We start from the raw sequence: 144,179 nt of genomic DNA on the forward strand, positions 1-144,179 counted from the left end.
GAGCAGACTTCCTAAGAACAAGAAATAAGGGATAGTTGTTTTTAAAACTAATGCCTCTTGTCCAAATTCCTTTATTTTTACTTTAGTAACAGCGTCGCTTGTGAACAGCTGTGTTTACTTTTGTGCTCCGAGTTTTTGTTTTTTCCAGTGATTTTGTGCGAGTGTTCTGTGTGTATTTATTTACAAAGATTAGCCTAACAATTGTGCTAGTAATTCTAAATAGATCTCCCAGTAAACGGGTACGTGGTAATAGTTATTTTAGCATTTCTATTAGATTTGTTTAATCCCATAGCTTTGTTTTTGTAAGTTAACCTCCTAAACTTGCTAAAACTCTTTTACTCTCTCTCAATCTCCCTCGCTCTATTTTATAACTGAAACCTGCTCTCTCTGCACCCGCTGAATTTCTAGTAGACTTTTTCGGTGCTATTTTCTGCAACGTGCTCTCTTACGTTTTTATAAATTTTCGCGATCTCGCGCTCTTATTTTTTTTATGTTTTGTGCCTTTGTGATATTTGAATTTGATCCCAGTGCCAAAGTTACAAATTTATTTCTTGGTCTCCTCCTACTGACTCATTTGTCGCTATGCCGTTATCCGCCCATGATTTTGTGGATCGCCATTTAGAATTATCGTTACAGCAAGTAAGCTTTATAAAAAATTACTTAAGAAGACAATTAGATCTTGTGTTTGATTCAGACCCGTCTGAAATCACAGTATGTAGAATTGACGCTCTTGTTATACCTGAAGACCCATATCATCCAACTATGGAACTGACAATTTGCCTCCCCTGCTCTGATACCCTCTCTCCTTTAGTTTCTTTAACTAAAATGAGATGTTTTCGTAAATTTAACTATAATAAACTTAACGATATGATTTTTCATTATAATTGGACAGACTTGTACAATTGTACAGACATTGAAAGTGCCACTGAACTATTCTATACAGTCTTTAATACGTTTTTTAATGAATGCGTACCTGATGCGTTTGTTTCAAACCTAAACAGACCTCCTTGGTTTATCAATGCGCTTCAAGGACTTAAAAACCTTAAGTCTAACACTTATAAAAAGTATAATAAATCGGGTAGACCGCCAGATTTTTCGAAATATGTTGTGGCTCGAACAGATTTTAATGTTCTCAACAGTCATTGCTACTCTTTGTATCTAAGTCGATGTAAATTTGAATTTTCAAACGATGCGAAACAGTTTTACAATTTTGTTAATGCCAAGCGTAAGGCATCGGCATTGCCTTCATCGGTACGTCTAAACTCAATGGAGGCATCGACGGATTCTGAAATTGCTGATTTATTTGCTGAGTTTTTCCAAACTACTTATAGTTCGACAGCTTGGTCAAATTCTAACTACCCTAATCCCTTAAATAGGGCAAATTGTATTTTCTCCCCTGTAATCACCGAAAGCTTTCTCGTAAGAGATTTAGCAACAACAACGCCAACATATTCTCCCGGTCCAGATGGACTTGCTGGATGTGTGCTTAAGTTTCGTGCGTCAACAATTTGTAAACCGATTCTTAAACATTTTAATTTGTCTATTTCATCATCAGTTTTTCCTTCTATCTGAAGGACTCTTTTATTATTCCAATCCATAAAAAAGGTGCGAAGGCAGATGCCGAAAATTATAGAGGTATTTTTAAATTGTCGGCATTTCCTAAAGCATTTGAACGTATTATCACTTCTCATTTGCAACATTGTCAGCATGGTTTTGTTAAGCGAGGATTGACCACCACCAACTTTCTTGAATTGTCATCTATTGTAATAAATGGGTTTAAGAAAAAAATGCAGACTGACATTGTATATACAGATTTTAGTAAGGCCTTTGACTCCATTAACCACTCACTTCTTTTATTTAAATTAGATCAGCTTGGGTTTTCTGGTAATCTAATATCTTTGATTTCGTGTTACTTGAATGGTAGGACTCCGAGGGTTATATTCAAGAATGCTGTTTCAAAATTGATTTACGTAACATCTGGAGTGCCTCAGGGTAGTCATTTGGGCCCTTTGCTGTTTACTTTGTTTATTAACGATCTTCCCTCAATCATAACACATACTCGTGTACTAATGTATGCTGATGATGTTAAGCTTTGTTTATCATATAATGATATAGCGTCGGGATGTAACTTACAGATATTAATTGTTTTCATGGATGGTGTGAGTACAACCTTTTAAAATGCAACGTTATGACTTTTTATAGGGGTACTCCTTACTTTCTTAAAAATACGCCACTTGACCGTATATATTCAGTTAACGATTTAGGTGTTCTTCTTGACCCTAAACTTAAATTTGACTGTCACATTATGTCCACTGTTAACAAAGCCATGAGTGTTCTTTGGTTTATAAAGCGTTGGTCAAAAGAATTTGATGACCCTTATACGGCCAAATTATTATTTACCTCCCTTGTCCATCCTATTTTGGAATATGGTTCGTCGGTTTGGAGTCCACAATATCAATTGCACATTGACCGTATTGAGTCGGTACAAAATAAATTTCTTTTATTTGCCCTGCGTAGTTTGAACTGGGGACAAAACGTAAGGATTCCTTCCTACGAGAGTAGATTACATTTGCTTAATTTACCTACACTTGTAAATCGTAGAACAATGCTTGGTCCTATTTTAACACAAAATCTTATAAGAGGTGACATTGATTCTGCAGAACTTTTAAACCCCCGCAAACAAATTCCTAACGTAACTAATTAAATAAGACTACCTCAGATTATTACTCCCTAAGAAAGTGTTTTTCTTTTCCGCAACTATATATTTTTCCTAATTATTCTTTACAGAAAAAATTAAATATGTTAAGAGACAGAAAACAAACGTTTCAAATTTCTAAACTGATAACTAATTAAAACCTAATTTTATGTATAACGCTAGATGCAGTCGGTCAGGAGCCTCCGAAAAAGGTGCTGCAGAAGGCGATGTGGTGCGTGAGAAACCTGAGTTGCTCGAAGAGATAGAGCTACGCAGACCCCAAATGCTGGCGAGGAGGTGCTAAGGAAATCCCCATCATTGGGAAACCCAGAGCCCACTGTGTATATTAAAAAGGAAATAACACCAATGGTATGTTTTATCTAGTCCTACTAGGACATGTTAAGAGTCATTTTCAAACAAATTGAGCACTGAATGAGCGCTCAGTGATACGCACTTTGTAGTGAATCGGTGCTCATTCAGTGGTACTGCAGGGTAGTTACCCTCATCACCTTCTCTATCGCCCAGCAACTTTTATGTGGCGCTTCCAGTATTCTACATTGCCCAATTGCAAGCGCTACATATTTTACTTAATAGGAACATTTTTTTATAGTGGTGCTCCCAAGTAGAGGGAGTTCCTCCTGACAGACACTCTCCTTAAAGTTCTTTAAAAAAACAATTTTAATGTTTTCTATTCCGTTTTTGACTTTCAATGGACTATAGCTCCACATCTGCTCTGCAAGGTGCAAAATTCTGACTAAAATAAAAATGTAAAACTTTCGTTTTTTACATCCTTCAGTTCCAAAAAAAAGTTTCACAGAAGAATCCCCTTGGGATTTTTAGGGGACATGTCCTCGAGCATGGGGGAACTCCCCGGGACGCCGCAGACGCATAGGAAGATTGTATGGAGTGTCCGTTTTTTCCGAGGGGAAAAAGCAAAGGACATTTTTTCGATGTCCCCTCGAATTGCCCATTTATATGATTGCATATTACTCTTTTGTTGTATGGACTTTCATTTTGTTTTCCATGGACTTTCACCTGCAAGGGACACGTCCCACGGAAATCCCTTCAGAAATTCTCGATTTTTCCATGGAGTTTTTAACTTTTCAAATATTGAATTCAGGGTTATGTTATAAAATGTATAAAAAAGTATATCAAAGAGGGACGTTCTTTAAACGTGGATCGACGCACATCATCTTCAACTTAAATAAGCACTTACCTGACTTGATTTTGTTTCGAAAAGTATCACTTTTATTACTAAATTAAACTGAGTCGCAGCGCACAATTTAAACAGCCGCTGTTTCTCTTTTTATAACACAAACAAAATACACCAGGACTTTTTTTTTTTTGGTTTCTTTCGGAACATAACGAAGAGACGCAAAAACAAGGACTGGCCGATCTTGCTCTCTGAGAGCCGCAGGCAGGCAGATTATAAGACACAGAAAGAGAGAGTAATATCCGAAGATCTGCCTGTCTTTTTTGCCGAACTGTTTTCGTCGGAAGTCTTCTAAGCTGCTCCGAATTCTCTGCTGACGTCGACTTCTACTCATAAGAGTCTTAAGAGTTAAGAAATGTAAACTTCCTGTAAATTTCACAAAATTGTGATATAAATGTAATATTTCAGAATAACTCAATCAGATTAAAATCATAACACTGTATAAGCTTTAATATGAAAAACAATACAAAATAAATGTCAAAATAATAAGAAAAACCAGTTTTTGTCTGTATTACTTAAAAACTTATATAATAGTAAATTGAAGGAATCATTATCTTGAAATATATACATATGTGCATCAAATTAGCGTCGGTGACTTAGTGGCGATTGGGGAACAGTAGTATTAGGAACATAGGTCAACTTTTATTTTTAAGCTTCTTCAGCTTCATCTCTAGGAGTTTTTTACAGAATTTTCTTTAGGCGATCGGCACTCCTCTAATATACCGGCATGCTGGTACAACGTCTTAGAGTGGAGTCCTGTGCTATTTAATATTTGCCACCCTTAATTGCTTGGGGAAAATCAGAATTTAGACAAGGGGGGAGGGGAGTAAAAAACAGCATTTTTTTAATAGTTTTTTTTATATATTTCTAGAATTTATAGATATTTTAATTCCAAAAAAATTTAAATTTTAAATTTAAAAATTTCCGACTCGGCCCAAGAAGCAGAGAAAAACCACTAAGTCACCGACGCTAATTTGGCGCACATCCTGCAACGAGTTTTCAACAAGATTTCAGCAAACACCTCACATTCATAACAAGAACGGAAGTTAGCTTCGCCAAGCCGAAGTTTGTATACCCTTGCAGTTATAAGAAATAATCAATAATTTTATTAAATTAAATTCGACATTTAAAAAAAAAAAAATTAAAAATTATATTCCCAATATTATAAGATAATATGTCAAAAAGCCCCAAAGCTATAATTTGTTTCATATTATTTTCCCACCAATTTTCCGATCGTTCCTATGACAGCTATATGATATAGTCGTCCGATTTTGATAAAATTTAATATGATATGCAGAACTAATTAAAAAATGTTATTTTCAAGCTTAGAAGGTTGTATGTTAAAAAACAACAAAGACATCATTTTTGTTTCATGTTTTCCGACTTATTTTTCGATCGTTCCTATGGCAGCTAAATGATAGAGTCGTCCGATTTTGATAAAATTTAATTAAAAAACCAAATAAAAATTGATATTTTCCAGCGTAGGAGGTTATAAATTAAAAAAACACTGAAGATATAATTTTTCAATATTATTTTACCATTAATTTTCCTATTGTTTTTATGGGAGCTATATGATATAGTCGTCCGATTTTGATAAAATTTAATTAAAAATTCAAAACCAAATAAAAAATGTATATAAATACTTTATGGGGTCGGAAACGTCTCCTTCACTGCGTTGCAAACTTCTGACTGAAATCATTATACCCTCTGCAAGGGTATAAAAAAAGGACTCAGGAAGCTAAAGCCATATGTCTACTAAGAGACATTTTTTTGTGAAATTTCTGATTTTTCTGTAGGAATGATCTGCCAGAAGTGTTCTGCGTTATGCGAGCTAAATTAAACAATGGACACAAACATAATCATATCGTATTGATCAGTTACATAGGGGATCAGCATTTGTACATCATACATTATCATGAGCTAGAAAGCAATCATTATCATGAGTTAGAAAGCAGTCATTTGTTACTATTAGATAATTCCCATCTGTATATGGATAGAAATGAAAATTTTTTGGGAGACTGAAGCGTAGAAAAGTATGCTAATTAAATTATTGCTTAGTGAATTTTTTTAAAAAAATATATTTTTTTTTATTGATATTTCTTTTTTACTAGTTTACACAATTTTTCTTAGTGCCGAACTTAATTTTCACTGCTCGCGATATTCTGGTTGACGACCGATCAATTCGGATTCAAAAACGGACTACCTGACTTTGGTTCAATAATCCATAATCAAACCTCGGCTTAAGAGATTTATCACAAAAATTTGATTAAGGGAATTGGATGATGAAAATTGTCAATTAAATTTGAAATTGCAATTTTGCAGAATTGAGATTCTGCCGGAAATCGGTGTTTACAATATCGGCTTGGATGTTTACAGAATCAGTTTGGAGCGGAGAGTGTGAAACTGATCTGGGTGGGAATCGATTGGAGGCTTTGTTTAAAGAATGGAAAAAAGCTCTTGGCTCAAAGTTGTTTATAAATTGGGCAAGGGCCCCTAAGTAATCTGTCATATAACTCCCCCCATTCTAAATTGAAACGTCCCGATTCATTGGAACTGATGGGTATAATGAATGTAGCTGATTAGTCAATTCGACGATGATATTTTCCTCTACAGTATTTTCATTGTCGGGTATATTAGTTTCTGGTTGTATTTCAATTTGAATTTGCCGTGGTTTGAATATTAAGAACTTTATATATTTAATTAAAAGCATAGTAATTAAATATAAAAATGCGATTATGATCAATATTAACGTGATTGGTATTTGAGTTTGTTTGATTTGAATAAAAGGATTTAATACGTTAATATTATCGAATAAGAGTTCCGAATCATTTGAAATAATGTATTCGGAAACTAAGAAGTCAGTATATTTTCGTGCAGTGATGTATTCCAATATCTTATTGTCTACATTAGTGTAGTATTTATTATTAATTTTTGTGGTGCCATTTAAGGTTATTAAATATGACCCATCTAAATGAGTGTCATTAATTGTATTTACTCCGTTTATAAAAATGGCTCCTTCTTGAATTACATCTACATTTTTATTTTTTCTCTTATTTTATTACATAAAGATTTTTCTCCACTTAGTAATCTGGTAAAACAAGAATCTTCTGGGTTTAATGTGCAATTGTTGTTAAATAATTCGGTCTTAAAATTAGACCTTTCATAAAACTTATTTTTACATTTTGCGACATGATTATTGATTAACAATTTCCCATCACTGTCCGAAATGGATCTTGAGTTGTAAACTTCACAACGATCAATAATTATAGGGTATTTAATATATATAAAATAAGATCTTGGTGAAAAGCGAGTTTAAATTAAGATTTATTTAATGGATCAGTAATAATAACAGGGTTTTGTTCATGTTTATAAATTTCCTGTATGTCATCATTGTTTAGAATTTTTGTGTCGAAAACATCTATTTTTGCTAATGTAATTGTGTCCATTAAATTTATAAGATCGTAAGTCAGAAAACGAAGGCGGTATTTTCTGAGTGGAATTTCTTGATCTTTAAAGGCGGTTTTAAAGTTGTCAAATAGGGTTTTTTTTCATTAAATATTTTGGAATTCGTTATTGTTTTTTTTTTTATCAAATTATCAATTTTATTTTGAGCTGTTATGAAATCGTCATGATCTGGTGTTTCTGCTATCCATTTCCAGATTGTGCCTATTTCATTAATGCCTCTTTTTGACCTAGTGGGTAATATTTGAGAAATAAGCATATTTATAATGTTTAAATCGTTGGATATTTCCCATTTTAAATTCTGAACGTTATGACTGTTTAAAAATTCTGTTTCAGGAGTTATAATATCTTTATAAAAACTTAAGTTAGTTATATGAAATAAATCCGCGTATGATTCATAAATGAGGACTTCTTTGGTATCCTTGTAAAGAAAGAAATCATGGTTTGCGTAATCCATAATTTCGGATTTGGAAAGCTACCAGCAATAATAAGTACATTATTGAATTCATTATCTGGAATTTAAAATAAGTATATTTGTTTAAAATTTAATATTATCTTTATGAATCGATTTTCCTTAACTACCTGTTTTTTATATCTAGAGTTAAGCTTTTTTCTTTCCCCGTGTTTCTTTTCGTAAATTACTTCTCCTACATGATAGTCCTTTTCTTTTTTGTCTTTATTATGAAAATGTAACATTTTATCCTGTGCTTGCTTCAACAATTGGGTAATTTTATCGTGTTTGATTTTATTAAATAATGTATCATACGGTCGTTGATTGGTTATAGAGTGCATTGATAAGTTGTATTTCTGTGCTGCTCTAATTATTATTTCCGAATAATCAACTAAGTTGAGTTCATCTTTAATGCAGCGTGCAATTTCTGTTAAAGTAGAGTGTGCCCTTTCAATTTATCCGTTGGAAGTACTATGTCGAGGATCTGCATAAAATAAAGGTATCCCATTTCTTTGTGCAAAAGATTTAAATTGGGATGAAGAAAAACTTGGTTCGTTGTCTATCATCAAGGTTTTGGCTAATGGGAATTGTTGTAGAATCTCTGAAACTTTGTTTTCTATATTTAATTTATTTGGGATTTCTTTTACGGCTAAAAATTTTGAATATGTATCTTTACAAGTGATGAATATAAGATTTTGGGCGTAAAAAATGTCAATATGCAAACTTTCACCTTCTCTATCCGGAATAGGTGCTTGACCGATAGGAATTTGCACTGGATGTCTGTTATATTTGTTCTGATTGCAGATTGTGCAATTCTTAACAAACTCCTTTAGTTTTTGATATAAGTTAGGCCAATAATATAGGTTGTTAATTTGTATATAATTTTCATCAAGCCCTCTGTGTGCTCGACAATGTGTTTCTGTTATTATAAGCGATCTGTCTTCAGCGTTTTCTACGACTTGGACAAATATTCTAGTAAATAAAAATTTATTTATAAAATTATCCTTAAATGGTTTTTGAATTATATAAAGGTCTTCTAAGCTACAATGAATTCCAATTGTTATATTAGGTGGAATGTATTCCTTTAAGAAAGTTATGAAATTTTTCGGAGTGTCATACTCTATTATGTCTAGTATTTCCGAACACGTTAATCGACTCATGTATTTTATACCTACCCGTTGCAATTAGCAATTGTTTCTTAAACTGGTTTAAGGGTTTTCGGATTTCTTGTATAACATTCTCAAAACTACTTTCTGTTTAATGCTGAATGTTTTGATCTGAGACCGACTCGATACTATCTGTTAAGTTATTAATTTGTATCCTAGACAATTCATCTGCAACAAAATTTGTTGCTCCTGGATTATAAATAATTTTTGGAGAATAACTTTCAATGAAAGAATACCATCTTTTCATTCCGATATTAGGGTTCTTTAGAGCAAATAAAAATGAAAGAGGTTGATGATCTGTGGTGATTAAAGTAAATTTGTTATTATATTCGGGTTGAACTTACTCTACTTGTGCGATTATTATTTATCATTATTTTTAAGCTCGTTGAAAGCTCTTACAGCTGGCTTATCCAACTGTATTGAAGTTTTACGCGATGCCTTTTTTGATACTTTGCCATTTTCGCCTTCTAAATATTTCGGTAACGGTTTAGCAATTTTTGCGTAATTTTGAACAAATTTTCTGTAGTATCCTGTGAGGCCTAGGAAGCTTCTAAGCTCTCGAATATTTTTAGGGATTGGATATTTTACGGTTGTGGAAATTTTTTCGGGATCGGTTTTGATCACATTGTGTGAAACAACTTAACCCAGAAAGTTTGTTTCCAATTTGAAGAACTTTGATTTTTCAATCGAAATCTTTATGTTTGCGTCCAGTAAAATTTTAATTATAACAATTAAATCTCTATAATGCTGTTCAATTGTTTTTGAGAAAATAATAATGTCATCCATCTAGATATGACACGTATTTCCAACTTGTTCTCTCATAATATCATCCATCGCTCTTTGGAATATTCTAGGGGCGTTTGTTAACCCAAATGGCATTCTCAGGAATTTGTATTATACATTATTTATTGAGAATGAAGTTTTTCATTCTGTTTCATTCATGAGAATTTGGTGGAATCCGGATTCCAAATCAATTGTGGAAAAGAATTTAGCCTTCCCGAGGTTTGACAAAATTACGGAAAGATCCTGCATTGGATATCTATCCGGTATGGTGTTTTCGTTAAGTTTTTTATAATCTATTTTTAGTCAAAGTTTGGGAACGCTTTTTTGGAGCGACTTATACTGGGGAATTATAAGGGCTTCTCTTGGCCTTATAATTACTGTTATAGGGTCTATTTGGCATCTGGATTGATTTATCAAAATCCATTGGCTCTGGCTTACTTTGTTGATTTTGTTGGTCATTATTAAATCTTTCCTGATACCAGGTATTGCTTCTATTTTGATAATATAATATAATTATTTCTGTTTTGATTATTTGCTTAATTAAACCTTAAGTTATTAGTATACTTTTGATTATTATTATTTTTGTTATATTGTCTGTTTGACTCATCAGTCTTGCACTCGTAGGGCTGTCTTTCTATGTTTTTCATTAAGTTCAGATGTAATTGGCTTATTCCTCCCATGTGTCATAATGGTTTTGTTAATCAAGATAGTTAATTTTTTATTTACCAAATTATAAAATTCCATAATCGATATTTTCCCCTGACTTAATACACTTAAGTCCTGTTCTAAAATATGTATAGGTCGCTTTTCAGTAAAAAGAAAATCTAGTCTCGCCATTATGGCGTCAAAATTCAATACGGTTCCATTATGAGTTAAAGCATCATTGGCAATGCCTGTAATTTTATTTCGAAGAATAGATAGTGCCGAAAAGTATTTTTCACTTCCCCTTTGTATTGTCCTATTGCTATTTCCGCCGATTCTCTCCAGCTAACATAACTATCCTCTTCGCCTTTATATTCTCAAACCGATTTAATGATTTCATAAGAAGTATCGCACCTTACGTTTGGATCAACAGCTTCCACCTTGAATTCCTCAACCTTCTTTACATTGTGATTTAATTGTGTCTTTAAACTCGCGATTTCATTCCTCAAAGGACTCAATTTATTATTAACTATTTGTGCTATTAAATCGCTTACATTAACCATCTAGTTGCTAGAAGCCACTGCAGGTATGGGTGGAGTCATGGTTCGATTTTTTTTTTTAAGTCGTTGATTAACTCTTCCACCTTGTTTGCTTTTATTTAAAAATTTTTTGAACTAAATTTTTATATATATAAAACTATAAACAGCTCACTGATTGTTCTTCTTATTTTCTTTACTTTTGATTTCCGTGTAGCGAGGGATGTCCCTCAGCTCTTCCTTCTTTTGTTGAATTTGTATTTGATTTTTAATTAAAAATTTTTATTTATCCGTTTGATTTTTAAATATCTGTTTGTTATCTTTTTTATGATTAATGTTAGTTTTTGAGAGTGAGAGTGATAGTTTTCGTTTTTTTTTTTTTTTTGAGCAGTGTGTTTTTTGTTACGGTCACTAATTTAAGGATTGTTGTAAACAAAGGGGGATTATTGCATTTATTGTTTTCCTCCTTTAGCTATTTTCACGATGTAGACACTTTTTATCATACCATCGGTTAGGTTTATGAGCGGCGCGAATTCCCTTTTTATTTTCGAAAACTGTTTTGTTTTAAAACTTATTTCAGGAATTTCTTTTAAATAGCACCGCCCCACGTTGGGCGCCAATTAAATTATTGCTTAGTGAATTTTTGTAAAAAAAAACATATTTTTTTTATTGATAATTCTTATTTACTAGTTACACAATTTTACTTACTGCCGAACTTAATTTTCACTGCTCGCGATATTCTGGTTGACGACCGATCAATTCGGATTCAATAATCCATAATCAAACCTCGGCTTAAGAGATTTATTTGATTAAGAGAATCATCCAAGAGAGTCGAAGAATTGGATGATGATTGATGTCAATTAAATTTTAAATTGCAATTTTGCAGAATTGAGATATCGATGTTTACTTTAGCGGACTTGGGTCTCCTTTTTGGGGGCTCTGGTGTTTACAATATCGGCTTGGATGTTTACAGAATCAGTTTGGAGCGGAGAGTGTGAAACTGATCTGGGCGGGAATCGATTGGAGGCTTTGTTTAAAAAATGGAAAAAAGCTCTTGGCTCAAAGTTGTTTATAAATTGGGCCCCTAAGTAATGTGTCATATAACTTGCATACGTTCTTCAAGAAGTCTTTTTAGTTAAGTTAACAGGTGATGGCACAAGGCCGATCAAAAAGATGCAGTGTTTTGCTCATTCATTCCATTGGATAAACGTATTGCTGTTGCCCGCTATTCACTTGCTCATCCTCGGAATATTGGATAATGGCATGTAAAAAAATATTGAAAAATTATATCTTCGGTGTTTTTTAACATATAACCTCCTACGCTTGGAAATAACATTTTTTATTTGGTTTTGAATTTTGAATTAAATTTTATCAAAATCGAACGACTATATCATATAGCTGCCATAGGAACGATCGGAAAATTAGTCGGAAAACATGAAATAAAAATTGTATCTTTTGTGTTTTTTAACATATAATTAATTAATTAGTTCTGAATTTTGAATTAAATTTTATCATATAGCTGTCATATGAACGATCCGAAAATTGGTGGGAAGTAATATAAAACAAATTATAACTTTGGGGTTTTGGATATTTCATAGTTTTTGAAGTGGTTTGTAGTTATTTAGTCAAGAATTTTGTTTTCCAAATGGTATTTGTTAACAATATTGTTGTTATTTTAAGAATGGAACCATTTGTATGATGTCTATTTTTAAAATTTTTTCTCTCCCATATTTTTACAAGTTGATTTCTTGCCACTTAACTATCGTGTCAAACATGTTTTTTTATTAATTAAAGTGCAATAATTATTAAAAAGTTCTATCTTAAAGTTAGACATTTCATAAAGCATACTAGTTTCCTATCGATTTGAGAAGTCGCTCTGACGTGATATATTTCGCATCTGTTTTTTATTATTGGGTATTTTATATAATTAAAAGTTATTTATGAAGTACTATTTCGATGATGAATGATAAGATTATTGTTTAACATTTTGGTATCAAAAACGACAATTTTTGCAAGTGTGATTGTGTCAATTAAATTTTTAAGATCAAATGTTAATAATCGTAGGCGATATTTTCGCAGAAGTAAATCTTGACCAAGAAAAACATTTTTAAAATCATCAGAAAAAGATTCTACTTCTTTGAACAATTCCGAATTTATAATAGATTGCTTATTATTATTTTTAATTTAATTCATTGATTTTATTCTGAACTGTAATAAAATCATCATGATCCGTAGTTCCAGCTAACCATTTCCACACAGTGCCTAATTCATTTATTCCTCTTTTTGATAAAATTAATTCGATAACTTCTATGACATATTTAATTTCCGATTGTGATTTTTTATCAGTATCCCTTTTTATATTTTCTGATTCCAAGTGAATTATTTTTTTATAAACAAGAAAGGAAGTTAACTTCGGCAAGCCGAAGTTTGTGTACCCTTGCAGTTATATAATAATAAACTTTAGTAACAATTTTTTCATATTATTTTCCCACTAATTTCCCGATTGTTCCTATGAACGCTATATGATACAGTCGTCCGATTTTAAGTAAATTTAATTCGAAATTCAGTACTAATTAAAAAATTTATTTTGTTCCTATATAGCTATATTGATTTTCCGATTTTGATAAAATTTAATTCGAAATTCAGAATTAAATAAAAAAAGTTATTTCCAAGCTAAGAAGGTTATATGTTAAAAAACACCAAAGATATAATTTTTTCATATTATTTTACCATTAATTTTCCGGTCGTTCATATGACAGCTATATGATAAATTCGTCCGATTTTAATAAAATTTTATTCGAAATTCAGAACTAATTAAAAAATGTTATTTTCAAGCTTATAAGGTTATATGTTAAAAAAACACAAAGGATATAATTTGTATTTCATGTTTTCCTACTAATTTTCCGATCGTTCCTATGGCAGCTACTTGATATAGTCAGCCGATTTTGATCAAATTTAATTCGAAATTCAAAACCAAATAAAAAATGTTATTTCCAAGCGTAGAAGGTTAAAAGTTAAAAAACATCGAAGATATAATTTTTCAATATTATTTTTCCACTAATTTTCCGATTGTTCCTATGGTCGTCTGATTTTGATAAAATTTAATTCGAAATTCAGAACTAATTTAAAAATCTTATATATATAGCTTAGAAAGGTATATGTTAAAAAACACCAAAGATATATATTTTTTTTAAATTTTTTCCCCGATTGTTCCTATGGGAGCTATAAGATATAGTTGTCCGATCCGGCTGGTTCCGACTTATATACTACCTGCAATAGAAAGAAATCTTTTGGGAAAGTTTCAGCCCGCTAGCTTTAAAACTGAGAGACTAGTTTGCGTAGAAAGGGACGGACGGACAGACGGACGGCCAGACGGACACGGCTAGGTGGATTCGTCTAGTGATGATCAAGATCAAGAATATATATACTTTATGGGGTCGGAAACGTCTCCTTCACTGCGTTGCAAACTTCTGACTGAAATTATTATATCCTCTGCAAGGGTATAAAAATTCCCTTTTTATGAATTGCAAGCAGTGGATCCTGTATCTATTAAAACCTTTAACTGCTTCTGGGTTTTTCTGTCTATCCTATTTATATAAGGCATTCCCCTGTTCACTTCACTACAGCCCAAATCCAAATAGACAGCAAACTCAAGCTCAGAAAAGGGGAACCAGAGAACTGTAAATCAGTCAGCAAATAAAGAAAATAGACTGCCTACGTTCTAGCGGGAAATCTTCCATCCTGTCCGATTTCGCATCATTTTCTCCGGCAACTTCCCGAACTTCACAAGCGGATTTAAACTACTATTTTACGCGCAAATATATCTTCTGATCGGGGCCGATACATCATCGATATACTCCCATCCATTCTCCTAAGAGGTACCCGACCGAACATCTGTGGCTCTCTTCTCGGACAAGAGACAATTTTCGGCTGGATCATAACAGGACCAGTGCCTGCATCAAGCAAAATACGGCGTCCGCCTTTTCCACTCCAATTTCCCACGCTGCTGACACCTCCCTAGATTAACTTCTCAGAAAATTTTGGGAGGTGGAGGATCTGCCAGTAAAAGTGGCAAGAGCATTGGTTGTGACCTGTGAAGAGAATTTCCTTAATATCTCGATCTCAACCATATAAGAGAGGTACATTCCACCCACGATTCTGCCAGCTTTTACCTTCAGCATCATGCCGTGCACAAGCCGGAAAGTAAAACCACCAAGCTTCGGGTGGTCAGCCTAAATGACTTCCTTCATGCTGGTCCAGACTTAACGATCCAAATTTTAAAATGACGTTTCCGATATGTCTACAGTGCTGATATCGAGAAGATGTATCGACAAATTTGGGTAGACCCAAAACACACCCCGTTCCAACGCATTTTATTTATATTCATATTATTATATTTATTCAACTGTGCGCCCTTCCTGGTGACTAGAGTTCTGCAACAGCTGGCGACAGACGTGCAGCTGAGTCATCCAAGAGCGTGCAATGTCATTGGCAATTACATGTATGTCGATGATGTTCTGGCGGGAGCTGAGTCCGCAGAGGACGCTCAGCTCTTTGTTCGTGAGCTAAAAAGTGCCCTAGATTCCGCGGGGTTCCCATTAAGAAAATGGACCTCCAACCACAAGAAATCTTAGCTCATATCCAATGCGAGCATATTCAAAACACACTTTCTCGAGATCGATACTGAAAGTACATCGTTGGAAAGCGAGGTCCGATGAATTTCTCTTCGTCCCAACAGTTTTGAGAACGGAAATCTCCCCCACAAAGCGCGAGGTCCTTTCCCGTCGGAGAAAGACAAAAGCACGTTTGGTTATTTCGGATGTCAATCAGAAAAGAACCTTGCAAGTATAGGCCGTGCTAGGCTAGGGTACGGTCGGAAGTTCGCAACATATGATTAAGACAGATGTCTAAATCGAGCTTCCCACTGCATCTCTGTTACAGCTGTTTTAGCAAACAGATGTGTAATTAGCTAAAACTACAAACCGAGCTTACATTTTTAAAAGCATGCTTTTAGGACAAACTAACAATATAAACATCTGCCGCGATCTAAGTCCAGTGGTTCTCCATAGGTACGTTTTTGAGAGGGGGTAGTTAAAGTTAACGGGTGCGTGACGAGTGATCGTTAATTAGGGTGATACGTAGACAGGTGTCCGTTAATTGATTTAGAATATGGGCTTAAACGAGGTATGGAATTGGTGACCCAATGACCTAAATATAATAAAAGGTCATTAATTAGGGTAAAACGGTGTGTAGGAGTGTGTTAGGTTATTTTGTCATGATCCTCCCCCAAAGAAACGATAGTTCTTGTGAGGGTGTTTTGTCATGTCTTGTTTTGTCTTGTTTTTTTTCACTCAAAGGTGTATGTGAAAGGGGTGTTTTGTGATTGCTTAGAGTAGGCTAGGTTTTTCAAAAACGAAATTCTATAAAAAATACAAGAGAAATCATAGAGCAAAGTGTGAAAATAGCTACTCAGATAAGAATTTTGAACAGAACTTACACTCTAAAAATTCTGAACCAAAAAATATAATTTTGTGCATTGTGTATGCATTTCAAAAAATCCCCTATAAGACACTTCTAAATTGTTTAAGGAGATATTAACCTTATTAGGAAAGGAGCGGCGGAAAATCGAAATGTTATTGGAGGGCTGAGAGAGAATTGTGTGGCATACATTTTAGATAAAATAAGATATAAATTCAGACTATGCCATTAAATTTAGAAAAATGTAAGCCGATTCAGTGTATTTCCACGAAAATATTTTAATTGTTATTTTAAATAGAAATGTTAAAATGATGTTCTGAATTGTAAATTCGTTGGTACTCCTTGAACAGATTTTTTTTATCCATTCCTTTTATAATTCTTTCTGTATTTTTTTTTATTTTTTTGTTACACCCAATCCATATATGGAAAAGGCATCTATTACGGTTAACAAATACCTATACCTTTTATTGCACCCATTTTAACCAAATCAGTCTGCCATAAATCACTAATACCCTTTACTATAACTCTACATTTTGAAAAATTCTTGAATGATGGACGATGTAACAAACTCTCGTTTACTCATAGCTTTGTTTTATTTGCTACAAATGGTTTCATCTCTAACGATTCGGTTTAACTTTTTAAAATTGGGGTAGGTGAAATGATATAATTGTAAGAATAATATCTAAAATGTCCTTATAATTGTTATAACAAAGCTGCATTTAAATGATTTCAGATTTCAATAATAAAATAAAAATAAATTGTCACGGGGAGGACACGAACCACTAACCCTCAGGCCTGTGTATCAAAAACGAAGCGCTGAGCCAACGCTTGATTGTGACAAAGCTTTTTTCTAGAAAAAAATGATACCGCTAATGTAAAAATGATATTACCGAAATATCGTTTTTAACATTTCGATCATATGAAATTGATATGTGACATATCATGGCCAAATTGATATTGGATTTCATCAAATTGACCATCATATCATATCAATTTTTTTTCTGTGCATTGGAAAATGGCCAAACTTGTCAATGGACATTTTAATATCAAACAAAATATGTGTTCAGGCTGCGAAGCATCTGGTATGGTCCGCTCTCCCCTCTCTCCAATTGACCGCTCTGCCGCGATGGATGCTTGCGCTTTTAGGCTCTCCCGCTTTCCCGCTCGCTGAATTTGTCACCACTGCGTGATTGAAGCGCGAGCTCTGCTTAGGCTTAGGGCAGTTCGATTTTGGACTTTATGCGAACAAAACCGCGGTCGCTCCCCCGAGCTTTCTTTTCGTTCTTTCTTTCGGTCACCGGGCAACTCGCAAAACGAGTGTTCCCCCACAGCGCCGCAGCCGACCACGACGCCGCCGTTTCCAGCCGCCGCAAACACCACCACTACCAGCGCAATCAGCAGACCCCGCTACCCCCCGGCGTACATTTCGGGCCTTCGAGCCGGGTTTTCGAGCGAGTACGAAGTTGTTAATCAATTAATTTCAATTACCGGTCAACAATCAGTCATCGAAAGCTCCGTTTCGTTTGACTTTCTGTTTGACTTGTCTAAAATAAAACCACGACAAATTCGACAACGGCAATTAAAATACAATTTCGCCATTTCTTCTTCTTTCTTGATCGTGCGCCCATTTTAACCCAATTTCCTTTAGTGCAAATCAAGTACATTTGGAGTACATACGTACATTTGGCCGTTAAAATATGTAATAATTTATTACATACATATATTGCCTCCTAGATTTCATATATATAACATACATATTGTCCTACATATCATATATATTACATATATATATTTTCTCCTACATATACACTGCTGGTCTTAGGTTAGACGCACTCACTTTTATTTTAAATGAAATGATAAATTTATAATAATGCTTATTCTAATTGTCCAAAAAAATTTTCTTATCAGATTCGAGTCTTGTCCGAAAAATATGTGCTCACAGCTGGTTGATTTGCTAAAAAATAACTGTACATTCGAAGATTACAGAAAGTTCTGTTGCAATCACCCGTGTTTTCGGTTGGTCATTGAATAGACGCACTTCAGTTTTTTTTGTCTTGCGTAAGTAAGTGCAGTTTTTTGAGTTGAGAAAATATTAAAAATAAACAAGTAAATTGTTTTAGAGCTATATTTAAAGTAAAAATGGGAAAAGCTGGTGCTATGAGCTTATTAGAACATCAAAAAGTAGACTTTTTTCACTCGCAAGGCCTGTTCAAACGAAACATTGCCAAAAAGATAAATCGCAGCTCCAGGACTGTTGATAGATATTTAAAAGATCCAGAGAAATATGGAAACAACTTTAAAGAAAAAAAAGAGCACTATCTGAACAAGCAGTTCCCAAAACTGTTAGAATTGCATCAAATTCGACCAAGTCCTCAGCTAAGATTAAGGAATTAGACGGAGTAAAAGCAAGCCTTTCAACTGTTCAGCGTACAATCAAAAATTCAAAACACCTAAAGCGTCTAAAAATCAAGAAAAACCCTCCTCTGAATACAATACGCAAAGAAAAACGGCTTCAATTCGCGAAGGAATACATGACGTGGCATGTTCAAACAGACACTCTGCTTAATGATTGGCGTTCTGTTGTTCTAACTGATGAAAATTTAGATGGCCCCGATGGTTTTCAATATTATTTTCACGATTTGCGAAAAGATGAGATATATTTAAGTCGCCACCACAGCCGAGAAGGTGGAGTAATGGTGTGGGGTGCCATTACGTTTTATGGAACAATTGACTTGATTTTTATCGATCAGAAGATGAACGGCGATCGCTTTAAAACATTGTTGGAGTCCGTATTTCCAAAATTAAATACTCTCTTTTGACCAACTCCTTGGATTTTTCAACAAGACAATGCTCCTATTCATAACGCTCGAGTAGTAAAGTCGTTTATTTCGAGTCAGAACGTTAATATCATGACCTGGCCACCATATTCTCCAGATCTTAACGTAATTGAAAATGTTTGGGGCTGGCTAACGCGGAAGGTATACGAAGGAGGAAAGCAATACGAAGATAAGGGAACATCAACGAGATTTCGTTGGAATACATACCAACATGGTTCAAATACGCCCCAAGGCAGGGTATTCTTTAAGTGTTTAAGAATAATATCTGAAATGCCTTATAATTGTTAGAACAAAGCTGCATTTAAATGATTTCAGATTTCAATACAAAAAAATAAAAATAAAATTGTCGCGGGGAGGACTCGAACCACTAACCCTCAGGCCTGTGTGTCAAAAATGAAGCGCTAGCCCTCTGAGCCAACGCTTGATTGTGACAAAAAAGCTCTGTCAAAGCTTTTTTCTAGAAAAAAGTGATACCGCTAATGTAAAAATGATATTACCGAAATATCGTTTTTAACATTTAGATCATATCAAATTGATATGTGACATATCAGGTCCGTATTGATACTGGAATTCATCAAATTGACCATCATATCGTATCATTTTTTTTTCTGTGTGTATTATTCTATGAAGGACCGGATATATGAAGTTATTACTAACAAAGGAGGCAGTGTTCTTTACTGAAATGTTTTTTTTGCGTGCGTCTATTCTATTGACCAAGGAAAATGTGCCTTATTTTAAGTTGCTTGAAGAAAATGTTTGAAAACACAACTTATGTTATATTTTTATAATGTTTTGAATATTATAATTGAAGTATTATTAAATAAACAAGGTTTTTGAATATTAACTTTTTTTTCAATAATCATTAAAATAGAAAATATAAATGAAATTTGTGTGGAAAACTGAGTGCGTCTAACCCAAGATCAGCAGTGTATATATTGCATACATATATTTTCTAAATCCAACAGAGGAAATATCCCAGCCAATAGTTTTCCGTCGGTCAACCCAAATATAAAAAAACAAGATTCCAAGACCGACAGTTTTTTTGGGTCCAGTTGTTTTTTTTTATTCCAAAAGTCATTGAGTAAGGGCGAACTGCGCTAACGCACATACATACATACAAATTATTTTATTCCGGAAATTGAAAAGAAAAGAATATAATTTTTATTTTTAGATATTTTATATGTTAAACCTTTATTGAAAATATTTTTAATACAAAACATTCCTTTCGTTTTACTAAAACATTACTGATCTCGGCTCGAGTCTAGATAAGACTGCCTTCTACCGTCTTAAATAAAATCCAACAAACCTGGGCCAGAAGCTTTTCTTTTTGAACTTTTAGAACTTCAATTTATGTTTAGATTAAAAGCTTAAGATAAAACTGTCGCATCTCATTGTGAAATTCAATTAAGCTGACCGATGCAATTTGGCGGACACTTGCAACGCAAAAGGCGCAATTTCGAACGGAAGCTGGTGCTTATTTTAATTTTGATTTGTTTAACTTAGCTGGGGATCGGACCTCGAACCTTAAAGCCAAAGGCAAAGATAAAGGCGAATGCAGAGATTAAAATTCATGTTTATAAAAGTCATAAACAACCTGGTTTCACGGGTTGGATAACTACTTTAATTTTGATTTGTTTAACTTAGCTGGGGAACCAAGACCGGACCTCAAAGCCAAAGGCTAAGACAAAGGCGAATGCAGAGATTGAAATTATTGTTTATAAAATCCATAAGTGGCCTGGGCTCACGGGTTGGATAACTTGCATGCTTATGTTTAAAAAGAGGAGCTTGTCGACAACGTTCGATGATAGCCGAGTGCGGCGGTCACTTATAAGTTTTCCAGCCTAACCGAAAATTCTTTCAGACTCACACGAAGATGTGGGAGCGCAGAAGTATTTTTAACGTATGCGTACAGCTGCGGTCAAAATAATAGTTGTACCCACACAGGCTTTTTAGTTTCACCAAAAAATAAGTCTATAAATGATTATACAATTTGTATTTTAATTTTCATTGAAACTGAACTAATAGTAGCTAATAACAAGAAAGAAAGTTAACTTCGGCAAGCCGAAGTTTGTATACCCTTGCAGTTTTAAGAAATAATCAATACAGTTATACAATCAATACGGCTAAATGATATACAGCTATATGATAAAGTCGTCCGATTTTGATCAAATTTAATTCGAAATTCAGAACTAATTAAAAAATGTTATTTCCAAGCTGAGAAGGTTATATGTCAAAAAGCAGCAAAGCTATAATTTGTTATAGATTATTTTCCCACCAATTTTCCAATCGTTCCTATGACATCTACATGATATAGTCATCCGATTTTGATAAAATTTAATTCGAAATTCATAACTTATTAAAAAATGTTATTTCTAAGCTTAGCAGGTTACATGTTAAAAAACACCAAAGATATAATTTTTTCATATTATTTTACCACAAATTTTCCGATCGTTCATATGGCAGCTATATGATATAATCGTCCGATTTTGATAAAATTTAATTCGAAATTCAAAACCAAATAAAAAATGTTATTTCCCAGCTTAGAAGGTTATATTTATATTTACAAAGAAAAAGAAAGGAAGTTAATTTCGGCCTTACCTTTTATATATTGAAAATTCATTTTTATTTTCAACAAGAAAGAAAGTTAACTTCGGCAAGCCGAAGTTTGTGTACCCTTGCAGTTATAAGAAATAATCAATACAGTCATACAATCAATACGGCTAAATGATAAACAGCTATATGATAAATTCGTTCGATTTTATTAAAATTTAATTCGAAATTCAGAACTAATTAAAAAATGTTATTTTCAAGCTTATAAGGTTATATGTTAAAAAAACACAGAGGATATAATTTGTTTTTCATGTTTTCCTACTAATTTTCCGATCGTTCCTATGGCAGCTACATGATATAGTCGTCCGATTTTGATCAAATTTAATTCGAAATTCAAAACCAAATAAAAAATGTTATTTCCAAGCGTAGAAGGTTAAAAGTTAAAAAACACCGAAGATATAATTTTTCAATATTATTTTACCACTAATTTTCCGATTGTTCCTATGGGAACTAGTCGTCCGATTTTGATAAAATTTAATTCGAAATTCAGAACTAATTTAAAAATCTTATATATATAGCTTAGAAAGGTATATGTTAAAAAACACCAAAGATATATATTTTTTTTTAAATTTTTTCCCCGATTGTTCCTATGGGAGCTATAAGATATAGTTGTCCGATCCGGCTGGTTCCGACTTATATACTACCTGCAATAGAAAGAAATCTTTTGGGAAAGTTTCAGCCCGCTAGCTTTAAAACTGAGAGACTAGTTTGCGTAGAAAGGGACGGACGGACAGACGGACGGCCAGACGGACGCGGCTAGGTGGATTCGTCTAGTGATGATCAAGATCAAGAATATATATACTTTATGGGGTCGGAAACGTCTCCTTCACTGCGTTGCAAACTTCTGACTGAAATTATTATATCCTCTGCAAGGGTATAAAAATTCCCTTTTTATGAATTACAAGCAGTGGATCCTGTATCTATTAAAAACCTTTAACTGCTTCTGGGTTTTTCTGTCTATCCTATTTATATAAGGCATTCCCATGTTCACTTTACTACAGCCCAAATCCAAATAGACAGCAAACTCAAGGTCAGAAAAGGGGAACCAGAGAACTGTAAATCAGTCAGCAAATAAAGAAAATAGACTAGATAATATTAATGAATGATAATGATAATAGTCAGCAAATAAAGAAAATAGACTAGATAATATTAATGAATTATTATCTAGTCTATTTTTATTTATCGAGAAGATGTATCGACAAATTTGGGTAGACCCAAAACACACCCCGTTCCAACGCATTTTATTTATATTCATATTATTATATTTATTCAACTGTGCGCCCTTCCTGGTGACTAGAGTTCTGCAACAGCTGGCGACAGACGTGCAGCTGAGTCATCCAAGAGCGTGCAATGTCATTGGCAATTACATGTATGTCGATGATGTTCTGGCGGGAGCTGAGTCCGCAGAGGACGCTCAGCTCTTTGTTCGTGAGCTAAAAAGTGCCCTAGATTCCGCGGGGTTCCCATTAAGAAAATGGACCTCCAACCACAAGAAATCTTAGCTCATATCCAATGCGAGCATATTCAAAACACACTTTCTCGAGATCGATACTGAAAGTACATCGTTGGAAAGCGAGGTCCGATGAATTTTTCTTCGTCCCACCAGTTTTGAGAACGGAAATCTCCCCCACAAAGCGCGAGGTCCTTTCCCGTCGGAGAAAGACAAAAGCACGTTTGGTTATTTCGGATGTCAATCAGAAAAGAACCTTGCAAGTATAGGCCGTGCTAGGCTAGGGTACGGTCGGAAGTTCGCAACATATGATTAAGACAGATGTCTAAATCGAGCTTCCCACTGCATCTCTGTTACAGCTGTTTTAGCAAACAGATGTGTAATTAGCTAAAACTACAAACCGAGCTTACATTTTTAAAAGCATGCTTTTAGGACAAACTAACAATATAAACATCTGCCGCGATCTAAGTCCAGTGGTTCTCCATAGGTACGTTTTTGAGAGGGGGTAGTTAAAGTTAATGGGTGCGTGACGAGTGATCGTTAATTAGGGTAATACGTAGACAGGTGTCCGTTAATTGATTTAGAATATGGGCTTAAACGAGGGGAGGAATTGGTGACCCAATGACCTAAATATAATAAAAGGTCATTAATTAGGGTAAAACGGTGTGTAGGAGTGTGTTAGGTTATTTTGTCATGATCCTCCCCCAAAGAAACGATAGTTCTTGTGAGGGTGTTTTGTCATGTCTTGTTTTGTCTTGTTTTTTTTCACTCAAAGGTGTATGTGAAAGGGGTGTTTTGTGATTGCTTAGAGTAGGCTAGGTTTTTCAAAAACGAAATTCTATAAAAAATACAAGAGAAATCATAGAGCAAAGTGTGAAAATAGCTACTCAGATAAGAATTTTGAACAGAACTTACACTCTAAAAATTCTGAACCAAAAAATATAATTTTGTGCATTGTGTATGCATTTCAAAAAATCCCCTATAAGACACTTCTAAATTGTTTAAGGAGATATTAATCTTATTAGGAAAGGAGCGGCGGAAAATCGAAATGTTATTGGAGGGCTGAGAGAGAATTGTGTGGCATACATTTTAGATAAAATAAGATATAAATTCAGACTATGCCATTAAATTTAGAAAAATGTAAGCCGATTCAGTGTATTTCCACGAAAATATTTTAATTGTTATTTTAAATAGAAATGTTAAAATGATGTTCTGAATTGTAAATTCGTTGGTACTCCTTGAACAGATTTTTTTTATCCATTCCTTTTATAATTCTTTCTGTATTTTTTTATATTTTTTTGTTACACCCAATCCATATATGGAAAAGGCATCTATTACGGTTAACAAATACCTATACCTTTTATTGCACCCATTTTAACCAAATCAGTCTGCCATAAATCACTAATACCCTTTACTATAACTCTACATTTTGAAAAATTCTTGAATGATGGACGATGTAACAAACTCTCGTTTACTCATAGCTTTGTTTTATTTGCTACAAATGGTTTCATCTCTAACGATTCGGTTTAACTTTTTAAAATTGGGGTAGGTGAAATGATATAATTGTAAGAATAATATCTAAAATGTCCTTATAATTGTTATAACAAAGCTGCATTTAAATGATTTCAGATTTCAATAAAAAAATAAAAATAAATTGTCACGGGGAGGACACGAACCACTAACCCTCAGGCCTGTGTGTCAAAAACGAAGCGCTGAGCCTACGCTTGATTGTGACAAATAAGCTTTGCCAAAGCTTTTTTCTAGAAAAAAATGATACCGCTAATGTAAAAATGATATTACCGAAATATCGTTTTTAACATTTCGATCATATGAAATTGATATGTGACATATCATGGCCAAATTGATATTGGATTTCATCAAATTGACCATCATATCATATCAATTTTTTTTCTGTGCATTGGAAAAATGGCCAAACTTGTCAATGGACATTTTAATATCAAACAAAATATGTGTTCAGGCTGCGAAGCATCTGGTATGGTCCGCTCTCCCCTCTCTCCAATTGACCGCTCTGCCGCGATGGATGCTTGCGCTTTTAGGCTCTCCCGCTTTCCCGCTCGCTGAATTTGTCACCACTGCGTGATTGAAGCGCGAGCTCTGCTTAGGCTTAGGGCAGTTCGATTTTGGACTTTATGCGAACAAAACCGCGGTCGCTCCCCCGAGCTTTCTTTTCGTTCTTTCTTTCGGTCACCGGGCAACTCGCAAAACGAGTGTTCCCCCACAGCGCCGCAGCCGACCACGACGCCGCCGTTTCCAGCCGCCGCAAACACCACCACTACCAGCGCAATCAGCAGACCCCGCTACCCCCCGGCGTACATTTCGGGCCTTCGAGCCGGGTTTTCGAGCGAGTACGAAGTTGTTAATCAATTAATTTCAATTACCGGTCAACAATCAGTCATCGAAAGCTCCGTTTCGTTTGACTTTCTGTTTGACTTGTCTAAAATAAAACCACGACAAATTCGACAACGGCAATTAAAATACAATTTCGCCATTTCTTCTTCTTTCTTGATCGTGCGCCCATTTTAACCCAATTTCCTTTAGTGCAAATCAAGTACATTTGGAGTACATACGTACATTTGGCCGTTAAAATATGTAATAATTTATTACATACATATATTGCCTCCTAGATTTCATATATATAACATACATATTGTCCTACATATCATATATATTACATATATATATTTTCTCCTACATATACACTGCTGGTCTTAGGTTAGACGCACTCACTTTTATTTTAAATGAAATGATAAATTTATAATAATGCTTATTCTAATTGTCCAAAAAAATTTTCTTATCAGATTCGAGTCTTGTCCGAAAAATATGTGCTCACAGCTGGTTGATTTGCGAAAAAATAACTGTACATTCGAAGATTACAGAAAGTTCTGTTGCAATCACCCGTGTTTTCGGTTGGTCATTGAATAGACGCACTTCAGTTTTTTTTGTCTTGCGTAAGTAAGTGCAGTTTTTTGTGTTGAGAAAATATTAAAAATAAACAAGTAAATTGTTTTAGAGCTATATTTAAAGTAAAAATGGGAATTTTCCGATTGTTCCTATGGGAACTAGTCGTCCGATTTTGATAAAATTTAATTCGAAATTCAGAACTAATTTAAAAATCTTATATATATAGCTTAGAAAGGTATATGTTAAAAAACACCAAAGATATATATTTTTTTTAAATTTTTTCCCCGATTGTTCCTATGGGAGCTATAAGATATAGTTGTCCGATCCGGCTGGTTCCGACTTATATACTACCTGCAATAGAAAGAAATCTTTTGGGAAAGTTTCAGCCCGCTAGCTTTAAAACTGAGAGACTAGTTTGCGTAGAAAGGGACGGACAGACAGACGGACGGCCAGACGGACACGGCTAGGTGGATTCGTCTAGTGATGATCAAGATCAAGAATATATATACTTTATGGGGTCGGAAACGTCTCCTTCACTGCGTTGCAAACTTCTGACTGAAATTATTATATCCTCTGCAAGGGTATAAAAATTCCCTTTTTATGAATTACAAGCAGTGGATCCTGTATCTATTAAAAACCTTTAACTGCTTCTGGGTTTTTCTGTCTATCCTATTTATATAAGGCATTCCCATGTTCACTTTACTACAGCCCAAATCCAAATAGACAGCAAACTCAAGGTCAGAAAAGGGGAACCAGAGAACTGTAAATCAGTCAGCAAATAAAGAAAATAGACTAGATAATATTAATGAATGATAATGATAATAGTCAGCAAATAAAGAAAATAGACTAGATAATATTAATGAATTATTATCTAGTCTATTTTTATTTATCGAGAAGATGTATCGACAAATTTGGGTAGACCCAAAACACACCCCGTTCCAACGCATTTTATTTATATTCATATTATTATATTTATTCAACTGTGCGCCCTTCCTGGTGACTAGAGTTCTGCAACAGCTGGCGACAGACGTGCAGCTGAGTCATCCAAGAGCGTGCAATGTCATTGGCAATTACATGTATGTCGATGATGTTCTGGCGGGAGCTGAGTCCGCAGAGGACGCTCAGCTCTTTGTTCGTGAGCTAAAAAGTGCCCTAGATTCCGCGGGGTTCCCATTAAGAAAATGGACCTCCAACCACAAGAAATCTTAGCTCATATCCAATGCGAGCATATTCAAAACACACTTTCTCGAGATCGATACTGAAAGTACATCGTTGGAAAGCGAGGTCCGATGAATTTTTCTTCGTCCCACCAGTTTTGAGAACGGAAATCTCCCCCACAAAGCGCGAGGTCCTTTCCCGTCGGAGAAAGACAAAAGCACGTTTGGTTATTTCGGATGTCAATCAGAAAAGAACCTTGCAAGTATAGGCCGTGCTAGGCTAGGGTACGGTCGGAAGTTCGCAACATATGATTAAGACAGATGTCTAAATCGAGCTTCCCACTGCATCTCTGTTACAGCTGTTTTAGCAAACAGATGTGTAATTAGCTAAAACTACAAACCGAGCTTACATTTTTAAAAGCATGCTTTTAGGACAAACTAACAATATAAACATCTGCCGCGATCTAAGTCCAGTGGTTCTCCATAGGTACGTTTTTGAGAGGGGGTACTTAAAGTTAATGGGTGCGTGACGAGTGATCGTTAATTAGGGTGATACGTAGACAGGTGTCCGTTAATTGATTTAGAATATGGGCTTAAACGAGGGGAGGAATTGGTGACCCAATGACCTAAATATAATAAAAGGTCATTAATTAGGGTAAAACGGTGTGTAGGAGTGTGTTAGGTTATTTTGTCCTGATCCTCCCCCAAAGAAACGATAGTTCTTGTGAGGGTGTTTTGTCATGTCTTGTTTTTTTTCACTCAAAGGTGTATGTGAAAGGGGTGTTTTGTGATTGCTTAGAGTAGGCTAGGTTTTTCAAAAACGAAATTCTATAAAAAATACAAGAGAAATCATAGAGCAAAGTGTGAAAATAGCTACTCAGATAAGAATTTTGAACAGAACTTACACTCTAAAAATTCTGAACCAAAAAATATAATTTTGTGCATTGTGTATGCATTTCAAAAAATCCCCTATAAGACACTTCTAAATTGTTTAAGGAGATATTAATCTTATTAGGAAAGGAGCGGCGGAAAATCGAAATGTTATTGGAGGGCTGAGAGAGAATTGTGTGGCATACATTTTAGATAAAATAAGATATAAATTCAGACTATGCCATTAAATTTAGAAAAATGTAAGCCGATTCAGTGTATTTCCACGAAAATATTTTAATTGTTATTTTAAATAGAAATGTTAAAATGATGTTCTGAATTGTAAATTCGTTGGTACTCCTTGAACAGATTTTTTTTATCCATTCCTTTTATAATTCTTTCTGTATTTTTTTATATTTTTTTGTTACACCCAATCCATATATGGAAAAGGCATCTATTACGGTTAACAAATACCTATACCTTTTATTGCACCCATTTTAACCAAATCAGTCTGCCATAAATCACTAATACCCTTTACTATAACTCTACATTTTGAAAAATTCTTGAATGATGGACGATGTAACAAACTCTCGTTTACTCATAGCTTTGTTTTATTTGCTACAAATGGTTTCATCTCTAACGATTCGGTTTAACTTTTTAAAATTGGGGTAGGTGAAATGATATAATTGTAAGAATAATATCTAAAATGTCCTTATAATTGTTATAACAAAGCTGCATTTAAATGATTTCAGATTTCAATAAAAAAATAAAAATAAATTGTCACGGGGAGGACACGAACCACTAACCCTCAGGCCTGTGTATCAAAAACGAAGCGCTGAGCCAACGCTTGATTGTGACAAATAAGCTTTGCCAAAGCTTTTTTCTAGAAAAAAATGATACCGCTAATGTAAAAATGATATTACCGAAATATCGTTTTTAACATTTCGATCATATGAAATTGATATGTGACATATCATGGCCAAATTGATATTGGATTTCATCAAATTGACCATCATATCATATCAATTTTTTTTCTGTGCATTGGAAAAATGGCCAAACTTGTCAATGGACATTTTAATATCAAACAAAATATGTGTTCAGGCTGCGAAGCATCTGGTATGGTCCGCTCTCCCCTCTCTCCAATTGACCGCTCTGCCGCGATGGATGCTTGCGCTTTTAGGCTCTCCCGCTTTCCCGCTCGCTGAATTTGTCACCACTGCGTGATTGAAGCGCGAGCTCTGCTTAGGCTTAGGGCAGTTCGATTTTGGACTTTATGCGAACAAAACCGCGGTCGCTCCCCCGAGCTTTCTTTTCGTTCTTTCTTTCGGTCACCGGGCAACTCGCAAAACGAGTGTTCCCCCACAGCGCCGCAGCCGACCACGACGCCGCCGTTTCCAGCCGCCGCAAACACCACCACTACCAGCGCAATCAGCAGACCCCGCTACCCCCCGGCGTACATTTCGGGCCTTCGAGCCGGGTTTTCGAGCGAGTACGAAGTTGTTAATCAATTAATTTCAATTACCGGTCAACAATCAGTCATCGAAAGCTCCGTTTCGTTTGACTTTCTGTTTGACTTGTCTAAAATAAAACCACGACAAATTCGACAACGGCAATTAAAATACAATTTTGCCATTTCTTCTTCTTTCTTGATCGTGCGCCCATTTTAACCCAATTTCCTTTAGTGCAAATCAAGTACATTTGGAGTACATACGTATTGCCTCCTAGATTTCATATATATAACATACATATTGTCCTACATATCATATATATTACATATATATATTTTCTCCTACATATACACTGCTGGTCTTAGGTTAGACGCACTCACTTTTATTTTAAATGAAATGATAAATTTATAATAATGCTTATTCTAATTGTCCAAAAAAATTTTCTTATCAGATTCGAGTCTTGTCCGAAAAATATGTGCTCACAGCTGGTTGATTTGCGAAAAAATAACTGTACATTCGAAGATTACAGAAAGTTCTGTTGCAATCACCCGTGTTTTCGGTTGGTCATTGAATAGACGCACTTCAGTTTTTTTTGTCTTGCGTAAGTAAGTGCAGTTTTTTGTGTTGAGAAAATATTAAAAATAAACAAGTAAATTGTTTTAGAGCTATATTTAAAGTAAAAATGGGAAAAGCTGGTGCTATGAGCTTATTAGAACATCAAAAAGTAGACTTTTTTCACTCGCAAGGCCTGTTCAAACGAAACATTGCCAAAAAGATAAATCGCAGCTCCAGGACTGTTGATAGATATTTAAAAGATCCAGAGAAATATGGAAACAACTTTAAAGAAAAAAAAGAGCACTATCTGAACAAGCAGTTCCCAAAACTGTTAGAATTGCATCAAATTCGACCAAGTCCTCAGCTAAGATTAAGGAATTAGACGGAGTAAAAGCAAGCCTTTCAACTGTTCAGCGTACAATCAGAAATTCAAAACACCTAAAGCGTCTAAAAATCAAGAAAAACCCTCCTCTGAATACAATACGCAAAGAAAAACGGCTTCAATTCGCGAAGGAATACATGACGTGGCATGTTCAAACAGACACTCTGCTTAATGATTGGCGTTCTGTTGTTCTAACTGATGAAAATTTAGATGGCCCCGATGGTTTTCAATATTATTTTCACGATTTGCGAAAAGATGAGATATATTTAAGTCGCCACCACAGCCGAGAAGGTGGAGTAATGGTGTGGGGTGCCATTACGTTTTATGGAACAATTGACTTGATTTTTATCGATCAGAAGATGAACGGCGATCGCTTTAAAACATTGTTGGAGTCCGTATTTCCAAAATTAAATACTCCCTTTTGACCAACTCCTTGGATTTTTCAACAAGACAATGCTCCTATTCATAACGCTCGAGTAGTAAAGTCGTTTATTTCGAGTCAGAACGTTAATATCATGACCTGGCCACCATATTCTCCAGATCTTAACGTAATTGAAAATGTTTGGGGCTGGCTAACGCGGAAGGTATACGAAGGAGGAAAGCAATACGAAGATAAGGGAACATCAACTGCAGCTATTAAACGTGCTTGGAGCGAGATTTCGTTGGAATACATACCAACATGGTTCAAATACGCCCCAAGGCAGGGTATGCTTTAAGTGTTTAAGAATAATATCTGAAATGCCTTATAATTGTTAGAACAAAGCTGCATTTAAATGATTTCAGATTTCAATAAAAAAAATAAAAATAAAATTGTCGCGGGGAGGACTCGAACCACTAACCCTCAGGCCTGTGTGTCAAAAATGAAGCGCTAGCCCTCTGAGCCAACGCTTGATTGTGACAAAAAAGCTCTGTCAAAGCTTTTTTCTAGAAAAAAGTGATACCGCTAATGTAAAAATGATATTACCGAAATATCGTTTTTAACATTTAGATCATATCAAATTGATATGTGACATATCAGGTCCGAACTGATACTGGAATTCATCAAATTGACCATCATATCGTATCATTTTTTTTTCTGTGTGTATTATTCTATGAAGGACCGGATATATGAAGTTATTACTAACAAAGGAGGCAGTGTTCTTTACTGAAATGTTTTTTTTGCGTGCGTCTATTCTATTGACCATGCCTTATTTTAAGTTGCTTGAAGAAAATGTTTGAAAACACAACTTATGTTATATTTTTATAATGTTTTGAATATTATAATTGAAGTATTATTAAATAAACAAGGTTTTTGAATATTAACTTTTTTTCAATAATCATTAAAATAGAAAATATAAATGAAATTTGTGTGGAAAACTGAGTGCGTCTAACCCAAGACCAGCAGTGTATATATTGCATACATATATTTTCTAAATCCAACAGAGGAAATATCCCAGCCAATAGTTTTCCGTCGGTCAACCCAAATATAAAAAAACAAGATTCCAAGACCGACAGTTTTTTTGGGTCCAGTTGTTTTTTTTTATTCCAAAAGTCATTGAGTAAGGGCGAACTGCGCTAACGCACATACATACATACAAATTATTTTATTCCGGAAATTGAAAAGAAAAGAATATAATTTTTATTTTTAGATATTTTATATGTTAAACCTTTATTGAAAATATTTTTAATACAAAACATTCCTTTCGTTTTACTAAAACATTACTGATCTCGGCTCGAGTCTAGATAAGACTGCCTTCTACCGTCTTAAATAAAATCCAACAAACCTGGGCCAGAAGCTTTTCTTTTTGAACTTTTAGAACTTCAATTTATGTTTAGATTAAAAGCTTAAGATAAAACTGTCGCATCTCATTGTGAAATTCAATTAAGCTGACCGATGCAATTTGGCGGACACTTGCAACGCAAAAGGCGCAATTTCGAACGGAAGCTGGTGCTTATTTTAATTTTGATTTGTTTAACTTAGCTGGGGATCGGACCTCGAACCTTAAAGCCAAAGGCAAAGACAAAGGCGAATGCAGAGATTAAAATTCATGTTTATAAAAGTCATAAACAACCTGGTTTCACGGGTTGGATAACTACTTTAATTTTGATTTGTTTAACTTAGCTGGGGAACCAAGACCGGACCTCAAAGCCAAAGGCTAAGACAAAGGCGAATGCAGAGATTGAAATTATTGTTTATAAAATCCATAAGTGGCCTGGGCTCACGGGTTGGATAACTTGCATGCTTATGTTTAAAAAGAGGAGCTTGTCGACAACGTTCGATGATAGCCGAGTGCGGCGGTCACTTATAAGTTTTCCAGCCTAACCGAAAATTCTTTCAGACTCACACGAAGATGTGGGAGCGCAGAAGTATTTTTAACGTATGCGTACAGCTGCGGTCAAAATAATAGTTGTACCCACACAGGCTTTTTAGTTTCACCAAAAAATAAGTCTATAAATGATTATACAATTTGTATTTTAATTTTCATTGAAACTGAACTAATAGTAGCTAATAACAAGAAAGAAAGTTAACTTCGGCAAGCCGAAGTTTGTATACCCTTGCAGTTTTAAGAAATAATCAATACAGTTATACAATCAATACGGCTAAATGATATACAGCTATATGATAAAGTCGTCCGATTTTGATCAAATTTAATTCGAAATTCAGAACTAATTAAAAAATGTTATTTCCAAGCTGAGAAGGTTATATGTCAAAAAGCAGCAAAGCTATAATTTGTTATAGATTATTTTCCCACCAATTTTCCAATCGTTCCTATGACATCTACATGATATAGTCATCCGATTTTGATAAAATTTAATTCGAAATTCATAACTTATTAAAAAATGTTATTTCTAAGCTTAGCAGGTTACATGTTAAAAAACACCAAAGATATAATTTTTTCATATTATTTTACCACAAATTTTCCGATCGTTCATATTGCAGCTATATGATATAATCGTCCGATTTTGATAAAATGTAATTTAAAGGTTATATGTTAAAAAACACGGAAGATATAATTTTTTTTTTAATTTTTTTCCCGATAGTTTTTATGGGAGCAATAAGATATAGTTGTAGGATACGGCTGGTTCCGACTTATATACTACCTGCAATAGAAGGAAGACTTTTGTGAATGTTTCAGCCCGATAGCTTTAAAACTGAGAGGCTAGTTTGCGTAGAAACGGACGGACAGACGGCCAGACGGACAGACAGACGGACATGGCTAGATCGACTCGTCTAGTGACGCTTATCAAGAATGTATATACTTTATGGGGTCGGAAACGTCTCCTTCACTGCGTTGCAAACTTCTGACTGAAATTATTATACCCTCTGCATGGGTATAAAAACACCGAAGATTTAATTTTTAAAAATTTGTATTCCGATATTTCGTATGGGAGCTATAAGATATAGTGGTCCGTTCCGAAAAGACGGACATGGATAGATCGACTCGTCTAGTGATGCTGATCAAGAATATAAATACTTTTTGGGGCAGAAACGTCTCCTTCACTGCGTTGCAAACTTCTTAATGAAATCATTATTGCCTCTGCAAGGTATTAATAAATGGAAAAACATCGATGCTACCCCGGTAAACATCGATGTTGCCGATGTTTCGAAAACATCGATGTTGGTATCAATGTTTCTCCACCTCTATATACAACTGAATCGGGTGAAAGATGGTATCTGTGGAAAGAGTATATAAAATGTGTTGCTATCGGCCAAACGGATATTTTCATCGTCTAGTTTATGGTCACACATCGACAGCTTCGTTTTTTTCATTATTTTCACAGGTTCTAAACCGTTTAGAGCCGATTTGTCTCTTGATTGACAGGAATTTCATTTCGCTGGCTGCCTAAGGTCCGTATTGTATTATAGTATTACATCTTTTATAGGCATTAGAGTTTCATTGGTTTTATTTGTATAAATGCAAACTCGAAATTCTGTAAAAACCGGTTTTATTATTTTTCTTTACATTTTGTTGTCCGTTGGTGCCATTATATGTTTCCATCATTGTATAAAAAAAAAACGGTACACGGAAATGGATCAAAAATCAACGATGTAGAATAGGTAAAATGCCGATGGGGCTGCTCCCATTTGATGAGCTGCGCATTTATGCTGATTTTAAAATAATAAATTTGATAGGACAAACAAATCTTATAAAACCTATACATATGTACACTGGGCAAGTTAGTGGTTGCCTTTTGGTCAGGTTTCAGCTTGGCATTAAGTAATTATAGTAAGCTAGTAAACTGATCCGATTCTCCGCTCGTATGAGCAAATTACTGGATTTCTTGTAATTGTTTGCGTTCTTTTAGTCAATTTTAGTTCTTCTGTTTATGAATTGTGGATTGTAGCAAGACATTACACCTTTCACCCACAGACAAGGTTTTCATGGATCGCAGCCTGGACTCTATGGGCAGCTGTTCCCTTGATGCAGATGCCGACTCCACCGACAAATCAGGTATAACCTCAATCCGTATGAAACTCACCTGTGGCTAACCTCTTTCCAACTCCCAATGGGCTTTTTTGCAGCCGCCAGTAGCAGCATAAGCTTCCCCACGCCGTTTTCTGTAAAAAACATCACCCGCGAGTTCACTGTAAACTTTCGGGAGCGCTGTGTTCTACGCTCGCCTCAGCAGACGCAGCAAAGCACGTCGTCCTATGTTGGTTCCGGGTCGCCGGACCTAGTGCGTATGGTACTCTCGCCCGAGTCTGACGAGTCTACTCGAGAGTCGAGCTCTTATGCCAATACTACCGTTGGAAATTCGCAAGCTGCCGATAAAAAGCCCAGCTATTTAAGTCTGGCCTGCTGCGTCAACGGCTATTCTAACCTTACCACCTATGATTCTAAAGTCCGTCAGAATATTAACAATTCACGTGAAGTTTCCCCGATCCGTCCCTCCACCAGCAGTCTGCATTATTGCCAGCACAGCCATACCTTGGTTGCTCCAATGCTGCACAGCATGCCCTTTCCGACCAAAAAGGGAAATTTTGTTGAGTCCAACAATACTAACGACTTCAACGGTGTTAACGGTATGGAATCTGCCCACAGCAATGAAAATGGTAGCTTCATAAAGCAGAGAGTGGAACGTCTTTACGGGCCGGGCGCTCTGGCACAGGGCTTCTACAGCCCCAAAAAACACATATCGTTGTCATCTCATGGGGCAGTGCGGTCAGAAATAAGACAGCGCGAAATGGAATCCCCACAGGACTCGGAATTGGCGGGGAAGGTCAAACAGCTTTCCCCTAGTAAGGACTACGGGGAGTTTCGAAAAAAACTACGACATAACTGCTTACAAAATGCAACAGCTCGAATGGCCGACCATTTTCTTTCAGATTCAAGCGGAAATATAGAGCTGCCGGTTTTCAAGCACCTTAGTGTCGAGTTCCGGGCGCAATTGCCAGCTGTGTCGCCAAAAAGAGGCTGCGCTCGATCTGGCATCGTACCTGCGGTACAGGGATCTGAGTTGAGACCAGATTTTGGGCCCATTGATGAAGTCGACCATAAACCCGCGCAACTAGTCGCTTTGACCCCAGAGGAATACGTTAGCGCTGAAAAAAAATTGTCTGAAGCTGTCAAGGACGGAAACTACTTTCTCCACATACTAAAGGACGAACAAATGCGTCTGCTGGCGCTGGCTGCTCTCGCTGAAAAATATGCTGACGCCTTGTCTGTGAGTAAACAAAATATTGTTAACACTTACTTCCATACCTCTGCGAACAGCCCAACAAATATAAACTTTGACTCTAACGTCAAATATCTGATAGTAATAGGAATTGTGAACTGAAAATTATTTTGGTACCATTGTGGGTTCTTGAGATAGATATGTATATATAGGCTTAGCATCGCATTAGCATTTTTAATATGCTCATTTAATTTAATTAAGACCGCCCCAAACATTATGTCTGTAAAGTTTCCAGTCTAATTTTTTTATTTATGTACAACATTTTAAGAATGTGTTGAAATATCATGTCAATCGGACAAAAACTTAAAAAAAATATGACCATTTGAGCGAGGGGCGGTCCAGGCCAGTCTTCGAGCGTCCAAAACATCGTATTATCTTTTGTCCTCTAATGGACTAGATTTGCCGAAAAAACTGTTGAAAAGCGCCAAAGATGTAACACAAATGCTAGTTACCATTTGGTGTCAAAAGGGTATTCCACTCCGCCCTCACATATTATGTATTTACATACATTAAATTAATATCTTTGTTTCACATTGGGAAAAACGGGTCCCCCACGACAGCGAAACAATAAAGTTGTCCGATTTCTCTCAATAAGATGTAATGCTTTTTCTTGGGTCACGGGTAGTCGCGCAATATTAATTTGGTGCAGCGTTAACGAATCGAGCAAACGACAGAAAAAACCAATAACAAATTTCTTATGGTATATAATAATAACCTTAATAACTTCCATACAAATGTGGACCGCCCTATTGTACAGTGTACACGGTACAAGCGCATCTTATAGGACTAAAGATAATATAAACTACAAGATGAGTAACGGCCATACAACGATGCGGATTTTCAATTTTGCTAGTGTGCGGTGTCCGTGTAAAGCTCTTTGGTTGTGTTGGTGTATATTTTCGTTTGGTCTTCTGCAAAAATCAGCAAGGGGTCTTCACCTTTTTTTAAATTAAATAAAATGAAAATGGTGTTCATGGTGTTTTAAACAATCTCCATGGTGTTCAGCCCATTTATCAATTGATTGCTTAAAAAAAGGCTGATGTAATACATCATCGATTATTATATAATACTCAATCGATGTTTTGGTTGATTGTTTGTGTTATGTAAAAGTAGCAATAAGCTAAATATTCTTCGCCATAAATAAATAAATATCTGGGGGTCTTTGAACAGTAAGGCTTTAATCTATTTATTGAACCTTTGAATGTTATATTGAATGCGTCTTTTAGGTAGATTCCTTTTCGTCAACATAATTTAAGATTCGACAATTGAGACAAAAATAGAATTTTGACTGTTTCACAGCGCGGAGGGTCGTGAGCGAAATAGCAAGAGAGAGGGAGAGAGAAGAAAGTAACGCAGCAGCATTCTAGACTTCCATTCGTGTGAGTCTTGCTTGCAAAAATTAAACCGCCTGTGTACATTTTTTTACTTGTTACGCATCTTGATATTCAATGGTCTATGGTATACGGGTCTCTTGTATTACATTTTTAAAACAAGAAAGAGCGCCATAGTCGACTATCAAAATACCCGTTACTCAGCTTTAGCGAAAAAAATGAAAATGGAGATATATAAGCAGCAAAGGAATATTCTAAAGCGCCTGCGGCTATTTCGGTATATGTTATGTGGGCGTCAAAAAGGTTAGAGCTTTTAAACAGTTCGTGAACGTAATAGTGGGCGTGGCAAATTTTTTTAGGTCAACCGATAAGTATTTTTGGGACGAGAAATAGAAAAGTTTCAAAAATGTCGAACAAAGTATTTTAAAATACTTTTCTAACGACATATAGTACAAGCCTTCAGCTTTAGTAGTTCATAAGTTAGAGGTCTACAAAATTGAGTTATTAATAGCTGTTTTCTCGCCAATTTTACTAGTTTTTCCAATAGTGGTAGAATTAATGTTTTATATTAAGCTGTTTAACATCATCTTACATTGTCTGTTTCAAATGGAGTTTGGATTCGCACAAAAAAAGGTCAATGCTCAGGCAGTGTAGGATGCTCTGAACTGGTAAATGTAGTCATTTTGTTGATTACTAACTTTGAAACGGTTATTTTTACAAGACTGTGTCGCATACCAAAAGTTAAGGAATCTCAAAGGCTATACACCTTAAAATTTTATATCGTTAGAACCGTTATTGAGAAATCAGAAAAAAGACTAAGAAAAAATAATGAAAAAATACCTTTCTAACGACGCATGGGTATACTCAAACAAGTTATTTATAGCTGTTTTCTAGCCAAACTAGCTAGTTTAAAATAACGTTTCGGTCAAACTGACGTTTTTTAATTAAGATTGTTATAGCCTTTTTCCTGATTTCTCAAAAACGGCTTTAACGATTTTAATTTTTGAAATACGACACATTCTTTTAAAACTAACCGTGTAAAAGTTATTATTCAACATAATTGTCAAAATTTACCAGTTCAGAGCATCTAACACTGCCTGAGCTATGGCCTTTTTGTGTTCGTATCCACACTTTTTACAGGTCCTGAAAATTTAAGATGATGTTAACGAGCTTGAACTTGAGAAATACTACAGCAACAGGCTTGTGCTATATGTCGTTAAAAAGGTATTTTGAAAAACTTTTATGCTTTCCTAACATATATATATCATAATCTGAACAACAGTTTTTTTGTTCCGATATTTTTAAAACTTTCTTCCTGTTTCTCGAAAGCCTGTGACCGATTTCCGGGTAAGCTTTAAAGGGTATACCTCTTCCTCACGTTTTACGTGTTGCATACAATGTTACATAAAGTCACATTTTAAAATTGTTATTCCGAACTTTGTTTAAAGCTCCTGGAAATTTAAGATAGTGTTAAACACCTTAATAAAAGAAACTTAACTTCTACCTTTTTTCGAAAAACTACTTAGTTTGACGAAGAAACTTCTATAAATAGTTACATTTTTGTAACCAGTAACTTGTATACTACTACTACATGTTATTGGAAAGGTGCTTTGAATTTTATCCGCCTTTCTAAAATGATTTGTTTAAATACCACTATTTAAAAATTATCGGCAAACATTTTTTTATTCCATTTTTTTTAGCTGATTTTTTAAAATTTCTCAAATGTTGGGTAAAATATTGAAAATTGTTGTAAAATGTTACCCTTTAAAATTATTAGTCAACAAAAATGGCAACATTAACTAGTGCAGAACATTTAACACTGCATGAGCATTTTCGTCTCAAAAGTTGAATTCGAATCTTTTGTTTGTTTATGTTGCGATCGTCACTATATTCTTACCACGTTAAGAGGTGTTTTAGTTTTAAATCAGAAGTTTTTGTTTTATACATAAATATAGAACAAAAATAAAAACCCTATCCTAAAAAAATGTTGCCAGGACCATATAATGTACATTTTCTAGTTATAACCGTTACTCGTAGAGTGAAAGTGTATACTAGATACGACGGAAAGTGTTTAAAAGGTAGAATAAACCATTTCCGATCCCATAATGTATATATATTATTAATCAGGATCACAAGCCGCGTCGATTTAGACATGGCAAAAATGTATGTTACATTTAAATTTATAGATATATTGCGAACATAAAACGAAGAATGGAAATGATTTCAGTCAGAAGTTTGCAACGCATTGAAGTAGACTTTTCCGACCCCATAAAGTATATATCAGAATAACTAGACAAGTTGATCCGTCGACCCCCGTCCGTCCGTCCGCTGAAATCTCGGAAACTGCAAAAGCTAGAAAGTTTGAATATGGCATGTAAGTTCCGTCTTGTGCAGCGCAAATTTGTTTCAGCATGGTGCCGCGCCCATTCTAACGAGCACAATCCGCACAATCCACTCGACTATAGCGTTCTTCCTTGTTCGAGTTGCAGTCATCTTTGCTTGCTGGGCAGCGTATGGAGGCATGAAGCTGTCCACAAACTACTCATGCAGACATTTTATAGCCATGTTCTTGGCAGTTCGCGTATTGTACCGGTCCATTGCGTTTGTGCGGTTCCTCAGCTGCAATTCTGCGGTTCTCCTTACTTGTTCTAGCATGAAAACGGTGGCCGGCACATATTTGTGCGTTTTGTGGGCGTTAGACTGGGTGTGGCAAAATGTTTTTGGAATCAAACGATAGGTGATGACGAAACAAATATATTTCAGATAAAATTTCATTTCTAGCATTAAAGCTTCAGACACTACAGTCTTTCGCGAATTTTGGGCGTTAAACAGGGCGTGGCACACTGCTGATCAACTTTGCGCTGCGCAGGAAGCCCAGTAATCTGCATGCCAAGTCTGACTGTTCTAGCTTTTATAGTTGCCGATCACCGTTCATACGGAAAGACGGACGGACGGACAGACGAAAATGGCTAGAAGTCTGGAGATTTGACTGCTACAAATGCTCCTGAAGGCGTCGATTAGAGTGCTCAAGACCTAAAGGCTTTGGCGACAACTACATTAAACATCGCAGTGGGCCTAAAAAATTTGTCAAAGAAGTGCACTAGCCTAATTTCAGTTGAAATTGAAATTGTCGGTGAAAAAGGGTATGGTGAGTGGTGTGGGAAATATGATTCTTCCACAGGATGTCAAGTGTAGGACTTATATGCTTAGCAAAATCCACCAACTACCGCTTCCAGCAGCTACCGCCAAAAGAGCCACAGAGCTTTTGGAGCTGTTACATGCAGATATATGTGGCATGTTTCCCACACAATCGCTGGTGGGATCAAAGTATTTCCTGACTTTATACAAATCCAGGACGATTTTTGTGTATTTCTTGCGCAAGAAGAACGAGGTTGAACGGCAGGCAGGTAGAAAACTACTGTCTTTGCACGGACAACGGAGGAGAACTCGTCAACAAAGAGTTTGAGTGCTTATCAAAACGTTCTCCAACCAGCGTAGCGAGTTGCATGACCCCAATGGAAGCGTGAACTGGTAAGAAACCTTATATAAATGGTGTTTGGTTCTGTTGCAGTTGCTCTAGACAAGGGTCCGCGAATAGGAAGAAAGTTTTTACTGAAAAGAATGGAGTATGCAATGGCTTGGTACTTTTTGGCATCCGAAGGTTATCGCCTGTACAATTGAACTACGAGACTAGTAGTCAAAAAAGGGATGTCTATTTGAAGATAATTGTGATGCATTAGAAGACGATAAAACTGCTTCTGATCTTTTCCCGGTTGCTGATAGGATTGGTCACGATTCAAGCGAAACGGGTGGCGATGAAAGCTCTAGAGAAAGTTGCGATCAGACGAAAAATATAAGGACGAACCAGACAAGGACGAGAACGTCGAGATACAAAGATTGGAAGATGAAAAAAAATGAGATAAATGTAAGGCCTGCTCTGCCAAACTGGAAAGCTAAGTCGGCCCAAAAAGCAGAGGCCGATACCAGCAACATTTAAAAGGATATGAGCTAAGCTAATCTAAGAGAATGTGATTCTCTTCTCGCAAATCAGACAGATAAGAAACTTTGTTTCTTTTCGGGTTACACTTTAGCCATGTGAGCTTGGAAGTGGCATTATGTGATTTTGCTCCACTGGTTGTTGGTGTTCACAGGTAGCCATGGGCACTTTTCCTTATCGCGATGGATATTGACGGTTATTTTTTTTCTTACTAACTCGTATACCTTGCGATTGCCCTCAATATTACGGTGGCCATGCACTCACATGGTGTTAATTCAGATATAAGTGACGATCTCGGACCTACATTTTCGGCATTTAAAGGTACTTACCAAGTTTGTTGGGTAGGAGTTGTGGTGTTTCAGATCTACTTGACTGTATGAAAAGATGTCTGAGTCAAAGGTTGTTATCATGTGCCACGATCTACTCTATTATCGTGACTTCCATTAGATGAAAACAGACTTATATTTTGTCCAGGAGAGTAATCCCCTTCCGTTTGCATGTTAAGCTTGGTCCTTCTGTTTTTTTATTTTGATGGCATTCGCGATTGGTGAAAGAGGTTATCCCGGTCTGTGCGGGATGGTAGGAAAAATGTATACCCTTTTCTTTTAAAATTAATCGAGGGAGATACATAGTCTGTTTTGTGAATAATGGAGTTTTAATTTGTTTGTATGGTAAAAGCTATTTGGACTGTCGTCTAGGCTGCTACTTCGCCACCAGGTCCACAGAATCAGGGTCAATGATGGCTGCAGAGAGCTTGAGGAAGTTTCCCGTGCTTAAGAACTACCACGTTGTCCGCGGAAGCTACCTCCCTTGTACCAGGTTTCCCCAGAAGAGGAGTTGGTACCCATTTGTGGGTCCTCAACTATTTCCAGCAGAAGTAACAGAGTTTTCTGCATGGTTTCCGACCGGGTGTCATTCTTAGTTTTTAGGTGGATGTTATGATTTAGACTTTGATAGGATTTTCCTGGGATTCTCAGATTTTCTCCATCTTTATTTGGGATTTGCGCTTGACCATTAATAATTAGTACAGGGTGGGTATTATTATACCCGTTAATCGTAGAGTAAAAGGTTAAACTAGATTCGTCAGAAAGTATGTAACAGGTAGAAGGAAGCGTTTCCGACCTCATAAAGTATATATTCTTGATCAGGATCACTAGCCGAGTCGATCTAGCCATGTCCGTCTGTCCGTCCGTCCGTATGAACGCAGAGATTCGGAAACTATAAGAGCGGGGTGCAACACCCACTCTAACGACCACATTCCGCGAAAATCTGTAGTGCCTATTGTTTTTATGATAGGCATTTCGGATAAAAGTTTGTTTCTATTGACTTACCAAAAAATGTGTAGTGCCTTATGTGTTTATAATAGAAACAAACTTTTAACTTAAAACTTTATGGGGTCGGAAACGTCTCCTTCACGCCGTTGCAAACATCTGACTGAAATCATTATACTCTTTGCAAGGGTATGAAAACACCAGCATAATAATTTTATTTTAATATTTTTAAAGTAGTTTTTTGATTATTCTTATGTGAGCTATACGAAATAGTTGTCCAATTCGGCTCGTTTCGACTATACGTATACTACTTGTAATATAAATACGACTTTTGAGAGACTATTTTGCGTAGAAACGGACAGACGGATATTTCAAGATTGACTCGTCTTGTGATGCTGATCAACAAAATATATACTTTATGGGTATGCGTGGGAAACTTCTCAATGAAGTTATTATTATGTAATGGTATAAATAAAACTTCTTATTCAAAGAAATATTTTATTGAATTGTGCCGAATAAGAACATTTTAAAAAGTGTATTTCTTAAGTCGAATAAACCAACATTATTCCTCAAAAAACTCGATATCAAAACTTTTGTACGTTGATGCTGCGCGATTTTCACGACCCCTTACCTCGTTAAGGGGTGTTTTTGTTTGATTATTTAATTGATTAAAAATAAGGGCATAAGCTTTTAAAAATAAAAAAATTTGAACATTGTAGATTTGACGACTTAAGTGACATTTGTCTGTATCACTTTTGTATAGTACGGTATAATACGGTTAACGCTGTATAATATGTATTATTGTTTATATTACGCAGACAAATCCTGATATCACTGAAGACACCTTTGGGCTACTACGATCGGCATCGGGCAAGGCTCGCCTTCTGGTAACGCAGAAAATGAAACAGTTCGAGGGTAGGTGTTTGGCATAGTTCAGTGTCCGCCGGACGCTTATGGTTTTTACATACTAGGCCTTTGCCACAACAATCTCAATCGCTCGCTGGAGGATAAGTTTCCAACAACAGTTGACGATTTACAAGGATTCTGGGACTTGGTTTACTTGCAGGTGGAACACTTGGATTCTGTTTTTGCTGATATTGAGATCTTAAAAGCAAACAAGTGGAAGGTTAGTGCTCAACAATTGTTATTCACTTGAAAAAATCATTGTTCTGTGTTTTGCAAAGCGTGTGCCCGAGTCAGCCAATATTGACCCAGTAATCGGTAAAACGATAAAATCCGAAAAAATTGAAGTCTTGCAAGTGAAAGCAACCGGAAAGAACAACTACGGTATTATCAATGGCTCGAAGGATCTTCAACAGAATTCGGCAGCATCATTAAAGCGCGAGGCGCAAAGAAAGCAGTTGCTGGAAATGAAACGTCAGCGTCGTAAAGCTATGGCTACGGTGACCACTGATTTGCCGGTAACGATTGTCGATACTTGTGTAAATTCTAATGCGAAAGCTAAATAATGGTCACTTCGAAAATTAACTCCACATTTCTAGTTATTGCTGTATTAAAAAAAGTATACTCACGCGTAATGCATTAGTATGTAAGTTAAAGAATATAACAATTTATTATATATATTCTAAGAATTGGGTTGTTAATTAAATCCGTAACTATTCCCAACTAAAGTGTGCGTGGAGGGAGCTCCGTAGCCTTATTTTATAACTAACACGAGTTGTCACAAGTCTACAAAACAACCAAGGAATGTGTTATTACCAAAGCAATTAGAGCACTTTTGTGTACTATTATTGTAAGCGACTGGCCGGAATTGTTATTCGCGTAAGATTTCTTCCGTAATTGCTTTGAACACTTTAATTATAAACAATAAACATTTAAAAAAGACATTTTTATTTTTCTGTAATAATAATTTAGGACAATAATACATAAGTTTATGTTTTTAAATTAATTTTTGCCGTATTAACATATCTAAATTACACTAAAATAACATGAAATGTTGGTATAATTATAAATAAACGTAAAATTAAATGAGAAACTACACAAATAATGTTCATCAGTTTAATTAAAATTATTTTGAAATCAATTATTTGTTTAGAGGTACATTATACCTGCTTTAGAGGCTTCAAAAAATTGATTCCATTTTCATATATACATTCTAAGTATTTTTATGCCGGTTACTCGTAGAATAAAAGAGTATAGTAGATTAGTCAGAATGTATGTAACAGGTAAAAGGAAGCGTTTCCGACCCCATAAAGAATATATATTCTTGATCAGGATAACTAGCCGAGTCGATCTAACCTTGTCCGTCTTTCCGTCCGTCCGTATGAACGCTGAGATCTTGGAAACTATAAGAGCTAGAACATTCAGATTTGGCATGCAGATTACTGGATGTCCTATGCAGCGCAAGTTTGTTTCAGCAGGGTGCCACCCCTGCAATCCGCGAAAATCTGTAGCGCCTACATTTTATGACAACAAAAATTTTACTGAAATGTACCTATCACAACGTTTCATTCTTCACCGCGGATTGAGCCTTGTAGAATATGCAGCCTCTGGCTGGCGGAGTATGTCTTATTATGCACTAATTCCAAAAATAAATCGTGAAACCTGGGCCAATCTAGATATTCGCCATAAATCTCGGGAATACTGATTTGTGATAAAGCCAGATTTAGGCTCATTAGAGAGTCGTTTTCTCGAAGCAATGGCATATTATATACTTCGCATAAGGTCTGAAATATGGTAAAGACAGATTTAGGCTCATAAGAGAGTCGTTTTCTACAAAGCGAGGTCATATATACATTACATTCTTCGTATAAGGTCTGAAATCGATTGACCTCTTCTGTGCCCGCTCCGTCTGCCCCAGGCTTTTTATAAAGATCATCATAGGACTGTCTCAATAATTCCCATGCGACCCTCATGTGGCGTTGAAGAGCTGTGGTGATGCTTGGCGCATTTGAGCAAGAAAAAGAGACGATTCTAATTCTTTGTAACTTCTCTGTAGCTGACGAATAACTGCGCCAATCGATAAGTCACTCTGGACTTGCTTGACTAACGGGTCCTTTGGGTTGTTCTGGATCCGCCGAGGTATCTTTTAAGTTTCGCTTGCTAACGCCATATTTTGTTTGAATTTTTGCTGATTTTTCTCTACCAGCTCCTTTGATGCTGTAAATTTTGAGGCCTACTCATTTCCAGGGGGTAATGCTGCTTGCTAGCCTTCTGCATCTAGGTCTCAGAACTGCTGCCAAAGATCGCTCAACTGGTTTAATTATGAATAATTCCCGGCTCGGTGGCGTCTTTCGGCAGAATTCTTGCGAAAGTTCTATATGAGCTGTTGGATCTGTCCTTGTAGCTCATTTTGGTTGTCTAGAAGTCGATTGGGTAAGTCGATTCTTGTGTGACTTGTTTTCTTAATTAATGAAGCCGAAGAGCCCTGTGTCATCCGGCTGACACTGTGAGCTGGACGATGTTTGGTATCCAATGAAGCTGGATGAAGCTGCGTATCCTGTGTAACTGGGGTAAGCGGAGTACCTATGAAGCTGGATCAGCTGTGGGATGCTGTGAAGCTGGATTAAGCTGCGTATCCCGTAAAGCTGGAGTAAGCTGCGTATCATGTGGAGCTGGTCAAGCTGTAGTTCGCAGGGCGGATGGATATAGTGTGAACTTAACGGTATTTTCTATCATTGAGAGGTTCAGATTTTGGTTGGAAGGGGTCGCTGGAATGTAATCCTTTGTTGGTAAACGATCACGTAGGGGTCACCAATGTTTGTGCCCAACCGAAGCCTTGGCGCTGGCAAGGGGACGCTTTGATGGTAGGACAATAGATGGACGGTGATGGTACACAGAGAATATAAAATACCAAAACTGGTAATCAATCGGGTATTTTTGCATATCAATTTTGATTCCTTAAGTTGCCCTATTACATTCATATTTTCAAACATATCAACATGGTATTTTTCATCCCAGATTGATATGCGTACATATCAAATTAGTGATCAAATGGTGTTATTTTTAATACCAGTATGGTACCTTTATACCAGTTACTCGTAGAGTAAACGGGTTTACAAGATTCTTCAGAAGGTATGTAACAGGTTAAAGGAAGCGTTTCGCCATGTCCGTCTGACCTTCTGTCTGTATGTCTGTCTGATCGTCTGTCCGTCTGTTTGTCCGTGCGTATGAACGCTGAGATCTCGGAAACTACAAAAGCTGAAACAGTCAAACTTGGCATGCAGATTCCTTGGCTTCCTACGCAGCGCAAGATTTTTTCACCGGGATGCCCACTTTAACGCTCACAAACCGCCCAAAACTGTGCTACAGTTGTCGAGCTAGAATTTTTTTTTGCTAAAGTTATTTGTTTCATTTAAGCCTTTCGATTGACATAAAATGTTTGCCACGCCCACTCTAACGCCCCCAAAGGGCTTTAACGCTTAAAACTGTCTGCCGCCCCTTAGCAAATACCAAAATAGCCGGTAGGTGGCGCATTACAATATTTCTTTTCTACTTATACATTTCCATTTTTATTTTCTTCCTCAAGCTGAGTAACGGGTATCTGATAGTCAAGTCACTCGACTACAGCGTTCGGAAGATCGAAGAATTGTTCAATATAAAACTGATATGCTTTCGTATCAAACTGATATGCTGTCATGTCAAACTTAAATTCTTTCGTATTAAATTGATATTGAGATTAATATGTTAGAATGTAGCTTATCACTAATGATTCTAGCAGCAGCGAAAGATGGTGGGTGTAGCTACAAGTGGGTCAAGCGCTCGTTCCGGCTCATTGTTTTTCGTCGGTAAAGGGAGTGAGTTTCCAATTTGATCCACAGTGCTACTTGATCGCATATGTATATACAATATCCTATTTTAATTCGCGTGCGAACTGACATTGAGGTAAAATTGTAGGAGGACATAATTAGTAGTGGGATAATGAGGGAAGGAATACCTGAAAAGGAGAGTGCTGCCTAGATGGAATGGCAACAGCTGATGTATGTGTGTGAGTGTCAGCAGCGATGATGTTACTTGCCGCTGACATTGCCCACCCTGCCATGATCACCGCAGCCGCATAACCTGACAGAGGTTGGTGATCCCTTTGACACACGCCTAACTCCTAACCACATCTTCATTGATGCAAGCTTCCATTAGTAAAGAAATTTAGCAATTCATGTTTTTAATAGGTTTAATAAATATAAAAAGGTAATAATAATCATTAAAGTTACAAAGTTGGGTATCATATAAAGTTGTATGCTAAAGTCATATCGAATCAAATAAAGGCTATCCAAATTTAAACATTAATTTTTATTATTAAATTTAACTGATCAAATTTGAATGAGCAAAATCGAAAGGGGAATTTCTTTTATATTATTAAGAATATTGGAATTTAATTATAAACAGTCAATCAAAATATGTAGCATGACGACCGGAGCCGATCACTTACCCACCATATCCAACGTTGAAAGCGCTTTCAATTTGTTGTATTATTGGCTGTAATTTTGTTTATAAATTGTAAAACTGCATTTTAATTGACTGTAGAAAGAATTGGGAAAAACACTTCCAAGGGCTCAAACACTTGCTTTCATTTCGAGATAGCTTACTGCATTACAAATTATTTGTATTCGGGATAATTTAAATCACTTTACTTCTTTAACTTTACTTTAAATTTACTTTTACTTTAAATTTAGTTGTTTAATTAAATTTTAAGTTTATAGGAATTTAAAAATTTTAAATTTAAATTATGTTGCTTTAACTAGAATTAATAACAGGCGTGGGGCTGCCCACTTGTGCACTTTCAGCAGAGGATTGCACTGTTGAGTGTATGTATTTGTGATACAGGGTGCACTAAGAAAAGCTGATGAAACTTCCGACGATCCCGATGGTGCGCTTTATGGACTTTTTCCAGGAAAACTGAAACCACGAGATGGAGTAACTTGACTTCTGAGAAGTTTCTCGACGCTGATGATCACCTTGATGCGCTTTAGAGACTTTTTCCAGAAAAACAGGAACCAAGGGAAGGAGTATCTCGACTTCCAAGAATTTCGCACGATTCCAGAAAAACAGGAACCAAGGGAAGGAGTATCTCAACTTCCAAGAATTTCGCACGATTCCAGGAAAACAAGAACCACCAGAAGGAGTATCTCGATTTCCCAGAATTCTCTTTGTTTATTCAACGGCAAGGTTGCCGTGGTTGCCTGGTGAAAGAAAACCTTCAAAAAGCCTGGGGATGTCTGATATTTTTAACGATTTTGGCTTTGGTAGAAATCTGGGTTTGGTTCAAACACTGATGAAAATATGTTTAAGCGAGAACGATCCTCACACGGCCAAAGTTCAAAACGGAAAACAAGAGAGAAACCATGCAGAAAACTCTGTTACTTCTGCTGGAAATAGTTGAGGATCCACAAATGGGTACCAACTCCTCTTCTGGGGAAACCTGGTACAAGGGAGGTAGCTTCCGCGGACAACGTGGTAGTTCTTAAGCACGGGAAACTTCCTCAAGCTCTCTGCAGCCATCATTGACCCTGATTCTGTGGACCTGGTGGCGAAGTAGCAGCCTAGACGACAGTCCAAATAGCTTTTACCATACAAACAAATTAAAACTCCATTATTCACAAAACAGACTATGTATCTCCCTCGATTAATTTTAAAAGAAAAGGGTATACATTTTTCCTACCATCCCGCACAGACCGGGATAACCTCTTTCACCAATCGCGAATGCCATCAAAATAAAAAAACAGAAGGACCAAGCTTAACATGCAAACGGAAGGGGATTACTCTCCTGGACAAAATATAAGTCTGTTTTCATCTAATGGAAGTCACGATAATAGAGTAGATCGTGGCACATGATAACAACCTTTGACTCAGACATCTTTTCATACAGTCAAGTAGATCTGAAACACCACAACTCCTACCCAACAAACTTGGTAAGTACCTTTAAATGCCGAAAATGTAGGTCCGAGATCGTCACTTATATCTGAATTAACACCATGTGAGTGCATGGCCACCGTAATATTGAGGGCAATCGCAAGGTATATGAGTTAGTAAGAAAAAAAATAACCGTCAATATCCATCGCGATAAGGAAAAGTGCCCATGGCTACCTGTGAACACCAACAACCAGTGGAGCAAAATCACATAATGCCACTTCCAAGCTCACATGGCTAAAGTGTAACCCGAAAAGAAACAAAGTTTCTTATCTGTCTGATTTGCGAGAAGAGAATCACATTCTCTTAGATCAGCTTAGCTCATATCCTTTTAAATGTTGCTGGTATCGGCCTCTGCTTTTTGGGCCGACTTAGCTTTCCAGTTTGGCAGAGCAGGCCTTACATTTATCTCATTTTTTTTCATCTTCCAATCTTTGTATCTCGACGTTCTCGTCCTTGTCTGGTTCGTCCTTATATTTTTCGTCTGATCGCAACTTTCTCTAGAGCTTTCATCGCCACCCGTTTCGCTTGAATCGTGACCAATCCTATCAGCAACCGGGAAAAGATCAGAAGCAGTTTTATCGTCTTCTAATGCATCACAATTATCTTCAAATAGACATCCCTTTTTTGACTACTAGTCTCGTAGTTCAATTGTACAGGCGATAACCTTCGGATGCCAAAAAGTACCAAGCCATTGCATACTCCATTCTTTTCAGTAAAAACTTTCTTCCTATTCGCGGACCCTTGTCTAGAGCAACTGCAACAGAACCAAACACCATTTATATAAGGTTTCTTACCAGTTCACGCTTCCATTGGGGTCATGCAACTCGCTACGCTGGTTGGAGAACGTTTTGATAAGCACTCAAACTCTTTGTTGACGAGTTCTCCTCCGTTGTCCGTGCAAAGACAGTAGTTTTCTACCTGCCTGCCGTTCAACCTCGTTCTTCTTGCGCAAGAAATACACAAAAATCGTCCTGGATTTGTATAAAGTCAGGAAATACTTTGATCCCACCAGCGATTGTGTGGGAAACATGCCACATATATCTGCATGTAACAGCTCCAAAAGCTCTGTGGCTCTTTTGGCGGTAGCTGCTGGAAGCGGTAGTTGGTGGATTTTGCTAAGCATATAAGTCCTACACTTGACATCCTGTGGAAGAATCATATTTCCCACACCACTCACCATACCCTTTTTCACCGACAATTTCAATTTCAACTGAAATTAGGCTAGTGCACTTCTTTGACAAATTTTTTAGGCCCACTGCGATGTTTAATGTAGTTGTCGCCAAAGCCTTTAGGTCTTGAGCACTCTAATCGACGCCTTCAGGAGCATTTGTAGCAGTCAAATCTCCAGACTTCTAGCCATTTTCGTCTGTCCGTCCGTCCGTCTTTCCGTATGAACGGTGATCGGCAACTATAAAAGCTAGAACAGTCAGACTTGGCATGCAGATTACTGGGCTTCCTGCGCAGCGCAAAGTTGATCAGCAGTGTGCCACGCCCTGTTTAACGCCCAAAATTCGCGAAAGACTGTAGTGTCTGAAGCTTTAATGCTAGAAATGAAATTTTATCTGAAATATATTTGTTTCGTCATCACCTATCGTTTGATTCCAAAAACATTTTGCCACACCCAGTCTAACGCCCACAAAACGCACAAATATGTGCCGGCCACCGTTTTCATGCTAGAACAAGTAAGGAGAACCGCAGAATTGCAGCTGAGGAACCGCACAAACGCAATGGACCGGTACAATACGCGAACTGCCAAGAACATGGCTATAAAATGTCTGCATGAGTAGTTTGTGGACAGCTTCATGCCTCCATACGCTGCCCAGCAAGCAAAGATGACTGCAACTCGAACAAGGAAGAACGCTATAGTCGAGTGGATTGTGCGGATTGTGCTCGTTAGAATGGGCGCGGCACCATGCTGAAACAAATTTGCGCTGCACAAGACGGAACTTACATGCCATATTCAAACTTTCTAGCTTTTGCAGTTTCCGAGATTTCAGCGGACGGACGGACGGGGGTCGACGGATCAACTTGTCTAGTTATTCTGATATATACTTTATGGGGTCGGAAAAGTCTACTTCAATGCGTTGCAAACTTCTGACTGAAATCATTTCCATTCTTCGTTTTATGTTCGCAATATATCTATAAATTTAAATGTAACATACATTTTTGCCATGTCTAAATCGACGCGGCTTGTGATCCTGATTAATAATATATATACATTATGGGATCGGAAATGGTTTATTCTACCTTTTAAACACTTTCCGTCGTATCTAGTATACACTTTCACTCTACGAGTAACGGTTATAACTAGAAAATGTACATTATATGGTCCTGGCAACATTTTTTTAGGATAGGGTTTTTATTTTTGTTCTATATTTATGTATATTTATGTATAAAACAAAAACTTCTGATTTAAAACTAAAACACCTCTTAACGTGGTAAGAATATAGTGACGATCGCAACATAAACAAACAAAAGATTCGAATTCAACTTTTGAGACGAAAATGCTCATGCAGTGTTAAATGTTCTGCACTAGTTAATGTTGCCATTTTTGTTGACTAATAATTTTAAAGGGTAACATTTTACAACAATTTTCAATATTTTACCCAACATTTGAGAAATTTTAAAAAATCAGCTAAAAAAAAATGGAATAAAAAAATGTTTGCCGATAATTTTTAAATAGTGGTATTTAAACAAATCATTTTAGAAAGGCGGATAAAATTCAAAGCACCTTTCCAATAACATGTAGTAGTAGTATACAAGTTACTGGTTACAAAAATGTAACTATTTATAGAAGTTTCTTCGTCAAACTAAGTAGTTTTTCGAAAAAAGGTAGAAGTTAAGTTTCTTTTATTAAGGTGTTTAACACTATCTTAAATTCCCAGGAGCTTTAAACAAAGTTCGGAATAACAATTTTAAAATGTGACTTTATGTAACATTGTATGCAACACGTAAAACGTGAGGAAGAGGTATACCCTTTAAAGCTTACCCGGAAATCGGTCACAGGCTTTCGAGAAACAGGAAGAAAGTTTTAAAAATATCGGAACAAAAAAACTGTTGTTCAGATTATGATATATATATGTTAGGAAAGCATAAAAGTTTTTCAAAATACCTTTTTAACGACATATAGCACAAGCCTGTTGCTGTAGTATTTCTCAAGTTCAAGCTCGTTAACATCATCTTAAATTTTCAGGACCTGTAAAAAGTGTGGATACGAACACAAAAAGGCCATAGCTCAGGCAGTGTTAGATGCTCTGAACTGGTAAATTTTGACAATTATGTTGAATAATAACTTTTACACGGTTAGTTTTAAAAGAATGTGTCGTATTTCAAAAATTAAAATCGTTAAAGCCGTTTTTGAGAAATCAGGAAAAAGGCTATAACAATCTTAATTAAAAAACGTCAGTTTGACCGAAACGTTATTTTAAACTAGCTAGTTTGGCTAGAAAACAGCTATAAATAACTTGTTTGAGTATACCCATGCGTCGTTAGAAAGGTATTTTTTCATTATTTTTTCTTAGTCTTTTTTCTGATTTCTCAATAACGGTTCTAACGATATAAAATTTTAAGGTGTATAGCCTTTGAGATTCCTTAACTTTTGGTATGCGACACAGTCTTGTAAAAATAACCGTTTCAAAGTTAGTAATCAACAAAATGACTACATTTACCAGTTCAGAGCATCCTACACTGCCTGAGCATTGACCTTTTTTTGTGCGAATCCAAACTCCATTTGAAACAGACAATGTAAGATGATGTTAAACAGCTTAATATAAAACATTAATTCTACCACTATTGGAAAAACTAGTAAAATTGGCGAGAAAACAGCTATTAATAACTCAATTTTGTAGACCTCTAACTTATGAACTACTAAAGCTGAAGGCTTGTACTATATGTCGTTAGAAAAGTATTTTAAAATACTTTGTTCGACATTTTTGAAACTTTTCTATTTCTCGTCCCAAAAATACTTATCGGTTGACCTAAAAAAATTTGCCACGCCCACTATTACGTTCACGAACTGTTTAAAAGCTCTAACCTTTTTGACGCCCACATAACATATACCGAAATAGCCGCAGGCGCTTTAGAATATTCCTTTGCTGCTTATATATCTCCATTTTCATTTTTTTCGCTAAAGCTGAGTAACGGGTATTTTGATAGTCGACTATGGCGCTCTTTCTTGTTTTAAAAATGTAATACAAGAGACCCGTATACCATAGACCATTGAATATCAAGATGCGTAACAAGTAAAAAAATGTACACAGGCGGTTTAATTTTTGCAAGCAAGACTCACACGAATGGAAGTCTAGAATGCTGCTGCGTTACTTTCTTCTCTCTCCCTCTCTCTTGCTATTTCGCTCACGACCCTCCGCGCTGTGAAACAGTCAAAATTCTATTTTTGTCTCAATTGTCGAATCTTAAATTATGTTGACGAAAAGGAATCTACCTAAAAGACGCATTCAATATAACATTCAAAGGTTCAATAAATAGATTAAAGCCTTACTGTTCAAAGACCCCCAGATATTTATTTATTTATGGCGAAGAATATTTAGCTTATTGCTACTTTTACATAACACAAACAATCAACCAAAACATCGATTGAGTATTATATAATAATCGATGATGTATTACATCAGCCTTTTTTTAAGCAATCAATTGATAAATGGGCTGAACACCATGGAGATTGTTTAAAACACCATGAACACCATTTTCATTTTATTTAATTTAAAAAAAGGTGAAGACCCCTTGCTGATTTTTGCAGAAGACCAAACGAAAATATACACCAACACAACCAAAGAGCTTTACACGGACACCGCACACTAGCAAAATTGAAAATCCGCATCGTTGTATGGCCGTTACTCATCTTGTAGTTTATATTATCTTTAGTCCTATAAGATGCGCTTGTACCGTGTACACTGTACAATAGGGCGGTCCACATTTGTATGGAAGTTATTAAGGTTATTATTATAGACCATAAGAAATTTGTTATTGGTTTTTTCTGTCGTTTGCTCGATTCGTTAACGCTGCACCAAATTTATATTGCGCGACTACCCGTGACCCAAGAAAAAGCATTACATCTTATTGAGAGAAATCGGACAACTTTATTGTTTCGCTGTCGTGGGGGACCCGTTTTTCCCAATGTGAAACAAAGATATTAATTTAATGTATGTAAATACATAATATGTGAGGGCGGAGTGGAATACCCTTTTGACACCAAATGGTAACTAGCATTTGTGTTACATCTTTGGCGCTTTTCAACAGTTTTTTCGGCAAATCTAGTCCATTAGAGGACAAAAGATAATACGATGTTTTGGACGCTCGAAGACTGGCCTGGACCGCCCCTCGCTCAAATGGTCATATTTTTTTTAAGTTTTTGTCCGATTGACATGATATTTCAACACATTCTTAAAATGTTGTACATAAATAAAAAAATTAGACTGGAAACTTTACAGACATAATGTTTGGGGCGGTCTTAATTAAATTAAATGAGCATATTAAAAATGCTAATGCGATGCTAAGCCTATATATACATATCTATCTCAAGAACCCACAATGGTACCAAAATAATTTTCAGTTCACAATTCCTATTACTATCAGATATTTGACGTTAGAGTCAAAGTTTATATTTGTTGGGCTGTTCGCAGAGGTATGGAAGTAAGTGTTAACAATATTTTGTTTACTCACAGACAAGGCGTCAGCAGACGCATTTGTTCGTCTTTTAGTATGTGGAGAAAGTAGTTTCCGTCCTTGACAGCTTCAGACAATTTTTTTTCAGCGCTAATGTATTCCTCTGGGGTCAAAGCGACTAGTTGCGCGGGTTTATGGTCGACTTCATCAATGGGCCCAAAATCTGGTCTCAACTCAGATCCCTGTACCGCAGGTACGATGCCAGATCGAGCGCAGCCTCTTTTTGGCGACACAGCTGGCAATTGCGCCCGGAACTCGACACTAAGGTGCTTGAAAACCGGCAGCTCTATATTTCCGCTTGAATCTGAAAGAAAATGGTCGGCCATTCGAGCTGTTGCATTTTGTAAGCAGTTATGTCGTAGTTTTTTTCGAAACTCCCCGTAGTCCTTACTAGGGGAAAGCTGTTTGACCTTCCCCGCCAATTCCGAGTCCTGTGGGGATTCCATTTCGCGCTGTCTTATTTCTGACCGCACTGCCCCATGAGATGACAACGATATGTGTTTTTTGGGGCTGTAGAAGCCCTGTGCCAGAGCGCCCGGCCCGTAAAGACGTTCCACTCTCTGCTTTATGAAGCTACCATTTTCATTGCTGTGGGCAGATTCCATACCGTTAACACCGTTGAAGTCGTTAGTATTGTTGGACTCAACAACTTGTATACTACTACTACATGTTATTGGAAAGGTGCTTTGAATTTTATACGACTTTCTAAAATGATTTGTTTAAATACCACTATTTAAAAATTATCGGCAAACATTTTTTTATTCCATTTTTTTTTTAGCTGATTTTTTAAAATTTCTCAAATGTTGGGTAAAATATTGAAAATTGTTGTAAAATGTTACCCTTTAAAATTATTAGTCAACAAAAATGGCAACATTAACTAGTGCAGAACATTTAACACTGCATGAGCATTTTCGTCTCAAAAGTTGAATTCAAATCTTTTGTTTGTTTATGTTGCGATCGTCACTATATTCTTACCACGTTAAGAGGTGTTTTAGTTTTAAATCAGAAGTTTTTGTTTTATACATAAATATACATAAATATAGAACAAAAATAAAAACCCTATCCTAAAAAAATGTTGCCAGGACCATATAATGTACATTTTCTAGTTATAACCGTTACTCGTAGAGTGAAAGTGTATACTAGATACGACGGAAAGTGTTTAAAAGGTAGAATAAACCATTTCCGATCCCATAATGTATATATATTATTAATCAGGATCACAAGCCGCGTCGATTTAGGCATGGCAAAAATGTATGTTACATTTAAATTTATAGATATATTGCGAACATAAAACGAAGAATGGAAATGATTTCAGTCAGAAGTTTGCAACGCATTGAAGTAGACTTTTCCGACCCCATAAAGTATATATCAGAATAACTAGACAAGTTGATCCGTCGACCCCCGTCCGTCCGTCCGCTGAAATCTCGGAAACTGCAAAAGCTAGAAAGTTTGAATATGGCATGTAAGTTCCGTCTTGTGCAGCGCAAATTTGTTTCAGCATGGTGCCGCGCCCATTCTAACGAGCACAATCCGCACAATCCACTCGACTATAGCGTTCTTCCTTGTTCGAGTTGCAGTCATCTTTGCTTGCTGGGCAGCGTATGGAGGCATGAAGCTGTCCACAAACTACTCATGCAGACATTTTATAGCCATATTCTTGGCAGTTCGCGTATTGTACCGGTCCATTGCGTTTGTGCGGTTCCTCAACTGCAATTCTGCGGTTCTCCTTTCTTGTTCTAGCATGAAAACGGTGGCCGGCACATATTTGTGCGTTTTGTAGGCGTTAGACTGGGTGTGGCAAAATGTTTTTGGAATCAAACGATAGGTGATGACGAAACAAATATATTTCAGATAAAATTTCATTTCTAGCATTAAAGCTTCAGACACTACCGTCTTTCGCGAATTTTGGGCGTTAAACAGGGCGTGGCACACTGCTGATCAACTTTGCGCTGCGCAGGAAGCCCAGTAATCTGCATGCCAAGTCTGACTGTTCTAGCTTTTATAGTTGCCGATCACCGTTCATACGGAAAGACGGACGGACGGACAGACGAAAATGGCTAGAAGTCTGGAGATTTGACTGCTACAAATGCTCCTGAAGGCGTCGATTAGAGTGCTCAAGACCTAAAGGCTTTGGCGACAACTACATTAAACATCGCAGTGGGCCTAAAAAATTTGTCAAAGAAGTGCACTAGCCTAATTTCAGTTGAAATTGAAATTGTCGGTGAAAAAGGGTATGGTGAGTGGTGTGGGAAATATGATTCTTCCACAGGATGTCAAGTGTAGGACTTATATGCTTAGCAAAATCCACCAACTACCGCTTCCAGCAGCTACCGCCAAAAGAGCCACAGAGCTTTTGGAGCATGTAATAGATATATGTGGCATGTTTCCCACACAATCGCTGGTGGGATCAAAGTATTTCCTGACTTTATACAAATCCAGGACGATTTTTGTGTATTTCTTGCGCAAGAAGAACGAGGTTGAACGGCAGGCAGGTAGAAAACTACTGTCTTTGCACGGACAACGGAGGAGAACTCGTCAACAAAGAGTTTGAGTGCTTATCAAAACGTTCTCCAACCAGCGTAGCGAGTTGCATGACCCCAATGGAAGCGTGAACTGGTAAGAAACCTTATATAAATGGTGTTTGGTTCTGTTGCAGTTGCTCTAGACAAGGGTCCGCGAATAGGAAGAAAGTTTTTACTGAAAAGAATGGAGTATGCAATGGCTTGGTACTTTTTGGCATCCGAAGGTTATCGCCTGTACAATTGAACTACGAGACTAGTAGTCAAAAAAGGGATGTCTATTTGAAGATAATTGTGATGCATTAGAAGACGATAAAACTGCTTCTGATCTTTTCCCGGTTGCTGATAGGATTGGTCACGATTCAAGCGAAACGGGTGGCGATGAAAGCTCTAGAGAAAGTTGCGATCAGACGAAAAATATAAGGACGAACCAGACAAGGACGAGAACGTCGAGATACAAAGATTGGAAGATGAAAAAAAATGAGATAAATGTAAGGCCTGCTCTGCCAAACTGGAAAGCTAAGTCGGCCCAAAAAGCAGAGGCCGATACCAGCAACATTTAAAAGGATATGAGCTAAGCTAATCTAAGAGAATGTGATTCTCTTCTCGCAAATCAGACAGATAAGAAACTTTGTTTCTTTTCGGGTTACACTTTAGCCATGTGAGCTTGGAAGTGGCATTATGTGATTTTGCTCCACTGGTTGTTGGTGTTCACAGGTAGCCATGGGCACTTTTCCTTATCGCGATGGATATTGACGGTTATTTTTTTTCTTGCTAACTCGTATACCTTGCGATTGCCCTCAATATTACGGTGGCCATGCACTCACATGGTGTTAATTCAGATATAAGTGACGATCTCGGACCTACATTTTCGGCATTTAAAGGTACTTACCAAGTTTGTTGGGTAGGAGTTGTGGTGTTTCAGATCTACTTGACTGTATGAAAAGATGTCTGAGTCAAAGGTTGTTATCATGTGCCACGATCTACTCTATTATCGTGACTTCCATTAGATGAAAACAGACTTATATTTTGTCCAGGAGAGTAATCCCCTTCCGTTTGCATGTTAAGCTTGGTCCTTCTGTTTTTTTATTTTGATGGCATTCGCGATTGGTGAAAGAGGTTATCCCGGTCTGTGCGGGATGGTAGGAAAAATGTATACCCTTTTCTTTTAAAATTAATCGAGGGAGATACATAGTCTGTTTTGTGAATAATGGAGTTTTAATTTGTTTGTATGGTAAAAGCTATTTGGACTGTCGTCTAGGCTGCTACTTCGCCACCAGGTCCACAGAATCAGGGTCAATGATGGCTGCAGAGAGCTTGAGGAAGTTTCCCGTGCTTAAGAACTACCACGTTGTCCGCGGAAGCTACCTCCCTTGTACCAGGTTTCCCCAGAAGAGGAGTTGGTACCCATTTGTGGGTCCTCAACTATTTCCAGCAGAAGTAACAGAGTTTTCTGCATGGTTTCCGACCGGGTGTCATTCTTAGTTTTTAGGTGGATGTTATGATTTAGACTTTGATAGGATTTTCCTGGGATTCTCAGATTTTCTCCATCTTTATTTGGGATTTGCGCTTGACCATTAATAATTAGTACAGGGTGGGTATTATTATACCCGTTAATCGTAGAGTAAAAGGTTAAACTAGATTCGTCAGAAAGTATGTAACAGGTAGAAGGAAGCGTTTCCGACCTCATAAAGTATATATTCTTGATCAGGATCACTAGCCGAGTCGATCTAGCCATGTCCGTCTGTCCGTCCGTCCGTATGAACGCAGAGATTCGGAAACTATAAGAGCGGGGTGCAACACCCACTCTAACGACCACATTCCGCGAAAATCTGTAGTGCCTATTGTTTTTATGATAGGCATTTCGGATAAAAGTTTGTTTCTATTGACTTACCAAAAAATGTGTAGTGCCTTATGTGTTTATAATAGAAACAAACTGTTAACTTAAAACTTTATGGGGTCGGAAACGTCTCCTTCACGCCGTTGCAAACATCTGACTGAAATCATTATACTCTTTGCAAGGGTATGAAAACACCAGCATAATAATTTTATTTTAATATTTTTAAAGTAGTTTTTTGATTATTCTTATGTGAGCTATACGAAATAGTTGTCCAATTCGGCTCGTTTCGACTATACGTATACTACTTGTAATATAAATACGACTTTTGAGAGACTATTTTGCGTAGAAACGGACAGACGGATATTTCAAGATTGACTCGTCTTGTGATGCTGATCAACAAAATATATACTTTCTGGGTATGCGTGGGAAACTTCTCAATGAAGTTATTATTATGTAATGGTATAAATAAAACTTCTTATTCAAAGAAATATTTATTGAATTGTGCCGAATAAGAACATTTTAAAAAGTGTATTTCTTAAGTCGAATAAACCAACATTATTCCTCAAAAAACTCGATATCAAAACTTTTGTACGTTGATGCTGCGCGATTTGCACGACCCCTTACCTCGTTAAGGGGTGTTTTTGTTTGATTATTTAATTGATTAAAAATAAGGGCATAAGCTTTTAAAAATAAAAAAATTTGAACATTGTAGATTTGACGACTTAAGTGACATTTGTCTGTATCACTTTTGTATAGTACGGTATAATACGGTTAACGCTGTATAATATGTATTATTGTTTATATTACGCAGTCAAATCCTGATATCACTGAAGACACCTTTGGGCTACTACGATCGGCATCGGGCAAGGCTCGCCTTCTGGTAACGCAGAAAATGAAACAGTTCGAGGGTAGGTGTTTGGCATAGTTCAGTGTCCGCCGGACGCTTATGGTTTTTACATACTAGGCCTTTGCCACAACAATCTCAATCGCTCGCTGGAGGATAAGTTTCCAACAACAGTTGACGATTTACAAGGATTCTGGGACTTGGTTTACTTGCAGGTGGAACACTTGGATTCTGTTTTTGCTGATATTGAGAACTTAAAAGCAAACAAGTGGAAGGTTAGTGCTCAACAATTGTTATTCACTTGAAAAAATCATTGTTCTGTGTTTTGCAAAGCGTGTGCCCGAGTCAGCCAATATTGACCCAGTAATCGGTAAAACGATAAAATCCGAAAAAATTGAAGTCTTGCAAGTGAAAGCAACCGGAAAGAACAACTACGGTATTATCAATGGCTCGAAGGATCTTCAACAGAATTCGGCAGCATCATTAAAGCGCGAGGCGCAAAGAAAGCAGTTGCTGGAAATGAAACGTCAGCGTCGTAAAGCTATGGCTACGGTGACCACTGATTTGCCGGTAACGATTGTCGATACTTGTGTAAATTCTAATGCGAAAGCTAAATAATGGTCACTTCGAAAATTAACTCCACATTTCTAGTTATTGCTGTATTAAAAAAAGTATACTCACGCGTAATGCATTAGTATGTAAGTTAAAGAATATAACAATTTATTATATATATTCTAAGAATTGGGTTGTTAATTAAATCCGTAACTATTCCCAACTAAAGTGTGCGTGGAGGGAGCTCCGTAGCCTTATTTTATAACTAACACGAGTTGTCACAAGTCTACAAAACAACCAAGGAATGTGTTATTACCAAAGCAATTAGAGCACTTTTGTGTACTATTATTGTAAGCGACTGGCCGGAATTGTTATTCGCGTAAGATTTCTTCCGTAATTGCTTTGAACACTTTAATTATAAACAATAAACATTTAAAAAAGACATTTTTATTTTTCTGTAATAATAATTTAGGACAATAATACATAAGTTTATGTTTTTAAATTAATTTTTGCCGTATTAACATATCTAAATTACACTAAAATAACATGAAATGTTGGTATAATTATAAATAAACGTAAAATTAAATGAGAAACTACACAAATAATGTTCATCAGTTTAATTAAAATTATTTTGAAATCAATTATTTGTTTAGAGGTACATTATACCTGCTTTAGAGGCTTCAAAAAATTGATTCCATTTTCATATATACATTCTAAGTATTTTTATGCCGGTTACTCGTAGAATAAAAGAGTATAGTAGATTAGTCAGAATGTATGTAACAGGTAAAAGGAAGCGTTTCCGACCCCATAAAGAATATATATTCTTGATCAGGATAACTAGCCGAGTCGATCTAACCTTGTCCGTCTTTCCGTCCGTCCGTATGAACGCTGAGATCTTGGAAACTATAAGAGCTAGAACATTCAGATTTGGCATGCAGATTACTGGATGTCCTATGCAGCGCAAGTTTGTTTCAGCAGGGTGCCACCCCTGCAATCCGCGAAAATCTGTAGCGCCTACATTTTATGACAACAAAAATTTTACTGAAATGTACCTATCACAACGTTTCATTCTTCACCGCGGATTGAGCCTTGTAGAATATGCAGCCTCTGGCTGGCGGAGTATGTCTTATTATGCACTAATTCCAAAAATAAATCGTGAAACCTGGGCCAATCTAGATATTCGCCATAAATCTCGGGAATACTGATTTGTGATAAAGCCAGATTTAGGCTCATTAGAGAGTCGTTTTCTCGAAGCAATGGCATATTATATACTTCGCATAAGGTCTGAAATATGGTAAAGACAGATTTAGGCTCATAAGAGAGTCGTTTTCTACAAAGCGAGGTCATATATACATTACATTCTTCGTATAAGGTCTGAAATCGATTGACCTCTTCTGTGCCCGCTCCGTCTGCCCCAGGCTTTTTATAAAGATCATCATAGGACTGTCTCAATAATTCCCATGCGACCCTCATGTGGCGTTGAAGAGCTGTGGTGATGCTTGGCGCATTTGAGCAAGAAAAAGAGACGATTCTAATTCTTTGTAACTTCTCTGTAGCTGACGAATAACTGCGCCAATCGATAAGTCACTCTTGACTTGCTTGACTAACGGGTCCTTTGGGTTGTTCTGGATCCGCCGAGGTATCTTTTAAGTTTCGCTTGCTAACGCCATATTTTGTTTGAATTTTTGCTGATTTTTCTCTACCAGCTCCTTTGATGCTGTAAATTTTGAGGCCTACTCATTTCCAGGGGGTAATGCTGCTTGCTAGCCTTCTGCATCTAGGTCTCAGAACTGCTGCCAAAGATCGCTCAACTGGTTTAATTATGAATAATTCCCGGCTCGGTGGCGTCTTTCGGCAGAATTCTTGCGAAAGTTCTATATGAGCTGTTGGATCTGTCCTTGTAGCTCATTTTGGTTGTCTAGAAGTCGATTGGGTAAGTCGATTCTTGTGTGACTTGTTTTCTTAATTAATGAAGCCGAAGAGCCCTGTGTCATCCGGCTGACACTGTGAGCTGGACGATGTTTGGTATCCAATGAAGCTGGATGAAGCTGCGTATCCTGTGTAACTGGGGTAAGCGGAGTACCTATGAAGCTGGATCAGCTGTGGGATGCTGTGAAGCTGGATTAAGCTGCGTATCCCGTAAAGCTGGAGTAAGCTGCGTATCATGTGGAGCTGGTCAAGCTGTAGTTCGCAGGGCGGATGGATATAGTGTGAACTTAACGGTATTTTCTATCATTGAGAGGTTCAGATTTTGGTTGGAAGGGGTCGCTGGAATGTAATCCTTTGTTGGTAAACGATCACGTAGGGGTCACCAATGTTTGTGCCCAACCGAAGCCTTGGCGCTGGCAAGGGGACGCTTTGATGGTAGGACAATAGATGGACGGTGATGGTACACAGAGAATATAAAATACCAAAACTGGTAATCAATCGGGTATTTTTGCATATCAATTTTGATTCCTTAAGTTGCCCTATTACATTCATATTTTCAAACATATCAACATGGTATTTTTCATCCCAGATTGATATGCGTACATATCAAATTAGTGATCAAATGGTGTTATTTTTAATACCAGTATGGTACCTTTATACCAGTTACTCGTAGAGTAAACGGGTTTACAAGATTCTTCAGAAGGTATGTAACAGGTTAAAGGAAGCGTTTCGCCATGTCCGTCTGACCTTCTGTCTGTATGTCTGTCTGATCGTCTGTCCGTCTGTTTGTCCGTGCGTATGAACGCTGAGATCTCGGAAACTACAAAAGCTGAAACAGTCAAACTTGGCATGCAGATTCCTTGGCTTCCTACGCAGCGCAAGATTTTTTCACCGGGATGCCCACTTTAACGCTCACAAACCGCCCAAAACTGTGCTACAGTTGTCGAGCTAGAATTTTTTTTTGCTAAAGTTATTTGTTTCATTTAAGCCTTTCGATTGACATAAAATGTTTGCCACGCCCACTCTAACGCCCCCAAAGGGCTTTAACGCTTAAAACTGTCTGCCGCCCCTTAGCAAATACCAAAATAGCCGGTAGGTGGCGCATTACAATATTTCTTTTCTACTTATACATTTCCATTTTTATTTTCTTCCTCAAGCTGAGTAACGGGTATCTGATAGTCAAGTCACTCGACTACAGCGTTCGGAAGATCGAAGAATTGTTCAATATAAAACTGATATGCTTTCGTATCAAACTGATATGCTGTCATGTCAAACTTAAATTCTTTCGCATTAAATTGATATTGAGATTGATATGTTAGAATGTAGCTTATCACTAATGATTCTAGCAGCAGCGAAAGATGGTGGGTGTAGCTACAAGTGGGTCAAGCGCTCGTTCCGGCTCATTGTTTTTCGTCGGTAAAGGGAGTGAGTTTCCAATTTGATCCACAGTGCTACTTGATCGCATATGTATATACAATATCCTATTTTAATTCGCGTGCGAACTGACATTGAGGTAAAATTGTAGGAGGACATAATTAGTAGTGGGATAATGAGGGAAGGAATACCTGAAAAGGAGAGTGCTGCCTAGATGGAATGGCAACAGCTGATGTATGTGTGTGAGTGTCAGCAGCGATGATGTTACTTGCCGCTGACATTGCCCACCCTGCCATGATCACCGCAGCCGCATAACCTGACAGAGGTTGGTGATCCCTTTGACACACGCCTAACTCCTAACCACATCTTCATTGATGCAAGCTTCCATTAGTAAAGAAATTTAGCAATTCATGTTTTTAATAGGTTTAATAAATATAAAAAGGTAATAATAATCATTAAAGTTACAAAGTTGGGTATCATATAAAGTTGTATGCTAAAGTCATATCGAATCAAATAAAGGCTATCCAAATTTAAACATTAATTTTTATTATTAAATTTAACTGATCAAATTTGAATGAGCAAAATCGAAAGGGGAATTTCTTTTATATTATTAAGAATATTGGAATTTAATTATAAACAGTCAATCAAAATATGTAGCATGACGACCGGAGCCGATCATTTACCCACCATATCCAACGTTGAAAGCGCTTTCAATTTGTTGTATTATTGGCTGTAATTTTGTTTATAAATTGTAAAACTGCATTTTAATTGACTGTAGAAAGAATTGGGAAAAACACTTCCAAGGGCTCAAACACTTGCTTTCATTTCGAGATAGCTTACTGCATTACAAATTATTTGTATTCGGGATAATTTAAATCACTTTACTTCTTTAACTTTACTTTAAATTTACTTTTACTTTAAATTTAGTTGTTTAATTAAATTTTAAGTTTATAGGAATTTAAAAATTTTAAATTTAAATTATGTTGCTTTAACTAGAATTAATAACAGGCGTGGGGCTGCCCACTTGTGCACTTTCAGCAGAGGATTGCACTGTTGAGTGTATGTATTTGTGATACAGGGTGCACTAAGAAAAGCTGATGAAACTTCCGACGATCCCGATGGTGCGCTTTATGGACTTTTTCCAGGAAAACTAAAACCACGAGATGGAGTAACTTGACTTCTGAGAAGTTTCTCGACGCTGATGATCACCTTGATGCGCTTTAGAGACTTTTTCCAGAAAAACAGGAACCAAGGGAAGGAGTATCTCGACTTCCAAGAATTTCGCACGATTCCAGAAAAACAGGAACCAAGGGAAGGAGTATCTCAACTTCCAAGAATTTCGCACGATTCCAGGAAAACAAGAACCACCAGAAGGAGTATCTCGATTTCCCAGAATTCTCTTTGTTTATTCAACGGCAAGGTTGCCGTGGTTGCCTGGTGAAAGAAAACCTTCAAAAAGCCTGGGGATGTCTGATATTTTTAACGATTTTGGCTTTGGTAGAAATCTGGGTTTGGTTCAAACACTGATGAAAATATGTTTAAGCGAGAACGATCCTCACACGGCCAAAGTTCAAAACGGAAAACAAGAGAGAAACCATGCAGAAAACTCTGTTACTTCTGCTGGAAATAGTTGAGGATCCACAAATGGGTACCAACTCCTCTTCTGGGGAAACCTGGTACAAGGGAGGTAGCTTCCGCGGATAACGTGGTAGTTCTTAAGCACGGGAAACTTCCTCAAGCTCTCTGCAGCCATCATTGACCCTGATTCTGTGGACCTGGTGGCGAAGTAGCAGCCTAGACGACAGTCCAAATAGCTTTTACCATACAAACAAATTAAAACTCCATTATTCACAAAACAGACTATGTATCTCCCTCGATTAATTTTAAAAGAAAAGGGTATACATTTTTCCTACCATCCCGCACAGACCGGGATAACCTCTTTCACCAATCGCGAATGCCATCAAAATAAAAAAACAGAAGGACCAAGCTTAACATGCAAACGGAAGGGGATTACTCTCCTGGACAAAATATAAGTCTGTTTTCATCTAATGGAAGTCACGATAATAGAGTAGATCGTGGCACATGATAACAACCTTTGACTCAGACATCTTTTCATACAGTCAAGTAGATCTGAAACACCACAACTCCTACCCAACAAACTTGGTAAGTACCTTTAAATGCCGAAAATGTAGGTCCGAGATCGTCACTTATATCTGAATTAACACCATGTGAGTGCATGGCCACCGTAATATTGAGGGCAATCGCAAGGTATACGAGTTAGTAAGAAAAAAAATAACCGTCAATATCCATCGCGATAAGGAAAAGTGCCCATGGCTACCTGTGAACACCAACAACCAGTGGAGCAAAATCACATAATGCCACTTCCAAGCTCACATGGCTAAAGTGTAACCCGAAAAGAAACAAAGTTTCTTATCTGTCTGATTTGCGAGAAGAGAATCACATTCTCTTAGATCAGCTTAGCTCATATCCTTTTAAATGTTGCTGGTATCGGCCTCTGCTTTTTGGGCCGACTTAGCTTTCCAGTTTGGCAGAGCAGGCCTTACATTTATCTCATTTTTTTTCATCTTCCAATCTTTGTATCTCGACGTTCTCGTCCTTGTCTGGTTCGTCCTTATATTTTTCGTCTGATCGCAACTTTCTCTAGAGCTTTCATCGCCACCCGTTTCGCTTGAATCGTGACCAATCCTATCAGCAACCGGGAAAAGATCAGAAGCAGTTTTATCGTCTTCTAATGCATCACAATTATCTTCAAATAGACATCCCTTTTTTGACTACTAGTCTCGTAGTTCAATTGTACAGGCGATAACCTTCGGATGCCAAAAAGTACCAAGCCATTGCATACTCCATTCTTTTCAGTAAAAACTTTCTTCCTATTCGCGGACCCTTGTCTAGAGCAACTGCAACAGAACCAAACACCATTTATATAAGGTTTCTTACCAGTTCACGCTTCCATTGGGGTCATGCAACTCGCTACGCTGGTTGGAGAACGTTTTGATAAGCACTCAAACTCTTTGTTGACGAGTTCTCCTCCGTTGTCCGTGCAAAGACAGTAGTTTTCTACCTGCCTGCCGTTCAACCTCGTTCTTCTTGCGCAAGAAATACACAAAAATCGTCCTGGATTTGTATAAAGTCAGGAAATACTTTGATCCCACCAGCGATTGTGTGGGAAACATGCCACATATATCTGCATGTAACAGCTCCAAAAGCTCTGTGGCTCTTTTGGCGGTAGCTGCTGGAAGCGGTAGTTGGTGGATTTTGCTAAGCATATAAGTCCTACACTTGACATCCTGTGGAAGAATCATATTTCCCACACCACTCACCATACCCTTTTTCACCGACAATTTCAATTTCAACTGAAATTAGGCTAGTGCACTTCTTTGACAAATTTTTTAGGCCCACTGCGATGTTTAATGTAGTTGTCGCCAAAGCCTTTAGGTCTTGAGCACTCTAATCGACGCCTTCAGGAGCATTTGTAGCAGTCAAATCTCCAGACTTCTAGCCATTTTCGTCTGTCCGTCCGTCCGTCTTTCCGTATGAACGGTGATCGGCAACTATAAAAGCTAGAACAGTCAGACTTGGCATGCAGATTACTGGGCTTCCTGCGCAGCGCAAAGTTGATCAGCAGTGTGCCACGCCCTGTTTAACGCCCAAAATTCGCGAAAGACGGTAGTGTCTGAAGCTTTAATGCTAGAAATGAAATTTTATCTGAAATATATTTGTTTCGTCATCACCTATCGTTTGATTCCAAAAACATTTTGCCACACCCAGTCTAACGCCTACAAAACGCACAAATATGTGCCGGCCACCGTTTTCATGCTAGAACAAGAAAGGAGAACCGCAGAATTGCAGTTGAGGAACCGCACAAACGCAATGGACCGGTACAATACGCGAACTGCCAAGAATATGGCTATAAAATGTCTGCATGAGTAGTTTGTGGACAGCTTCATGCCTCCATACGCTGCCCAGCAAGCAAAGATGACTGCAACTCGAACAAGGAAGAACGCTATAGTCGAGTGGATTGTGCGGATTGTGCTCGTTAGAATGGGCGCGGCACCATGCTGAAACAAATTTGCGCTGCACAAGACGGAACTTACATGCCATATTCAAACTTTCTAGCTTTTGCAGTTTCCGAGATTTCAGCGGACGGACGGACGGGGGTCGACGGATCAACTTGTCTAGTTATTCTGATATATACTTTATGGGGTCGGAAAAGTCTACTTCAATGCGTTGCAAACTTCTGACTGAAATCATTTCCATTCTTCGTTTTATGTTCGCAATATATCTATAAATTTAAATGTAACATACATTTTTGCCATGTCTAAATCGACGCGGCTTGTGATCCTGATTAATAATATATATACATTATGGGATCGGAAATGGTTTATTCTACCTTTTAAACACTTTCCGTCGTATCTAGTATACACTTTCACTCTACGAGTAACGGTTATAACTAGAAAATGTACATTATATGGTCCTGGCAACATTTTTTTAGGATAGGGTTTTTATTTTTGTTCTATATTTATGTATAAAACAAAAACTTCTGATTTAAAACTAAAACACCTCTTAACGTGGTAAGAATATAGTGACGATCGCAACATAAACAAACAAAAGATTCGAATTCAACTTTTGAGACGAAAATGCTCATGCAGTGTTAAATGTTCTGCACTAGTTAATGTTGCCATTTTTGTTGACTAATAATTTTAAAGGGTAACATTTTACAACAATTTTCAATATTTTACCCAACATTTGAGAAATTTTAAAAAATCAGCTAAAAAAAAATGGAATAAAAAAATGTTTGCCGATAATTTTTAAATAGTGGTATTTAAACAAATCATTTTAGAAAGGCGGATAAAATTCAAAGCACCTTTCCAATAACATGTAGTAGTAGTATACAAGTTACTGGTTACAAAAATGTAACTATTTATAGAAGTTTCTTCGTCAAACTAAGTAGTTTTTCGAAAAAAGGTAGAAGTTAAGTTTCTTTTATTAAGGTGTTTAACACTATCTTAAATTTCCAGGAGCTTTAAACAAAGTTCGGAATAACAATTTTAAAATGTGACTTTATGTAACATTGTATGCAACACGTAAAACGTGAGGAAGAGGTATACCCTTTAAAGCTTACCCGGAAATCGGTCACAGGCTTTCGAGAAACAGGAAGAAAGTTTTAAAAATATCGGAACAAAAAAACTGTTGTTCAGATTATGATATATATATGTTAGGAAAGCATAAAAGTTTTTCAAAATACCTTTTTAACGACATATAGCACAAGCCTGTTGCTGTAGTATTTCTCAAGTTCAAGCTCGTTAACATCATCTTAAATTTTCAGGACCTGTAAAAAGTGTGGATACGAACACAAAAAGGCCATAGCTCAGGCAGTGTTAGATGCTCTGAACTGGTAAATTTTGACAATTATGTTGAATAATAACTTTTACACGGTTAGTTTTAAAAGAATGTGTCGTATTTCAAAAATTAAAATCGTTAAAGCCGTTTTTGAGAAATCAGGAAAAAGGCTATAACAATCTTAATTAAAAAACGTCAGTTTGACCGAAACGTTATTTTAAACTAGCTAGTTTGGCTAGAAAACAGCTATAAATAACTTGTTTGAGTATACCCATGCGTCGTTAGAAAGGTATTTTTTCATTATTTTTTCTTAGTCTTTTTTCTGATTTCTCAATAACGGTTCTAACGATATAAAATTTTAAGGTGTATAGCCTTTGAGATTCCTTAACTTTTGGTATGCGACACAGTCTTGTAAAAATAACCGTTTCAAAGTTAGTAATCAACAAAATGACTACATTTACCAGTTCAGAGCATCCTACACTGCCTGAGCATTGACCTTTTTTTGTGCGAATCCAAACTCCATTTGAAACAGACAATGTAAGATGATGTTAAACAGCTTAATATAAAACATTAATTCTACCACTATTGGAAAAACTAGTAAAATTGGCGAGAAAACAGCTATTAATAACTAAATTTTGTAGACCTCTAACTTATGAACTACTAAAGCTGAAGGCTTGTACTATATGTCGTTAGAAAAGTATTTTAAAATACTTTGTTCGACATTTTTGAAACTTTTCTATTTCTCGTCCCAAAAATACTTATCGGTTGACCTAAAAAAATTTGCCACGCCCACTATTACGTTCACGAACTGTTTAAAAGCTCTAACCTTTTTGACGCCCACATAACATATACCGAAATAGCCGCAGGCGCTTTAGAATATTCCTTTGCTGCTTATATATCTCCATTTTCATTTTTTTCGCTAAAGCTGAGTAACGGGTATTTTGATAGTCGACTATGGCGCTCTTTCTTGTTTTAAAAATGTAATACAAGAGACCCGTATACCATAGACCATTGAATATCAAGATGCGTAACAAGTAAAAAAATGTACACAGGCGGTTTAATTTTTGCAAGCAAGACTCACACGAATGGAAGTCTAGAATGCTGCTGCGTTACTTTCTTCTCTCTCCCTCTCTCTTGCTATTTCGCTCACGACCCTCCGCGCTGTGAAACAGTCAAAATTCTATTTTTGTCTCAATTGTCGAATCTTAAATTATGTTGACGAAAAGGAATCTACCTAAAAGACGCATTCAATATAACATTCAAAGGTTCAATAAATAGATTAAAGCCTTACTGTTCAAAGACCCCCAGATATTTATTTATTTATGGCGAAGAATATTTAGCTTATTGCTACTTTTACATAACACAAACAATCAACCAAAACATCGATTGAGTATTATATAATAATCGATGATGTATTACATCAGCCTTTTTTTAAGCAATCAATTGATAAATGGGCTGAACACCATGGAGATTGTTTAAAACACCATGAACACCATTTTCATTTTATTTAATTTAAAAAAAGGTGAAGACCCCTTGCTGATTTTTGCAGAAGACCAAACGAAAATATACACCAACACAACCAAAGAGCTTTACACGGACACCGCACACTAGCAAAATTGAAAATCCGCATCGTTGTATGGCCGTTACTCATCTTGTAGTTTATATTATCTTTAGTCCTATAAGATGCGCTTGTACCGTGTACACTGTACAATAGGGCGGTCCACATTTGTATGGAAGTTATTAAGGTTATTATTATATACCATAAGAAATTTGTTATTGGTTTTTTCTGTCGTTTGCTCGATTCGTTAACGCTGCACCAAATTTATATTGCGCGACTACCCGTGACCCAAGAAAAAGCATTACATCTTATTGAGAGAAATCGGACAACTTTATTGTTTCGCTGTCGTGGGGGACCCGTTTTTCCCAATGTGAAACAAAGATATTAATTTAATGTATGTAAATACATAATATGTGAGGGCGGAGTGGAATACCCTTTTGACACCAAATGGTAACTAGCATTTGTGTTACATCTTTGGCGCTTTTCAACAGTTTTTTCGGCAAATCTAGTCCATTAGAGGACAAAAGATAATACGATGTTTTGGACGCTCGAAGACTGGCCTGGACCGCCCCTCGCTCAAATGGTCATATTTTTTTTAAGTTTTTGTCCGATTGACATGATATTTCAACACATTCTTAAAATGTTGTACATAAATAAAAAAATTAGACTGGAAACTTTACAGACATAATGTTTGGGGCGGTCTTAATTAAATTAAATGAGCATATTAAAAATGCTAATGCGATGCTAAGCCTATATATACATATCTATCTCAAGAACCCACAATGGTACCAAAATAATTTTCAGTTCACAATTCCTATTACTATCAGATATTTGACGTTAGAGTCAAAGTTTATATTTGTTGGGCTGTTCGCAGAGGTATGGAAGTAAGTGTTAACAATATTTTGTTTACTCACAGACAAGGCGTCAGCAGACGCATTTGTTCGTCTTTTAGTATGTGGAGAAAGTAGTTTCCGTCCTTGACAGCTTCAGACAATTTTTTTTCAGCGCTAATGTATTCCTCTGGGGTCAAAGCGACTAGTTGCGCGGGTTTATGGTCGACTTCATCAATGGGCCCAAAATCTGGTCTCAACTCAGATCCCTGTACCGCAGGTACGATGCCAGATCGAGCGCAGCCTCTTTTTGGCGACACAGCTGGCAATTGCGCCCGGAACTCGACACTAAGGTGCTTGAAAACCGGCAGCTCTATATTTCCGCTTGAATCTGAAAGAAAATGGTCGGCCATTCGAGCTGTTGCATTTTGTAAGCAGTTATGTCGTAGTTTTTTTCGAAACTCCCCGTAGTCCTTACTAGGGGAAAGCTGTTTGACCTTCCCCGCCAATTCCGAGTCCTGTGGGGATTCCATTTCGCGCTGTCTTATTTCTGACCGCACTGCCCCATGAGATGACAACGATATGTGTTTTTTGGGGCTGTAGAAGCCCTGTGCCAGAGCGCCCGGCCCGTAAAGACGTTCCACTCTCTGCTTTATGAAGCTACCATTTTCATTGCTGTGGGCAGATTCCATACCGTTAACACCGTTGAAGTCGTTAGTATTGTTGGACTCAACAACTTGTATACTACTACTACATGTTATTGGAAAGGTGCTTTGAATTTTATACGACTTTCTAAAATGATTTGTTTAAATACCACTATTTAAAAATTATCGGCAAACATTTTTTTATTCCATTTTTTTTTTAGCTGATTTTTTAAAATTTCTCAAATGTTGGGTAAAATATTGAAAATTGTTGTAAAATGTTACCCTTTAAAATTATTAGTCAACAAAAATGGCAACATTAACTAGTGCAGAACATTTAACACTGCATGAGCATTTTCGTCTCAAAAGTTGAATTCAAATCTTTTGTTTGTTTATGTTGCGATCGTCACTATATTCTTACCACGTTAAGAGGTGTTTTAGTTTTAAATCAGAAGTTTTTGTTTTATACATAAATATACATAAATATAGAACAAAAATAAAAACCCTATCCTAAAAAAATGTTGCCAGGACCATATAATGTACATTTTCTAGTTATAACCGTTACTCGTAGAGTGAAAGTGTATACTAGATACGACGGAAAGTGTTTAAAAGGTAGAATAAACCATTTCCGATCCCATAATGTATATATATTATTAATCAGGATCACAAGCCGCGTCGATTTAGGCATGGCAAAAATGTATGTTACATTTAAATTTATAGATATATTGCGAACATAAAACGAAGAATGGAAATGATTTCAGTCAGAAGTTTGCAACGCATTGAAGTAGACTTTTCCGACCCCATAAAGTATATATCAGAATAACTAGACAAGTTGATCCGTCGACCCCCGTCCGTCCGTCCGCTGAAATCTCGGAAACTGCAAAAGCTAGAAAGTTTGAATATGGCATGTAAGTTCCGTCTTGTGCAGCGCAAATTTGTTTCAGCATGGTGCCGCGCCCATTCTAACGAGCACAATCCGCACAATCCACTCGACTATAGCGTTCTTCCTTGTTCGAGTTGCAGTCATCTTTGCTTGCTGGGCAGCGTATGGAGGCATGAAGCTGTCCACAAACTACTCATGCAGACATTTTATAGCCATATTCTTGGCAGTTCGCGTATTGTACCGGTCCATTGCGTTTGTGCGGTTCCTCAACTGCAATTCTGCGGTTCTCCTTTCTTGTTCTAGCATGAAAACGGTGGCCGGCACATATTTGTGCGTTTTGTAGGCGTTAGACTGGGTGTGGCAAAATGTTTTTGGAATCAAACGATAGGTGATGACGAAACAAATATATTTCAGATAAAATTTCATTTCTAGCATTAAAGCTTCAGACACTACCGTCTTTCGCGAATTTTGGGCGTTAAACAGGGCGTGGCACACTGCTGATCAACTTTGCGCTGCGCAGGAAGCCCAGTAATCTGCATGCCAAGTCTGACTGTTCTAGCTTTTATAGTTGCCGATCACCGTTCATACGGAAAGACGGACGGACGGACAGACGAAAATGGCTAGAAGTCTGGAGATTTGACTGCTACAAATGCTCCTGAAGGCGTCGATTAGAGTGCTCAAGACCTAAAGGCTTTGGCGACAACTACATTAAACATCGCAGTGGGCCTAAAAAATTTGTCAAAGAAGTGCACTAGCCTAATTTCAGTTGAAATTGAAATTGTCGGTGAAAAAGGGTATGGTGAGTGGTGTGGGAAATATGATTCTTCCACAGGATGTCAAGTGTAGGACTTATATGCTTAGCAAAATCCACCAACTACCGCTTCCAGCAGCTACCGCCAAAAGAGCCACAGAGCTTTTGGAGCTGTTACATGCAGATATATGTGGCATGTTTCCCACACAATCGCTGGTGGGATCAAAGTATTTCCTGACTTTATACAAATCCAGGACGATTTTTGTGTATTTCTTGCGCAAGAAGAACGAGGTTGAACGGCAGGCAGGTAGAAAACTACTGTCTTTGCACGGACAACGGAGGAGAACTCGTCAACAAAGAGTTTGAGTGCTTATCAAAACGTTCTCCAACCAGCGTAGCGAGTTGCATGACCCCAATGGAAGCGTGAACTGGTAAGAAACCTTATATAAATGGTGTTTGGTTCTGTTGCAGTTGCTCTAGACAAGGGTCCGCGAATAGGAAGAAAGTTTTTACTGAAAAGAATGGAGTATGCAATGGCTTGGTACTTTTTGGCATCCGAAGGTTATCGCCTGTACAATTGAACTACGAGACTAGTAGTCAAAAAAGGGATGTCTATTTGAAGATAATTGTGATGCATTAGAAGACGATAAAACTGCTTCTGATCTTTTCCCGGTTGCTGATAGGATTGGTCACGATTCAAGCGAAACGGGTGGCGATGAAAGCTCTAGAGAAAGTTGCGATCAGACGAAAAATATAAGGACGAACCAGACAAGGACGAGAACGTCGAGATACAAAGATTGGAAGATGAAAAAAAATGAGATAAATGTAAGGCCTGCTCTGCCAAACTGGAAAGCTAAGTCGGCCCAAAAAGCAGAGGCCGATACCAGCAACATTTAAAAGGATATGAGCTAAGCTAATCTAAGAGAATGTGATTCTCTTCTCGCAAATCAGACAGATAAGAAACTTTGTTTCTTTTCGGGTTACACTTTAGCCATGTGAGCTTGGAAGTGGCATTATGTGATTTTGCTCCACTGGTTGTTGGTGTTCACAGGTAGCCATGGGCACTTTTCCTTATCGCGATGGATATTGACGGTTATTTTTTTTCTTGCTAACTCGTATACCTTGCGATTGCCCTCAATATTACGGTGGCCATGCACTCACATGGTGTTAATTCAGATATAAGTGACGATCTCGGACCTACATTTTCGGCATTTAAAGGTACTTACCAAGTTTGTTGGGTAGGAGTTGTGGTGTTTCAGATCTACTTGACTGTATGAAAAGATGTCTGAGTCAAAGGTTGTTATCATGTGCCACGATCTACTCTATTATCGTGACTTCCATTAGATGAAAACAGACTTATATTTTGTCCAGGAGAGTAATCCCCTTCCGTTTGCATGTTAAGCTTGGTCCTTCTGTTTTTTTATTTTGATGGCATTCGCGATTGGTGAAAGAGGTTATCCCGGTCTGTGCGGGATGGTAGGAAAAATGTATACCCTTTTCTTTTAAAATTAATCGAGGGAGATACATAGTCTGTTTTGTGAATAATGGAGTTTTAATTTGTTTGTATGGTAAAAGCTATTTGGACTGTCGTCTAGGCTGCTACTTCGCCACCAGGTCCACAGAATCAGGGTCAATGATGGCTGCAGAGAGCTTGAGGAAGTTTCCCGTGCTTAAGAACTACCACGTTGTCCGCGGAAGCTACCTCCCTTGTACCAGGTTTCCCCAGAAGAGGAGTTGGTACCCATTTGTGGGTCCTCAACTATTTCCAGCAGAAGTAACAGAGTTTTCTGCATGGTTTCCGACCGGGTGTCATTCTTAGTTTTTAGGTGGATGTTATCATTTAGACTTTGATTAACCATTAATAATTAGTACAGGGTGGGTATTATTATACCCGTTAATCGTAGAGTAAAAGGTTAAACTAGATTCGTCAGAAAGTATGTAACAGGTAGAAGGAAGCGTTTCCGACCTCATAAAGTATATATTCTTGATCAGGATCACTAGCCGAGTCGATCTAGCCATGTCCGTCTGTCCGTCCGTCCGTATGAACGCAGAGATTCGGAAACTATAAGAGCGGGGTGCAACACCCACTCTAACGACCACATTCCGCGAAAATCTGTAGTGCCTATTGTTTTTATGATAGGCATTTCGGATAAAAGTTTGTTTCTATTGACTTACCAAAAAATGTGTAGTGCCTTATGTGTTTATAATAGAAACAAACTTTTAACTTAAAACTTTATGGGGTCGGAAACGTCTCCTTCACGCCGTTGCAAACATCTGACTGAAATCATTATACTCTTTGCAAGGGTATGAAAACACCAGCATAATAATTTTATTTTAATATTTTTAAAGTAGTTTTTTGATTATTCTTATGTGAGCTATACGAAATAGTTGTCCAATTCGGCTCGTTTCGACTATACGTATACTACTTGTAATATAAATACGACTTTTGAGAGACTATTTTGCGTAGAAACGGACAGACGGATATTTCAAGATTGACTCGTCTTGTGATGCTGATCAACAAAATATATACTTTCTGGGTATGCGTGGGAAACTTCTCAATGAAGTTATTATTATGTAATGGTATAAATAAAACTTCTTATTCAAAGAAATATTTTATTGAATTGTGCCGAATAAGAACATTTTAAAAAGTGTATTTCTTAAGTCGAATAAACCAACATTATTCCTCAAAAAACTCGATATCAAAACTTTTGTACGTTGATGCTGCGCGATTTGCACGACCCCTTACCTCGTTAAGGGGTGTTTTTGTTTGATTATTTAATTGATTAAAAATAAGGGCATAAGCTTTTAAAAATAAAAAAATTTGAACATTGTAGATTTGACGACTTAAGTGACATTTGTCTGTATCACTTTTGTATAGTACGGTATAATACGGTTAACGCTGTATAATATGTATTATTGTTTATATTACGCAGACAAATCCTGATATCACTGAAGACACCTTTGGGCTACTACGATCGGCATCGGGCAAGGCTCGCCTTCTGGTAACGCAGAAAATGAAACAGTTCGAGGGTAGGTGTTTGGCATAGTTCAGTGTCCGCCGGACGCTTATGGTTTTTACATACTAGGCCTTTGCCACAACAATCTCAATCGCTCGCTGGAGGATAAGTTTCCAACAACAGTTGACGATTTACAAGGATTCTGGGACTTGGTTTACTTGCAGGTGGAACACTTGGATTCTGTTTTTGCTGATATTGAGAACTTAAAAGCAAACAAGTGGAAGGTTAGTGCTCAACAATTGTTATTCACTTGAAAAAATCATTGTTCTGTGTTTTGCAAAGCGTGTGCCCGAGTCAGCCAATATTGACCCAGTAATCGGTAAAACGATAAAATCCGAAAAAATTTAAGTCTTGCAAGTGAAAGCAACCGGAAAGAACAACTACGGTATTATCAATGGCTCGAAGGATCTTCAACAGAATTCGGCAGCATCATTAAAGCGCGAGGCGCAAAGAAAGCAGTTGCTGGAAATGAAACGTCAGCGTCGTAAAGCTATGGCTACGGTGACCACTGATTTGCCGGTAACGATTGTCGATACTTGTGTAAATTCTAATGCGAAAGCTAAATAATGGTCACTTCGAAAATTAACTCCACATTTCTAGTTATTGCTGTATTAAAAAAAGTATACTCACGCGTAATGCATTAGTATGTAAGTTAAAGAATATAACAATTTATTATATATATTCTAAGAATTGGGTTGTTAATTAAATCCGTAACTATTCCCAACTAAAGTGTGCGTGGAGGGAGCTCCGTAGCCTTATTTTATAACTAACACGAGTTGTCACAAGTCTACAAAACAACCAAGGAATGTGTTATTACCAAAGCAATTAGAGCACTTTTGTGTACTATTATTGTAAGCGACTGGCCGGAATTGTTATTCGCGTAAGATTTCTTCCGTAATTGCTTTGAACACTTTAATTATAAACAATAAACATTTAAAAAAGACATTTTTATTTTTCTGTAATAATAATTTAGGACAATAATACATAAGTTTATGTTTTTAAATTAATTTTTGCCGTATTAACATATCTAAATTACACTAAAATAACATGAAATGTTGGTATAATTATAAATAAACGTAAAATTAAATGAGAAACTACACAAATAATGTTCATCAGTTTAATTAAAATTATTTTGAAATCAATTATTTGTTTAGAGGTACATTATACCTGCTTTAGAGGCTTCAAAAAATTGATTCCATTTTCATATATACATTCTAAGTATTTTTATGCCGGTTACTCGTAGAATAAAAGAGTATAGTAGATTAGTCAGAATGTATGTAACAGGTAAAAGGAAGCGTTTCCGACCCCATAAAGAATATATATTCTTGATCAGGATAACTAGCCGAGTCGATCTAACCTTGTCCGTCTTTCCGTCCGTCCGTATGAACGCTAAGATCTTGGAAACTATAAGAGCTAGAACATTCAGATTTGGCATGCAGATTACTGGATGTCCTATGCAGCGCAAGTTTGTTTCAGCAGGGTGCCACCCCTGCAATCCGCGAAAATCTGTAGCGCCTACATTTTATGACAACAAAAATTTTACTGAAATGTACCTATCACAACGTTTCATTCTTCACCGCGGATTGAGCCTTGTAGAATATGCAGCCTCTGGCTGGCGGAGTATGTCTTATTATGCACTAATTCCAAAAATAAATCGTGAAACCTGGGCCAATCTAGATATTCGCCATAAATCTCGGGAATACTGATTTGTGATAAAGCCAGATTTAGGCTCATTAGAGAGTCGTTTTCTCGAAGCAATGGCATATTATATACTTCGCATAAGGTCTGAAATATGGTAAAGACAGATTTAGGCTCATAAGAGAGTCGTTTTCTACAAAGCGAGGTCATATATACATTACATTCTTCGTATAAGGTCTGAAATCGATTGACCTCTTCTGTGCCCGCTCCGTCTGCCCCAGGCTTTTTATAAAGATCATCATAGGACTGTCTCAATAATTCCCATGCGACCCTCATGTGGCGTTGAAGAGCTGTGGTGATGCTTGGCGCATTTGAGCAAGAAAAAGAGACGATTCTAATTCTTTGTAACTTCTCTGTAGCTGACGAATAACTGCGCCAATCGATAAGTCACTCTTGACTTGCTTGACTAACGGGTCCTTTGGGTTGTTCTGGATCCGCCGAGGTATCTTTTAAGTTTCGCTTGCTAACGCCATATTTTGTTTGAATTTTTGCTGATTTTTCTCTACCAGCTCCTTTGATGCTGTAAATTTTGAGGCCTACTCATTTCCAGGGGGTAATGCTGCTTGCTAGCCTTCTGCATCTAGGTCTCAGAACTGCTGCCAAAGATCGCTCAACTGGTTTAATTATGAATAATTCCCGGCTCGGTGGCGTCTTTCGGCAGAATTCTTGCGAAAGTTCTATATGAGCTGTTGGATCTGTCCTTGTAGCTCATTTTGGTTGTCTAGAAGTCGATTGGGTAAGTCGATTCTTGTGTGACTTGTTTTCTTAATTAATGAAGCCGAAGAGCCCTGTGTCATCCGGCTGACACTGTGAGCTGGACGATGTTTGGTATCCAATGAAGCTGGATGAAGCTGCGTATCCTGTGTTGGTGGGGTAAGCGGAGTACCTATGAAGCTGGATCAGCTGTGGGATGCTGTGAAGCTGGATTAAGCTGCGTATCCCGTAAAGCTGGAGTAAGCTGCGTATCATGTGGAGCTGGTCAAGCTGTAGTTCGCAGGGCGGATGGATATAGTGTGAACTTAACGGTATTTTCTATCATTGAGAGGTTCAGATTTTGGTTGGAAGGGGTCGCTGGAATGTAATCCTTTGTTGGTAAACGATCACGTAGGGGTCACCAATGTTTGTGCCCAACCGAAGCCTTGGCGCTGGCAAGGGGACGCTTTGATGGTAGGACAATAGATGGACGGTGATGGTACACAGAGAATATAAAATACCAAAACTGGTAATCAATCGGGTATTTTTGCATATCAATTTTGATTCCTTAAGTTGCCCTATTACATTCATATTTTCAAACATATCAACATGGTATTTTTCATCCCAGATTGATATGCGTACATATCAAATTAGTGATCAAATGGTGTTATTTTTAATACCAGTATGGTACCTTTATACCAGTTACTCGTAGAGTAAACGGGTTTACAAGATTCTTCAGAAGGTATGTAACAGGTTAAAGGAAGCGTTTCGCCATGTCCGTCTGACCTTCTGTCTGTATGTCTGTCTGATCGTCTGTCCGTCTGTTTGTCCGTGCGTATGAACGCTGAGATCTCGGAAACTACAAAAGCTGAAACAGTCAAACTTGGCATGCAGATTCCTTGGCTTCCTACGCAGCGCAAGATTTTTTCACCGGGATGCCCACTTTAACGCTCACAAACCGCCCAAAACTGTGCTACAGTTGTCGAGCTAGAATTTTTTTTTGCTAAAGTTATTTGTTTCATTTAAGCCTTTCGATTGACATAAAATGTTTGCCACGCCCACTCTAACGCCCCCAAAGGGCTTTAACGCTTAAAACTGTCTGCCGCCCCTTAGCAAATACCAAAATAGCCGGTAGGTGGCGCATTACAATATTTCTTTTCTACTTATACATTTCCATTTTTATTTTCTTCCTCAAGCTGAGTAACGGGTATCTGATAGTCAAGTCACTCGACTACAGCGTTCGGAAGATCGAAGAATTGTTCAATATAAAACTGATATGCTTTCGTATCAAACTGATATGCTGTCATGTCAAACTTAAATTCTTTCGTATTAAATTGATATTGAGATTGATATGTTAGAATGTAGCTTATCACTAATGATTCTAGCAGCAGCGAAAGATGGTGGGTGTAGCTACAAGTGGGTCAAGCGCTCGTTCCGGCTCATTGTTTTTCGTCGGTAAAGGGAGTGAGTTTCCAATTTGATCCACAGTGCTACTTGATCGCATATGTATATACAATATCCTATTTTAATTCGCGTGCGAACTGACATTGAGGTAAAATTGTAGGAGGACATAATTAGTAGTGGGATAATGAGGGAAGGAATACCTGAAAAGGAGAGTGCTGCCTAGATGGAATGGCAACAGCTGATGTATGTGTGTGAGTGTCAGCAGCGATGATGTTACTTGCCGCTGACATTGCCCACCCTGCCATGATCACCGCAGCCGCATAACCTGACAGAGGTTGGTGATCCCTTTGACACACGCCTAACTCCTAACCACATCTTCATTGATGCAAGCTTCCATTAGTAAAGAAATTTAGCAATTCATGTTTTTAATAGGTTTAATAAATATAAAAAGGTAATAATAATCATTAAAGTTACAAAGTTGGGTATCATATAAAGTTGTATGCTAAAGTCATATCGAATCAAATAAAGGCTATCCAAATTTAAACATTAATTTTTATTATTAAATTTAACTGATCAAATTTGAATGAGCAAAATCGAAAGGGGAATTTCTTTTATATTATTAAGAATATTGGAATTTAATTATAAACAGTCAATCAAAATATGTAGCATGACGACCGGAGCCGATCATTTACCCACCATATCCAACGTTGAAAGCGCTTTCAATTTGTTGTATTATTGGCTGTAATTTTGTTTATAAATTGTAAAACTGCATTTTAATTGACTGTAGAAAGAATTGGGAAAAACACTTCCAAGGGCTCAAACACTTGCTTTCATTTCGAGATAGCTTACTGCATTACAAATTATTTGTATTCGGGATAATTTAAATCACTTTACTTCTTTAACTTTACTTTAAATTTACTTTTACTTTAAATTTAGTTGTTTAATTAAATTTTAAGTTTATAGGAATTTAAAAATTTTAAATTTAAATTATGTTGCTTTAACTAGAATTAATAACAGGCGTGGGGCTGCCCACTTGTGCACTTTCAGCAGAGGATTGCACTGTTGAGTGTATGTATTTGTGATACAGGGTGCACTAAGAAAAGCTGATGAAACTTCCGACGATCCCGATGGTGCGCTTTATGGACTTTTTCCAGGAAAACTGAAACCACGAGATGGAGTAACTTGACTTCTGAGAAGTTTCTCGACGCTGATGATCACCTTGATGCGCTTTAGAGACTTTTTCCAGAAAAACAGGAACCAAGGGAAGGAGTATCTCGACTTCCAAGAATTTCGCACGATTCCAGAAAAACAGGAACCAAGGGAAGGAGTATCTCAACTTCCAAGAATTTCGCACGATTCCAGGAAAACAAGAACCACCAGAAGGAGTATCTCGATTTCCCAGAATTCTCTTTGTTTATTCAACGGCAAGGTTGCCGTGGTTGCCTGGTGAAAGAAAACCTTCAAAAAGCCTGGGGATGTCTGATATTTTTAACGATTTTGGCTTTGGTAGAAATCTGGGTTTGGTTCAAACACTGATGAAAATATGTTTAAGCGAGAACGATCCTCACACGGCCAAAGTTCAAAACGGAAAACAAGAGAGAAACCATGCAGAAAACTCTGTTACTTCTGCTGGAAATAGTTGAGGATCCACAAATGGGTACCAACTCCTCTTCTGGGGAAACCTGGTACAAGGGAGGTAGCTTCCGCGGACAACGTGGTAGTTCTTAAGCACGGGAAACTTCCTCAAGCTCTCTGCAGCCATCATTGACCCTGATTCTGTGGACCTGGTGGCGAAGTAGCAGCCTAGACGACAGTCCAAATAGCTTTTACCATACAAACAAATTAAAACTCCATTATTCACAAAACAGACTATGTATCTCCCTCGATTAATTTTAAAAGAAAAGGGTATACATTTTTCCTACCATCCCGCACAGACCGGGATAACCTCTTTCACCAATCGCGAATGCCATCAAAATAAAAAAACAGAAGGACCAAGCTTAACATGCAAACGGAAGGGGATTACTCTCCTGGACAAAATATAAGTCTGTTTTCATCTAATGGAAGTCACGATAATAGAGTAGATCGTGGCACATGATAACAACCTTTGACTCAGACATCTTTTCATACAGTCAAGTAGATCTGAAACACCACAACTCCTACCCAACAAACTTGGTAAGTACCTTTAAATGCCGAAAATGTAGGTCCGAGATCGTCACTTATATCTGAATTAACACCATGTGAGTGCATGGCCACCGTAATATTGAGGGCAATCGCAAGGTATACGAGTTAGCAAGAAAAAAAATAACCGTCAATATCCATCGCGATAAGGAAAAGTGCCCATGGCTACCTGTGAACACCAACAACCAGTGGAGCAAAATCACATAATGCCACTTCCAAGCTCACATGGCTAAAGTGTAACCCGAAAAGAAACAAAGTTTCTTATCTGTCTGATTTGCGAGAAGAGAATCACATTCTCTTAGATTAGCTTAGCTCATATCCTTTTAAATGTTGCTGGTATCGGCCTCTGCTTTTTGGGCCGACTTAGCTTTCCAGTTTGGCAGAGCAGGCCTTACATTTATCTCATTTTTTTTCATCTTCCAATCTTTGTATCTCGACGTTCTCGTCCTTGTCTGGTTCGTCCTTATATTTTTCGTCTGATCGCAACTTTCTCTAGAGCTTTCATCGCCACCCGTTTCGCTTGAATCGTGACCAATCCTATCAGCAACCGGGAAAAGATCAGAAGCAGTTTTATCGTCTTCTAATGCATCACAATTATCTTCAAATAGACATCCCTTTTTTGACTACTAGTCTCGTAGTTCAATTGTACAGGCGATAACCTTCGGATGCCAAAAAGTACCAAGCCATTGCATACTCCATTCTTTTCAGTAAAAACTTTCTTCCTATTCGCGGACCCTTGTCTAGAGCAACTGCAACAGAACCAAACACCATTTATATAAGGTTTCTTACCAGTTCACGCTTCCATTGGGGTCATGCAACTCGCTACGCTGGTTGGAGAACGTTTTGATAAGCACTCAAACTCTTTGTTGACGAGTTCTCCTCCGTTGTCCGTGCAAAGACAGTAGTTTTCTACCTGCCTGCCGTTCAACCTCGTTCTTCTTGCGCAAGAAATACACAAAAATCGTCCTGGATTTGTATAAAGTCAGGAAATACTTTGATCCCACCAGCGATTGTGTGGGAAACATGCCACATATATCTGCATGTAACAGCTCCAAAAGCTCTGTGGCTCTTTTGGCGGTAGCTGCTGGAAGCGGTAGTTGGTGGATTTTGCTAAGCATATAAGTCCTACACTTGACATCCTGTGGAAGAATCATATTTCCCACACCACTCACCATACCCTTTTTCACCGACAATTTCAATTTCAACTGAAATTAGGCTAGTGCACTTCTTTGACAAATTTTTTAGGCCCACTGCGATGTTTAATGTAGTTGTCGCCAAAGCCTTTAGGTCTTGAGCACTCTAATCGACGCCTTCAGGAGCATTTGTAGCAGTCAAATCTCCAGACTTCTAGCCATTTTCGTCTGTCCGTCCGTCCGTCTTTCCGTATGAACGGTGATCGGCAACTATAAAAGCTAGAACAGTCAGACTTGGCATGCAGATTACTGGGCTTCCTGCGCAGCGCAAAGTTGATCAGCAGTGTGCCACGCCCTGTTTAACGCCCAAAATTCGCGAAAGACGGTAGTGTCTGAAGCTTTAATGCTAGAAATGAAATTTTATCTGAAATATATTTGTTTCGTCATCACCTATCGTTTGATTCCAAAAACATTTTGCCACACCCAGTCTAACGCCTACAAAACGCACAAATATGTGCCGGCCACCGTTTTCATGCTAGAACAAGAAAGGAGAACCGCAGAATTGCAGTTGAGGAACCGCACAAACGCAATGGACCGGTACAATACGCGAACTGCCAAGAATATGGCTATAAAATGTCTGCATGAGTAGTTTGTGGACAGCTTCATGCCTCCATACGCTGCCCAGCAAGCAAAGATGACTGCAACTCGAACAAGGAAGAACGCTATAGTCGAGTGGATTGTGCGGATTGTGCTCGTTAGAATGGGCGCGGCACCATGCTGAAACAAATTTGCGCTGCACAAGACGGAACTTACATGCCATATTCAAACTTTCTAGCTTTTGCAGTTTCCGAGATTTCAGCGGACGGACGGACGGGGGTCGACGGATCAACTTGTCTAGTTATTCTGATATATACTTTATGGGGTCGGAAAAGTCTACTTCAATGCGTTGCAAACTTCTGACTGAAATCATTTCCATTCTTCGTTTTATGTTCGCAATATATCTATAAATTTAAATGTAACATACATTTTTGCCATGCCTAAATCGACGCGGCTTGTGATCCTGATTAATAATATATATACATTATGGGATCGGAAATGGTTTATTCTACCTTTTAAACACTTTCCGTCGTATCTAGTATACACTTTCACTCTACGAGTAACGGTTATAACTAGAAAATGTACATTATATGGTCCTGGCAACATTTTTTTAGGATAGGGTTTTTATTTTTGTTCTATATTTATGTATATTTATGTATAAAACAAAAACTTCTGATTTAAAACTAAAACACCTCTTAACGTGGTAAGAATATAGTGACGATCGCAACATAAACAAACAAAAGATTTGAATTCAACTTTTGAGACGAAAATGCTCATGCAGTGTTAAATGTTCTGCACTAGTTAATGTTGCCATTTTTGTTGACTAATAATTTTAAAGGGTAACATTTTACAACAATTTTCAATATTTTACCCAACATTTGAGAAATTTTAAAAAATCAGCTAAAAAAAAATGGAATAAAAAAATGTTTGCCGATAATTTTTAAATAGTGGTATTTAAACAAATCATTTTAGAAAGTCGTATAAAATTCAAAGCACCTTTCCAATAACATGTAGTAGTAGTATACAAGTTGTTGAGTCCAACAATACTAACGACTTCAACGGTGTTAACGGTATGGAATCTGCCCACAGCAATGAAAATGGTAGCTTCATAAAGCAGAGAGTGGAACGTCTTTACGGGCCGGGCGCTCTGGCACAGGGCTTCTACAGCCCCAAAAAACACATATCGTTGTCATCTCATGGGGCAGTGCGGTCAGAAATAAGACAGCGCGAAATGGAATCCCCACAGGACTCGGAATTGGCGGGGAAGGTCAAACAGCTTTCCCCTAGTAAGGACTACGGGGAGTTTCGAAAAAAACTACGACATAACTGCTTACAAAATGCAACAGCTCGAATGGCCGACCATTTTCTTTCAGATTCAAGCGGAAATATAGAGCTGCCGGTTTTCAAGCACCTTAGTGTCGAGTTCCGGGCGCAATTGCCAGCTGTGTCGCCAAAAAGAGGCTGCGCTCGATCTGGCATCGTACCTGCGGTACAGGGATCTGAGTTGAGACCAGATTTTGGGCCCATTGATGAAGTCGACCATAAACCCGCGCAACTAGTCGCTTTGACCCCAGAGGAATACATTAGCGCTGAAAAAAAATTGTCTGAAGCTGTCAAGGACGGAAACTACTTTCTCCACATACTAAAAGACGAACAAATGCGTCTGCTGACGCCTTGTCTGTGAGTAAACAAAATATTGTTAACACTTACTTCCATACCTCTGCGAACAGCCCAACAAATATAAACTTTGACTCTAACGTCAAATATCTGATAGTAATAGGAATTGTGAACTGAAAATTATTTTGGTACCATTGTGGGTTCTTGAGATAGATATGTATATATAGGCTTAGCATCGCATTAGCATTTTTAATATGCTCATTTAATTTAATTAAGACCGCCCCAAACATTATGTCTGTAAAGTTTCCAGTCTAATTTTTTTATTTATGTACAACATTTTAAGAATGTGTTGAAATATCATGTCAATCGGACAAAAACTTAAAAAAAATATGACCATTTGAGCGAGGGGCGGTCCAGGCCAGTCTTCGAGCGTCCAAAACATCGTATTATCTTTTGTCCTCTAATGGACTAGATTTGCCGAAAAAACTGTTGAAAAGCGCCAAAGATGTAACACAAATGCTAGTTACCATTTGGTGTCAAAAGGGTATTCCACTCCGCCCTCACATATTATGTATTTACATACATTAAATTAATATCTTTGTTTCACATTGGGAAAAACGGGTCCCCCACGACAGCGAAACAATAAAGTTGTCCGATTTCTCTCAATAAGATGTAATGCTTTTTCTTGGGTCACGGGTAGTCGCGCAATATAAATTTGGTGCAGCGTTAACGAATCGAGCAAACGACAGAAAAAACCAATAACAAATTTCTTATGGTATATAATAATAACCTTAATAACTTCCATACAAATGTGGACCGCCCTATTGTACAGTGTACACGGTACAAGCGCATCTTATAGGACTAAAGATAATATAAACTACAAGATGAGTAACGGCCATACAACGATGCGGATTTTCAATTTTGCTAGTGTGCGGTGTCCGTGTAAAGCTCTTTGGTTGTGTTGGTGTATATTTTCGTTTGGTCTTCTGCAAAAATCAGCAAGGGGTCTTCACCTTTTTTTAAATTAAATAAAATGAAAATGGTGTTCATGGTGTTTTAAACAATCTCCATGGTGTTCAGCCCATTTATCAATTGATTGCTTAAAAAAAGGCTGATGTAATACATCATCGATTATTATATAATACTCAATCGATGTTTTGGTTGATTGTTTGTGTTATGTAAAAGTAGCAATAAGCTAAATATTCTTCGCCATAAATAAATAAATATCTGGGGGTCTTTGAACAGTAAGGCTTTAATCTATTTATTGAACCTTTGAATGTTATATTGAATGCGTCTTTTAGGTAGATTCCTTTTCGTCAACATAATTTAAGATTCGACAATTGAGACAAAAATAGAATTTTGACTGTTTCACAGCGCGGAGGGTCGTGAGCGAAATAGCAAGAGAGAGGGAGAGAGAAGAAAGTAACGCAGCAGCATTCTAGACTTCCATTCGTGTGAGTCTTGCTTGCAAAAATTAAACCGCCTGTGTACATTTTTTTACTTGTTACGCATCTTGATATTCAATGGTCTATGGTATACGGGTCTCTTGTATTACATTTTTAAAACAAGAAAGAGCGCCATAGTCGACTATCAAAATACCCGTTACTCAGCTTTAGCGAAAAAAATGAAAATGGAGATATATAAGCAGCAAAGGAATATTCTAAAGCGCCTGCGGCTATTTCGGTATATGTTATGTGGGCGTCAAAAAGGTTAGAGCTTTTAAACAGTTCGTGAACGTAATAGTGGGCGTGGCAAATTTTTTTAGGTCAACCGATAAGTATTTTTGGGACGAGAAATAGAAAAGTTTCAAAAATGTCGAACAAAGTATTTTAAAATACTTTTCTAACGACATATAGTACAAGCCTTCAGCTTTAGTAGTTCATAAGTTAGAGGTCTACAAAATTTAGTTATTAATAGCTGTTTTCTCGCCAATTTTACTAGTTTTTCCAATAGTGGTAGAATTAATGTTTTATATTAAGCTGTTTAACATCATCTTACATTGTCTGTTTCAAATGGAGTTTGGATTCGCACAAAAAAAGGTCAATGCTCAGGCAGTGTAGGATGCTCTGAACTGGTAAATGTAGTCATTTTGTTGATTACTAACTTTGAAACGGTTATTTTTACAAGACTGTGTCGCATACCAAAAGTTAAGGAATCTCAAAGGCTATACACCTTAAAATTTTATATCGTTAGAACCGTTATTGAGAAATCAGAAAAAAGACTAAGAAAAAATAATGAAAAAATACCTTTCTAACGACGCATGGGTATACTCAAACAAGTTATTTATAGCTGTTTTCTAGCCAAACTAGCTAGTTTAAAATAACGTTTCGGTCAAACTGACGTTTTTTAATTAAGATTGTTATAGCCTTTTTCCTGATTTCTCAAAAACGGCTTTAACGATTTTAATTTTTGAAATACGACACATTCTTTTAAAACTAACCGTGTAAAAGTTATTATTCAACATAATTGTCAAAATTTACCAGTTCAGAGCATCTAACACTGCCTGAGCTATGGCCTTTTTGTGTTCGTATCCACACTTTTTACAGGTCCTGAAAATTTAAGATGATGTTAACGAGCTTGAACTTGAGAAATACTACAGCAACAGGCTTGTGCTATATGTCGTTAAAAAGGTATTTTGAAAAACTTTTATGCTTTCCTAACATATATATATCATAATCTGAACAACAGTTTTTTTGTTCCGATATTTTTAAAACTTTCTTCCTGTTTCTCGAAAGCCTGTGACCGATTTCCGGGTAAGCTTTAAAGGGTATACCTCTTCCTCACGTTTTACGTGTTGCATACAATGTTACATAAAGTCACATTTTAAAATTGTTATTCCGAACTTTGTTTAAAGCTCCTGGAAATTTAAGATAGTGTTAAACACCTTAATAAAAGAAACTTAACTTCTACCTTTTTTCGAAAAACTACTTAGTTTGACGAAGAAACTTCTATAAATAGTTACATTTTTGTAACCAGTAACTTGTATACTACTACTACATGTTATTGGAAAGGTGCTTTGAATTTTATCCGCCTTTCTAAAATGATTTGTTTAAATACCACTATTTAAAAATTATCGGCAAACATTTTTTTATTCCATTTTTTTTTAGCTGATTTTTTAAAATTTCTCAAATGTTGGGTAAAATATTGAAAATTGTTGTAAAATGTTACCCTTTAAAATTATTAGTCAACAAAAATGGCAACATTAACTAGTGCAGAACATTTAACACTGCATGAGCATTTTCGTCTCAAAAGTTGAATTCGAATCTTTTGTTTGTTTATGTTGCGATCGTCACTATATTCTTACCACGTTAAGAGGTGTTTTAGTTTTAAATCAGAAGTTTTTGTTTTATACATAAATATAGAACAAAAATAAAAACCCTATCCTAAAAAAATGTTGCCAGGACCATATAATGTACATTTTCTAGTTATAACCGTTACTCGTAGAGTGAAAGTGTATACTAGATACGACGGAAAGTGTTTAAAAGGTAGAATAAACCATTTCCGATCCCATAATGTATATATATTATTAATCAGGATCACAAGCCGCGTCGATTTAGACATGGCAAAAATGTATGTTACATTTAAATTTATAGATATATTGCGAACATAAAACGAAGAATGGAAATGATTTCAGTCAGAAGTTTGCAACGCATTGAAGTAGACTTTTCCGACCCCATAAAGTATATATCAGAATAACTAGACAAGTTGATCCGTCGACCCCCGTCCGTCCGTCCGCTGAAATCTCGGAAACTGCAAAAGCTAGAAAGTTTGAATATGGCATGTAAGTTCCGTCTTGTGCAGCGCAAATTTGTTTCAGCATGGTGCCGCGCCCATTCTAACGAGCACAATCCGCACAATCCACTCGACTATAGCGTTCTTCCTTGTTCGAGTTGCGTTTGGGCGTTAAACAGGGCGTGGCACACTGCTGATCAACTTTGCGCTGCGCAGGAAGCCCAGTAATCTGCATGCCAAGTCTGACTGTTCTAGCTTTTATAGTTGCCGATCACCGTTCATACGGAAAGACGGACGGACGGACAGACGAAAATGGCTAGAAGTCTGGAGATTTGACTGCTACAAATGCTCCTGAAGGCGTCGATTAGAGTGCTCAAGACCTAAAGGCTTTGGCGACAACTACATTAAACATCGCAGTGGGCCTAAAAAATTTGTCAAAGAAGTGCACTAGCCTAATTTCAGTTGAAATTGTCGGTGAAAAAGGGTATGGTGAGTGGTGTGGGAAATATGATTCTTCCACAGGATGTCAAGTGTAGGACTTATATGCTTAGCAAAATCCACCAACTACCGCTTCCAGCAGCTACCGCCAAAAGAGCCACAGAGCTTTTGGAGCTGTTATATGCAGATATATGTGGCATGTTTCCCACACAATCGCTGGTGGGATCAAAGTATTTCCTGACGTTTATACAAATCCAGGACGATTTTTGTGTATTTCTTGCGCAAGAAGAACGAGGTTGAACGGCAGGCAGGTAGAAAACTACTGTCTTTGCACGGACAACGGAGGAGAACTCGTCAATAAAGAGTTTGAGTGCTTATCAAAACGTTCTCCAACCAGCGTAGCGAGTTGCATGACCCCAATGGAAGCGTGAACTGGTAAGAAACCTTATATAAATGGTGTTTGGTTCTGTTGCAGTTGCTCTAGACAAGGGTCCGCGAATAGGAAGAAAGTTTTTACTGAAAAGAATGGAGTATGCAATGGTTTGGTACTTTTTGGCATCCGAAGGTACAATTGAACTACGAGACTAGTAGTCAAAAAAGGGATGTCTATTTGAAGATAATTGTGATGCATTAGAAGACGATAAAACTGCTTCTGATCTTTTCCCGGTTGCTGATAGGATTGGTCACGATTCAAGCGAAACGGGTGGCGATGAAAGCTCTAGAGAAAGTTGCGATCAGACGAAAAATATAAGGACGAACCAGACAAGGACGAGAACGTCGAGATACAAAGATTGGAAGATGAAAAAAAATGAGATAAATGTAAGGCCTGCTCTGCCAAACTGGAAAGCTAAGTCGGCCCAAAAAGCAGAGGCCGATACCAGCAACATTTAAAAGGATATGAGCTAAGCTAATCTAAGAGAATGTGATTCTCTTCTCGCAAATCAGACAGATAAGAAACTTTGTTTCTTTTCGGGTTACACTTTAGCCATGTGAGCTTGGAAGTGGCATTATGTGATTTTGCTCCACTGGTTGTTGGTGTTCACAGGTAGCCATGGGCACTTTTCCTTATCGCGATGGATATTGACGGTTATTTTTTTTCTTGCTAACTCGTATACTTTGCGATTGCCCTCAATATTACGGTGGCCATGCACTCACATGGTGTTAATTCAGATATAAGTGACGATCTCGGACCTACATTTTCGGCATTTAAAGGTACTTACCAAGTTTGTTGGGTAGGAGTTGTGGTGTTTCAGATCTACTTGACTGTATGAAAAGATGTCTGAGTCAAAGGTTGTTATCATGTGCCACGATCTACTCTATTATCGTGACTTCCATTAGATGAAAACAGACTTATATTTTGTCCAGGAGAGTAATCCCCTCCCGTTTGCATGTTAAGCTTGGTCCTTCTGTTTTTTTATTTTGATGGCATTCGCGATTGGTGAAAGAGGTTATCCCGGTCTGTGCGGGATGGTAGGAAAAATGTATACCCTTTTCTTTTAAAATTAATCGAGGGAGATACGTAGTCTGTGTTGTGAATAATGGAGGAGTTGGTACCCATTTGTGGGTCCTCAACTATTTCCAGCAGAAGTAACAGAGTTTTCTGCATGGTTTCCGACCGGATGTCATTCTTAGTTTTTAGGTGGATGTTATCATTTAGACTTTGATAGGATTTTCCTGGGATTCTCAGATTTTCTCCATCTTTATTTGGGATTTGCGCTTGACCATTAATAATTAGTACAGGGTGGGTATTATTATACCCGTTAATCGTAGAGTAAAAGGTTTAACTAGATTCGTCAGAAAGTATGTAACAGGTAGAAGGAAGCGTTTCCGACCTCATAAAGTATATATTCTTGATCAGGATCACTAGCCGAGTCGATCTAGCCATGTCCGTCTGTCCGTCCGTCCGTATGAACGCAGAGATTCGGAAACTATAAGAGCGGGGTGCAACAGCCACTCTAACGACCACATTCCGCGAAAATCTGTAGTGCCTATTGTTTTTATGATAGGCATTTCGGATAAAAGTTTGTTTCTATTGACTTACCAAAAAATGTGTAGTGCCTTATGTGTTTATAATAGAAACAAACTTTTAACTTAAAACTTTATGGGGTCGGAAACGTCTCCTTCACGCCGTTGCAAACATCTGACTGAAATCATTATACTCTTTGCAAGGGTATGAAAACACCAGCATAATAATTTTATTTTAATATTTTTAAAGTAGTTTTTTGATTATTCTTATGTGAGCTATACGAAATAGTTGTCCAATTCGGCTCGTTTCGACTATACGTATACTACTTGTAATATAAATACGACTTTTGAGAGACTATTTTGCGTAGAAACGGACAGACGGATATTTCAAGATTGACTCGTCTTGTGATGCTGATCAACAAAATATATACTTTATGGGTATGCGTGGGAAACTTCTCAATGAAGTTATTATTATGTAATGGTATAAATAAAACTTCTTATTCAAAGAAATATTTTATTGAATTGTGCCGAATAAGAACATTTTAAAAAGTGTATTTCTTAAGTCGAATAAACCAACATTATTCCTCAAAAAACTCGATATCAAAACTTTTGTACGTTGATGCTGCGCGATTTGCACGACCCCTTACCTCGTTAAGGGGTGTTTTTGTTTGATTATTTAATTGATTAAAAATAAGGGCATAAGCTTTTAAAAATAAAAAAATTTGAACATTGTAGATTTGACGACTTAAGTGACATTTGTCTGTATCACTTTTGTATAGTACGGTATAATACGGTTAACGCTGTATAATATGTATTATTGTTTATATTACGCAGACAAATCCTGATATCACTGAAGACACCTTTGGGCTACTACGATCGGCATCGGGCAAGGCTCGCCTTCTGGTAACGCAGAAAATGAAACAGTTCGAGGGTAGGTGTTTGGCATAGTTCAGTGTCCGCCGGACGCTTATGGTTTTTACATACTAGGCCTTTGCCACAACAATCTCAATCGCTCGCTGGAGGATAAGTTTCCAACAACAGTTGACGATTTACAAGGATTCTGGGACTTGGTTTACTTGCAGGTGGAACACTTGGATTCTGTTTTTGCTGATATTGAGAACTTAAAAGCAAACAAGTGGAAGGTTAGTGCTCAACAATTGTTATTCACTTGAAAAAATCATTGTTCTGTGTTTTGCAAAGCGTGTGCCCGAGTCAGCCAATATTGACCCAGTAATCGGTAAAACGATAAAATCCGAAAAAATTGAAGTCTTGCAAGTGAAAGCAACCGGAAAGAACAACTACGGTATTATCAATGGCTCGAAGGATCTTCAACAGAATTCGGCAGCATCATTAAAGCGCGAGGCGCAAAGAAAGCAGTTGCTGGATATGAAACGTCAGCGTCGTAAAGCTATGGCTACGGTGACCACTGATTTGCCGGTAACGATTGTCGATACTTGTGTAAATTCTAATGCGAAAGCTAAATAATGGTCACTTCGAAAATTAACTCCACATTTCTAGTTATTGCTGTATTAAAAAAAGTATACTCACGCGTAATGCATTAGTATGTAAGTTAAAGAATATAACAATTTATTATATATATATTCTAAGAATTGGGTTGTTAATTAAATCCGTAACTATTCCCAACTAAAGTGTGCGTGGAGGGAGCTCCGTAGCCTTATTTTATAACTAACACGAGTTGTCACAAGTCTACAAAACAACCAAGGAATGTGTTATTACCAAAGCAATTAGAGCACTTTTGTGTACTATTATTGTAAGCGACTGGCCGGAATTGTTATTCGCGTAAGATTTCTTCCGTAATTGCTTTGAACACTTTAACACACACTTTTTTAGTTTATGTTTTTAAATTAATTTTTGCCGTATTAACATATCTAAATTACACTAAAATAACATGAAATGTTGGTATAATTATAAATAAACGTAAAATTAAATGAGAAACTACACAAATAATGTTCATCAGTTTAATTAAAATTATTTTGAAATCAATTATTTGTTTAGAGGTACATTATACCTGCTTTAGAGGCTTCAAAAAATTGATTCCATTTTCATATATACATTCTAAGTATTTTTATGCCGGTTACTCGTAGAATAAAAGAGTATAGTAGATTAGTCAGAATGTATGTAACAGGTAAAAGGAAGCGTTTCCGACCCCATAAAGAATATATATTCTTGATCAGGATAACTAGCCGAGTCGATCTAACCTTGTCCGTCTTTCCGTCCGTCCGTATGAACGCTGAGATCTTGGAAACTATAAGAGCTAGAACATTCAGATTTGGCATGCAGATTACTGGATGTCCTATGCAGCGCAAGTTTGTTTCAGCAGGGTGCCACCCCTGCAATCCGCGAAAATCTGTAGCGCCTACATTTTATGACAACAAAAATTTTACTGAAATGTACCTATCACAACGTTTCATTCTTCACCGCGGATTGAGCCTTGTAGAATATGCAGCCTCTGGCTGGCGGAGTATGTCTTATTATGCACTAATTCCAAAAATAAATCGTGAAACCTGGGCCAATCTAGATATTCGCCATAAATCTCGGGAATACTGATTTGTGATAAAGCCAGATTTAGGCTCATTAGAGAGTCGTTTTCTCGAAGCAATGGCATATTATATACTTCGCATAAGGTCTGAAATATGGTAAAGACAGATTTAGGCTCATAAGAGAGTCGTTTTCTACAAAGCGAGGTCATATATACATTACATTCTTCGTATAAGGTCTGAAATCGATTGACCTCTTCTGTGCCCGCTCCGTCTGCCCCAGGCTTTTTATAAAGATCATCATAGGACTGTCTCAATAATTCCCATGCGACCCTCATGTGGCGTTGAAGAGCTGTGGTGATGCTTGGCGCATTTGAGCAAGAAAAAGAGACGATTCTAATTCTTTGTAACTTCTCTGTAGCTGACGAATAACTGCGCCAATCGATAAGTCACTCTTGACTTGCTTGACTAACGGGTCCTTTGGGTTGTTCTGGATCCGCCGAGGTATCTTTTAAGTTTCGCTTGCTAACGCCATATTTTGTTTGAATTTTTGCTGATTTTTCTCTACCAGCTCCTTTGATGCTGTAAATTTTGAGGCCTACTCATTTCCAGGGGGTAATGCTGCTTGCTAGCCTTCTGCATCTAGGTCTCAGAACTGCTGCCAAAGATCGCTCAACTGGTTTAATTATGAATAATTCCCGGCTCGGTGGCGTCTTTCGGCAGAATTCTTGCGAAAGTTCTATATGAGCTGTTGGATCTGTCCTTGTAGCTCATTTTGGTTGTCTAGAAGTCGATTGGGTAAGTCGATTCTTGTGTGACTTGTTTTCTTAATTAATGAAGCCGAAGAGCCCTGTGTCATCCGGCTGACACTGTGAGCTGGACGATGTTTGGTATCCAATGAAGCTGGATGAAGCTGCGTATCCTGTGTAACTGGGGTAAGCGGAGTACCTATGAAGCTGGATCAGCTGTGGGATGCTGTGAAGCTGGATTAAGCTGCGTATCCCGTAAAGCTGGAGTAAGCTGCGTATCATGTGGAGCTGGTCAAGCTGTAGTTCGCAGGGCGGATGGATATAGTGTGAACTTAACGGTATTTTCTATCATTGAGAGGTTCAGATTTTGGTTGGAAGGGGTCGCTGGAATGTAATCCTTTGTTGGTAAACGATCACGTAGGGGTCACCAATGTTTGTGCCCAACCGAAGCCTTGGCGCTGGCAAGGGGACGCTTTGATGGTAGGACAATAGATGGACGGTGATGGTACACAGAGAATATAAAATACCAAAACTGGTAATCAATCGGGTATTTTTGCATATCAATTTTGATTCCTTAAGTTGCCCTATTACATTCATATTTTCAAACATATCAACATGGTATTTTTCATCCCAGATTGATATGCGTACATATCAAATTAGTGATCAAATGGTGTTATTTTTAATACCAGTATGGTACCTTTATACCAGTTACTCGTAGAGTAAACGGGTTTACAAGATTCTTCAGAAGGTATGTAACAGGTTAAAGGAAGCGTTTCGCCATGTCCGTCTGACCTTCTGTCTGTATGTCTGTCTGATCGTCTGTCCGTCTGTTTGTCCGTGCGTATGAACGCTGAGATCTCGGAAACTACAAAAGCTGAAACAGTCAAACTTGGCATGCAGATTCCTTGGCTTCCTACGCAGCGCAAGATTTTTTCACCGGGATGCCCACTTTAACGCTCACAAACCGCCCAAAACTGTGCTACAGTTGTCGAGCTAGAATTTTTTTTTGCTAAAGTTATTTGTTTCATTTAAGCCTTTCGATTGACATAAAATGTTTGCCACGCCCACTCTAACGCCCCCAAAGGGCTTTAACGCTTAAAACTGTCTGCCGCCCCTTAGCAAATACCAAAATAGCCGGTAGGTGGCGCATTACAATATTTCTTTTCTACTTATACATTTCCATTTTTATTTTCTTCCTCAAGCTGAGTAACGGGTATCTGATAGTCAAGTCACTCGACTACAGCGTTCGGAAGATCGAAGAATTGTTCAATATAAAACTGATATGCTTTCGTATCAAACTGATATGCTGTCATGTCAAACTTAAATTCTTTCGTATTAAATTGATATTGAGATTGATATGTTAGAATGTAGCTTATCACTAATGATTCTAGCAGCAGCGAAAGATGGTGGGTGTAGCTACAAGTGGGTCAAGCGCTCGTTCCGGCTCATTGTTTTTCGTCGGTAAAGGGAGTGAGTTTCCAATTTGATCCACAGTGCTACTTGATCGCATATGTATATACAATATCCTATTTTAATTCGCGTGCGAACTGACATTGAGGTAAAATTGTAGGAGGACATAATTAGTAGTGGGATAATGAGGGAAGGAATACCTGAAAAGGAGAGTGCTGCCTAGATGGAATGGCAACAGCTGATGTATGTGTGTGAGTGTCAGCAGCGATGATGTTACTTGCCGCTGACATTGCCCACCCTGCCATGATCACCGCAGCCGCATAACCTGACAGAGGTTGGTGATCCCTTTGACACACGCCTAACTCCTAACCACATCTTCATTGATGCAAGCTTCCATTAGTAAAGAAATTTAGCAATTCATGTTTTTAATAGGTTTAATAAATATAAAAAGGTAATAATAATCATTAAAGTTACAAAGTTGGGTATCATATAAAGTTGTATGCTAAAGTCATATCGAATCAAATAAAGGCTATCCAAATTTAAACATTAATTTTTATTATTAAATTTAACTCATCAAATTTGAATGAGCAAAATCGAAAGGGGAATTTCTTTTATATTATTAAGAATATTGGAATTTAATTATAAACAGTCAATCAAAATATGTAGCATGACGACCGGAGCCGATCACTTACCCACCATATCCAACGTTGAAAGCGCTTTCAATTTGTTGTATTATTGGCTGTAATTTTGTTTATAAATTGTAAAACTGCATTTTAATTGACTGTAGAAAGAATTGGGAAAAACACTTCCAAGGGCTCAAACACTTGCTTTCATTTCGAGATTGCTTACTGCATTACAAATTATTTGTATTCGGGATAATTTAAATCACTTTACTTCTTTAACTTTATTTTAAATTTACTTTTACTTTAAATTTAGTTGTTTAATTAAATTTTAAGTTTATAGGAATTTAAAAATTTTAAATTTAAATTATGTTGTTTTAACTAGAATTAATAACAGGCGTGGGGCTGCCCACTTGTGCACTTTCAGCAGAGGATTGCACTGTTGAGTGTATGTATTTGTGATACAGGGTGCACTAAGAAAAGCTGATGAAACTGCCGACGATCCCGATGGTGCGCTTTATGGACTTTTTCCAGGAAAACTGAAACCACGAGATGGAGTAACTTGACTTCTGAGAAGTTTCTCGACGCTGATGATCACCTTGATGCGCTTTAGAGACTTTTTCCAGAAAAACAGGAACCAAGGGAAGGAGTATCTCGACTTCCAAGAATTTCGCACGATTCCAGAAAAACAGGAACCAAGGGAAGGAGTATCTCAACTTCCAAGAATTTCGCACGATTCCAGGAAAACAAGAACCACCAGAAGGAGTATCTCGATTTCCCAGAATTCTCTTTGTTTATTCAACGGCAAGGTTGCCGTGGTTGCCTGGTGAAAGAAAACCTTCAAAAAGCCTGGGGATGTCTGATATTTTTAACGATTTTGGCTTTGGTAGAAATCTGGGTTTGGTTCAAACACTGATGAAAATATGTTTAAGCGAGAACGATCCTCACACGGCCAAAGTTCAAAACGGAAAAGAGCGAAAATTTGAGATGCGCCAGTCAGCAAGGCTTGGCTATCGAAAATTATGGGACCAGAGTTGCTTAGGGATACCTATCGAACGCGTCTTTTTAGTGTTGGAAATTGGGAAAATTTAGGAACTTTGCTCTGTCATTTTAATATTTGGCGGCAACTTGAAATACTGGCGGAATTTTTAAATGGTGGTGGAAAATTTAAAAGTTGACAATATAAAAGACAAGCGCCCTACAAATACCCCCCCACCAAAATCGCACTTTGGGGATGAAATCAACAAAGAGAGATTCGCGCTTGGAGAAGAAGTAGCAAACACCTATTGTTTCAAGTCCTTCGCGTGAAACTTTCCAACAAATCTTCCTTGTAGGCGCTCTACATTTTAATAGCTGTTGCCTAGCTTACAGCGTATTCGTGCTTTGACTGTTGTGACAAGGACAAAGGTCTCATCTGAGAGCTTTCAATTTCAGCAACCGAGAATTCCTGAGGTGTCATATTAGTAGGTAGCAGATTAAAATTTGTACAGAAATCGATGCCTAAGTATAAATCTCCGGAAAGCGATGGAACAACATACAAATTCACTGGTTTATTGTTTCCCTGATAACAGATATTTGTTTTTATCCTTCCTACGATTTGTTGAGATTGTCCATCTGCTGTTCTGACGGAAGACTCTATTGGTTTAATGGGCTGGTCCATCTTCAGAATCTCGGAAGCAAACGATCCACCTGCACAGCTGACTGAAGCCCCTGTATCTAGCAAACCAATCACATTCTTTCCCAACACTGATACTTTAGCATATGTCCGATAGTCTCCTAATTTACCAACTATAGAAGAGCTTTCTTTTCCTCTCTGATTTGATTCCGAAAGGATTTCCGACGAATTTGAGAACGACATAGTGTCAGTTTTGGGGTTTCATAGTGGTGAATAATTGGTAAATGCGGTATGTAAGTTAAGTCTGGTTTATAGTGGTTTGGGCTATCAGGAGTGGATCCTAATTGGAGGTGTCTTCCGGAGACGACCTCTGACCATTTTCGGAACCACCAGACTCCCGACCTACGGAGTTATAGTCAGGTGGTAGCCCTGAATTATCAAAGTTATTCTGATACTGTAGAGAATGTTGTGGATTGTTCGAATTGATGTTAAGTCCTGTTGTGATAGCTTGTGTTAGCTTGTCAGTTTGATCCTGCATGGACCTAGCTAAAAGGATCGCTGCCGCTATAGCCTTTTTTAAGAAACCGCCATGCTTAGCTACTCTGCCTGCGGCAATGGATCTGTGTTACTCCCAGGATTTACCATGTTTTGACTTGTATCCTCCAGTCGCTTAGCTTTTGATCGGGTCAGAACCGATATCGGGAGATTGGGAGTCTTAGCTACCTCTTTTGAAGTAGAAGCACCTGAACTATCGTATAGAACACCAGTTAAGTAAGTCAGGGACTCTATGCACACAGGGCACAATGTCCTTCCGGGTTTGTCAAGACACTTTTGATGGAAACTATGTCCACAATTGGTTATAAAAAATTCGGATTCAAACTGAATTTTATCAGAGCGAATGTGACAATAAAGATCGTTAGTGCGCGTTACTGGCATTTCAACCTCGGAGTAATAAATGTAATTACGGAAATAATATTTTATGCTAAATGTAAAAAAATTATTAAATATTAAAAGTGAAAGAGAATGAATATAAAAGTGAATATAAAAAGTTTATCAATCATAAAAGATTGGAAGCTATGCAATCAATTTACATAGTTAAGAGTCAAACATCAGCCAGGTATTACAATGGATTTAAAAAGTAGAAAAGAAAAGTTTAGAGAATTCGATTATAATCCGTTGATCTACGCCTTGTCCACAGCCTACATCCAGATTCAATTTTTATTTACGATCGTATTCATAGTATAGATTTCCAAAAATAGAACGGGTGAGGGAAATTGACAAAACGAAGTTAATTGATCGGCAGGAGTAGCACTTGTCCACAATCCCGTATCCAGTTTCAACTCTTCGCTCGTCGCCTTCAAAGAATAGATTGTTGAGCTAATTAATCAATCATACGCGGACACGAAGTTCAGCTGAAGAAGGCAAGAGACAACATCTTCCCGAAACTCACGATCGCAACGTCAATGAAAAATTTTAATATCGTCAAACGAAAGGGAAAACAACTTTATTTTAATGGACACGAAGCACTGCCAAAGCCAAAAAGGCAAAGGGCAACAATTCAACTTTCTGCCACTCACGATCACAATAAAATAAACCTGTAGGGTATGCAAACTAAATCAGTGTTAGTAGGCGGGATGGCCGTAGCAATTAAATCCACGTAAAAACCAATAAACAACGTTTCCTAATCACAATTTGCCTGCACACGATGATTTTTAAGTTAAATTTCAGAGTTATAGAATTAATTATAACACATCCTGAGAATTTAACATAAAAATTATGTTCAACTGCTAGTCTACGCAATAAATAAATTATTGTATCCACAGAACTAAACAGCAAAACTAGAAAGAGGGAAAATGAAAAACAATAAAAACTTCAAAGTCAGAAATAGAAACCTAGTCAGATGGAAGTGAGTGTCCTTTACAAAATATTTGTAGTCGGGCTTGCAGGTTTAGCCCCAACGTTGGGCGCCAAAAATAAGATTATTATATATAATATAATACTGTAGCATATCATATCACGAATGAATCTAGTAGCAGCGAAAGATGGTGGGTGTAGGTACAAGTGGGGCACGCGCTGGTTCCGGCTCATTGTTTTTCGTCGGTAAAGGGAGTGAGTTTCCAATTTGATCTACAGTGCTACTTGATCGCATATGTATATACAATATCCTATTTTAATTCGCGTGCGAACTGACTTTGAGGTAAAATTGTAGGAGGACATAATTAATAGTGGGATAATGAGGGAGGGAATACCTGAAAAGGAGAGTGCTGCCTAGATGGAATGGCAACAGCTGATGTATGTGTGTGGGTGTCAGCAGCGATGATGTTATTTGCCGCTGACATTGCCCACCCTGCCATGATCACCGCAGCCGCATAACCTGACAGAGGTTGGTGATCCCTTTGACACACGCCTAACTCCTAACCACATCTTCATTGATGCAAGCTTCCATTAGTAAAGAAATTTAGCAATTCATGTTTTTAATAGGTTTAATAAATATAAAAAGGTAATAATAATCATTAAAGTTACAAAGTTGGGTATCATATAAAGTTGTATGCTAAAGTCATATCGAATCAAATAAAGGCTATCCAAATTTAAACATTAATTTTTATTATTAAATTTAACTGATCAAATTTGAATGAGCAAAATCGAAAGGGGAATTTCTTTTATATTATTAAGAATATTGGAATTTAATTATAAACAGTCAATCAAAATATGTAGCATGACGACCGGAGCCGATCACTTACCCACCATATCCAACGTTGAAAGCGCTTTCAATTTGTTGTATTATTGGCTGTAATTTTGTTTATAAATTGTAAAACTGCATTTTAATTGACTGTAGAAAGAATTGGGAAAAACACTTCCAGGGGCTCAAATACTTGCTCTCATTTCGAGATTGCTTACTGCATTACAAATAATTTGTATTCTGGATAATTTAAATTATTTTACTTCTTTAACTTTACTTTAAATTTACTTTTACTTTAAATTTAGTTGTTTAATTTAATTTTAAGTTTATGGGAATTTAAAGATTTTAAATTTAAATTATGTTGCTTTAACTAGAATTAATAACAGGCGTGGGGCTGCCCACTTGTGCACTTTCAGCAGAGGATTGCACTGTTGAGTGTATGTATTTGTGATACAGGGTGCACTAAGAAAAGCGGATGAAACTGCCGACGATCCCGATGGTGCGCTTTATGGACTTTTTCCAGGAAAACTGAAACCACGAGATGGAGTAACTTGACTTCTGAGAAGTTTCTCGACGCGCTTTAGAGACTTTTTCCAGAAAAACAAGAACCAAGGGAAGGAGTATCTCGACTTCCAAGAATTTCGCACGATTCCAGGAAAACAGGAACCACCAGAAGGAGTATCTCGATTTCCCAGAATTCTCTTTGTTTATTCAACGGCAAGGTTGCCGTGGTTGCCTGGTGAAAGAAAACCTTCAAAAAGCCTGGGGATGTCTGATATTTTTAACGATTTTGGCTTTGGTAGAAATCTGGGTTTGGTTCAAACACTGATGAAAATATGTTTAAGCGAGAACGATCCTCACACGGCCAAAGTTCAAAACGGAAAAGAGCGAAAATTTGAGATGCGCCAGTCAGCAAGGCTTGGCTATCGAAAATTATGGGACCATAGTTGCTTAGGAATACCTATCGAACGCGTCTTTTTAGTGTTGGAAATTGGGAAAATTTAGGAACTTTGCTCTGTCTTTTTAATATTTGGCGGCAACTTGAAATACTGGCGGAATTTTTAAATGGTGGTGGAAAATTTAAAAGTTGACAATATAAACGACAAGCGCCCTACAAATACCCCCCCACCAAAATCGCACTTTGGGGATGAAATCAACAAAGGGAGATTCGCGCTTGGAGAAGAAGTAGCAAACACCTATTGTTTCAAGTCCTTCGCGTGAAACTTTCCAACAAATCTTCCTTGTAGGCGCTCTACATTTTAATAGCTGTTGCCTAGCTTACAGCGTATTCGTGCTTTGACTGTTGTGACAAGGACAAAGGTCTCATCTGAGAGCTTTCAATTTCAGCAACCGAGAATTCCTGAGGTGTCATATTAGTAGGTAGCAGATTAAAATTTGTACAGAAATCGATGCCTAAGTATAAATCTCCGGAAAGCGATGGAACAACATACAAATTCACTGGTTTATTGTTTCCCTGATAACAGATATTTGTTTTTATCCTTCCTACGATTTGTTGAGATTGTCCATCTGCTGTTCTGACGGAAGACTCTATTGGTTTAATGGGCTGGTCCATCTTCAGAATCTTGGAAGTAAACGATCCACCTGCACAGCTGACTGAAGCACCTGTATCCAGCAAACCAATCAAATTCCTTCCCAACACTGATACTTTAGCATATGTCCGATAGTCTCCTAATTTACCAACTATAGAAGAGCTTTCTTTTCCTCTCTGATTTGATTCCGAAAGGATTTCCGACGAATTTGAGAACGACATAGTGTCAGTTTTGGGGTTTCATAGTGGTGAATAATTGGTAAATGCGGTATGTAAGTTAAGTCTGGTTTATAGTGGTTTGGGCTATCAGGAGTGGATCCTAATTGGAGGTGTCTTCCGGAGACGACCTCTGACCATTTTCGGAACCACCAGACTCCCGACCTACGGAGTTATAGTCAGGTGGTAGCCCTGAATTATCAAAGTTATTCTGATACTGTAGAGAATGTTGTGGATTGTTCGAATTGATCTTAAGTCCTGTTGTGATAGCTTGTGTTAGCTTGTCAGTTTGATCCTGCATGGACCTAGCTAAAAGGATCGCTGCCGCTATAGCCTTTTTAAAGAAACCGCCATGCTTAGCTACTCTGCCTGCGGCAATGGATCTGTGTTACTCCCAGGATTTACCATGTTTTGACTTGTATCCTCCAGTCGCTTAGCTTTTGATCGGGTCAGAACCGATATCGGGAGATTGGGAGTCTTAGCTACCTCTTTTGAAGTAGAAGCACCTGAACTATCGTATAGAACACCAGTTAAGTGAGTCAGGGACTCTATGCACACAGGGCACAATGTCCTTCCGGGTTTGTCAAGACACTTTTAATGGAAACTATGTCCACAATTGGTTATAAAAAATTCGGATTCAAACTGAATTTTATCAGAGCGAATGTGACAATAAAGATCGTTAGTGCGCGTTACTGGCATTTCAACCTCGGAGTAATAAATGTAATTACGGAAATAATATTTTATGCTAAATGTAAAAAAATTATTAAATATTAAAAGTGAAAGAGAATGAATATAAAAGTGAATATAAAAAGTTTATCAATCATAAAAGATTGGAAGCTATGCAATCAATTTAGATAGTTAAGAGTCAAACATCAGCCAGGTATTACAATGGATTTAAAAAGTAGAAAAGAAAAGTTTAGAGAATTCGATTATAATCCGTTGATCTACGCCTTGTCCACAGCCTACATCCAGATTCAATTTTTATTTACGATCGTATTCATAGTATAGATTTCCAAAAATAGAACGGGTGAGGGAAATTGACAAAACGAAGTTAATTGATCGGCAGGAGTAGCACTTGTCCACAATCCCGTATCCAGTTTCAACTCTTCGCTCGTCGCCTTCAAAGAATAGATTGTTGAGCTAATTAATCAATCATACGCGGACACGAAGTTCAGCTGAAGAAGGCAAGAGACAACATCTTCCCGAAACTCACGATCGCAACGTCAATGAAAAATTTTAATATCGTCAAACGAAAGGGAAAACAACTTTATTTTAATGGACACGAAGCACTGCCAAAGCCAAAAAGGCAAAGGGCAACAATTCAACTTTCTGCCACTCACGATCACAATAAAATAAACCTGTAGGGTATGCAAACTAAATCAGTGTTAGTAGGCGGGATGGCCGTAGCAATTAAATCCACGTAAAAACCAATAAACAACGTTTCCTAATCACAATTTGCCTGCACACGATGATTTTTAAGTTAAATTTCAGAGTTATAGAATTAATTATAACACATCCTGAGAATTTAACATAAAAATTATGTTCAACTGCTAGTCTAGGCAATAAATAAATTATTGTATCCACAGAACTAAACAGCAAAACTAGAAAAAGGGAAAATGAAAAACAATAAAAACTTCAAAGTCAGAAATAGAAACCTAGTCAGATGGAAGTGACTGTCCTTTACAAAATATTTGTAGTCGGGCTTGCAGGTTTAGCCCCAACGTTGGGCGCCAAAAATAAGATTATTATATATAATATAATACTGTAGCATATCATATCACGAATGAATCTAGTAGCAGCGAAAGATGGTGGGTGTAGCTAAAAGTGGGGCACGCGCTGGTTCCGGCTCATTGTTTTTCGTCGGTAAAGGGAGTGAGTTTCCAATTTGATCTACAGTGCTACTTGATCGCATATGTATATACAATATCCTATTTTAATTCGCGTGCGAACTGACTTTGAGGTAAAATTGTAGGAGGACATAATTAATAGTGGGATAATGAGGGAGGGAATACCTGAAAAGGAGAGTGCTGCCTAGATGGAATGGCAACAGCTGATGTATGTGTGTGGGTGTCAGCAGCGATGATGTTATTTGCCGCTGACATTGCCCACCCTGCCATGATCACCGCAGCCGCATAACCTGACAGAGGTTGGTGATCCCTTTGACACACGCCTAACTCCTAACCACATCTTCATTGATGCAAGCTTCCATTAGTAAAGAAATTTAGCAATTCATGTTTTTAATAGGTTTAATATATATAAAAAGGTAATAATGATCATTAAAGTTACAAAGTTGGGTATCATATAAAGTTGTATGCTAAAGTCATATCGAATCAAATAAAGGCTATCCAAATTTAAACATTAATTTTTATTATTAAATTTAACTGATCAAATTTGAATGAGCAAAATCGAAAGGGGAATTTCTTTTATATTATTAAGAATATTGGAGTTTAATTATAAACAGTCAATCAAAATATGTAGCATGACGACCGGAGCCGATCACTTACCCACCATATCCAACGTTGAAAGCGTTTTCAATTTGTTGTATTATTGGCTGTAATTTTGTTTATAAATTGTAAAACTGCATTTTAATTGACTGTAGAAAGAATTGGGAAAAACACTTCCAGGGGCTCAAACACTTGCTCTCATTTCGAGATTGCTTACTGCATTACAAATTATTTGTATTCGGGATAATTTAAATTACTTTACTTTAAATTTACTTTTACTTTAAATTTAGTTGTTTAATTTAATTTTAAGTTTATAGGAATTTAAAGATTTTTAATTTAAATTATGTTGCTTTAACTAGAATTAATAACAGGCTTGGGGCTGCCCACTTGTGTACTTTCAGCAGAGGATTGCACTGTTGAGTGTATGTATTTGTGATACAGGGTGCACTAAGAAAAGCTGATGAAACTGCCGACGATCCCGATGGTTTTCCAGGAAAACTGAAACCACGAGATGGAGTAACTTGACTTCTGAGAAGTTTCTCGACGCTGATGATCACCTTGATGCGCATTAGAGACTTTTTCCAGAAAAACAGGAACCAAGGGAAGGAGTATCTCGACTTCCAAGAATTTCGCACGATTCCAGGAAAACAGGAACACCAGAAGGAGTATCTCGATTTCCCAGAATTCTCTTTGTTTATTCAACGGCAAGGTTGCCGTGGTTGCCTGGTGAAAGAAAACCTTCAAAAAGCCTGGGGATGTCTGATATTTTTAACGATTTTGGATTTGGTAGAAATCTGGGTTTGGTTCAAACACTGATGAAAATATGTTTAAGCGAGAACGATCCTCACACGGCCAAAGTTCAAAACGGAAAAGAGCGAAAATTTGAGATGCGCCAGTCAGCAAGGCTTGGCTATCGAAAATTATGGGACCAGAGTTGCTTAGGAATACCTATCGAACGCGTCTTTTTAGTGTTGGAAATTGGGAAAATTTAGGAACTTTGCTCTGTTATTTAAATATTTGGCGGCAACTTCAAATACTGACGGAATTTTTAAATGGTGGTGGAAAATTTAAAAGTTGGCAATATAAACGACAAGCGCCCTACAAATACCCCCCCACCAAAATCGCACTTTGGGGATGAAATCAACAAAGGGAGATTCGCGCTTGGAGAAGAAGTAGCAAACACCTATTGTTTCAAGTCCTTCGCGTGAAACTTTCCAACAAATCTTCCTTGAAGGCGCTCTACATTTTAATAGCTGTTGCCTAGCTTACAGCGTATTCGTGCTTTGACTGTTGTGACAAGGACAAAGGTCTCATCTGAGAGCTTTCAATTTCAGCAACCGAGAATTCCTGAGGTGTCATATTAGTAGGTAGCAGATTAAAATTTGTACAGAAATCGATGCCTAAGTATAAATCTCCGGAAAGCGATGGAACAACATACAAATTCACTGGTTTATTGTTTCCCTGATAACAGATATTTGTTTTTATCCTTCCTACGATTTGTTGAGATTGTCCATCTGCTGTTCTGACGGAAGACTCTATTGGTTTAATGGGCTGGTCCATCTTCAGAATCTTGGAAGTAAACGATCCACCTGCACAGCTGACTGAAGCACCTGTATCCAGCAAACCAATCAAATTCCTTCCCAACACTGATACTTTAGCATATGTCCGATAGTCTCCTAATTTACCAACTATAGAAGAGCTTTCTTTTCCTCTCTGATTTGATTCCGAAAGGATTTCCGACGAATTTGAGAACGACATAGTGTCAGTTTTGGGGTTTCATAGTGGTGAATAATTGGTAAATGCGGTATGTAAGTTAAGTCTGGTTTATAGTGGTTTGGGCTATCAGGAGTGGATCCTAATTGGAGGTGTCTTCCGGAGACGACCTCTGACCATTTTCGGAACCACCAGACTCCCGACCTACGGAGTTATAGTCAGGTGGTAGCCCTGAATTATCAAAGTTATTCTGATACTGTAGAGAATGTTGTGGATTGTTCGAATTGATCTTAAGTCCTGTTGTGATAGCTTGTGTTAGCTTGTCAGTTTGATCCTGCATGGACCTAGCTAAAAGGATCGCTGCCGCTATAGCCTTTTTAAAGAAACCGCCATGCTTAGCTACTCTGCCTGCGGCAATGGATCTGTGTTACTCCCAGGATTTACCATGTTTTGACTTGTATCCTCCAGTCGCTTAGCTTTTGATCGGGTCAGAACCGATATCGGGAGATTGGGAGTCTTAGCTACCTCTTTTGAAGTAGAAGCACCTGAACTATCGTATAGAACACCAGTTAAGTGAGTTAGGGACTCTATGCACACAGGGCACAATGTCCTTCCGGGTTTGTCAAGACACTTTTGATGGAAACTATGTCCACAATTGGTTATAAAAAATTCGGATTCAAACTGAATTTTATCAGAGCGAATGTGACAATAAAGATCGTTAGTGCACGTTACTGGCATTTCAACCTCGGAGTAATAAATGTAATTACGGAAATAATATTTTATGCTAAATGTAAAAAAATTATTAAATATTAAAAGTGAAAGAGAATGAATATAAAAGTGAATATAAAAAGTTTATCAATCATAAAAGATTGGAAGCTATGCAATCAATTTACATAGTTAAGAGTCAAACATCAGCCAGGTATTACAATGGATTTGAAAAGTAGAAAAGAAAAGTTTAGAGAATTCGATTATAATCCGTTGATCTACGCCTTGTCCACAGCCTACATCCAGATTCAATTTTTATTTACGATCGTATTCATAGTATAGATTTCCAAAAATAGAACGGGTGAGGGAAATTGACAAAACGAAGTTAATTGATCGGCAGGAGTAGCACTTGTCCACAATCCCGTATCCAGTTTCAACTCTTCGCTCGTCGCCTTCAAAGAATAGATTGTTGAGCTAATTAATCAATCATACGCGGACACGAAGTTCAGCTGAAGAAGGCAAGAGACAACATCTTCCCGAAACTCACGATCGCAACGTCAATGAAAAATTTTAATATCGTCAAACGAAAGGGAAAACAACTTTATTTTAATGGACACGAAGCACTGCCAAAGCCAAAAAGGCAAAGGGCAACAATTCAACTTTCTGCCACTCACGATCACAATAAAATAAACCTGTAGGGTATGCAAACTAAATCAGTGTTAGTAGGCGGGATGGCCGTAGCAATTAAATCCACGTAAAAACCAATAAACAACGTTTCCTAATCACAATTTGCCTGCACACGATGATTTTTAAGTTAAATTTCGGAGTTATAGAATTAATTATAACACATCCTGAGAATTTAACATAAAAATTATGTTCAACTGCTAGTCTAGGCAATAAATAAATTATTGTATCCACAGAACTAAACAGCAAAACTAGAAAAAGGGAAAATGAAAAACAATAAAAACTTCAAAGTCAGAAATAGAAACCTAGTCAGATGGAAGTGACTGTCCTTTACAAAATATTTGTAGTTGGGCTTGCAGGTTTAGCCCCAACGTTGGGCGCCAAAAATAAGATTATTATATATAATATAATACTGTAGCATATCATATCACGAATGAATCTAGTAGCAGCGAAAGATGGTGGGTGTAGCTAAAATTGGGGCACGCGCTGGTTCCGGCTCATTGTTTTTCGTCGGTAAAGGGAGTGAGTTTCCAATTTGATCTACAGTGCTACTTGATCGCATATGTATATACAATATCCTATTTTAATTCGCGTGCGAACTGACTTTGAGGTAAAATTGTAGGAGGACATAATTAATAGTGGGATAATGAGGGAGGGAATACCTGAAAAGGAGAGTGCTGCCTAGATGGAATGGCAACAGCTGATGTATGTGTGTGGGTGTCAGCAGCGATGATGTTATTTGCCGCTGACATTGCCCACCCTGCCATGATCACCGCAGCCGCATAACCTGACAGAGGTTGGTGATCCCTTTGACACACGCCTAACTCCTAACCACATCTTCATTGATGCAAGCTTCCATTAGTAAAGAAATTTAGCAATTCATGTTTTTAATAGGTTTAATATATATAAAAAGGTAATAATGATCATTAAAGTTACAAAGTTGGGTATCATATAAAGTTGTATGCTAAAGTCATATCGAATCAAATAAAGGCTATCCAAATTTAAACATTAATTTTTATTATTAAATTTAACTGATCAAATTTGAATGAGCAAAGTCGAAAGGGGAATTTCTTTTATATTATTAAGAATATTGGAATTTAATTATAAACAGTCAATCAAAATATGTAGCATGACGACCGGAGCCGATCACTTACCCACCATATCCAACGTTGAAAGCGCTTTCAATTTGTTGTATTATTGGCTGTAATTTTGTTTATAAATTGTAAAACTGCATTTTAATTGACTGTAGAAAGAATTGGGAAAAACACTTCCAGGGGCTCAAACACTTGCTCTCATTTCGAGATTGCTTACTGCATTACAAATTATTTGTATTCGGGATAATTTAAATTACTTTACTTTAAATTTACTTTTACTTTAAATTTAGTTGTTTAATTTAATTTTAAGTTTATAGGAATTTAAAGATTTTAAATTTAAATTATGTTGCTTTAACTAGAATTAATAACAGGCGTGGGGCTGCCCACTTGTGTACTTTCAGCAGAGGATTGAACTGTTGAGTGTATGTATTTGTGATACAGGGTGCACTAAGAAAAGCTGATGAAACTGTCGACGATCCCGATGGTTTTCCAGGAAAACTGAAACCACGAGATGGAGTAACTTGACTTCTGAGAAGTTTCTCGACGCTGATGATCCTTGATGCGCTTTAGAGACTTTTTCCAGAAAAGCAGGAACCAAGAGAAGGAGTGTCTCGACTTCCAAGAATTTCGCACGATTCCAGGAAAACAGGAACACCAGAAGGAGTATCTCGATTTCCCAGAATTCTCTTTGTTTATTCAACGGCAAGGTTGCCGTGGTTGCCTAAAGAAAGAAAACCTTCAAAAAGCCTGGGGATGTCTGATATTTTTAACGATTTTGGATTTGGTAGAAATCTGGGTTTGGTTCAAACACTGATGAAAATATGTTTAAGCGAGAACGATCCTCACACGGCCAAAGTTCAAAACGGAAAAGAGCGAAAATTTGAGATGCGCCAGTCAGCAAGGCTTGGCTATCGAAAATTATGGGACCAGAGTTGCTTAGGAATACCTATCGAACGCGTCTTTTTAGTGTTGGAAATTGGGAAAATTTAGGAACTTTGCTCTGTCATTTTAATATTTGGCGGACACTTCAAATACTGACGGAATTTTTAAATGGTGGTGGAAAATTTAAAAGTTGACAATATAAACGACAAGCGCCCTACAAATACCCCCCCACCAAAATCGCACTTTGGGGATGAAATCAACAAAGGGAGATTCGCGCTTGGAGAAGAAGTAGCAAACACCTATTGTTTCAAGTCCTTCGCGTGAAACTTTCCAACAAATCTTCCTTGTAGGTGCTCTACATTTTAATAGCTGTTGCCTAGCTTACAGCGTATTCGTGCTTTGACTGTTGTGACAAGGACAAAGGTCTCATCTGAGAGCTTTCAATTTCAGCAACCGAGAATTCCTGAGGTGTCATATTAGTAGGTAGCAGATTAAAATTTGTACAGAAATCGATGCCTAAGTATAAATCTCCGGAAAGCGATGGAACAACATACAAATTCACTGGTTTATTGTTTCCCTGATAACAGATATTTGTTTTTATCCTTCCTACGATTTGTTGAGATTGTCCATCTGCTGTTCTGACGGAAGACTCTATTGGTTTAATGGGCTGGTCCATCTTCAGAATCTTGGAAGTAAACGATCCACCTGCACAGCTGACTGAAGCACCTGTATCCAGCAAACCAATCAAATTCCTTCCCAACACTGATACTTTAGCATATGTCCGATAGTCTCCTAATTTACCAACTATAGAAGAGCTTTCTTTTCCTTTCTGATTTGATTCCGAAAGGATTTCCGACGAATTTGAGAACGACATAGTGTCAGTTTTGGGGTTTCATAGTGGTGAATAATTGGTAAATGCGGTATGTAAGTTAAGTCTGGTTTATAGTGGTTTGGGCTATCAGGAGTGGATCCTAATTGGAGGTGTCTTCCGGAGACGACCTCTGACCATTTTCGGAACCACCAGACTCCCGACCTACGGAGTTATAGTCAGGTGGTAGCCCTGAATTATCAAAGTTATTCTGATACTGTAGAGAATGTTGTGGATTGTTCGAATTGATGTTAAGTCCTGTTGTGATAGCTTGTGTTAGCTTGTCAGTTTGATCCTGCATGGACCTAGCTAAAAGGATCGCTGCCGCTATAGCCTTTTTAAAGAAACCGCCATGCTTAGCTACTCTGCCTGCGGCAATGGATCTGTGTTACTCCCAGGATTTACCATGTTTTGACTTGTATCCTCCAGTCGCTTAGCTTTTGATCGGGTCAGAACCGATATCAGGAGATTGGGAGTCTTAGCTACCGCTTTTGAAGTAGAAGCACCTGAACTATCGTATAGAACACCAGTTAAGTGAGTCAGGGACTCTATGCACACAGGGCACAATGTCCTTCCGGGTTTGTCACGACACTTTTGATGGAAACTATGTCCACAATTGGTTATAAAAAATTCGGATTCAAACTGAATTTTATCAGAGCGAATGTGACAATAAAGATCGTTAGTGCACGTTACTGGCATTTCAACCTCGGAGTAATAAATGTAATTACGGAAATAATATTTTATGCTAAATGTAAAAAAATTATTAAATATTAAAAGTGAAAGAGAATGAATATAAAAGTGAATATAAAAAGTTTATCAATCATAAAAGATTGGAAGCTATGCAATCAATTTACATAGTTAAGAGTCAAACATCAGCCAGGTATTACAATGGATTTGAAAAGTAGAAAAGAAAAGTTTAGAGAATTCGATTATAATCCGTTGATCTACGCCTTGTCCACAGCCTACATCCAGATTCAATTTTTATTTACGATCGTATTCATAGTATAGATTTCCAAAAATAGAACGGGTGAGGGAAATTGACAAAACGAAGTTAATTGATCGGCAGGAGTAGCACTTGTCCACAATACCGTATCCAGTTTCAACTCTTCGCTCGTCGCCTTCAAAGAATAGATTGTTGAGCTAATTAATCAATCATACGCGGACACGAAGTTCAGCTGAAGAAGGCAAGAGACAACATCTTCCCGAAACTCACGATCGCAACGTCAATGAAAAATTTTAATATCGTCAAACGAAAGGGAAAACAACTTTATTTTAATGGACACGAAGCACTGCCAAAGCCAAAAAGGCAAAGGGCAACAATTCAACTTTCTGCCACTCACGATCACAATAAAATAAACCTGTAGGGTATGCAAACTAAATCAGTGTTAGTAGGCGGGATGGCCGTAGCAATTAAATCCACGTAAAAACCAATAAACAACGTTTCCTAATCACAATTTGCCTGCACACGATGATTTTTAAGTTAAATTTCGGAGTTATAGAATTAATTATAACACATCCTGAGAATTTAACATAAAAATTATGTTCAACTGCTAGTCTAGGCAATAAATAAATTATTGTATCCACAGAACTAAACAGCAAAACTAGAAAAAGGGAAAATGAAAAACAATAAAAACTTCAAAGTCAGAAATAGAAACCTAGTCAGATGGAAGTGACTGTCCTTTACAAAATATTTGTAGTCGGGCTTGCAGGTTTAGCCCCAACGTTGGGCGCCAAAAATAAGATTATTATATATAATATAATACTGTAGCATATCATATCACGAATGAATCTAGTAGCAGCGAAAGATGGTGGGTGTAGCTAAAAGTGGGGCACGCGCTGGTTCCGGCTCATTGTTTTTCGTCGGTAAAGGGAGTGAGTTTCCAATTTGATCTACAGTGCTACTTGATCGCATATGTATATACAATATCCTATTTTAATTCGCGTGCGAACTGACTTTGAGGTAAAATTGTAGGAGGACATAATTAATAGTGGGATAATGAGGGAGGGAATACCTGAAAAGGAGAGTGCTGCCTAGATGGAATGGCAACAGCTGATGTATGTGTGTGGGTGTCAGCAGCGATGATGTTATTTGCCGCTGACATTGCCCACCCTGCCATGATCACCGCAGCCGCATAACCTGACAGAGGTTGGTGATCCCTTTGACACACGCCTAACTCCTAACCACATCTTCATTGATGCAAGCTTCCATTAGTAAAGAAATTTAGCAATTCATGTTTTTAATAGGTTTAATATATATAAAAAGGTAATAATGATCATTAAAGTTACAAAGTTGGGTATCATATAAAGTTGTATGCTAAAGTCATATCGAATCAAATAAAGGCTATCCAAATTTAAACATTAATTTTTATTATTAAATTTAACTGATCAAATTTGAATGAGCAAAATCGAAAGGGGAATTTCTTTTATATTATTAAGAATATTGGAGTTTAATTATAAACAGTCAATCAAAATATGTAGCATGACGACCGGAGCCGATCACTTACCCACCATATCCAACGTTGAAAGCGCTTTCAATTTGTTGTATTATTGGCTGTAATTTTGTTTATAAATTGTAAAACTGCATTTTAATTGACTGTAGAAAGAATTGGGAAAAACACTTCCAGGGGCTCAAACACTTGCTCCCATTTCGAGATTGCTTACTGCATTACAAATTATTTGTATTCGGGATAATTTAAATTACTTTACTTTAAATTTACTTTTACTTTAAATTTAGTTGTTTAATTTAATTTTAAGTTTATAGGAATTTAAAGATTTTTAATTTAAATTATGTTGCTTTAACTAGAATTAATAACAGGCGTGGGGCTGCCCACTTTCAGCAGAGGATTGCACTGTTGAGTGTATGTATTTGTGATACAGGGTGCACTAAGAAAAGCTGATGAAACTGCCGACGATCCCGATGGTTTTCCAGGAAAACTGAAACCACGAGATGGAGTAACCTGACTTCTGAGAAGTTTCTCGACGCTGATGATCCTTGATGCGCTTTAGAGACTTTTTCCAGAAAAGCAGGAACCAAGGGAAGGAGTATCTCGACTTCCAAGAATTTCGCACGATTCCAGGAAAACAGGAACACCAGAAGGAGTATCTCGATTTCCCAGAATTCTCTTTGTTTATTCAACGGCAAGGTTGCCGTGGTTGCCTAAAGAAAGAAAACCTTCAAAAAGCCTGGGGATGTCTGATATTTTTAACGATTTTGGATTTGGTAGAAATCTGGGTTTGGTTCAAACACTGATGAAAATATGTTTAAGCGAGAACGATCCTCACACGGCCAAAGTTCAAAACGGAAAAGAGCGAAAATTTGAGATGCGCCAGTCAGCAAGGCTTGGCTATCGAAAATTATTGGACCAGAGTTGCTTAGGAATACCTATCGAACGCGTCTTTTTAGTGTTGGAAATTGGGAAAATTTAGGAACTTTGCTCTGTCATTTTAATATTTGGCGGCAACTTCAAATACTGGCGGAATTTTTAAATGGTGGTGGAAAATTTAAAAGTTGACAATATAAACGACAAGCGCCCTACAAATACCCCCCCACCAAAATCGCACTTTGGGGATGAAATCAACAAAGGGAGATTCGCGCTTGGAGAAGAAGTAGCAAACACCTATTGTTTCAAGTCCTTCGCGTGAAACTTTCCAACAAATCTTCCTTGTAGGCGCTCTACATTTTAATAGCTGTTGCCTAGCTTACAGCGTATTCGTGCTTTGACTGTTGTGACAAGGACAAAGGTCTCATCTGAGAGCTTTCAATTTCAGCAACCGAGAACTCCTGAGGTGTCATATTAGTAGGTAGCAGATTAAAATTTGTACAGAAATCGATGCCTAAGTATAAATCTCCGGAAAGCGATGGAACAACATACAAATTCACTGGTTTATTGTTTCCCTGATAACAGATATTTGTTTTTATCCTTCCTACGATTTGTTGAGATTGTCCATCTGCTGTTCTGACGTAAGACTCTATTGGTTTAATGGGCTGGTCCATCTTCAGAATCTCGGAAGCAAACGATCCACCTGCACAGCTGACTGAAGCACCTGTATCCAGCAAACCAATCACATTCCTTCCCAACACTGATACTTTAGCATATGTCCGATAGTCTCCTAATTTACCAACTATAGAAGAGCTTTCTTTTCCTCTCTGATTTGATTCCGAAAGGATTTCCGACGAATTTGAGAACGACATAGTGTCAGTTTTGGGGTTTCATAGTGGTGAATAATTGGTAAATGCGGTATGTAAGTTAAGTCTGGTTTATAGTGGTTTGGGCTATCAGGAGTGGATCCTAATTGGAGGTGTCTTCCGGAGACGACCTCTGACCATTTTCGGAACCACCAGACTCCCGACCTACGGAGTTATAGTCAGGTGGTAGCCCTGAATTATCAAAGTTATTCTGATACTGTAGAGAATGTTGTGGATTGTTCGAATTGATCTTAAGTCCTGTTGTGATAGCTTGTGTTAGCTTGTCAGTTTGATCCTGCATGGACCTAGCTAAAAGGATCGCTGCCGCTATAGCCTTTTTAAAGAAACCGTCATGCTTAGCTACTCTGCCTGCGGCAATGGATCTGTGTTACTCCCAGGATTTACCATGTTTTGACTTGTATCCTCCAGTCGCTTAGCTTTTGATCGGGTCAGAACCGATATCGGGAGATTGGGAGTCTTAGCTACCTCTTTTGAAGTAGAAGCACCTGAACTATCGTATAAAACACCAGTTAAGTGAGTCAGGGACTCTATGCACACAGGGCACAATGTCCTTCCGGGTTTGTCAAGACACTTTTGATGGAAACTATGTCCACAATTGGTTATAAAAAATTCGGATTCAAACTGAATTTTATCAGAGCGAATGTGACAATAAAGATCGTTAGTGCGCGTTACTGGCATTTCAACCTCGGAGTAATAAATGTAATTACGGAAATAATATTTTATGCTAAATGGAAAAAAAATTAGTAAATATTAAAAATGAAAGAGAATGAATATAAAAGTGAATATAAAAAGTTTATCAATCATAAAAGATTGGAAGCTATGCAATCAATTTACATAGTTAAGAGTCAAACATCAGCCAGGTATTACAATGGATTTGAAAAGTAGAAAAGAAAAGTTTAGAGAATTCGATTATAATCCGTTGATCTACGCCTTGTCCACAGCCTACATCCAGATTCAATTTTTATTTACGATCGTATTCATAGTATAGATTTCCAAAAATAGAACGGGTGAGGGAAATTGACAAAACGAAGTTAATTGATCGGCAGGAGTAGCACTTGTCCACAATTCCGTATCCAGTTTCAACTCTTCGCTCGTCGCCTTCAAAGAATAGATTATTGAAAACGTCAATGAAAAATTTTAATATCGTCAAACGAAAGGGAAAACAACTTTATTTTAATGGACACGAAGCACTGCCAAAGCCAAAAAGGCAAAGGGCAACAATTCAACTTTCTGCCACTCACGATCACAATAAAATAAACCTGTAGGGTATGCAAACTAAATCAGTGTTAGTAGGCGGGATGGCCGTAGCAATTAAATCCACGTAAAAACCAATAAACAAAGTTTCCTAATCACAATTTGCCTGCAAACGATGATTTTTAAGTTAAATTTCGGAGTTATAGAATTAATTATAACACATCTTGAGAATTTAACATAAAAATTATGTTCAACTGCTAGTTTAGGCAATAAATAAATTATTGTATCCACAGAACTAAACAGCAAAACTAGAAAAAGGGAAAATGAAAAACAATAAAAACTTCAAAGTCAGAAATAGAAACCTAGTCAGATGGAAGTGACTGTCCTTTACAAAATATTTGTAGTCGGGCTTGCAGGTTTAGCCCCAACGTTGGGCGCCAAAAATAAGATTATTATATATAATATAATACTGTAGCATATCATATCACGAATGAATCTAGTAGCAGCGAAAGATGGTGGGTGTAGCTACAAGTGGGGCACGCGCTGGTTCCGGCTCATTGTTTTTCGTCGGTAAAGCGAGTGAGTTTCCAATTTGATCTACAGTGCTACTTGATCGCATATGTATATACAATATCCTATTTTAATTCGCGTGCGAACGACTTTGAGGTAAAATTGTAGGAGGACATAATTAATAGTGGGATAATGAGGGAGGGAATACCTGAAAAGGAGAGTGCTGCCTAGATGGAATGGCAACAGCTGATATATGTGTGTGGGTGTCAGCAGCGATGATGTTATTTGCCGCTGACATTGCCCACCCTGCCATGATCACCGCAGCCGCATAACCTGACAGAGGTTGGTGATCCCTTTGACACACGCCTAACTCCTAACCACATCTTCATTGATGCAAGCTTCCATTAGTAAAGAAATTTAGCAATTCATGTTTTTAATAGGTTTAATATATATAAAAAGGTAATAATGATCATTAAAGTTACAAAGTTGGGTATCATATAAAGTTGTATGCTAAAGTCATATCGAATCAAATAAAGGCTATCAAAATTTAAACATTAATTTTTATTATAAATTTAACTGATCAAATTTGAATGAGCAAAATCGAAAGGGGAATTTCTTTTATATTATTAAGAATATTGGAATTTAATTATAAACAGTCAATCAAAATATGTAGCATGACGACCGGAGCCGATCATTTACCCACCATATCCAACGTTGAAAGCGCTTTCAATTTGTTGTATTATTGGCTGTAATCTATATATATAAAAGAAAGTCGTGTTAGTTACACCACTTATAACTCAAGAACGGCAGAACAGATTTGGCTGAAAATTGTTAGGGAGGTAGCTCAGAGCCAGGAGACGGACATAGGATACATTTTATACCGATCGACAGCGTTCCTCTGTGACTTGACATGAACCGTCAGTCACTATAAAACGTGGTATAACAAAAAAGAATCAGAGTTGGAATAACAAAACGCAAATGACAGCTATGTAATTGTCGTAAAATGACAGCTATGTAATGACGTATGGATGACAATTTGATATTTTTAAGAAATCAATATTGAAACTATTGTATTCTATTAAATAAATAATTAACAAGTGGATTGAAGTGAAGTTTAATTAATAATGCCGCGTCCAAGACGATCGAATCTTTCCCGACAAAGCCGTAATGCAAGAAAAATACAAAATACTGCAAATGAAAGGACTTAAGAAGAACAAGAATTGCACGTGAACAGCGCCGCAATAGTATGGCTCGACTTCGTGCTTCTCAATCACGAGAGCAAAGTGAAGCAGCCCGTGAAACAGCTCGGATGGCAATGCAGAATCGTCGAGCGAACAACAGAAGTCAACAAATAGATAATTTGCGACGCAGAACAAGATATTTAGCTGATTTGAATCGAGCTGCGTTTCGATACGATTGCAGCAATGATTACAGCTTGCATCCTAGCGTTTGCATTGGGCAAATGGACGTTGTTTGCGAGTATTGTGGTGCATTAAAGTTTTCCGGAGAAACGCCTGGATTATGCTGCGTTAATGGTAAAGTGAAATTGCCAGTGTTGACTCCGCCACATGAGCCATTGTATTCATTGCTTTGCGGCGAAACACAAGAATCACGCCACTTTCTTGCAAATACTCGAAAATACAATAGTTGTTTCCAAATGACGTCATTTGGGGCAGACATTATCGAAGAAGGAGGTTTTAATCCGACATTTAAGGTATTTATTTTTGTACTTACATAGAATGTAGTTAAAGAATAACTTAGTTTATCTATTGGTATGTATTATACTACTCTCCTACAGAAAAAGTGTTTATAACCCAGTTAATACTATCTGGTTTTTATTTTGTAGATACAAGGACAGGTTCACCATCGAATTGGGTCATTACTACCTTTACTAATTTAGTTGTTTATTTTAATTTTAAGTTTATAGGAATTTAAAGATTTTAAATTTAAATTATGTTGCTTTAACTAGAGTTAATAACAGGCGTGGGGCTGCCCACTTGTGCACTTTCAGCAGAGGATTGCACTGTTGAGTGTATGTATTTGTGATACAGGGTGCACTAAGAAAAGCTGATGATTATGGACTTTTTCCAGGAAAACTGAAACCACGAGATGGAGTAACTTGACTTCTGAGAAGTTTCTCGACGCTGATGATCACCTTGATGCGCTTTAGAGACTTTTTCCAGAAAAACAGGAACCAAGGGAAGGAGTATCTCGACTTCCAAGAATTTCGCACGATTCCAGGAAAACAGGAACCACCAGAAGGAGTATCTCGATTTCCCAGAATTCTCTTTGTTTATTCAACGGCAAGGTTGCCGTGGTTGCCTGGTGAAAGAAAACCTTCAAAAAGCCTGGGGATGTCTGATATTTTTAACGATTTTGGATTTGGTAGAAATCTGGGTTTGGTTCAAACACTGATGAAAATATGTTTAAGCGAGAACGATCCTCACACGGCCAAAGTTCAAAACGGAAAAGAGCGAAAATTTGAGATGCGCCAGTCAGCAAGGCTTGGCTATCGAAAATTATTGGACCAGAGTTGCTTAGGAATACCTATCGAACGCGTCTTTTTAGTGTTGGAAATTGGGAAAATTTAGGAACTTTGCTCTGTCATTTTAATATTTGGCGGCAACTTCAAATACTGGCGGAATTTTTAAATGGTGGTGGAAAATTTAAAAGTTGACAATATAAACGACAAGCGCCCTACAAATACCCCCCCACCAAAATCGCACTTTGGGGATGAAATCAACAAAGGGAGATTCGCGCTTGGAGAAGAAGTAGCAAACACCTATTGTTTCAAGTCCTTCGCGTGAAACTTTCCAACAAATCTTCCTTGTAGGCGCTCTACATTTTAATAGCTGTTGCCTAGCGTATTCGTGCTTTGACTGTTGTGACAAGGACAAAGGTCTCATCTGAGAGCTTTCAATTTCAGCAACCGAGAATTCCTGAGGTGTCATATTAGTAGGTAGCAGATTAAAATTTGTACAGAAATCGATGCCTAAGTATAAATCTCCGGAAAGCGATGGAACAACATACAAATTCACTGGTTTATTGTTTCCCTGATAACAGATATTTGTTTTTATCCTTCCTACGATTTGTTGAGATTGTCCATCTGCTGTTCTGACGTAAGACTCTATTGGTTTAATGGGCTGGTCCATCTTCAGAATCTCGGAAGCAAACGATCCACCTGCACAGCTGACTGAAGCACCTGTATCCAGCAAACCAATCACATTCCTTCCCAACACTGATACTTTAGCATATGTCCGATAGTCTCCTAATTTACCAACTATAGAAGAGCTTTCTTTTCCTCTCTGATTTGATTCCGAAAGGATTTCCGACGAATTTGAGAACGACATAGTGTCAGTTTTGGGGTTTCATAGTGGTGAATAATTGGTAAATGCGGTATGTAAGTTAAGTCTGGTTTATAGTGGTTTGGGCTATCAGGAGTGGATCCTAATTGGAGGTGTCTTCCGGAGACGACCTCTGACCATTTTCGGAACCACCAGACTCCCGACCTACGGAGTTATAGTCAGGTGGTAGCCCTGAATTATCAAAGTTATTCTGATACTGTAGAGAATGTTGTGGATTGTTCGAATTGATCTTAAGTCCTGTTGTGATAGCTTGTGTTAGCTTGTCAGTTTGATCCTGCATGGACCTAGCTAAAAGGATCGCTGCCGCTATAGCCTTTTTAAAGAAACCGCCATGCTTAGCTACTCTGCCTGCGGCAATGGATCTGTGTTACCCCCAGGATTTACCATGTTTTGACTTGTATCCTCCAGTCGCTTAGCTTTTGATCGGGTCAGAACCGATATCGGGAGATTGGGAGTCTTAGCTACCTCTTTTGAAGTAGAAGCACCTGAACTATCGTATAAAACACCAGTTAAGTGAGTCAGGGACTCTATGCACACAGGGCACAATGTCCTTCCGGGTTTGTCAAGACACTTTTGATGGAAACTATGTCCACAATTGGTTATAAAAAATTCGGATTCAAACTGAATTTTATCAGAGCGAATGTGACAATAAAGATCGTTAGTGCGCGTTACTGGCATTTCAACCTCGGAGTAATAAATGTAATTACGGAAATAATATTTTATGCTAAATGGAAAAAAAATTAGTAAATATTAAAAATGAAAGAGAATGAATATAAAAGTGAATATAAAAAGTTTTTAGTCAATCATAAAAGATTGGAAGCTATGCAATCAATTTATATAGTTAAGAGTCAAACATCAGCCAGGTATTACAATGGATTTGAAAAGTAGAAAAGAAAAGTTTAGAGAATTCGATTATAATCCGTTGATCTACGCCTTGTCCACAGCCTACATCCAGATTCAATTTTTATTTACGATCGTATTCATAGTATAGATTTCCAAAAATAGAACGGGTGAGGGAAATTGACAAAACGAAGTTAATTGATCGGCAGGAGTAGCACTTGTCCACAATCCCGTATCCAGTTTCAACTCTTCGCTCGTCGCCTTCAAAGAATAGATTATTGAAAACGTCAATGAAAAATTTTAATATCGTCAAACGAAAGGGAAAACAACTTTATTTTAATGGACACGAAGCACTGCCAAAGCCAAAAAGGCAAAGGGCAACAATTCAACTTTCTGCCACTCACGATCACAATAAAATAAACCTGTAGGGTATGCAAACTAAATCAGTGTTAGTAGGCGGGATGGCCGTAGCAATTAAATCCACGTAAAAACCAATAAACAACGTTTCCTAATCACAATTTGCCTGCACACGATGATTTTTAAGTTAAATTTCGGAGTTAAAGAATTAATTATAACACATCTTGAGAATTTAACATAAAAATTATGTTCAACTGCTAGTCTAGGCAATAAATAAATTATTGTATCCACAGAACTAAACAGCAAAACTAGAAAAAGGGAAAATGAAAAACAATAAAAACTTCAAAGTCAGAAATAGAAACCTAGTCAGATGGAAGTGACTGTCCTTTACAAAATATTTGTAGTCGGGCTTGCAGGTTTAGCCCCAACGTTGGGCGCCAAAAATAAGATTATTATATATAATATAATACTGTAGCATATCATATCACGAATGAATCTAGTAGCAGCGAAAGATGGTGGGTGTAGCTACAAGTGGGGCACGCGCTGGTTCCGGCTCATTGTTTTTCGTCGGTAAAGGGAGTGAGTTTCCAATTTGATCTACAGTGCTACTTGATCGCATATGTATATACAATATCCTATTTTAATTCGCGTGCGAACTGACTTTGAGGTAAAATTGTAGGAGGACATAATTAATAGTGGGATAATGAGGGAGGGAATACCTGAAAAGGAGAGTGCTGCCTAGATGGAATGGCAACATCTGATGTATGTGTGTGGGTGTCAGCAGCGATGATGTTATTTGCCGCTGACATTGCCCACCCTGCCATGATCACCGCAGCCCCATAACCTGACAGAGGTTGGTGATCCCTTTGACACACGCCTAACTCCTAACCACATCTTCATTGATGCAAGCTTCCATTAGTAAAGAAATTTAGCAATTCATGTTTTTAATAGGTTTAATATATATAAAAAGGTAATAATGATCATTAAAGTTACAAAGTTGGGTATCATATAAAGTTGTATGCTAAAGTCATATCGAATCAAATAAAGGCTATCAAAATTTAAACATTAATTTTTATTATAAATTTAACTGATCAAATTTGAATGAGCAAAATCGAAAGGGGAATTTCTTTTATATTATTAAGAATATTGGAATTTAATTATAAACAGTCAATCAAAATATGTAGCATGACGACCGGAGCCGATCATTTACCCACCATATCCAACGTTGAAAGCGCTTTCAATTTGTTGTATTATTGGCTGTAATCTATATATATAAAAGAAAGTCGTGTTAGTTACACCACTTATAACTCAAGAACGGCAGAACAGATTTGGCTGAAAATTGTTAGGGAGGTAGCTTAGAGCCAGGAGACGGACATAGGATACATTTTATACCGATCGACAGCGTTCCTCTGTGACTTGACATGAACCGTCAGTCACTATAAAACGTGGTATAACAAAAAAGAATCAGAGTTGGAATAACAAAACGCAAATGACAGCTATGTAATTGTCGTAAAATGACAGCTATGTAATGACGTATGGATGACAATTTGATATTTTTAAGAAATCAATATTGAAACTATTGTATTCTATTAAATAAATAATTAACAAGTGGATTGAAGTGAAGTTTAATTAATAATGCCGCGTCCAAGACGATCGAATCTTTCCCGACAAAGCCGTAATGCAAGAAAAATACAAAATACTGCAAATGAAAGGACTTAAGAAGAACAAGAATTGCACGTGAACAGCGCCGCAATAGTATGGCTCGACTTCGTGCTTCTCAATCACGAGAGCAAAGTGAAGCAGCCCGTGAAACAGCTCGGATGGCAATGCAGAATCGTCGAGCGAACAACAGAAGTCAACAAATAGATAATTTGCGACGCAGAACAAGATATTTAGCTGATTTGAATCGAGCTGCGTTTCGATACGATTGCAGCAATGATTACAGCTTGCATCCTAGCGTTTGCATTGGGCAAATGGACGTTGTTTGCGAGTATTGTGGTGCATTAAAGTTTTCCGGAGAAACGCCTGGATTATGCTGCGTTAATGGTAAAGTGAAATTGCCAGTGTTGACTCCGCCACATGAGCCATTGTATTCATTGCTTTGCGGCGAAACACAAGAATCACGCCACTTTCTTGCAAATACTCGAAAATACAATAGTTGTTTCCAAATGACGTCATTTGGGGCAGACGTTATCGAAGAAGGAGGTTTTAATCCGACATTTAAGGTATTTATTTTTGTACTTACATAGAATGTAGTTAAAGAATAACTTAGTTTATCTATTGGTATGTATTATACTACTCTCCTACAGAAAAAGTGTTTATAACCCAGTTAATACTATCTGGTTTTTATTTTGTAGATACAAGGACAGGTTCACCATCGAATTGGGTCATTACTACCTTTACTAATTTAGTTGTTTATTTTAATTTTAAGTTTATAGGAATTTAAAGATTTTAAATTTAAATTATGTTGCTTTAACTAGAGTTAATAACAGGCGTGGGGCTGCCCACTTGTGCACTTTCTGCAGAGGGTTGCATTGTTGTGTGTATGTATTTGTGATACAGAGTGCACTGAGAAAAGCTGATGAAACTGCCGACGATCCCGAGGGTGCGCTTTATGGACTTTTTCCAGGAAAACTGAAATCACGAGAAACTTCTCAGAAGTCAAGTTTCTCGACGCTGATGATCACCTTGATGCGCTTTAGAGACTTTTTCCAGAAAAACAGGAACCAAGGGAAGGAGTATCTCGACTTCCAAGAATTTCGCACGATTCCAGAAAAACAGGAACCAAGGGAAGGAGTATCTCAACTTCCAAGAATTTTGTACGATTCCAGGAAAACAGGAACCACCAGAAGGAGTATCTCGATTCGTCGAATTCTATTTGTTTATTCAACGGCAAGGTTGCCGTGGTTGCCTGGTGAAAGAAAACCTTCAAAAAGCCTGGGGATGTCTGATATTTTTAACGATTTTGGCTTTGGTAGAAATCTGGGTTTGGTTCAAACACTGATGAAAATATGTTTAAGCGAGAACGATCCTCACACGGCCAAAGTTCAAAACGGAAAAGAGCGAAAATTTGAGATGCGCCAGTCAGCAAGGCTTGGCTATCGAAAATGATGGGACCAGAGTTGCTTAGGAATACCTATCGAACGCGTCTTTTTAGTGTTGGAAATTGGGAAAATTTAGGAACTTTGCTCTGTCATTTTAATATTTGGCGGCAACTTCAAATACTGGCGGAATTTTTAAATAGTGGTGGAAAATTTAGTTGACTATATAAACGACAAGTCAGAGTGACCGCAAAAAATAAATTTAATACCATACTTAATATCATAAATACACAAAACCCGACGAGGGTACTGTCATACTTTTTTTCAAACACTTTTCGATGTTACGCTTGATGTAAAACACATATCAAATTGATGCGATTTCATAACATCTGTATTCATCTCAACTCTTGTAATTGATGTGTTCGTATCATACTGATATGTTTTCATAACATTTTACAAGGTGAGTTCCAAAGTAAAAAGGACTTTAAAAAAAAGACAGAACAAATAGTTTTTTCGGCAAAATCAATTTATTTTAACAATTTATTTTATTTAGTTCAAATGTTCGGTCAAAATGCGATAAACCGATGCTTTGGAGATGTTCAATTCTATTTCCATGAATTTCAATTATGATCTCGGATGATTTTTTGTGAATTCACGCACAATTTCGATGGAATTTTCGCTAATCACGGATTTTGGTTAGCCCACATGTTCATAGTCATTTATGTCCTCACGACCACTTTGAAAACGTAGAAACCACTCGTGCACTCTTGATTTGCTTGACTAACGGCCGAGGTATCTTTTGAGCTTCGCTTGCTGACGGTATTTGAATTTTGAATTTTCGCTGATATTTCCCTACCAGCTCCTTTGATGCTGTAAATCTTGAGTCGTACTCATCTCCAGTGGGTAATGCTGCTTGCTGGCCTTCTTCATCTAGGTCTCAGAACTGCTGCCAAAGATCGCTCAACTGGTTTAATTATGAATAATACCCGGCTCGGTGGCGTCGTTCAGCAGAATCCTTGCGAAAGTTCTTTATGAGCTGTTAGATCTGTCCTTGTAGCTCATTTTGGTTGTCTATAAGTCGATTGGGTAAATCGATTCTTGTGTGACTTGTTTCCTTAATTAATGAAGCCGAAGAGTCCTGTGTCATCCGGCTGACACTGTGAGTCCTGTAAAGATGGACGATGTTTGGTATCCTATGAAGCTGGATGAAGCTGCGTATCCTGTGTAACTGGGTTAAGCGGAGTACCTATGAAGCTGGATCAGCTGTGGAATGCTGTGAAGCTGGATTAAGCTGCGTATCCTGTAAAGCTGGAGTAAGCTGCGTATCATGTGGAGCTGGTCAAGCTGTAGTTCGCAGGGCGGATGGATATAGTGTGAACTTAACGGTATTTTCTATCATTGAGAGGTTCAGATTTTGGTTGGAAGGGGTCGCTGGAATGTAATCCTTTGTTGGTAAACGATCACGTAGGGGTCACCAATGTTTGTGCCCAACCGAAGCCTTGGCGCTGGCAAGGGGACGCTTTGATGGTAGGACAATAGATGGACGGTGATGGTACACAGAGAATATAAAATACCAAAACTGGTAATCAATCGGGTATTTTTGCATATCAATTTTGATTCCTGAAGTTGCCATATCATATTCATATTTTCGAGCATATCGACATGGTATTTTTCATCCCAGATTGATATGCGTACATATCAAATTAGTGATCAAATGGTGGTATTTTGAATACCAGTATGGTACCTTTATACCAGTTACTCGTAGAGTAACGGGTTTACAAGATTCTTCAGAAGGTATGTAACAGGTTAAAGGAAGCGTTTCGCCATGTCCGTCTGACCTTCTATCTGTATGTCTGTCTGATCGTCTGTCCGTCTGTTTGTCCGTCCGTATGAACGCTGAGATCTCGGAAACTATAAAAGCTGAAACAGTCAAACTTGGCATGCAGATTCCTTGGCTTCCTACGCAGCGCAAGATTTTTTCACCGGGATGCCCACTTTAACGCTCACAAACCGCCCAAAACTGTGCTACAGTTGTCGAGCTAGAATTTTTTTTTGCTAAAGTTATTTGTTTCATTTAAGCCTTTCGATTGACATAAAAAAATGTTTGCCACGCCCACTCTAACGCCACCAAAGGGCTTAAACGCTTAAAACTGTCTGCCGCCCCTTAGCAAATACCTATTTTAATTCGCGTGCGAACTGACATTGAGGTAAAATTGTAGGAGGACATAATTAAAAGTGGGATAATGAGGGAGGGAATACCTGAAAAGGAGAGTGCTGCCTAGATGGAATGGCAACAGCTGATGTATGTGTGTCGGTGTCAGCAGTGATGATGTTATTTGCCGCTGACATTGCCCACCCTGCCATGATCACCGCAGCCGCATAACCTGACAGAGGTTGGTGATCCCTTTGACACACGCCTAACTCCTAACCACATCTTCATTGATGCAAGCTTCCATTAGTAAAGAAATTTAGCAATTCATGTTTTAATAGGTTTAATATATATATGATTAACGTTACAAAGTTGGGTATCATATAAAGTTGTATGCTAAAGTCATATCGAATCAAATAAAGGCTATCCAAATTTAAAAATTAATTTTTATTATTAAATTTAACTGATCAAATTTGAATGAGGAAAATCGAAAGGGGAATTTCTTTTATAATATTAAGAATATTGGAATTTTATTATAAACAGTCAATCAAAATATGTAGCATGACGACCGGAGCCGATCACTTACCCACCATATCCAACGTTGAAAGCGCTTTCAATTTGTTGTATTATTGGCTGTAATCTATATATATAAAAGAAAGTCGTGTTAGTTACACCACTTATAACTCAAGAACGGCAGAACAGATTTGGCTGAAAATTGTTAGGGAGGTAGCTTAGAGCCAGGAGACGGACATAGGATACATTTTATACCGATCGACAGCGTTCCTCTGTGACTTGACATGAACCGTCAGTCACTATAAAACGTGGTATAACAAAAAAGAATCAGAGTTGGAATAACAAAACGCAAATGACAGCTATGTAATTGTCGTAAAATGACAGCTATGTAATGACGTATGGATGACAATTTGATATTTTTAAGAAATCAATATTGAAACTATTGTATTCTATTAAATAAATAATTAACAAGTGGATTGAAGTGAAGTTTAATTAATAATGCCGCGTCCAAGACGATCGAATCTTTCCCGACAAAGCCGTAATGCAAGAAAAATACAAAATACTGCAAATGAAAGGACTTAAGAAGAACAAGAATTGCACGTGAACAGCGCCGCAATAGTATGGCTCGACTTCGTGCTTCTCAATCACGAGAGCAAAGTGAAGCAGCCCGTGAAACAGCTCGGATGGCAATGCAGAATCGTCGAGCGAACAACAGAAGTCAACAAATAGATAATTTGCGACGCAGAACAAGATATTTAGCTGATTTGAATCGAGCTGCGTTTCGATACGATTGCAGCAATGATTACAGCTTGCATCCTAGCGTTTGCATTGGGCAAATGGACGTTGTTTGCGAGTATTGTGGTGCATTAAAGTTTTCCGGAGAAACGCCTGGATTATGCTGCGTTAATGGTAAAGTGAAATTGCCAGTGTTGACTCCGCCACATGAGCCATTGTATTCATTGCTTTGCGGCGAAACACAAGAATCACGCCACTTTCTTGCAAATACTCGAAAATACAATAGTTGTTTCCAAATGACGTCATTTGGGGCAGACATTATCGAAGAAGGAGGTTTTAATCCGACATTTAAGGTATTTATTTTTGTACTTACATAGAATGTAGTTAAAGAATAACTTAGTTTATCTATTGGTATGTATTATACTACTCTCCTACAGAAAAAGTGTTTATAACCCAGTTAATACTATCTGGTTTTTATTTTGTAGATACAAGGACAGGTTCACCATCGAATTGGGTCATTACTACCTTTACTAATTTAGTTGTTTATTTTAATTTTAAGTTTATAGGAATTTAAAGATTTTAAATTTAAATTATGTTGCTTTAACTAGAGTTAATAACAGGCGTGGGGCTGCCCACTTGTGCACTTTCAGCAGAGGATTGCACTGTTGAGTGTATGTATTTGTGATACAGGGTGCACTAAGAAAAGCTGATGATTATGGACTTTTTCCAGGAAAACTGAAACCACGAGATGGAGTAACTTGACTTCTGAGAAGTTTCTCGACGCTGATGATCACCTTGATGCGCTTTAGAGACTTTTTCCAGAAAAACAGGAACCAAGGGAAGGAGTATCTCGACTTCCAAGAATTTCGCACGATTCCAGGAAAACAGGAACCACCAGAAGGAGTATCTCGATTTCCCAGAATTCTCTTTGTTTATTCAACGGCAAGGTTGCCGTGGTTGCCTGGTGAAAGAAAACCTTCAAAAAGCCTGGGGATGTCTGATATTTTTAACGATTTTGGATTTGGTAGAAATCTGGGTTTGGTTCAAACACTGATGAAAATATGTTTAAGCGAGAACGATCCTCACACGGCCAAAGTTCAAAACGGAAAAGAGCGAAAATTTGAGATGCGCCAGTCAGCAAGGCTTGGCTATCGAAAATTATGGGACCAGAGTTGCTTAGGAATACCTATCGAACGCGTCTTTTTAGTGTTGGAAATTGGGAAAATTTAGGAAATTTGCTCTGTCATTTTAATATTTGGCGGACACTTCAAATACTGGCGGAATTTTTAAATGGTGGTGAAAAATTTAAAAGTTGACAATATAAACGACAATCGCCCTACAAATACCCCCCCACCAAAATCGCACTTTGGGGATGAAATCAACAAAGGGAGATTCGCGCTTTGAGAAGAAGTAGCAAACACCTATTGTTTCAAGTCCTTCGCGTGAAACTTTCCAACAAATCTTCCTTGTAGGCGCTCTACATTTTAATAGCTGTTGCCTAGCTTACAGCGTATTCGTGCTTTGACTGTTGTGACAAGGACAAAGGTCTCATCTGAGAGCTTTCAATTTCAGCAACCGAGAATTCCTGAGGTGTCATATTAGTAGGTAGCAGATTAAAATTTGTACAGAAATCGATGCCTAAGTATAAATCCCCGGAAAGCGATGGAACAACATACAAATTCACTGGTTTATTGTTTCCCTGATAACAGATATTTGTTTTTATCCTTCCTACGATTTGTTGAGATTGTCCATCTGCTGTTCTGACGTAAGACTCTATTGGTTTAATGGGCTGGTCCATCTTCAGAATCTCGGAAGCAAACGATCCACCTGCACAGCTGACTGAAGCACCTGTATCCAGCAAACCAATCACATTCCTTACCAACACTGATACTTTAGCATATGTCCGATAGTCTCCTAATTTACCAACTATAGAAGAGCTTTCTTTTCCTCTCTGATTTAATTCCGAAAGGATTTCCGACGAATTTGAGAACGACATAGTGTCAGTTTTGGGGTTTCATAGTGGTGAATAATTGGTAAATGCGGTATGTAAGTTAAGTCTGGTTTATAGTGGTTTGGGCTATCAGGAGTGGATCCTAATTGGAGGTGTCTTCCGGAGACGACCTCTGACCATTTTCGGAACCACCAGACTCCCGACCTACGGAGTTATAGTCAGGTGGTAGCCCTGAATTATCAAAGTTATTCTGATACTGTAGAGAATGTTGTGGATTGTTCGAATTGATCTTAAGTCCTGTTGTGATAGCTTGTGTTAGCTTGTCAGTTTGATCCTGCATGGACCTAGCTAAAAGGATCGCTGCCGCTATAGCCTTTTTAAAGAAACCGCCATGCTTAGCTACTCTGCCTGCGGCAATGGATATGTGTTACTCCCAGGATTTACCATGTTTTGACTTGTATCCTCCAGTCGCTTAGCTTTTGATCGGGTCAGAACCGATATCGGGAGATTGGGAGTCTTAGCTACCTCTTTTGAAGTAGAAGCACCTGAACTATCGTATAGAACACCAGTTAAGTGAGTCAGGGACTCTATGCACACAGGGCACAATGTCCTTCCGGGTTTGTCAAGACACTTTTGATGGAAACTATGTCCACAATTGGTTATAAAAAATTCGGATTCAAACTGAATTTTATCAGAGCGAATGTGACAATAAAGATCGTTAGTGCGCGTTACTGGCATTTCAACCTCGGAGTAATAAATGTAATTACGGAAATAATATTTTATGCTAAATGGAAAAAAATTAGTAAATATTAAAAATGAAAGAGAATGAATATAAAAGTGAATATAAAAAGTTTATCAATCATAAAAGATTGGAAGCTATGCAATCAATTTATATAGTTAAGAGTCAAACATCAGCCAGGTATTACAATGGATTTGAAAAGTAGAAAAGAAAAGTTTAGAGAATTCGATTATAATCCGTTGATCTACGCCTTGTCCACAGCCTACATCCAGATTCAATTTTTATTTACGATCGTATTCATAGTATAGATTTCCAAAAATAGAACGGGTGAGGGAAATTGACAAAACGAAGTTAATTGATCGGCAGGAGTAGCACTTGTCCACAATCCCGTATCCAGTTTCAACTCTTCGCTCGTCGGCTTCAAAGAATAGATTATTGAAAACGTCAATGAAAAATTTTAATATCGTCAAACGAAAGGGAAAATAACTTTATTTTAATGGACACGAAGCACTGCCAAAGCCAAAAAGGCAAAGGGCAACAATTCAACTTTCTGCCACTCACGATCACAATAAAATAAACCTGTAGGGTATGCAAACTAAATCAGTGTTAGTAGGCGGGATGGCCGTAGCAATTAAATCCACGTAAAAACCAATAAACAACGTTTCCTAATCACAATTTGCCTGCACACGATGATTTTTAAGTTAAATTTCGGAGTTAAAGAATTACTTATAACACATCTTGAGAATTTAACATAAAAATTATGTTCAACTGCTAGTCTAGGCAATAAATAAATTATTGTATCCACAGAACTAAACAGCAAAACTAGAAAAAGGGAAAATGAAAAACAATAAAAACTTCAAAGTCAGAAATAGAAACCTAGTCAGATGGAAGTGACAGTCCTTTACAAAATATTTGTAGTCGGGCTTGCAGGTTTAGCCCCAACGCTGGGCGCTAAAAATAAGATTATTATATATAATATAATACTGTAGCATATCATATCACGAATGAATCTAGTAGCAGCGAAAGATGGTGGGTGTAGCTACAAGTGGGGCACGCGCTGGTTCCGGCTCATTGTTTTTCGTCGGTAAAGGGAGTGAGTTTCCAATTTGATCTACAGTGCTACTTGATCGCATATGTATATACAATATCCTATTTTAATTCGCGTGCGAACTGACTTTGAGGTAAAATTGTAGGAGGACATAATTAATAGTGGGATAATGAGGGAGGGAATACCTGAAAAGGAGAGTGCTGCCTAGATGGAATGGCAACAGCTGATGTATGTGTGTGGGTGTCAGCACCGATGATGTTATTTGCCGCTGACATTGCCCACCCTGCCATGATCACCGCAGCCCCATAACCTGCCAGAGGTTGGTGATCCCTTTGACACACGCCTAACTCCTAACCACATCTTCATTGATGCAAGCTTCCATTAGTAAAGAAATTTAGCAATTCATGTTTTTAATAGGTTTAATATATATAAAAAGGTAATAATGATCATTAAAGTTACAAAGTTTGGTATCATATAAAGTTGTATGCTAAAGTCATATCGAATCAAATAAAGGCTATCCAAATTTAAACATTAATTTTTATTATAAATTTAACTGATCAAATTTGAATGAGCAAAATCGAAAGGGGAATTTCTTTTATATTATTAAGAATATTGGAATTTAATTATAAACAGTCAATCAAAATATGTAGCATGACGACCGGAGCCGATCATTTACCCACCATATCCAACGTTGAAAGCGCTTTCAATTTGTTGTATTATTGGCTGTAATCTATATATATAAAAGAAAGTCGTGTTAGTTACACCACTTATAACTCAAGAACGGCAGAACAGATTTGGCTGAAAATTGTTAGGGAGGTAGCTTAGAGCCAGGAGACGGACATAGGATACATTTTATACCGATCGACAGCGTTCCTCTGTGACTTGACATGAACCGTCAGTCACTATAAAACGTGGTATAACAAAAAAGAATCAGAGTTGGAATAACAAAACGCAAATGACAGCTATGTAATTGTCGTAAAATGACAGCTATGTAATGACGTATGGATGACAATTTGATATTTTTAAGAAATCAATATTGAAACTATTGTATTCTATTAAATAAATAATTAACAAGTGGATTGAAGTGAAGTTTAATTAATAATGCCGCGTCCAAGACGATCGAATCTTTCCCGACAAAGCCGTAATGCAAGAAAAATACAAAATACTGCAAATGAAAGGACTTAAGAAGAACAAGAATTGCACGTGAACAGCGCCGCAATAGTATGGCTCGACTTCGTGCTTCTCAATCACGAGAGCAAAGTGAAGCAGCCCGTGAAACAGCTCGGATGGCAATGCAGAATCGTCGAGCGAACAACAGAAGTCAACAAATAGATAATTTGCGACGCAGAACAAGATATTTAGCTGATTTGAATCGAGCTGCGTTTCGATACGATTGCAGAAATGATTACAGCTTGCATCCTAGCGTTTGCATTGGGCAAATGGACGTTGTTTGCGAGTATTGTGGTGCATTAAAGTTTTCCGGAGAAACGCCTGGATTATGCTGCGTTAATGGTAAAGTGAAATTGCCAGTGTTGACTCCGCCACATGAGCCATTGTATTCATTGCTTTGCGGCGAAACACAAGAATCACGCCACTTTCTTGCAAATACTCGAAAATACAATAGTTGTTTCCAAATGACGTCATTTGGGGCAGACATTATCGAAGAAGGAGGTTTTAATCCGACATTTAAGGTATTTATTTTTGTACTTACATAGAATGTAGTTAAAGAATAACTTAGTTTATCTATTGGTATGTATTATACTACTCTCCTACAGAAAAAGTGTTTATAACCCAGTTAATACTATCTGGTTTTTATTTTGTAGATACAAGGACAGATTCACCATCGAATTGGGTCATTATTACCTTTACTAATTTAGTTGTTTATTTTAATTTTAAGTTTATAGGAATTTAAAGATTTTAAATTTAAATTATGTTGCTTTAACTAGAGTTAATAACAGGCGTGGGGCTGCCCACTTGTGCACTTTCTGCAGAGGGTTGCATTGTTGTGTGTATGTATTTGTGATACAGAGTGCACTGAGAAAAGCTGATGAAACTGCCGACGATCCCGAGGGTGCGCTTTATGGACTTTTTCCAGGAAAACTGAAATCACGAGATGGAGAAACTTGACTTCTGAGAAGTTTCTCGACGCTGATGATCACCTTGATGCGCTTTAGAGACTTTTTCCAGAAAAACAGGAACCAAGGGAAGGAGTATCTCGACTTCCAAGAATTTCGCACGATTCCAGAAAAACAGGAACCAAGGGAAGGAGTATCTCAACTCCCAAGAATTTTGTACGATTCCAGGAAAACAGGAACCACCAGAAGGAGTATCTCGATTCGTCGAATTCTATTTGTTTATTCAACGGCAAGGTTGCCGTGGTTGCCTGGTGAAAGAAAACCTTCAAAAAGCCTGGGGATGTCTGATATTTTTAACGATTTTGGCTTTGGTAGAAATCTGGGTTTGGTTCAAACACTGATGAAAATATGTTTAAGCGAGAACGATCCTCACACGGCTAAAGTTCAAAAGCCTGGTGAAAGAAAACCTTCAAAAAGCCTGGGGATGTCTGATATTTTTAACGATTTTGGCTTTGGTAGAAACCTGGGTTTGGTTCAAACACTGATGAAAATATGTTTAAGCGAGAACGATCCTCACACGGCTAAAGTTCAAAACGGAAAAGAGCGAAAATTTGAGATGCGCCAGTCAGCAAGGCTTGGCTATCGAAAATGATGGGACCAGAGTTGCTTAGGAATACCTATCGAACGCGTCTTTTTAGTGTTGGAAATTGGGAAAATTTAGGAACTTTGCTCTGTCATTTTAATATTTGGCGGCAACTTCAAATACTGGCGGAATTTTTAAATAGTGGTGGAAAATTTAGTTGACTATATAAACGACAATTCAGAGTGACCGCAAAAAATAAATTTAATACCATACTTAATATCATAAATACACAAAACCCGACGAGGGTACTGTCATACTTTTTTTTCAAACACTTTTCGATGTTACGCTTGATGTAAAACACATATCAAATTGATGCGATTTCATAACATCTGTATTCATCTCAACTCTTGTAATTGATGTGTTCGTATCATACTGATATGTTTTCATAACATTTTACAAGGTGAGTTCCAAAGTAAAAAGGACTTTAAAAAAAAGACAGAACAAATAGTTTTTTCGGCAAAATCAATTTATTTTATCAATTTATTTTATTTAGTTCAAATGTTCGGTCAAAATGCGATAAACCGATGCTTTGGAGATGTTCAATTCTATTTCCATGAATTTCAATTATGATCTCGGATGATTTTTTGTGAATTCACGCACAATTTCGATGGAATTTTCGCTAATCACGGATTTTGGTTAGCCCACATGTTCATAGTCATTTATGTCCTCACGACCACTTTGAAAACGTAGAAACCACTCGTGCACTCTTGATTTGCTTGACTAACGGCCGAGGTATCTTTTGAGCTTCGCTTGCTGACGGTATTTGAATTTTGAATTTTCGCTGATATTTCCCTACCAGCTCCTTTGATGCTGTAAATCTTGAGTCGTACTCATCTCCAGTGGGTAATGCTGCTTGCTGGCCTTCTTCATCTAGGTCTCAGAACTGCTGCCAAAGATCGCTCAACTGGTTTAATTATGAATAATACCCGGCTCGGTGGCGTCGTTCAGCAGAATCCTTGCGAAAGTTCTTTATGAGCTGTTAGATCTGTCCTTGTAGCTCATTTTGGTTGTCTATAAGTCGATTGGGTAAATCTATTCTTGTGTGACTTGTTTCCTTAATTAATGAAGCCGAAGAGTCCTGTGTCATCCGGCTGACACTGTGAGTCCTGTAAAGATGGACGATGTTTGGTATCCTATGAAGCTGGATGAAGCTGCGTATCCTGTGTAACTGGGTTAAGCGGAGTACCTATGAAGCTGGATCAGCTGTGGAATGCTGTGAAGCTGGATTAAGCTGCGTATCCTGTAAAGCTGGAGTAAGCTGCGTATCATGTGGAGCTGGTCAAGCTGTAGTTCGCAGGGCAGATGGATATAGTGTGAACTTAACGGTATTTTCTATCATTGAGAGGTTCAGATTTTGGTTGGAAGGGGTCGCTGGAATGTAATCCTTTGTTGGTAAACGATCACGTAGGGGTCACCAATGTTTGTGCCCAACCGAAGCCTTGGCGCTGGCAAGGGGACGCTTTGATGGTAGGACAATAGATGGACGGTGATGGTACACAGAGAATATAAAATACCAAAACTGGTAATCAATCGGGTATTTTTGCATATCAATTTTGATTCCTGAAGTTGCCATATCATATTCATATTTTCGAGCATATCGACATGGTATTTTTCATCCCAGATTGATATGCGTACATATCAAATTAGTGATCAAATGGTGGTATTTTGAATACCAGTATGGTACCTTTATACCAGTTACTCGTAGAGTAAACGGGTTTACAAGACTCTTCAGAAGGTATGTAACAGGTTAAAGGAAGCGTTTCGCCATGTCCGTCTGACCTTCTATCTGTATGTCTGTCTGATCGTCTGTCCGTCTGTTTGTCCGTCCGTATGAACGCTGAGATCTCGGAAACTATAAAAGCTGAAACAGTCAAACTTGGCATGCAGATTCCTTGGCTTCCTACGCAGCGCAAGATTTTTTCACCGGGATGCCCACTTTAACGCTCACAAACCGCCCAAAACTGTGCTACAGTTGTCGAGCTAGAATTTTTTTTTGCTAAAGTTATTTGTTTCATTTAAGCCTTTCGATTGACATAAAAAAATGTTTGCCACGCCCACTCTAACGCCACCAAAGGGCTTAAACGCTTAAAACTGTCTGCCGCCCCTTAGCAAATACCTATTTTAATTCGCGTGCGAACTGACATTGAGGTAAAATTGTAGGAGGACATAATTAATAGTGGGATAATGAGGGAGGGAATACCTGAAAAGGAGAGTGCTGCCTAGATGGAATGGCAACAGCTGATGTATGTGTGTCGGTGTCAGCAGTGATGATGTTATTTGCCGCTGACATTGCCCACCCTGCCATGATCACCGCAGCCGCATAAGCTGACAGAGGTTGGTGATCCCTTTGACACACGCCTAGCTCCTAACCACATCTTCATTGATGCAAGCTTCCATTGGTAAAGAAATTTAGCAATTCATGTTTTAATAGGTTTAATATATATAAAAAGGTAATAATGATGATTAACGTTACAAAGTTGGGTATCATATAAAGTTGTATGCTAAAGTCATATCGAATCAAATAAAGGCTATCCAAATTTAAAAATTAATTTTTATTATTAAATTTAACTGATCAAATTTGAATGAGCAAAATCGAAAGGGGAATTTCTTTTATAATATTAAGAATATTGGAATTTTATTATAAACAGTCAATCAAAATATGTAGCATGACGACCGGAGCCGATCACTTACCCACCATATCCAACGTTGAAAGCGCTTTCAATTTGTTGTATTATTGGCTGTAATTTTGTTTATAAATTGTAAAACTGCATTTTAATTGACTTTAGAAAGAATTGGGAAAAACACTTCCAGGGGCTCAAACCCTTGCTCTCATTTCGAGATTGCTTACTGCATTACAAATTATTTGTATTCGGGATAATTTAAATTACTTTACTTCTTTAACTTTACTTTAAATTTACTTTTACTTTAAATTTAGTTGTTTAATTTAATTTTAAGTTTATAAGAATTTAAAGATTTTAAAATTTAAATTATGTTGCTTTAACTAGAATTAATAACAGGCGTGGGGCTGCCCACTTGTGCACTTTCAGCAGAGGATTGCACTGTTGAGTGTATGTATTTGTGATACAGGGTGCACTAAGAAAAGCTGATGAAACTGCCGAGAATCCCGATGGTGCGCTTTATGGACTTTTTCCAGGAAAACTGAAACCACGAGATGGAGTAACTTGACTTCTGAGAAGTTTCTCGACGCTGATGATCACCTTGATGCGCTTTAGAGACTTTTTCCAGAAAAACAGGAACCAAGGGAAGGAGTATCTCGACTTCCAAGAATTTCGCACGATTCCAGAAAAACAGGAACCAAGGGAATGAGTATCTCAACTTCCAAGAATTTTGTACGATTCCAGGAAAACAGGAACCACCAGAAGGAGTATCTCGATTCGTCGAATTCTATTTGTTTATTCAACGGCAAGGTTGCCGTGGTTGCCTGGTGAAAGAAAACCTTCAAAAAGCCTGGGGATGTCTGATATTTTTAACGATTTTGGCTTTGGTAGAAATCTGGGTTTGGTTCAAACACTGATGAAAATATGTTTAAGCGAGAACGATCCTCACACGGCTAAAGTTCAAAAGCCTGGTGAAAGAAAACCTTCAAAAAGCCTGGGGATGTCTGATATTTTTAACGATTTTGGCTTTGGTAGAAACCTGGGTTTGGTTCAAACACTGATGAAAATATGTTTAAGCGAGAACGATCCTCACACGGCTAAAGTTCAAAACGGAAAAGAGCGAAAATTTGAGATGCGCCAGTCAGCAAGGCTTGGCTATCGAAAATGATGGGACCAGAGTTGCTTAGGAATACCTATCGAACGCGTCTTTTTAGTGTTGGAAATTGGGAAAATTTAGGAACTTTGCTCTGTCATTTTAATATTTGGCGGCAACTTCAAATACTGGCGGAATTTTTAAATAGTGGTGGAAAATTTAGTTGACTATATAAACGACAATTCAGAGTGACCGCAAAAAATAAATTTAATACCATACTTAATATCATAAATACACAAAACCCGACGAGGGTACTGTCATACTTTTTTTTCAAACACTTTTCGATGTTACGCTTGATGTAAAACACATATCAAATTGATGCGATTTCATAACATCTGTATTCATCTCAACTCTTGTAATTGATGTGTTCGTATCATACTGATATGTTTTCATAACATTTTACAAGGTGAGTTCCAAAGTAAAAAGGACTTTAAAAAAAAGACAGAACAAATAGTTTTTTCGGCAAAATCAATTTATTTTATCAATTTATTTTATTTAGTTCAAATGTTCGGTCAAAATGCGATAAACCGATGCTTTGGAGATGTTCATTCTATTTCCATGAATTTCAATTATGATCTCGGATGATTTTTTGTGAATTCACGCACAATTTCGATGGAATTTTCGCTAATCACGGATTTTGGTTAGCCCACATGTTCATAGTCATTTATGTCCTCACGACCACTTTGAAAACGTAGAAACCACTCGTGCACTCTTGATTTGCTTGACTAACGGCCGAGGTATCTTTTGAGCTTCGCTTGCTGACGGTATTTGAATTTTGAATTTTCGCTGATATTTCCCTACCAGCTCCTTTGATGCTGTAAATCTTGAGTCGTACTCATCTCCAGTGGGTAATGCTGCTTGCTGGCCTTCTTCATCTAGGTCTCAGAACTGCTGCCAAAGATCGCTCAACTGGTTTAATTATGAATAATACCCGGCTCGGTGGCGTCGTTCAGCAGAATCCTTGCGAAAGTTCTTTATGAGCTGTTAGATCTGTCCTTGTAGCTCATTTTGGTTGTCTATAAGTCGATTGGGTAAATCGATTCTTGTGTGACTTGTTTCCTTAATTAATGAAGCCGAAGAGTCCTGTGTCATCCGGCTGACACTGTGAGTCCTGTAAAGATGGACGATGTTTGGTATCCTATGAAGCTGGATGAAGCTGCGTATCCTGTGTAACTGGGTTAAGCGGAGTACCTATGAAGCTGGATCAGCTGTGGAATGCTGTGAAGCTGGATTAAGCGTATCCTGTAAAGCTGGAGTAAGCTGCGTATCATGTGGAGCTGGTCAAGCTGTAGTTCGCAGGGCGGATGGATATAGTGTGAACTTAACGGTATTTTCTATCATTGAGAGGTTCAGATTTTGGTTGGAAGGGGTCGCTGGAATGTAATCCTTTGTTGGTAAACGATCACGTAGGGGTCACCAATGTTTGTGCCCAACCGAAGCCTTGGCGCTGGCAAGGGGACGCTTTGATGGTAGGACAATAGATGGACGGTGATGGTACACAGAGAATATAAAATACCAAAACTGGTAATCAATCGGGTATTTTTGCATATCAATTTTGATTCCTGAAGTTGCCATATCATATTCATATTTTCGAGCATATCGACATGGTATTTTTCATCCCAGATTGATATGCGTACATATCAAATTAGTGATCAAATGGTGGTATTTTGAATACCAGTATGGTACCTTTATACCAGTTACTCGTAGAGTAAACGGGTTTACAAGACTCTTCAGAAGGTATGTAACAGGTTAAAGGAAGCGTTTCGCCATGTCCGTCTGACCTTCTATCTGTATGTCTGTCTGATCGTCTGTCCGTCTGTTTGTCCGTCCGCATGAACGCTGAGATCTCGGAAACTATAAAAGCTGAAACAGTCAAACTTGGCATGCAGATTCCTTGGCTTCCTACGCAGCGCAAGATTTTTTCACCGGGATGCCCACTTTAACGCTCACAAACCGCCCAAAACTGTGCTACAGTTGTCGAGCTAGAATTTTTTTTTGCTAAAGTTATTTGTTTCATTTAAGCCTTTCGATTGACATAAAAAAATGTTTGCCACGCCCACTCTAACGCCACCAAAGGGCTTAAACGCTTAAAACTGTCTGCCGCCCTTAGCAAATACCTATTTTAATTCGCGTGCGAACTGACATTGAGGTAAAATTGTAGGAGGACATAATTAATAGTGGGATAATGAGGGAGGGAATACCTGAAAAGGAGAGTGCTGCCTAGATGGAATGGCAACAGCTGATGTATGTGTGTCGGTGTCAGCAGTGATGATGTTATTTGCCGCTGACATTGCCCACCCTGCCATGATCACCGCAGCCGCATAACCTGACAGAGGTTGGTGATCCCTTTGACACACGCCTAGCTCCTAACCACATCTTCATTGATGCAAGCTTCCATTGGTAAAGAAATTTAGCAATTCATGTTTTAATAGGTTTAATATATATAAAAAGGTAATAATGATCATTAAAGTTACAAAGTTGGGTATCATATAAAGTTGTATGCTAAAGTCATATCGAATCAAATAAAGGCTATCCAAATTTAAAAATTAATTTTTATTATTAAATTTAACTGATCAAATTTGAATGAGCAAAATCGAAAGGGGAATTTCTTTTATAATATTAAGAATATTGGAATTTTATTATAAACAGTCAATCAAAATATGTAGCATGACGACCGGAGCCGATCACTTACCCACCATATCCAACGTTGAAAGCGCTTTCAATTTGTTGTATTATTGGCTGTAATTTTGTTTATAAATTGTAAAACTGCATTTTAATTGACTTTAGAAAGAATTGGGAAAAACACTTCCAGGGGCTCAAACCCTTGCTCTCATTTCGAGATTGCTTACTGCATTACAAATTATTTGTATTCGGGATAATTTAAATTACTTTACTTCTTTAACTTTACTTTAAATTTACTTTTACTTTAAATTTAGTTGTTTAATTTAATTTTAAGTTTATAAGAATTTAAAGATTTTAAAATTTAAATTATGTTGCTTTAACTAGAATTAATAACAGGCGTGGGGCTGCCCACTTGTGCACTTTCAGCAGAGGATTGCACTGTTGAGTGTATGTATTTGTGATACAGGGTGCACTAAGAAAAGCTGATGAAACTGCCGAGAATCCCGATGGTGCGCTTTATGGACTTTTTCCAGGAAAACTGAAACCACGAGATGGAGTAACTTGACTTCTGAGAAGTTTCTCGACGCTGATGATCACCTTGATGCGCTTTAGAGACTTTTTCCAGAAAAACAGGAACCAAGGGAAGGAGTATCTCGACTTCCAAGAATTTCGCACGATTCCAGAAAAACAGGAACCAAGGGAATGAGTATCTCAACTTCCAAGAATTTTGTACGATTCCAGGAAAACAGGAACCACCAGAAGGAGTATCTCGATTCGTCGAATTCTATTTGTTTATTCAACGGCAAGGTTGCCGTGGTTGCCTGGTGAAAGAAAACCTTCAAAAAGCCTGGGGATGTCTGATATTTTTAACGATTTTGGCTTTGGTAGAAATCTGGGTTTGGTTCAAACACTGATGAAAATATGTTTAAGCGAGAACGATCCTCACACGGCCAAAGTTCAAAACGGAAAAGAGCGAAAATTTGAGATGCGCCAGTCAGCAAGGCTTGGCTATCGAAAATTATGGGGCCAGAGTTGCTTAGGAATACCTATCGAACGCGTCTTTTTAGTGTTGGAAATTGGGAAAATTTAGGAACTTTGCTCTATCATTTTAATATTTGGCGGCAACTTCAAATACTGGCGGAATTTTTAAATGGTGGTGGAAAATTTAAAAGTTGACAATATAAACGACAAGCGCCCTACAAATACCCCCCCACCAAAATCGCACTTTGGGGATGAAATCAACAAAGGGAGATTCGCGCTTGGAGAAGAAGTAGCAAACACCTATTGTTTCAAGTCCTTCGCGTGAAACTTTCCAACAAATCTTCCTTGTAGGTGCTCTACATTTTAATAGCTGTTGCCTAGCTTACAGCGTATTCGTGCTTTGACTGTTGTGACAAGGACAAAGGTCTCATCTGAGAGCTTTCAATTTCAGCAACCGAGAATTCCTGAGGTGTCATATTAGTAGGTAGTAGATTAAAATTTGTACAGAAATCGATGCCTAAGTATAAATCTCCGGAAAGCGATGGAACAACATACAAATTCACTGGTTTATTGTTTCCCTGATAACAGATATTTGTTTTTATCCTTCCTACGATTTGTTGAGATTGTCCATCTGCTGTTTTGACGGAAGACTCTATTGGTTTAATGGGCTGGTCCATCTTCAGAATCTCGGAAG

At 37.5% G+C, this 144,179-nt stretch overlaps 4 protein-coding genes across 35 annotated transcripts; 1 reads left to right on the plus strand and 3 right to left on the minus strand.

Annotated features, from left to right (window-relative positions):
- Positions 1-34,343: 34,343 nt before the first annotated feature.
- LOC108030717 (uncharacterized) lies at positions 34,344-94,847 on the plus strand. Of its 19 annotated transcripts, XM_044092780.2 has the most exons (7): positions 34,345-34,483; positions 35,007-35,087; positions 35,159-35,875; positions 35,963-36,300; positions 43,730-43,826; positions 43,883-44,037; positions 44,096-44,756. In XM_044092780.2, exons 2-7 carry the CDS (start codon positions 35,018-35,020, stop codon positions 44,378-44,380), a joined length of 1,662 nt encoding a protein of 553 aa, XP_043948715.2. In that variant the 5' UTR covers positions 34,345-34,483; positions 35,007-35,017; the 3' UTR covers positions 44,381-44,756. The 19 variants fall into 19 exon arrangements, with proteins under 19 accessions (XP_050745922.1, XP_050745924.1, XP_050745920.1 ...); XM_050889965.1 differs by lacking the exon at positions 44,096-44,756 and adding an exon at positions 94,218-94,847 and having other exon boundaries at positions 34,344-34,483; positions 35,159-36,300; XM_050889967.1 differs by lacking the exons at positions 43,883-44,037; positions 44,096-44,756 and adding exons at positions 77,632-77,786; positions 94,218-94,847 and having other exon boundaries at positions 34,344-34,483; positions 35,159-36,300.
- Positions 44,917-46,055, minus strand: LOC122818586 (uncharacterized). Of its 4 annotated transcripts, none has more exons than XR_007765178.1 (3): positions 45,861-46,055; positions 45,673-45,801; positions 44,917-45,598 (listed from the first exon to the last, which is right to left on the minus strand). XR_007765178.1 is itself a non-coding variant. In XM_044092782.2 (2 exons), the coding sequence occupies exons 1-2, from the start codon at positions 45,785-45,787 to the stop codon at positions 45,380-45,382; spliced, it is 339 nt and encodes a 112-aa protein (XP_043948717.1). In that variant the 5' UTR covers positions 45,788-46,055; the 3' UTR covers positions 44,917-45,379. The 4 variants fall into 4 exon arrangements, 2 of the variants coding, with proteins under 2 accessions (XP_043948717.1, XP_043948718.1); XR_007765177.1 differs by having other exon boundaries at positions 44,917-45,302; positions 45,367-45,598; positions 45,673-46,051; XM_044092782.2 differs by having other exon boundaries at positions 45,668-46,055.
- Positions 61,821-62,964, minus strand: LOC122818587 (uncharacterized). Of its 4 annotated transcripts, none has more exons than XR_007765176.1 (3): positions 62,765-62,964; positions 62,577-62,705; positions 61,821-62,502 (listed from the first exon to the last, which is right to left on the minus strand). XR_007765176.1 is itself a non-coding variant. In XM_044092784.2 (2 exons), the coding sequence occupies exons 1-2, from the start codon at positions 62,689-62,691 to the stop codon at positions 62,284-62,286; spliced, it is 339 nt and encodes a 112-aa protein (XP_043948719.1). In that variant the 5' UTR covers positions 62,692-62,964; the 3' UTR covers positions 61,821-62,283. The 4 variants fall into 4 exon arrangements, 2 of the variants coding, with proteins under 2 accessions (XP_043948719.1, XP_043948720.1); XR_007765175.1 differs by having other exon boundaries at positions 61,821-62,206; positions 62,271-62,502; positions 62,577-62,962; XM_044092784.2 differs by having other exon boundaries at positions 62,572-62,964.
- On the minus strand, positions 78,666-96,126 carry LOC122818584 (uncharacterized). 8 transcript variants are annotated; one of them, XR_007765174.1, is made up of 3 exons: positions 79,610-79,809; positions 79,422-79,550; positions 78,666-79,347 (listed from the first exon to the last, which is right to left on the minus strand). XR_007765174.1 is itself a non-coding variant. In XM_050889978.1 (2 exons), the coding sequence occupies exons 1-2, from the start codon at positions 95,817-95,819 to the stop codon at positions 79,129-79,131; spliced, it is 300 nt and encodes a 99-aa protein (XP_050745935.1). In that variant the 5' UTR covers positions 95,820-96,126; the 3' UTR covers positions 78,666-79,128. The 8 variants fall into 8 exon arrangements, 5 of the variants coding, with proteins under 5 accessions (XP_050745935.1, XP_043948710.1, XP_043948711.1 ...); XR_007765173.1 differs by lacking the exons at positions 78,666-79,347; positions 79,422-79,550; positions 79,610-79,809 and adding exons at positions 94,983-95,664; positions 95,739-95,867; positions 95,927-96,125; XR_007765172.1 differs by lacking the exons at positions 78,666-79,347; positions 79,422-79,550; positions 79,610-79,809 and adding exons at positions 94,983-95,368; positions 95,433-95,664; positions 95,739-96,123.
- Positions 96,127-144,179: the final 48,053 nt, after the last annotated feature.

This window comes from Drosophila biarmipes, unplaced genomic scaffold (assembly GCF_025231255.1).
Source record: "Drosophila biarmipes strain raj3 unplaced genomic scaffold, RU_DBia_V1.1 ptg000009l, whole genome shotgun sequence".
Classification (NCBI taxonomy): Eukaryota; Metazoa; Arthropoda; class Insecta; order Diptera; family Drosophilidae; genus Drosophila; species Drosophila biarmipes.

Bases quoted from the DNA above. Each gene is read 5' to 3' on its own strand.
- LOC122818587 (XM_044092784.2), bottom strand. From the start codon at position 62,691: ATGAGGGTCGCATGGGAATTATTGAGACAGTCCTATGATGATCTTTAT. The intron at 62,503-62,571 runs GTATATATGACC...ACCATATTTCAG, and splicing joins CCTTATACGAAGAATGTAAT to ACCTTATGCGAAGTATATAA.
- LOC108030717 (XM_050889965.1), top strand. From the start codon at position 35,018: ATGGATCGCAGCCTGGACTCTATGGGCAGCTGTTCCCTTGATGCAGAT. The intron at 35,088-35,158 runs GTATAACCTCAA...GCTTTTTTGCAG, and splicing joins CGACTCCACCGACAAATCAG to CCGCCAGTAGCAGCATAAGC. The intron at 36,301-43,729 runs GTGAGTAAACAA...TATATTACGCAG, and splicing joins AATATGCTGACGCCTTGTCT to ACAAATCCTGATATCACTGA.
- LOC122818586 (XM_044092782.2), bottom strand. From the start codon at position 45,787: ATGAGGGTCGCATGGGAATTATTGAGACAGTCCTATGATGATCTTTAT. The intron at 45,599-45,667 runs GTATATATGACC...ACCATATTTCAG, and splicing joins CCTTATACGAAGAATGTAAT to ACCTTATGCGAAGTATATAA.
- LOC122818584 (XM_044092775.2), bottom strand. From the start codon at position 79,536: ATGAGGGTCGCATGGGAATTATTGAGACAGTCCTATGATGATCTTTAT. The intron at 79,348-79,416 runs GTATATATGACC...ACCATATTTCAG, and splicing joins CCTTATACGAAGAATGTAAT to ACCTTATGCGAAGTATATAA.